The sequence below is a fragment of the Eucalyptus grandis genome, chromosome 11, assembly GCF_016545825.1.
Source record: "Eucalyptus grandis isolate ANBG69807.140 chromosome 11, ASM1654582v1, whole genome shotgun sequence".
In the NCBI taxonomy this organism is placed as follows: domain Eukaryota; kingdom Viridiplantae; phylum Streptophyta; class Magnoliopsida; order Myrtales; family Myrtaceae; genus Eucalyptus; species Eucalyptus grandis.
Window position 1 is genome coordinate 32,697,413 of NC_052622.1, and position 131,711 is coordinate 32,829,123.

At 39.4% G+C, this 131,711-nt stretch overlaps 14 protein-coding genes across 16 annotated transcripts; 6 read left to right on the forward strand and 8 right to left on the reverse strand.

Moving 5' to 3' along the window:
* Positions 1–3,749: 3,749 nt before the first annotated feature.
* Positions 3,750–10,060, forward strand: LOC104426096 (DEAD-box ATP-dependent RNA helicase 51). Its single transcript, XM_010039038.3, has 12 exons — positions 3,750–4,274; positions 4,767–4,952; positions 5,629–5,814; positions 6,273–6,356; positions 7,309–7,350; positions 7,551–7,622; positions 7,734–8,033; positions 8,617–8,655; positions 8,758–8,862; positions 9,110–9,178; positions 9,269–9,394; positions 9,598–10,060. The coding sequence occupies exons 1-12, from the start codon at positions 3,834–3,836 to the stop codon at positions 9,775–9,777; spliced, it is 1,830 nt and encodes a 609-aa protein (XP_010037340.2). The 5' UTR covers positions 3,750–3,833; the 3' UTR covers positions 9,778–10,060.
* A 2,418-nt stretch (positions 10,061–12,478) lies between these two features.
* LOC104427774 (early nodulin-like protein 1) lies at positions 12,479–13,221 on the reverse strand. The gene is made up of 2 exons (XM_010040814.2): positions 13,020–13,221; positions 12,479–12,895 (listed from the first exon to the last, which is right to left on the reverse strand). The coding sequence occupies exons 1-2, from the start codon at positions 13,219–13,221 to the stop codon at positions 12,567–12,569; spliced, it is 531 nt and encodes a 176-aa protein (XP_010039116.1). The 3' UTR covers positions 12,479–12,566.
* A 994-nt stretch (positions 13,222–14,215) lies between these two features.
* LOC104426095 lies at positions 14,216–21,290 on the forward strand. The gene is made up of 8 exons (XM_039305420.1): positions 14,216–14,494; positions 15,371–15,593; positions 15,887–16,010; positions 16,104–16,444; positions 16,660–17,003; positions 17,084–17,568; positions 20,397–20,596; positions 20,934–21,290. Exons 1-8 carry the CDS (start codon positions 14,418–14,420, stop codon positions 21,006–21,008), a joined length of 1,869 nt encoding a protein of 622 aa, XP_039161354.1. The 5' UTR covers positions 14,216–14,417; the 3' UTR covers positions 21,009–21,290.
* Positions 21,156–22,631, reverse strand: LOC104426094 (peptidyl-prolyl cis-trans isomerase CYP26-2, chloroplastic). The gene is made up of 2 exons (XM_010039036.3): positions 21,684–22,631; positions 21,156–21,454 (listed from the first exon to the last, which is right to left on the reverse strand). Exons 1-2 carry the CDS (start codon positions 22,568–22,570, stop codon positions 21,352–21,354), a joined length of 990 nt encoding a protein of 329 aa, XP_010037338.2. The 5' UTR covers positions 22,571–22,631; the 3' UTR covers positions 21,156–21,351.
* A 709-nt stretch (positions 22,632–23,340) lies between these two features.
* On the forward strand, positions 23,341–24,227 carry LOC104426097 (oleosin G). Its single transcript, XM_010039039.3, has one exon. It carries the CDS (start codon positions 23,468–23,470, stop codon positions 23,972–23,974), a length of 507 nt encoding a protein of 168 aa, XP_010037341.1. The 5' UTR covers positions 23,341–23,467; the 3' UTR covers positions 23,975–24,227.
* Positions 24,228–24,961: 734 nt separating this feature from the next.
* On the reverse strand, positions 24,962–25,408 carry LOC104426098. Its single transcript, XM_010039040.2, has one exon. The coding sequence runs from the start codon at positions 25,406–25,408 to the stop codon at positions 24,962–24,964; it is 447 nt and encodes a 148-aa protein (XP_010037342.1).
* A 4,045-nt stretch (positions 25,409–29,453) lies between these two features.
* LOC104426099 (transcription initiation factor TFIID subunit 2) lies at positions 29,454–45,782 on the forward strand. Of its 2 annotated transcripts, none has more exons than XM_010039041.3 (25): positions 29,454–29,645; positions 30,480–30,813; positions 31,232–31,377; positions 31,508–31,574; positions 32,569–32,768; positions 32,870–33,026; positions 33,929–34,013; positions 34,141–34,232; positions 35,129–35,254; positions 35,356–35,409; positions 36,397–36,465; positions 36,558–36,655; positions 36,734–37,069; positions 37,178–37,265; positions 37,804–37,929; positions 38,014–38,070; positions 38,382–38,461; positions 38,540–38,582; positions 42,125–42,211; positions 42,806–42,895; positions 43,527–43,585; positions 43,669–43,759; positions 43,842–44,007; positions 44,127–44,313; positions 44,583–45,782. In XM_010039041.3, the coding sequence occupies exons 1-25, from the start codon at positions 29,524–29,526 to the stop codon at positions 45,607–45,609; spliced, it is 3,987 nt and encodes a 1,328-aa protein (XP_010037343.2). In that variant the 5' UTR covers positions 29,454–29,523; the 3' UTR covers positions 45,610–45,782. The 2 variants fall into 2 exon arrangements, with proteins under 2 accessions (XP_010037343.2, XP_010037344.2); XM_010039042.3 differs by having other exon boundaries at positions 32,873–33,026.
* Positions 45,783–48,604: 2,822 nt separating this feature from the next.
* Positions 48,605–50,536, reverse strand: LOC104426101 (transcription factor CYCLOIDEA). The gene is made up of 3 exons (XM_018865046.2): positions 50,400–50,536; positions 49,144–50,299; positions 48,605–48,955 (listed from the first exon to the last, which is right to left on the reverse strand). The coding sequence occupies exons 2-3, from the start codon at positions 50,176–50,178 to the stop codon at positions 48,887–48,889; spliced, it is 1,104 nt and encodes a 367-aa protein (XP_018720591.2). The 5' UTR covers positions 50,179–50,299; positions 50,400–50,536; the 3' UTR covers positions 48,605–48,886.
* Positions 50,537–60,669: 10,133 nt separating this feature from the next.
* On the forward strand, positions 60,670–67,661 carry LOC104427775. The gene is made up of 14 exons (XM_010040815.3): positions 60,670–61,169; positions 61,987–62,077; positions 62,206–62,290; positions 62,601–62,685; positions 63,502–63,571; positions 63,978–64,047; positions 64,917–64,962; positions 65,271–65,520; positions 65,652–65,857; positions 65,967–66,041; positions 66,166–66,235; positions 66,359–66,439; positions 67,059–67,138; positions 67,254–67,661. Exons 1-14 carry the CDS (start codon positions 61,051–61,053, stop codon positions 67,330–67,332), a joined length of 1,407 nt encoding a protein of 468 aa, XP_010039117.2. The 5' UTR covers positions 60,670–61,050; the 3' UTR covers positions 67,333–67,661.
* Positions 67,662–70,832: 3,171 nt separating this feature from the next.
* Positions 70,833–76,072, reverse strand: LOC104426102 (leucoanthocyanidin reductase). The gene is made up of 5 exons (XM_010039048.3): positions 75,733–76,072; positions 75,513–75,653; positions 74,137–74,374; positions 71,422–71,625; positions 70,833–71,329 (listed from the first exon to the last, which is right to left on the reverse strand). The coding sequence occupies exons 1-5, from the start codon at positions 75,937–75,939 to the stop codon at positions 71,127–71,129; spliced, it is 993 nt and encodes a 330-aa protein (XP_010037350.2). The 5' UTR covers positions 75,940–76,072; the 3' UTR covers positions 70,833–71,126.
* Positions 76,073–82,942: 6,870 nt separating this feature from the next.
* Positions 82,943–88,492, reverse strand: LOC104426103 (leucoanthocyanidin reductase). Its single transcript, XM_010039049.3, has 5 exons — positions 88,213–88,492; positions 87,990–88,130; positions 86,240–86,477; positions 83,505–83,708; positions 82,943–83,416 (listed from the first exon to the last, which is right to left on the reverse strand). The coding sequence occupies exons 1-5, from the start codon at positions 88,417–88,419 to the stop codon at positions 83,151–83,153; spliced, it is 1,056 nt and encodes a 351-aa protein (XP_010037351.1). The 5' UTR covers positions 88,420–88,492; the 3' UTR covers positions 82,943–83,150.
* A 31,245-nt stretch (positions 88,493–119,737) lies between these two features.
* On the forward strand, positions 119,738–122,053 carry LOC104426104 (transcription factor MYBS1). 2 transcript variants are annotated; one of them, XR_005547365.1, is made up of 3 exons: positions 119,738–120,354; positions 120,742–121,316; positions 121,770–122,053. XR_005547365.1 is itself a non-coding variant. In XM_018865950.2 (2 exons), exons 1-2 carry the CDS (start codon positions 119,930–119,932, stop codon positions 121,235–121,237), a joined length of 921 nt encoding a protein of 306 aa, XP_018721495.1. In that variant the 5' UTR covers positions 119,739–119,929; the 3' UTR covers positions 121,238–121,686. The 2 variants fall into 2 exon arrangements, 1 of the variants encoding a protein (XP_018721495.1); XM_018865950.2 differs by lacking the exon at positions 121,770–122,053 and having other exon boundaries at positions 119,739–120,354; positions 120,742–121,686.
* Positions 122,054–123,755: 1,702 nt separating this feature from the next.
* Positions 123,756–124,406, reverse strand: LOC120289369. Its single transcript, XM_039304174.1, has one exon. The coding sequence runs from the start codon at positions 124,168–124,170 to the stop codon at positions 124,027–124,029; it is 144 nt and encodes a 47-aa protein (XP_039160108.1). The 5' UTR covers positions 124,171–124,406; the 3' UTR covers positions 123,756–124,026.
* Positions 124,407–125,867: 1,461 nt separating this feature from the next.
* On the reverse strand, positions 125,868–129,106 carry LOC104427776. The gene is made up of 4 exons (XM_039305277.1): positions 129,047–129,106; positions 128,799–128,961; positions 128,057–128,150; positions 125,868–125,973 (listed from the first exon to the last, which is right to left on the reverse strand). Exons 1-4 carry the CDS (start codon positions 129,104–129,106, stop codon positions 125,868–125,870), a joined length of 423 nt encoding a protein of 140 aa, XP_039161211.1.
* Between the last annotated feature and the right edge of the window lie 2,605 nt (positions 129,107–131,711).

Genomic DNA, 131,711 nt, shown 5'->3' on the forward strand with positions numbered 1-131,711 from the left:
AAGTAATATATTTAAAGTGAAACAGCATAAAATTCGAAATTCAAATTATCATCCACCAATCTGATTCATCAAAGTAATCGAAGGTCTTCAAAGAAATCAAAGACATCCAATGATGCATTTGCTACTTTAGGAGTAAAATGAGTCTCACTAACGGAGATATTGTTGGCCTCAATGGTGGTTATGGCAGTAGGATTGATTTCAATGGCATGAAATTCACCACGCTTGCCCGTATTCTTTAAAGATGTCTGGTATAGGTTAACAAAATATTTTGGCATACGACAGGTACGTAACCAATACCCAGTCATGCCGCGTCGATGACAAATAGTTTCATTAATCACCTTCTTTGGCTTCTTTTCTTTGCCATGATTTAAGCCAAAATTTGATTTTCTAGGGCGATTAAATTTCTTGCCATCCATTCTAGGATTATGTTCTTGCCTACGCTTATAGCCCTTAAAATGGCCAGTATTTTTCTCAAAGTTAGCATGTGCTTTAGGCAATATTTTTGAGCCAACAGGTCTAAGATCATGATTTTTTAGCAGCAATTCATTAGTTTGCTCGGTAGTAAGAAGCACAGAAATTAATTCAGAGTATGTGGCAAACTGACGCTGCCGATATTGCTATTGCAATACAATATTTGAAGTATGGAAGGTGGAGAAAATTTTCTCTAACAATTCCGCATCAGCGAGTTTGATACCACATAACTCAAGCTGATAAATGATATCAAATAAAGCGGAATTATAATCAAACACTGATTTAAAATCTTGCAGTCTGAGATTTTGCCAATCATGTTGTGCTTAAGGGAGGATAACAGTTTTGGTATGATCATATTTATCCTTTAACCTCCTCCACAAGATATGAGAATCTCGAACGGATAAATATTGAATCTGCAGGCTCTCATGCAAATGATGACGAATAAAAATCAGCGCATTTGCTTTATCCTTTTCATTTGAGGTTTCATCCTCTGTAATTATATTGGCGAGACCTTGCCCTTGGAGGTATATTTCCATGTCAAGGCACCGGGATAGATAATTCTTTCCACTCACTTTCAGGATGTGGAATTTGGGCTTTTCAATATTTGCCATAATCCTTGCAAAAATAAATCCTTAAATTAATTAAAAGGATTTTCAAATATCCACCGCTACTTCAGGAGCAAAAAGATACTTTTAGATTTGGAATATGGTTTTGGACTAAGAAAAATAAAAATGAAGAATTGATAGAAGAAGATGAAGTATAAGTTGATCAATAAAAATAATACCCACCTTGCAAAATTTACTTATTCAGTCGGTATATCCTCGTGCTGATAACGTGTTGTAAAATATTGCGTTGTAAATATATAATAGAGAATATATTGAGAAGAGAAAGCAAGTGAACACTAGAGATAGTAGAGAAAGCTAGATATTTCACTGTATTGTGATTGTTGTTATGATAGTTGTTGTGTTTGTACATCAAAACTAAACTCCTATTTATAGGAGAACAAAAATGTACTTACCATTAATATCAATGTATCGAATGATACATGTACTCGATAGGGGAGATGGACGTTCATTGTATAGGGAGATGTATTTAGAATATATGATACAAATGTACCATAATAAGTACGTTAGATAAGATGAATATAATGAATATCCATTAATGTATTCTATTCATTCATGTATTTCATAACACAATTCGATATGTATAATCGAAATAAATATAAAAAATAGAGGAAATACCATAAATATCACTAAAAGATATCTATATATTTCTACCGAGTAGACACATGGACACGTAGGCTTCGCTGCTTCGAGCACACTCAATTTTTGTCCGAAGTTAAATTCCAGCTTTTGTATACAAACGAGGAGTAACCTAAGTTTCAACCTTATTTTGAGCGTGGTGGATTTCAACCAGCAAAATCAAGAGCAACTAAATGCTAGCTTCTTTGCAAACTCATTTTCTACAGCTAAATTGATGTTTAAATTAGATTTCACATTTACGAAGATGAAAAGGTTCCCTAATTGATACCATTTGGCTATTCAGAATGACATGGAAGGAAAGTGCAAAATCGAGAATGAAAATAGTCACTAGCTATAATTTTTTTTTTAATGCGTAGAAAGTGTGAACTACTTATGATAAATGAGAACTTAACAAAAGCACCAGGTAGCTTTTTGTATGGAAAAGATTGATACTATAAGAGCACTTGCTATTTTTTTAAGTACGTATTGATATTTTATACAATTTAATTCAAATCATATGAAGGAACATTCCAATTTCGACGTGCCATAAACTAATTCATTTTTGGCCCTTGCAATTCATTCTCATTGATTATATATTATTTTGATTGCGTGGTTCATCTTGATAGGGTTTAAAAAGGGAAAAGTACCAAAAAATTTATAAATCTATTGTTTTTGTACTAATTCAGTCATAAACTTTTCAACTTAATCAATTCAGTCATAAATCTTTTTATATTGGTACCAATTCAATCCATCTGACCAATTTTTGGATAGGCGATGCGATGTGGACATTGACCGGTGGCTGGACGCTGATGTAGCAATTTCTTAATTTTTTTTGAATTATTATTATTATTTTTCCTTTTCTTTTCTCCCTTCTTCCTCCTTGGACTATTCTGACAATGGTCGGCGAAGCCAGCCTCACCTTGGCCTTGCTACTGGCAAAGGCGACCTCACTTGTGGCGAGCGAGGGCTTCCAAATCGGAGGCTCGCTGGCCACTAGGTGAAGGCTGCTAAGCCCTCGCTAGCTATCGATGAGGGTCTTGGCCCTTGCTCGGCCTCGCCCGAGGGCAAGGCAGCACGTGGCCTCGTGTCGGCCTCGAGGCTAGTCTCGCCTAGAGGAGAAGCAAACTTGCTCGTGGCCTTGGGTGAGGCCAGTTGAGGGTCGCGATCTTTGCCAGTGGTAGGTGAGGGCTTCACGGCCCTCGAAGGCCACCACCGGAACAGTCCAAGAAGGAAGAAGGGAGAAAAGAAAAGATAAAAAAGAGGAGAAAATTCAAAAAAAAAAAATTGCAACATTGTCGTTCAGTCACCAATCAACGTCACGTTAGCGCCGGCTAGCCAAAATTAAGGATGGATTGCATTGGTACTAATATTAAAATGTTTATGATTGAATTGGTCCAATTGAAAATTTTAAAACTAAATTAGTATCAATTCATAGATTTATGACTTTTTTAGTACTTTTTCTGGTTTAAAAGATGTTCGAGAGATTTTTTATTTTATCAAATCCCATGCAAGTCGAAGTTATTTTATGATGACCAATTATAACACGTATGCCAAAAAACTTTTTCAAAAGTAAAATAATATTCACAAGAGTTTTCGGAAATTCATATTTGGAAAACTTGTTCTTCACCTTAAATCATTCGTCCCGTTACATTTAAAGGTCTGTCCGAAATAACTTTTCAATTTGATTTTTTTTTTCTAACTTTACAGTATACGCACTATAACTTTTTCTTACGCACTCTTAACTTTTTCTAACGCAGAGTATTTGAAACCTTTGAAGATGAATTCATAGTGGCCGCAAGCTTTATACCTAGTTTTCTCTCAAATTTTCTGAAATTTATAATAATATTTTAAATTTCGGCGGAAAAATAAAATAGATTACCTTTTGACTTGTCATAAATCCAGAGAAACAAACCCTAAAAATCTGTACTTGCGATAATGACTAATTGGGCCGTATGATGTTGGGCTTTGGGCCCATGAGCCGTCTCGGCCTAGGGCGATATAAGTGGAAGATCCACATACCTTTTAAGGAACCTCACTTCCCCTCTTCGAGCAAAGAAGTCCCTCCCTCGTCTTCTCCAGTTCTTCAAAACCCCGAAATCCTAGGCTAGCAGCTGAGCCGCCATGGCCGAACCAGAGAATTCTCTAGAAGCGGCGGCGAAGACGAGGATCCGCAAGAGGAAGAGAAACAAGAAGGCCGCCGCGCTGGCGAGCGAGGAAGCCGTCGGAACGGAAGAGAGGAGCGGGGAAGGGGAGCTTCACGAGTCGTCGAAGGGCGCTGCTCTCAAGAAGAAGAAGAAGAAGAAGGAGAAGAAGAGCAAGGCGCTGGGGCAACAGAAGGAGAAGGAGGAGGGGAGCGAATATGATAAAGACGAGGGCGGCGATGATGGGCGCGGCGAGCAAGAAGAGGGAGGAGAAGGAGGAGGAGGGAGAGAGGAAGGGGAGCCGCGGGAGGCGAAGAGCGCGGGGAGCGGGATAATGAGCACGGTCTCCTTCGGTGAGCTGGGGTTGTCCGAGCACACTGCCAATGCTATTAAGGACATGGGGTTCCAGTACATGACTCAGGTGAATTTGCGCCCCTTTTTGATTTTGTTGGCCTTGCTTTGTAAGTTGTTGGGAATGGAATGTGGCGGTCTATCGGTCTATCGTATATTGGCAATAAAAATTGGATTTTGGGAGTGTTAAGTTGATCCAAACATCCGAAGCTTTTGAGAAGAGGAGACGACACTTGATGGGATTGACTTGATGGGATTGGTTAGACTATGCTTAGCTCCATTAAAGCGGGGAACTATGTGAGTGTTCTTAGCTGTTTCCAGGCCATTTTCGGCTAATTTCAAACCTGAGAGGTAATGTGAGTTCCCTGTGACTGCGGTGGATACCTCAGTGGGGATATGTCTGGCAAAACAATTGTCTAGTGTAAAAGCCTAATTAGTTTCAAGTAAAGAATCGGGTCAGTCCATTTTCCCGTTCCGTAGGGTGATTTAGGGATATTTCTGCGGGCTTCTTTGTTGCTATCTCTTTTTGAGGGTCTATGTTGGAATGTGATTGCTAATGCAGATCCAAGCCCGAGCTATTCCTCCGCTTATGGAGGGCAAAGATGTCCTCGGTGCTGCAAGGACTGGTTCTGGAAAAACGTTGGCCTTTCTGGTACCGGCTGTGGAGTTGTTACATAGCATCCATTTTAGTCCTCGCAATGGAACTGGTGTTGTTGTAATTTGCCCCACAAGGGAGCTTGCCATTCAGGTGAAAGATCTTTATCATTCCAGTTAGTTCCTACTATTTGGGCTGGTGTACTAAGTTGTCAGAAAGAAAGATTTGCATCTAATGCAAATTAATTCTCTGTGAATTATGATGGCTAAAGTTACCTGTTAAGATGATGGATGCGTTGACTAACATAAGTTAGCTCATGCTTCTTTCCTCTCAAGACACCATTATATTCCATTTGCAATCCAAACGTTTATAAATTTGAAGGAAAATACTTTTGCCTTTTTTTTCCCCTATAATAAGGTTTTGGAGCCCTAGGATTTCTAATTTACTCTCCAATGTCTTCGTTATGTTTTGCCAGCCTCTGGATTGACCACCCTGCAGGATAAAATGCCTTTTTGGGTGAATTATAAGTCCTCACTTGGATTTTTGTTCTCCTAGGCCCCCTCCCCACCCCAATAGTTGAAAAAATAAAACCCTGTCAATTTGTGCTCTGCCTGGAATTAGTCATGTACAGCTCTTGCCCTTAATATTTGTTGAAAATTTTTATCAGCAATGACACTGATGCATTATTTAAACAGAGTTATAAGGTGTCTGTACATAGGAAAAGCGACATCAGATGAATGACATAGAAATTTGGCCAAAAAATACAAGATTGTAATTTCTTGTTTGTGTTTTTTTCCATTTATTAATTTGCATCATTTCAATTGTTTAGACTCATGCTGTGGCGAAAGAACTGCTGAAAAATCATTCCCAGACACTTGGCTTGGTTATTGGGGGAGCAGCTAGAAGAACTGAAGCTGAACGTATTGTTAAAGGTGTTAATCTTTTAGTAGCAACCCCTGGCCGACTTTTAGACCATCTTCAAAATACCAAGGGTTTCATATACAAAAATTTGAAGGTAATTGGATGAATTTCTTAACTTGTTCTAAAGTAAGTGTTGGCATCTGAAAAAAGTGACTTTTCTTATGTTGATTCTGCATTACATCTGCTGTTATCTTGCTGTCTACTTAATCGTGCTGGTACACATGTCCTGTTATATGTAGTATGAATGTGGTCCAAGACGAGGTTCTCCATTGTTAGATAAAAGCATTCTAGTTGAATGATTGAAATGGGCGAAAAAAGAAAAAAAGATCCTGTAGAATTTTTGTCTCCCTTTACCCTCTGAAGTGTTTGATTAAGGATACAGTCATCTTGGAGTGTGATGTTATGGTTGTTGACTTATTGTGAATTGAACTGTTGACATGGTTCTCTTTAGAAGTTACCATGAAAACTGGTGTTAGTAATGTAGAACATTAGTCATGATGCACAGGTCCTTTGGAGAATATGAGTTTTTGCTTACTCCCTCTCAACCTGCAGTGCCTCATAATTGACGAAGCTGACAGGATTTTGGAAGCAAACTTTGAAGATGAAATGAAGCAAATTATCAAACTTCTACCAAAGGTAGTTTTTATTTATTTTGGTACTGTCTCTCCTTTATGTATAAAATGAGGATTATGACATGTTTTAAAATGTATGTTGTATTTATCATTAGAATAATTATAGCATACATCACCGGTGTAAAGTAAATTGTACGCTAATCCTCAATTAAGGGTTGATGAGGCTGTTTTTGTAAGTTCATATTATACAGGCATTGTGTGCTCTATTTTCCTTATTGTTAACCGCTGGTAAAATTTGACCAAAAAAAAAAGAAAAAAAGAAAAAGCTTGTAAATAACGTGGTCTTGGCTGATTTTACTAATAGCTGGGAGGATTGTCTCCAAATCACTTCTTGCCAATGGCCACTAGTTATGAAGAATCATTTCATTATTATGTAGATTCTTACCTCACAACAGCAAAATACTCTCTCTCTCTCTCACACACACACACACACACACACACATGAATGTGCACCCACTGGCGTGCATGGCTGGCAGACTTGACAAATAAAGCTATGATGGCATTACTGTAGATGATGTCGATCTTTACTATGGAGTGAATCTTCTTATTACCTTGTAATGAGAAGGCAGATTATCCTATATCCATCAATCTAAGTGGTTCGCTCAAGTGTGGGAGATGGCTAAAATAAGTGCTCAGTTACTTGGGTCATTACTTATTGTTTGTCCTTGTTTAATGTTTAGCAGGCTTTGTAGCTTTGGGTGTCTTTTCAAAGGGAAAACTACATTGTTCATATTCCATCAATGCATTGATTACATTCAGACAAATTCTTTGCTTTGTATAGTTTCATTTTTGTCAGACAAAAAGGAAAAACAAATTTGACTAAAAGGTTTCGGTTCACGGCATATATGACTATATTAGGAAAAATTATTTTCATTTTCCTTTTTAGATTCAGGAAGTGGTGTTTCATTTTCATGGCAGTGTTTCTTGAGCTGATTCTGTCGGTTCTGAATGTGCAGAAAAGGCAGACGGCGTTATTCTCAGCCACCCAAACTAAGAAGGTATGTGCATCCTGTCTTACATTTTTTAGTTATCATCGTATTATAGTGTGATGCTATTAGATTTATTCTCATGTTTTCAGTCTGTATATGGAGATAAATGAATAACTTAATCAGCAGTATGTCTATTGTTAAAAAAAAAAAAAAATCAGCAGTATGTCTCCCACCCTCTGCTTATTGTGGATTCCCTTGATGTGCCACAGGTTGAAGATCTTGCTCGTTTGTCATTTCAAACAACTCCAATTTACATTGATGTGGATGATGGGAGGACCAAGGTAAACAGTCAGTCTGTATTTACTCATTGACCAGGATGGCAGGAAGGTCTTGTTTGCGTTCCTTTTTTTTTTTTTTTTTAGCTTTGTATTGATATTATATGTTTTGTACAGGTTACAAATGAAGGACTGCAGCAAGGTTATTGCATAGCGCCCAGTGCAAAAAGATTTCTTCTTTTGTATTCCTTCCTTAAGAGGAACCTGTCAAAGAAAGTCATGGTATTCTTCTCTTCATGCAATTCGGTTAAATTCCACTCGGAACTTCTCAAGTATATCCAAGTCGATTGCTTCGACATTCATGGAAAGCAAAAGCAACAGAAAAGAACAACTACTTTTTTTGACTTCTGCAAAGCTGAGAAGGGAATCTTGCTGTGTACTGATGTTGCTGCCCGTGGACTTGACATCCCTGCAGTGGTATGGTGTTGAATTTTTTTTTATTTTTTTATTTTTTGAACCTCCTCCTCCTCCTCTTCTTGGCAAGTGCATATGTGGTTGATTGGAATTGTTTGTGCAACTTGTGTTATCAGTCTTTGACTGGTCTTTTGATAGGATAAACTTTTCGGCATCTTTATCGGTTTTCTTTTACCGTCTGAGTACATAATTTATACAGCTGCCAAAGTTGAATTTGAGTAGAATCCTCTCTATTTTGGTGGTAGACATGGAAATTGTTCTTCACTGCTATGGTTTATTACAAACTCAGAGGAAGGAGGATGCATTAAAAATTGATTCTGGATTAAAATATGAAGCAAAAGAATAAAAATGATTTGTTATTCAGGTGGTGGCTTTATGTTCTTCCCATGATGAATCAACTGCATGGTTGTCTATACTGCAGATATTTCCTACACTGTATATTTTGTTCTGATTGTTTTAGGGACTTTTTGGCGATGCAAGTTACATACAGACTACCATGTAAAACTTTCTTTTGTTGATAGAATTCTGTTAATATTCAGTTCATTGCTTATGTTTGTTTGGCCACTTTCTCCTTCTCCACATGTAGGATTGGATCGTGCAATATGATCCTCCTGATGAACCCAAGGTGCGTGGTTTTATCTCATAGAGATGTTTATTTCCGGTTATATTCAATTCGGTTGTTTTCCCGTCAATTCAATTGGCTTATAGCATAGTTTCCCTGTTTCAGGAATATATTCATAGGGTTGGTCGAACAGCTCGTGGGGAGGGTGGGAAAGGAAATGCTCTCCTTTTTCTCATTCCTGAAGAACTTCAGTTTCTTCGTTATTTAAAGGTATTAGCATGCAGAAATATTATATTGTTGGAGGCTCTGGAATGTATTCTTGTAGCTTTGAAATAAACCCTATTCAGAAGAGAGAAAAGAGGTCCAAGTTTTCCTTCTGTTTCCATGAGAAAGCATATCTCAATCATTAAAGATTAGGTCCTCCAAGAAAATCTCTAGGATCTAAGAACGGGCTTCACTTTTTTAGTGTAAAATTTTTTTTGATTGGCATTCTGAAATTGTCCATCGTGTTTTTTAGGCTGCAAAGGTTCCAGTGAAGGAGTATGAATATGATGAAAAGAAGCTGGCAAACGTTCAGTCACACCTGGTATTTTCTGCTTTTGCATGATTCATCAACTTCTTTACCCTCATAGGTGATTGAGTGACGACTTACCTTGTGTAACCATGAATGGTGCAGGAGAAATTGGTGGCTAACAACTATTACTTGAACAAGTCAGCTAAAGATGCTTATAGATCCTACATCCTAGCATACAATTCACATTCTATGAAAGACATATTTAATGTTCACCGCCTCGATCTCCAGGTACGAATTTGCTCAACAAGACAAGTCTTGGTGCGTGCAATCATATTTACGTACATCAGTCCTGCATGCAAGCATACGGACTTAGTTTCTCACCAAATGTGAACTGAGGATACCGGGATGAAAGGATGCTAGAAAAGTCCCTTGTAGTTATGGCAAATAGGAAACACTATATTTATGACTTACATATTGTTGACTATGAACAGGCAGTTGCGGCTTCGTTCTGTTTCTCTTGCCCTCCGAAGGTTAACCTGAACATCGAGAGCAATGCGTCCAAGTTCAGGAAAAAGATGCGCAAAGTGGAAGGAAGCCGGCATGGATTCAATGAGAGCAGTCCCTATGGGAGACAGAAAGAAGGTGATACAAGACAGTTTGTAAGATACTAGCAGAAACAAGCCACGAGATGATGGTTGTTCCTGCAAGAAATTTTGCTTGAAGTAGGTAGTTCCGCAGGAATTTTAGTTTCTCCCTTACCTGTTTGTATAATGTACAATTGCCATTTATTCATTTGGAAACACAGATCTTCTCTAGGATATACGGCAGAAGAGGGAAAAGACAGAACCCGTATCGAGATACTTGTGTGTCTTAAGTAGTGTTTATTGTATGACCTGGAATTATTTTGGGGGAGTAGTTGATGAATCAAATACTTTGAGGCTAACTGTTCGGCTATCAGCATGTTCGTTTGGATTGATCAAGGTCTCAAGGTTTTTTTTTTTTTTTTAGGGTGAATCAAAGTACAAAATTAAGAAAAATTAGTGACTTTAGTCTACGCCAATTTTATCACTAACCAAAACATAAGATAATTCTCTAGGAGGCTGCAGGTAAAATGTAGTATCCAAAGGCTTCGCTATGTTAACAATAGTAAGCATATCAATAGGTCAATTGCATTCTCAAAAAGTATGATGAATTTTGAACTTAAAATGGGAGCTCAATAATCTTCTGATATCGTTAAGTAGTGCTGGATCAATGTTATATGCTATTCTCTTTGGCTTGTTAATAATCTTTTATTCTCTTCAATGTTATATGCTATTCTCTTTGGCTTAACAAGTTCGATAGTAATTTTGGAGTTAATTTCAATAATGAGTTTGTGCAAACCCTGTTGCTTTGTAATGGTAAGTCTCTTCCATAGTATCCATGGTTTAGCTTGTAAAGATAGATATATTTTAAGAAATGAGGTAAAATCGTCAGGTTAGTTTCCCCTTCATTTTGGAATAATGAAGTCCAGGATTATCTTTAGATGCTCCATTTGTATTCAGTTCAATCAATCCATCTTGGTGGAGGAGGATCCCAAGTAATCATAATGGGAGAAGTACGTGATCCACTTGTAGACAAGTTGATCATAAGTGAAGAAATGATTTCCTTGTTTGTGAAACGATTATTTGTATGGGTTGGAAGGGAAAACAAAACTTTCTTGAAAAGGAGACTAGTTTTGCTATTGCTAAAAAAGTCATATGTTCGGAGTAAAAGTAGTACTCAATCATAGTGGTAGTTCAATCTCCGTTGTCAAATATAACTTAACGGAGAAAGATAATTGTTACTACATTTCCACAATAGAGTATTTTTCCCATTAGAAGCAATCAACAGTTTGATAACCCAAATTTTAAGGATTACATTTTCTAGTAAGATTCCTTGAAAAAGCGAAAAGTTTCAATTTTCATTCTGCACATAATCATGAACTTTTTTGTCTATCTCAAATGGAGGGATAAGTACACTAATGGTGCCATAAGTTGTGTACGGCGCTCACTTTGGTGCCAAAAGTTTCTGTCGGATCACTTAAGTGCCAAATCGGAGGGAAAACGCTCACTTTGGTGCCACCGGCGAAAGATTCCGGCCTCCGGCGAAAGATTCCGGCCAAAATGATTTTTTAAAAAAAAAAAAATTTGATAAGCCTTTAAATGACGTCGTTTCGGTCCTCCTTAAGAAAACGACGACGTCGTTTTAACGACGTCGTTTTGCCATCCTACGTGATGGCTTCATGGAAACGACGCCGTTTAGCTCACATGGGGAAGAAATTAGGGTTTCGGCGAGGTCGAAGCCGTGGCCGTCGTCGGGGTTGGGGTCGGAGTCGGGGGTCGAAGCTGCGGCCGCCGAGTGGCCATCATCGAGGTCGTGGTCGGGTCGGGGTCGGCTACGGCCATCGAGTGGCCATCGTCGGGGTCGGGTCGGGGTTTGAGCCGCGGCCATCGTCGCGGTCGAGGTTGAGGTCGAGGTCGGGCTACGGCCGCCGAGTGGCCATCGTCGGGGTCGTGGTCGGGGTCGAGGTCGGAGCCGCCGTCGTTGAGTGGCCATCGTCGGGGTTGGGGTCGAGGTCGGGGCCGAAGCCGTGGCCGCCGAGTGCAAGGACCGCGAGGACGACGACGGCCGGAGATTAGGGTTTTGAATTGGGGGAGACACCAAACGACGTCGTTTTGGTGTTTGGATGCTAATTCAGCTCTCCGACGAGTCACGTCGGCATCAAAAATTAATAAAAAAGGCCACGTCGGATTTCCGGCCAATTTCGTCGGAGTTGGCACCAAAGTGAGCGTTTTTAAATTTTGGCACTTAAGTGATCCGACGGAAACTTTGGCACCAAAGTGAGCGCCGTACACAACTTATGGCACCATTAGTGTACTTATCCCCTCAAATGGACATAGGTGGTAGAAACTACATTGATAAATGGCTCCAATCCCGGAAACCATCTGCCTTTCCAAAAACTTACCTATTCTCCACTTCCCAAGCTCCATACCACTCCTTCCTCTAAAGTTGGCCAAACATTAACAATTGCTTTCCATAACAACAAATCACCAAGTTTTGCAACAGCAAAATTTCCCTATTGTGAACAATATTTAAAGGTCCCATTTAAGCATCTAGTACTTTGTTCCCGACTTGCGAGGATCTGGGTGTTCCTACTAGCACACCATTTGACTGGTTTCTGTTCCAACGCCATGATCAAACGCACAGCGAATGAATGCAACAAGAAGCAAATTATAGGAAAAGAAGCAGTAGATGAATGTATAGAGCATTCCTCTTGAATTATTTGGACTCATAAAATGTCCATGATCTACATCATGGCAGACACATCCTCTCATAACATAGTTCCTAATCATTGCAAAGCCAGACCCAAATCAACACTAGTCCCTTCCTAGGGCCCCGGAAACAAAAAAGAACTGAAAAAAAGTGATCTAGACAAGTAATATTATGCAAAGAATGACGCTGTTAAGACCGCCCCGGCGCTGGCCAGCGAGTACATGGGGAATGGCCATGGAGATGATTGAGATGTCGCGGTTGAATTCTCGTTAGCAGATTGAGGCGGTGGGGTTGCTTCCGTTTCCAACACTTTGATGATCATCTTCTCACCCCTCTCGCAGTGCCCCGCGATCCCGCTGATGAAGTAGAACAAGCCGGGCCGGTCGAGCTTGAAGACCGTGTCGCCGTTGTTGGAGTAGAACAGGGGGTGCGAGGATCTGCACTTCTCGTACTCCTCGCTCGTCACCACCATCACCGAGTCCTTCTGGTACTTGAAATCTACAGGCGCGCACGACAAGAGCAAGAAGGGCATCGAGATGAGGACGGCGTGCCACAAAATCACGTGGCACGAACGCATTCGTCACGAGCGGGTCGTAAAGCGATCTGTTCAAGCAAAACTTACGTATGGTGTCGTCGACTTTGAAGCGGTTCCTCGATGCCCACTCGTTGTAGACGTCTCTGTCCCTGTTCGATCTCCGGACGCCCCAGCCATCTTCACCACCGACCGTGAACTCAGTGGAAGTGACGAGGAATGCATGGAGGGAAGAGATGAGAAGGAAGGCAGCAAGCAACAGTTTGCATGAGCCCGCGCGGAGGGTCGCCATTGTTGTCAAAGTCTTTTCTGATTCTTGCTTAAGCGGGTACGGATGGACTTAAAAAGAGTGACTAGAGTTTGTTCATTGAGAGAGAGAAAGATTAGGAGTGAGAAGTGGAGGAAGATCTTTGACTTGGTATAACTTGTTCTTCGGTAGAAGGATTAGTATGTTGAGTAAATCTAGCTTATCTAGCCGTTGATGTTTCGAAGTTAATTTTTAATTTTTATTGTGCCTCGAGAAAAAGATGCTTTATACCGTAACACGACCGTGCTGCTGCATTTTCGATTGGGCAATAGCAGTTTTAATAGCGTTTTTCCCCATCGTTAGATACTTATGATGCACAAAATTTCACTTTACATGTCATTTGATTGTTTTGGTAAATATCATTTATGTTAAGTTATATGTTAATGACATAATGGGGTGTTTTACTCGTACTTTATCTTTTAGCATGGAAACGTAGATTTTTGTAGTTGATCATTAAATTTATTAGTAAAATGATAGATTACTTGATGAATACATATTTATATGAATAAGTCAGAATTCAAAAGAACGAGAAAGGTATTTATGAGCAAAAACTTTGTATCTCAACTTGTATGTGTTGAAAGATCATGATTTATCATTATATTCTTTGTTTTTATTTGGATTCTCTTTCTTTATTTTCTCCGTACGATAATCATTGTATCAAATTTATCTTTTAAGTTCAATTGAGCGTTGGTTCTAATACCAGGGAATTCATAAAGATCTATGTTTGTATAACTTCGAGTTTGCGCCATGACAATTTTATCGACTGAAAATATCCAAATATCATAATTTTTTAAAGGAGTTCTAGCTATTTTTGCCGGTTCAATCCAGCTCTACCAAAGATCATGGCATTTTTCATGACCAGGCCATTTGCACATCGCCCCTTCAACTTTTGACGCAGCTTCATTTTCACCCCCTTCGGTTCTTATTCTCTCGTCTCCATCCACGAAATGAAAAATTTGTCACGTGACTTGCAGGCGACACGTCTCGAGCTGGAAGCTCCGCAGCTGCGGAGCCCCCCCGCCCTGCCCTCGGCACTCGTCTTCGTCTCGCGTCTCGACTCTTCGAGCTCCATGCGTTAGCCAGCGAGCGACAATCGCTCCCTGCAAAGCATCAGTTGGAGATCGTCGAATGATCCTGTAACTACAGAGAGAAGAGAAAGGAAGGGTGAGAGAATCGTTGGGATGGCGCAGGATTCAGAGAAGAGGTTTCACTCGATCATGGACAAGCTGTTCCAGTCTCCTCCGACCCCGTCTTCCAGGTTCTCGCCGTGCCCACACCCTCTGTGTTTGCCCCAATCGTCGCCTTCGTTCTTCTTCTCCGCCTTTCTGGAGTGAGCTCGGAAAATCGGCGCATAGGAAATGAGATTTTGTCTTTTGCCTCTTTATCTTTTTTTTTTTTTTTTTTTTTTTTTTTGGGTTTCTAGCGTCGAAGGAAATGGAGATGATGAAATCTCGTTCGGATGGAGTTTTTCCAGATTATCTTGTCCATCCTTGCACTTTCATTCCTTTTGCTTTGCCCCGTCCGATGGAACGCTCGAGGAAATAGACTTTTACGTGATTCATTATTCGTCGCTGCTGCTGCTGCTGCTGCGTACATGGATAACCGAGTGCTTGAGTCGTGGACGATTTGGTATTTGAATTTGGTTGGAATCGGTGCATAATCGTATAGGAAATGAGATTTAGTCTTTTGCCTTTGTTATCATTTTTTTTTTTTTTTGGGTTTTTAGCTTCGAAGAAAATGGAGATGATGAAATCTCGTTCGGATGGAATTTTTCCAGATTATCTTGTCCATCCTTGCACATTCATTCCTTTTGCTTTGCCGCGTCAAATAGACTTTTACGTGATTCATTATTTGTCGCCGCTGCTGCTGCTGCATATTTGAATGGCCGAGCTCTTGAGTCGTGGATGATTTGGTATTTGAATTTTAGAATTTAGGGGGCTTCCTATCTGTACTTGTTATCTGAACATTGGCAATGAAAGGAATCCTGCAATTGCTCTGGAAACTTCATTTTCTTTTTTCTTTTTTCTTTTTTTCTCTCCAAGGAGGAGGCATTGGCATTGCATTTGTCCTGATTTCGGTTTGGATATAGTGAGGTCGATGAGATTCTGATTTTTTGATTGCCCTGATTTTCCAGTTCGCCTGGTTTGCAATTGTCGAGGGGAAGGAAGCGTCCGAATCCGGCTTCTGCATTAGCATTGGTGGATCCCAAATCGGGAGTCAATGCGGAAAACGAGGTTCAGATTTCGCGGCCTCCGGCTGGATCATCCCAAGCTCCGGAATGCAGACCGTGGGATCGTGGTGACCTCATGAGGAGATTATCCACGTTCAAGTCTATGACATGGTTCGCCAAACCTAAGGTTCTGAAGTAACATCTAGTTTTTCAATTGGCCAACAGTTTTGTGTTTTGCATCCGTTGAATCAAGTGTAACCGTTCTTATTGATGTCATGCTCCTGAAGTGTTGTCCTATGTCGGTCTTTGTGAGAAGTGACTTTCTGTTGTTAAACTTTGTACAAGGCGAGAAGATTCGTTGGCTTACTGCTGTTCTTCTAAGAAACTTTGCATAAGTAGAGAAAATTTGATAGCTTTCCTTTTACTCTATAATCTTTTCTCCTTTTGCAAAAGTTGACTATGCTTTTTCTTGCATTTTAGGCTGTGTGTGCTGTAAATTGTGCTAGAAGAGGCTGGGTCAACGTTGATATGGATACTATAGCATGTGAAGCATGTGGAGCACGAGTACTTTTTTCAACACCATCATCTTGGTCACGGGAGCAAGGTTTGTTCTTGTTCTTGTTCGCTCTTTAGTTTAGTTGAACCTAACAATTCGTGGCCTTGTAATGTTATCTCTCTGTAATTTCATCCATTGCAGTTGAGAAGGCAGCTCTGGTATTCAGCTTAAAGTTGGACAATGGGCATAACTTACTCTGCCCATGGATTGACAATGCCTGTGATGAATCTCTGGCTCAGTTTCCTCCCACATCACCTCCAGTTCTGGTTAATCAATTTAAGCAACGTTATAGTTCTCTTGTACAATTATTGGCCCTTCCCATCATATCGTCCACTGCTATTAAATCAATGACAAGCCCTCAACTGGAAAATTTTGTTCGAGATTTTTCTATGTTGAAGTGTGGTAATGTGTCTCCTGGCTTGTCTTTGGCAAAATGCACTGGAGATGGATGTGATCAGGAGTCTGCTATCCTGTATTATCAGGTCAGAATCATTCCCTTCTTATTTTGTTCTTATTTTGTTCTCTCTTTTGTGGAACAGAGAAGGGGTTTGAGACTTTTGTTTTATCTTGATTATATTTGGTTCACTCTTTTTGGCTCAGTGACTTTATTGACTAATTCCTTGCTAGCTGTTTCTCTCTCTCTATTTGTCTGTGTGTGCACTTCTTATAGTAACTACTTTTCCCAAACAACATGCAGGCAATAAAACTCATAAGTTTATGTGGCTGGGAGCCTCGCTCATTGCCATACACGGTTGTTGGCAAGGACACCAATATTTCGGATTCATCATGTAGAATCTCCAATAAAGAGAGCACACTTATCTGTATTGATTCTGTAGGGAACAATAATACTGCAGGGGCAATTGGAAACAATAGGGATTCAAAGGACTCATTATCCGATCCCCACTCTGTGGTTCTGGAATGCAAGCTATGTGGTGCCACCGTAGGATTGTGGGCTTTCTCCACAGTACCTCGACCTTTGGAGATATTAAGACTGGTTGGGTTTACAGAACTTGATGAGGGGATGAATTCCAGTACCCATGAATGGATCAAAGAAACCATACTAATATTGGGACCAGTGCCTTGAACACAACATCAAATAGCCAAACTCCTTCAAAGGAGACGCCGTCAAACTTAAACTTGAGTATTGCAGGGGGTCCACCTCCAACACAGCAGAACTTTAAAGCTACAATTTCTTTTCCTGTAATTGGCAGGAATATTATTGCTCGGTTGTCTTCTGATTCTGATCTTAGAAGTCACCTATATTCTGTTCGAACTGAGAACCAGTTGCATTTGGAGAGCACAACTTTGTGTGAGAAAAATAAAGAAAGTGCAGAAGAAACTGATAGGTGTACAAGTAATAAGCAGCCTCCTTTGAATCCTGAAATTACTGTAACAGGTGGAATTGATGCCCAAGGAACGTCGGAATCAGTTACTTTGTGCGGTCAAGAAGTTCCATTGGTTGCCCATGCTGAGGACCATGGAGAAGAACAGACATGCTCGAAAGTGCAAACTCACTTTTCCACCGAATCTAGTTGCCAGGAAGGGCATGGAGATGATAATGAAAACAGAGTTCATGCAAAGAAAGGAGTAGTAGCCTCCACTGAAGGTAAATGATATTCTCTCTTGTTCTCTTGGCTTTCAGATTGTATTGCTGGGATATGAGCTTTTCTGTGTTTCGAAGATATTAAGAACCATATCACCATATTTGTTTGTGGTTAAAATTATTGCTAACTTATGGAAAAGTTTCCCCATCTGCGCTTGCTTTTGAAATGTGTAGACAAATGTTGATGGATCATTCAGAAAGTTCTAACTTGTAGCACATCAAAATCATCATGTTTATACTGTTGTGGTCTTGTTCAGCTGAAAAAAATGATGTAGTCATGCTTGAGAATGAATGAAAAAGTATCCTGGAGTTCATGGGTTGCAAAAACCTCTGAAATAGGCCGTTAATTACACTGGGGGGGACTTTGTGGAAGATGAACTTTACTGTTTCTGTCGGAGGTGGTAGGAGTTTTCATGTACATTCCCATAATCTTCAGGTGTACCCAGGCCTGCATCATCTTACTCCTTATGTTCCTTGCCAGTATTGGTTAAACTGGTGGCACTGTTTATGGAGTTTTTCATCTCTTATATGCTGTCCAATGTCTTCGATCTTTCAACATGCTTTGACTATAATCAGCTGTTGATTGTGAGTGATTTTGCGAGTCCTTTGATGGCGTGTGCCGTATCATATTTCCGCCAATTTTAAATTTAATTTGGATCGGTAGCCAAAGTATTTAAGTCAATAAATTGAATGCCAGCAAATCCCCTCCCCCTCCTTCCCTACCAACACTCATCATGAGGATATGTGCATGTGCATTGATAGACTGCTGAAAAAGAGGAGCAATTTACATGGATATATAAAAAAAACGTGTGTACTAGTAGGTGTTGATTGGGAAAGGGTTCCTCTTCTTGGTAGGTCATACCTGGTGGTGAGTTTGTAATGCTTCAGGTTTTATTGATGGTTGTCAGGATCTCATAGATAATATCAAAAAGGCCAAATGGGGCATGGTGGGTCCTAAACCCTGCTAATCACGGGTTTTTTTTAATTGAATTGAATAAAAAGAGATGAACGTAATTTGAGAAGGGGATCAAAATTCTGTGCTTATGTCATTGAGCTGTTATCCTTGACAATTATCAAATTGTTTGGTTGCCATAATAGTGCTTGAGACAGAAGACTTCCCGTGCAAGGGGATATCAGGCCCTGCGTCTACACTAGGTGGTATACTTGGTGAATTGTACTTCAGTTGATTTCATTCTTGTTCCACAGATGTTATTTAAACAACAAAGGTCTAATTGTTGTTGTGCACAATAATTAGATTGGATTGGCTCTTCCTATGTAAGGATGCCAGTATGCAGACTGTGGTTTCTGTTCACTTGACCGTCAATTTTGACAAAACAAGTTCAATGCAAGATTATTTATAAAACCAAACCACATCAGATGTGCTGCCTTATTGCATTGTTGGTGTGACCTGTGATAAATTTGGGTGGAATTGACAGCTTCACCAGATGTTAATAAGTCTTTTGTGGAAAAGAATTGGTACGAGTTTTTCAGTTTCAATTATGGGAAATGAAGTGAAAGGACTCTTGGCAAATATATTTCTGTTGATATTTTCATTCCGAGTGTCAATTAATACATTCTCATTCGAGTGACTTTTGCGTTATCTTAGTCGATGTCTTGATTCTATGTCAATATTAAGGGTAAAGGAAGATGGAAAGTCTTTACTATTCTTTGGGATAGGTAAATAGAAATTCACTGTAGGGCACTGAGGGAGAGCAAACACCAAGAGGAACCCAGTATGTTTCCTGGTACACATCTCTACAAGCACTTTGGACTTTCCTCCTTTTGACTCAAGTTGCTGAGTTTAGTTGTGCGACATGTAACTTGATCGGGCGGAGATTAGAACTCGCCTCAACAAAAGCATAACTGATAGCCTGTGCTGCTAATCACGTGTCTGTGGTATAAAGTTGACTCTATTAAGTGCTTAATCACCACGAATTACCAACTATGTTATGGGCTAAAAGCTTTTTCAGAAAATTAACTGTTCTTCTGCGGTCTGATGTCTGAATTGTAGACGCATTCGATTGATTTTCTATCGAAGAATCCTGTTCAAGGTTGATCTAGATCATGTAGAGATTAAGATGAGAGGCACTGATAAGGTGGATATTTGTATGAATTGCATTAGTTTTGTGATCAAGTAGATGGTGACCTGTAGAAAACTTTTCATACTATGGTACGACAGCTGATGCAACTTGTGTAAACATGTGCTATGGAGGTGTTTGCATGCCTAGCTAATCAGAATAACATTGTTAGATGCAAAGGTTCCTCTAAGCATTTGAGAGTGTATCTGAGAAGCCTGATGGAGAGATATAACATATCCAGCAACTAACTTGCATTTATATTTCCTTTAAATTTTGTAGGGTGCTGTTTCCCAGGGTTGGGTTGAGAATAATGACTGATCATCTTAGGGATATGATTGTGCTAGCCTTTTAAGTTCAGGGGCCATCTAGGGAAGCATGACTGGCAAGTCTGATTAAGAATTTGTTATTTTGCTGAACTCACTTAGATTGGTTTTGCAACAAGGTCATCCAGATACTAAAGAATTACATTTTTTGCCATTACTACGGAACAAATATGTGGTGATCTCAAACCATCGATATCTTTCAAAATTATTTACTATCGGGTTAGGGGACATAATGGAAATGCATTGCAGGATCACTCTACTGTTCTCCGACTTCCAATCTTCTCTTCCTTTATGAAATATGAAATGATTGCCCTGTTGTCAGTCTTATTACTCTACGAGAGTGAGACATCTGCATCATAATCTTGATTTCCTTCCTACTGCATCACTTGATTGTTGGACGCTTTTCATTGGTTCTTCCTTGTTATCTCAGAAAAGATTAACAAGCACCAATCACTGGATGAAGGCATGCAGTTTGATCCGCTCAGACAGCATAGACATTTTTGTCCATGGATTTCAACAACTGGTGGTGCTATGCCGGGATGGCAACACACTCTATCCGCCTTACACCGTGAAATGGATGGTTCTGATTCTGTAACTACAAGATCTCCTTCATCGGATTCCTTTATTAAGGTACTTATGACTACTATTGCTCTACTATAAAACTTTCTGTGATCAAACCTTTTGCAAGAAGGTCAAGTGGTAATATTGTGCACCTTTTGAAGCTTTACGGTTTGAAAACATCTCTCTCTCTCTCTCTCACACACGCACACATGCGCGCGCAATCTTGAACAAACAAACAACCAGAAGAGTCAAGTGGAATTTAGGTAGTAAAGGACAGGGTCTAGTGCCCATTGCTTATGTTACTAAATGGGGGGCTTGATCATCTGAGAATAGTACTCTCTACAAGCTTAATTTCCAATTCTGTGTCTCTGATAATGTTCATCATGTTTCTTATATATTTGTGCAGGTGGATGACCCAGTCACCTCAGTGAGGAGGCTTTTCACATCAAAACGAATGAAGTCTACTCATGGTTCAAGCTAAAGTCCTGAGCATTGGCAGATCAAATGGTGAGGACGGAGTGCTGTCAATCCATGGGTTAATTTCGCAAAGCATCAGCAGGTCACTCCAGAAAGATTCTTCTCATTTCTTATGCATGCACAAAATTGGAGGTGCTGCTCTTGGCAAACATAGATGAAACGCTGGCTGAATGTCCTTTCTTGGTCTAGCCCAAAGTCAAATTGAGTGCTCGTCTTTACCTTAACCTATTTTTTGTGCTTTCAAATTTTTCGGCTATTTAAATAGCAAAGAAAGTGTTCTTATACATGAGTGAACTTTCTCCTGTGAAAAAAAATACGGGTGATGAAAATTTTGCTAGTAGCGTTCCTTAATCCAGCAGACCACAATTTGTGACTAGCACCTTGGAGTATGGCCGGTTGAAGCCTCTTTCTGCTACAACAGCCCGTTTATCTCCGATCAGCTTGGCAACCCTGCCAACCAATTTGAAGCATTGTCATCCCAGTAAAGCGTACCTTTAAATGAATTTGACTTGAGTAAACCAAATCAGCATATCAAGTTCTTACTCGGTATCAGTTAGTGATTATTTTAGGAGTGTCTTATGTGCTTGCACTTAAAGTCAAGATGCCTTACATCTGAAGTCTGACTTCTATTGGTCGTGTCCAAATGAAAAGAACAGAAACTTCCCCTTAAAGAACTCACCTGAAATAAGGAGAGCTGGTATTTTCTTGCACAGTTTTCACCTGGCCTATCCTCTTGACAACCTCCATGCCCTCCAAAACTCTGCCAACCACAAGAGCTGAAGCATCAAGTTCTGGTGAGTCCTTAATGGACATCACGAATTCGGTCCCATTTGGCTCGATTCCAACCTCCTCTTGGTCGATCTCTAGCTTGCCCTTCCTCGCGACCAGCTTCACCTTTGGAGGTGGTTTCAATGGATCCCTCACAATTATTCCTATCGTTCCAGCCAAGTTCTTCGTCCCCAGACATTTACCATTCTCTCTCTCCCACTCTAGCACCAAACTCTGGTTTGTCAAATCACCGCCTGTTCTATTTGCTATCTCAGCATCCACACCATATGATCTCATCCCGCCATGTTGTACATAGCTCGGCGTGATCTTCACGAACTCTTTCCGTCTGTATGTGATCCCCGCAGCTCCACTGACGAGGTTGCTGAATCTTGCCGTTCCCACGGGGGCATCGTCTCCGTACAACCCAATGACAATCCGACCTGCCGGGTCCCCATCGATGGATATGTCGAGAAATGCTTTCTTTGTTGAGACTTTGTTGATGCAACCTGTGTTGCCACTGCTCTCTTTCTCTGATTTCTCATCAATAGTGTTGGTCTCTGCCTCTGGTGGGATTTCTTCTGCTAGTGCCTTGTTGTGGTCGAGTGGTTGGAGTGTTTGAGAACCCAAGAGAAGAAGTAAAGAAGAGTTAGCACATAAAGCAAGGTTTCTGCGTGAGAGCTTGAGATGGGTTTGCTTTGTGATTGGTGGAGATGGAGTAATGGGAGTGTTTTTGATTTGGGGTAAGCTGGGGGGATGAAGAAGTTGAGAGGACGGAAGCAGTTTTGGCTTGTGGAGCATCTTTACTGATTGTAATTTGCAATCTAGGGGTGTCTCAATCTCTCTAGGCAAATTTTGGCAAGCTTTTTGGTTCCTATGAGGTTGAAAAGGTTGTGGATAAGAAAAGGATGAGAGACCAATCAAATGCTCCAATCTGCGTCCAATGTGGGCCACAAAATACGTTCATGATCATAGAGCATTCCTTCTCTCTCTCGACTCTTGAAAACAAGATCTAGCCAAGCGAACTTCTGGTGAGCAAGCAAAGCGCAAAGAGAGTCTTCTCTCAGAATCTCACGAGATTGCCGAAAGTGGAAGGCTTCTTCAATCCTTTTCACCCGTTGAACCCTTTCTTACCTGATTATGTAGAAAGTTTGCCCCTGTGGATTTGCATCGTAGCAAGTGTGCTCACACAGGTTAACTCACCTTAAAAAAACAAACGCAGTAAAGAAATCATTCGAGATGTGGCGATCAAATTTCAAATAAATCATTTAATATATAAGGTTGAGATTACATGTTAGGTACTGAAAATGGGTCAATTAAATTCATTCGAGAGTATAGGTTGTCCTGTTTCCACATATTAGATGATAATGGCAATGCCAATCTCAAGCACTCCCTATATTGCCTGCCAAATTCTCCATCAAAATCTTAACCAAATGGAGTTTAACATGGCTCATTTAGCTAACGGAAAGATGACCAATGGGTGTAATCTCAACCGAGTCTAGGTTTTGCTAAACTGCATGCTTTTCCACTCCACGTGTCACTTTGCATGTCTTCCCTCCCAACAAAGTAGCATCAACTCGACACCTGTCCCCCAAAACCCTAACTCTTCCGCTATAATCCTTCAACACTTTGACCCACACAAACGCTGATTCCACCCATCTCCACCTTCGTGAGCTCCTAAAATCATCACTCAGATCAATGGCTGATCGTCACTCCAGCCCAGCCCAAGTCCAGAGAGCCCCAAGACCCACTGACGCCGCTCCGGCCGCCACCCCTGGCGGTGTCTTCCTCCAGAAGCTCCACGAGCACGCGCCGAACTCGGCCCAGCTCCTGGGCTTCCTCAGCCTCCTCGTCTCCGGAGGCATCTTGCTCCTCCTCACCGGTCTCACGGTGACCGGCACCGTGATTGGCCTGATCCTATTCACGCCAATCATCATCATCTCAAGCCCAATATGGGTCCCGCTCGGCGTGGCCCTGTTCGTGACCGCCGTGGGGTTCTTGTCCGTGTGCGGGTTCAGCATCACGACCTTGGCTGGCATGTCGTGGCTGTACAGGTACATCCGTGGGTTCCACCCGCCTGGGTCGGACCAGGCCGATTATGCGCGGAACCGGATCTTCGACACGGCCCGCCACGTGAAGGACTATGCCAGAGAGTATGGTGGGTATTTGCATAGCAAGTTGAAAGATGTAGCTCCCGGGGCATGAGCAGATGAAGAGAGAGAGAGAGGGACTTTATATATTTGGAATTTGATGGAGCGGCGATCTTGGATTTTTGTTATCGTTCATTTCTATCATCACTTTGCCTTTTTCAGCTTGCTTATGTTCGCTTTGGCTTTGATGTTATATGTTTGTACGAATTTTTGTCCTCTTCTTCATTTTATATGGAAATGCATAATGTTGGATGATGGACCCATAATTCGTGTAATTGCATGTTAGCTAATAATTCCGCTTTGTCCAAGATTGAGATTTTCTTTATTGTGAATATAGATGAGCATTCTCCTTTTCTTTTGCAGTGGCATTAGTTATTTGCTTATGCTTTGTAATTTTGTGTTTTTCATTTATAACATGCCTAAAAAAATTCGTACTTTCAATGTTGATTGAGAATTGATGTTTCCTATTTGGTCCCTTTGGATCGCTTCTTAGACCAGAACCATTCGTTTCAAATTTCTACTTCTCTATACATATAGCATAGGATCTAGTTTGGAGGGTTGGTGGCTAGGTCTGTCCTGGAGTAGGTTAATACATGAAAGTAGATGCCTCAAAAAAACTTAAATATTATGACAAGTAATCAGTGCCAGATGATATTAGGTGGATCTTATCGTCTATGTGGAGAAAGGGGCTTTGAACATAATGCCACATTTTAAAATAAGCTAAAAATGAAATACTCTCCAAAAAAGAAAGAAAAGAAGAAGAAATAACTGGGGTAGTGGTGAGCTTCATTGATTGAGTAGTTGTGGGTGGTGATTTTTGAGATTGACCTTCAAATAAGGACCTTAATTCTGTTGGATTCAAAGCTTGGGAGAGTTCTGGGGTTTTCATTTCCTTTCCAGCCTTTCCATGCTAGCAAAAATGCACAACATGACATTGACAGCAACAGATAGTAAAGATCGTTCATGGAAACTAATCGATTAACAAAAGCAAAGTCACAGAAACAGAGACACAAGATAGTAGGTTAACGGTGACCATGTACTTCTATTTAAATGCATTTGTGATGTAGCCCGGCAGGGGACTCGCGGGGTGGCGTGGCGATCTCGGCGGCAATTGGTCTAGCCTGTTGCCATTCTCATCATAGTAAATTACGCCTGAGAAGTTCAGCGGCTGACATCGATCCCCCATCAGGATCGTCCTCTGCCACACTCCTCCGTCTCCGGCGACCTCCTCACCACCATCTTGTTTGTTGTAGGCTGCCTTTTTCTTGTTTCTTCTACTGATTTTCGTGATGAAGACCTGTTTGCCGGGACTCCTTAATGGTAACTTCGGCATGAATCTTGAACTCTTTGGCTTGGCTTTGATGAGCTTTCTCGAGATTTGGCTCGCTTTCTTGGCGCACAGGGCCATGAGGGCCGACATGGACACGAGCAAGCTGAGCGACAGCCGCTTTGCTGAGCTCGAGCCGTGGCCTTGCGATGCACGGTTCATGGTTTGAAAGATGTGGAGAGAACTGGAAGGAAGATTGTAATGCCTGCGAGTTTAAATTTGAGCCTTGTGCTTGTGCTCAAGTATTTTATACAAGTTGCTGGTAGTTGGTATCTTGTTCGGGCCACCGGTTATAGCCGGTGGTTTTGGGCACTTTGTGTTGTTTCTTTCTCATTCTCATAGTATCTCTCTTTTTCTATAGTTGGGCTAAAAGTCAGCGTCTTAATTATATTATTCCTCTCATAATATTTCTTCTGATGGCGCTGTATTGATTATTTCTTTTGGGGGAGATATTAGGAAACTTCGGTGAGTTGAATGTCTGTCGAGCTTATCCCTCAAAAGCTCATTTGAATCATTCAATCTGGCTCAACTTCTGAACTGTGATTAGCTGGTTAATGATGATGGTCATCATTGATCTATTTTACAAGGTTATGTATCATCATGAAGCTGAACTCGACTTTGAAGTGCTGTGGAGATATTGCTTTGTCTTTGGGCAGATCTTATGTTGTTTTCCCGATGCCGTTGGATGCACAAAGCATGACAAGAAGTAAAAAAAGTTTTAAGGAAGAGTATTAAAGGGCAATTGTTGTGCTGTCATTTCGCTTTTAAGTAAGTACTCATCTTGAAATATATACATGCTTGGTATACTAAGATTTATATTTCCCATTTATGTCTATATACGAAGATTGGCCATAAAACTAGGAGCCATTCTTAGTATATCGAGCAGTATACGATCCTGCATTCGCGATACTATAAGGTCGGGTTCGCGACCGTCCAGCAGGTACTGTTAGTGCCGTGGTTTATTGGTTAGCACATAAATATCGCTCAAATGGGTACTTTCTTATTGTGGAATTTGGACATTTAATGTGTCTTTTCTTGTCCGAAATGGCAAGGCAATCGCGTTTTCAATGTACGCGCTATGAGCTGTGTTATTTATCAGTGGGGACGGGAGGAGTAGGTGAGTCGGTGAATGAAGGCCCCCATATTCAATAACCTCGTCCATTCTTTTAAATCAGTTTGGTTAGTGTCTGCCATTCAATTTCTGGCTGAGTTGTGAACTTGAGGGCTTCGGGACCACCCCCGTCTCATCTGCCTTTTCTGTCGCTAATTATGTCCGTCCACTGCAAAAGATCATCTCGAAAAGCTCGATCCAGCTTCGTCTTCTACCTTGGTTAATAGCCTCTCGTTTCTTGTTCTTTATAGCTGCTCAGGAAGCTGCTCGTATAAGTTTAAGCGTTCGCAGCTGCACCTGTTTTGTCGCTCGTTACATGATCTCATTGTAGCCGGTGCGGGATAACATGGTCACGGTACAGCCAAAGCCATTACCGTTTGCGCCTCTCGCTACAAGCTTTTCGTCTGCGTTTTTGGCTGTCAGTACAATTGTCAAAATGAATGCTTCAAAGTGGAAAATATTCGTGAATATGAGTACCATGTTGAGAGAGAGAGAGAGAGAGAGAGAGAGAGAGCATTTCCTTCGAGTTTTTTATGGTCCTTTCCCATCCATACTTGAGCTTCAAATCCTGATAAAAGAAGCGTTCAATGTGAAGAAACGTGCTATCGGGGATGGTACTGATCTTCGACCGCCAAGAAGGGTGTGCTGAGCTAACTGGTTCTCTTTCGGTAAAACAAGATGAGTAAAGTATTGAGTCTAACTTTACAGAAGTTTAAACGTTCCCGTTCCATGAGAAGCGCCCGAATATTAGCTTTCGCGATTGTATATCTCTAGAAGCGTTGGAGAGCCTGCGTGCATATTACATGTGCGTGGTATAGGTACTCTCTTTGGTCCTAAGCAAGATCTTAAAGGTTTTGACATCCTGAAAACAGATAAAATTGAGGGAGGGGTTCTCCCTCGATAAAAATGGAACTCCCACGGGGAGCCCAGCCACAACAACCCCCTTACAGGGGTTGAGGGTAACCCCGCTTGGATCCCGCGACGCCTTCCCTCTTGAAACACAGGGGCGTGGTGCAGATTTCATGTGCGTGGTACAGGTACTCTCTCCAATACAGTTCCTTTACTAGCTGTAGGCATTATGAACATGGATCCTGAGGCTAAGCTCACAGGACACGCGTGATCCGTATGTAGAGGCCAAAAGGAAGTCCAAATGGAACTCGGGATAATTGTTCAAAAGTCCTAAACCTATTTTACAGAGACCAATTCATTCATGAATCATTCAATTGTACTAAATTAGCTCCAAATCTTTTGACGATTTGCTAATGTAATCCTAAATTATTCAATTGTGTTAATTTAGTCTTAAATTTTTAATGATTTGCTAATTTAGTGCTAAATTTATTATTAAGATATGTGGCTAGAAGGAATACATTGGCAAATCATAAAAAAGTTTAGAAGTAAATTGGTACAATTGAAACGTTCAAGACCAAAATTGACAAATCGTTAAGAGGTTTAGCACTAAAGTGGTAGAATTGAAAAGTTTAGAATTGAATTGACATCCGTATAATAAGTTTGGAACTTTGTAGACAATTTTTCCAAACTCATTCAATTTTTCTTTTCATATGCGCATGTTCCATGCCCATCTAGTAGGGGTGATTATGGTTCGGATAGGGCCAATTCAGCACCTAACCCGAAGACCAACCTGCACAGTGTTGGTCCCCAATTTTTGGGACCGTGGACCGACTTAGTTGAGCTTGGGACTGAGGAGGAGGATGCCGTTTGATGCTGTTTAAGTTAGAATTTGTTTTTTAGTCAGGATAGATCTGGGTTGGACTAATCTTAAACTCCTAAAATTGAGAACCAACCCGCATAGGATTGGTCTATGTATTTTAGGATTAAGGACCAACCCAGTCCTCTTAAAAATTGAACCAGGATTAACAGGATTGGGCCGATCTATGGTCAGTCTAGGGTCAATCCTGGACCGATACTCACCCTTATTGTCTAGTTATCTAGTAAGAAAATTAAAGTGTACATCGCTGACATGAAGAGAACTTTTGCACGTGCAATCTTATGAGCTCTTAATCTAAGGATTAATAGAGAGCAAGTTGTTTTATTTATTTATTTATGTTTGGGTAAAACCCTCGAGATAGAAGACGAGCAACACTACCTGCTCAAAATTCTTTTTTCACTGCCAGCGTTTGATATAATTCATTTTTTTATGCGGATTTCTTTTGGTGATAAGTTTTTAGGCATGAAACTTGGAGATGCTTATAAAACTCAGCTCGCATATTTAAAAGGAGAGGATGATGCGCGTATAGAGGCCAAAGGCTTTTGCCAATGCTTATTTAGTTCTTTCGGGGATTATCAACTTAATATGCATTACTTTGTTGATGTTTGAAGGTATGTTTATTTGGTGGAAAATATTTTCCTCTTTTTTCTGAATTTTTATTCGCTTAGAAAAATGAGTTGACGGAACCAAGTCTAAAAAAGTGATTTCTTTTTGGAAAGAGGAAAACATACTTTAAACGTAACTAGATATCGGCGCCTAAGCCTTGGGAGTAGAAAGTCCAACGTTAACAACTTCTTTCCTGAAAAGTATTTTTCTTTATCATTAAGTTTCCCGCGAAACAAATGTACCTTTAAATTACAAATTTTTATAAATTACTAATATTAATTGAAGCCTCTTACAAACTTCTTTTCGTCTTTCCAATTTAATTACCATTTACAATTCTCAGTGGAGCCACTTATAACTATTTATGCGATTCTCTTGAAATTAGCAACTTTTACAATAACTCATAAGCATTTTTGTTTCAAAATTTGCCGACATTCTCCGCTCGTCAATCCTCAAATTAAATCGACAATTCCAATTTGAGTTACCAGATAAATTTTTCATCAAACTTACCAATTCATCTCAGTCTACCAATTTTTCAACAGATCGATTCATGAAATCGTGGGGGTGTTCACCGTTCATTGCTGATGGATTCAAATCCATTTGGATCGGGAGGGGCAGCGAGAGTGGGCATTAATACGCACGACGTGGCGGCTGGCCAGGCGAGCCGGCCCAAAATCTGGGGCCGGTCAGGCGGTTCGGCGCCAGAGCAGAGCCCAAACCATCTATAAATGCAGCCAGACCGCGTCCTTTCTCTTCCTTTCCTTCCTCCCTCGCTCTCTCTCCCGCTGTGATCTCATTTTCTCTCTCTAGCGAGAGGGAGAGAGAGAGAGAGGAGAGATGGCGAAGGCGCGCAAGGCCAAGAACACCAACGACGACTCGAAGCCCGACAATCCCGGCGCCGTCGTCCGCCACCAGAAGCTCTGCCTCTCCGTCGACCTCCCCAACCGGAGAATCTACGGGTGATTCCTTCTCTCTCTCTCTCTCGCGTTTGAAATCGCGAGCGCTCGCTCGGAACCGTTCTCTCTCTCTCCGCCTCAATCCGCGACTTGCGATTGCGCCTCCGGAGTGCGAGCGAGCTCGCGGCTTCCGATCGCCGTCGCATTGTGGACGCTGCCCGCCCGCCGTGCGCGCCGCGCCGCGCCGCGGCGGTCGAGTGTGTTGGAGTAGCTCGAGTCGTTCCTTCCGATTGTTTTTTTCCTCGTTTCCTGTTAATCGGTCGAGGAGGAGCTCGTCTAGTGTTCCGTGACCTGAACGCACGTCGTGTGATTGTCTGTCTTGGGGAGCTGTAGTCAGTCTGGAGTTAAGAGTTTCTCGCTCGGCGCGTGCCGGAATTGCGCGGTTTCGTTTGCGCGGCTCCTGTGGGGTCGGATGTCGATCGTCTGTTGATTGTGCTGATTTGTGTGTTAGTTTTGGCTCGTCGAGGAATTTATAAGATACTCGAGGCCTCGACGCTTGCAAAAACCCGTCAACTTCGTTCTGGCATGTCTATTATCACTCGAGAAGAGTCCAGTATACTCTCTCCACGCCCAACGGCCGTGTTTCTTTAGTTCAATTTCCCGGCTGGCGAAAATTGTGTGTTATTATGGTGTATCTTCTCCTAATAATCAGAAAAAGAGACCATCTTCATTGCGTCTCTATGTTTTTTGTCCCGATGCAATGACTGCACCTGATGTATTTTTGAAAGAATTTTAAGTCAACTCAGCATTTATGCACTTCAAAGTAATGCTTGTCTTTTTGGAGTAGCTTGATGTCTGGGTGGCTTCATTGGCAATTTTTCGTATGCCTTTTCGTAGGTATACGGAGCTAGAAATTGCAGTTCCAGATATTGGAATAGTGGGATTACATGCTGAAAATCTGGGGATCTCTAGTGTTTTGGTTGATGGGGAGCCTTCTGAGTATGAATACTATCCCCACTCTCAGAATTTAGACAATGAGAGAAGATGGAGCTCCGTCAAGTCTCCAGCTTGTGCTGCTGATGTTGCTGGGTCTTTGTATCTATCAGCTCTGGAGAGGGAATTGGTCCCAAACTTATTAATTAACTGCTGTAAGGGTTTCAAGGTGGAAAATGAATCGCAGGAGCAATTGGCGTTAGAGAATGCTTCACAGTCATCTGGCGAGGTCAAGCAGGTAATCTGAGTCAGCTTTTAAATGATGAGAGGCTACTGGATTTGATCTGAGTTGAAGAGTGAACTTACTTGCTTGATTTTTGCCCAATGAACTGCTGTTTGAGGAAAATATGCTAAAACATGTAGTACTTTAAGATCAGCTATTCAAGCTTCTATTTCTACACTGAACGGACAGTAATACAAAGTCTTGCTTATGCTTCCTACATTCGTACTTAGAAGAGTGTTGATTAGCTGCTGGCAGACCTTAAGTACCCCCTTTTGCTTATTACACTTCTGTTTCTAGTGGGAGTGATGGTTTCTATTGTTCATTGCCTTGGATTCATGAGTTTACACAAAGAAATTATTGCGTATGGCATGGTCAATATGTTTTCATGAGGTAAGCTTCTGTTGGTTCTTATGTAGGTTGATGTTTTATGCAGAATGTAAAGCTGGTGCGAATTGAGTATTGGGTGGACAAAGCAGAGACAGGCATTCATTTTGAGGATAATATTCTTCACACTGATAACCAGATCAGGCGGGCTCGTTGTTGGTTTCCCTGTATGGACGAGAACTCACAGCAATGCTGGTATTATACGATGGCAATTTTTGTAGTCATAGAGGATTAATCTTGGCTTGTTGCCTTTCTAAAGGTTATTCAGTTATTCTTTTATATAGAAGAATATAAGAAGTTGGGTTTATTCTGTTACTTTGTTCAGCTATGATTTGGAATTCACAGTGGCCCATGATCTTGTTGCTGTCAGCACTGGGAAGTTGCTATATCAGGTGAGGTAGAGAAGATAACAATCTAGTGTAACACACTTAAGATTTGTTAGCATAATTCTGCTGCTGAAATGCAGGCGATAATCGTGACAGTATGATGCACAAACTCATGTCTATGTCAAATAACTGATTCAAGTGGTTGGATGTGTGATGTCTTTCTATAGTCTTTTTTTTTGCTGATGTATCAATGTTTGGTGAATCTCTCTCTTCCAGGGAGAATTGGGACATATGATACATTTCGACATACCTTTAGTTTTATAAAATTGTTTGGTTGAGTCAATCTGTGAGCTTCAACCTAAGTGGATGGTCAGTACGATACATCATTTTGAGGAAATATTTGTGGAAAGCTATTCTTTCTGGCTCCTTTTTTTCCCCCTTTATCCTGTCATCATCCATTTAGACATTAGTGAAGTGATGAAGCAGATTCTCTCTCTCTCTCTGTGAGAAGTGACAGTCATATGTTGAAGTTATTTTGAATATTGTCACTGACTTAAATGATGTGCATGGAATTCAGTGTAAACCTAAAGTTGATTGATGGTATTTTATTCTAATAGATGATTTACTTGACTATTTTTGTATGGGTGATTAACCAAGGCCTGACATGAGGCCATGAATCCTACTAGCATCCAGGGCATAGGATGTCATTGGTAGTATTTATAACTTCTTTTCCTCTGCTCTTTTTCATTCATTTTGTAGGGGTAAAGGATGAATATGATATGAACACTGATGTCTAGTTAAGCCAGTTTATAATTCTTGAAAGGATTTCAATATGAGCTATTTAATGCAATATGATATTTTCATTTATCCATGAGCACATCATATGTATGTTTGTTAGATTTCTAATGACAGATAAGCCCTATATAACAGTGATATTTTGACTTCTGTTTGGTCGGTTAATAATTTTGCAGTACTCAGCTTGAGCTTCATAGGAAGCAATAACTTGTTGTTTTCCAGTTGATCATTGCTGGTTGTGTGATATTCTGCGCATGCTTTGCAGGTTTTGAGCAAGGATGATCCTCCTCGCAAGACTTATGCATACAGGTTAGATGTTCCAGTTAGCGCTTGGTGGATATCCTTGGTGGTTGCGCCACTTGAAATCTTTCCAGACCCCCAGAATTGTCTCATCTCACACATGTGTTTGCCTGCTTATAAGTCCAAGCTACAAAATACCGTGGCATTTTTTTATAGTGCTTTCAGGTTTGCCCACCAACATAGATTGCATTGGAAATTGACTTAAAAGTTTGCTGGATTTTGCTGTATTCTGTAGCATTGTTTATTGACGTACAATCCATTTTTAGCAGCCATTACGAGGAGTACCTTGGAGAGAAATTTCCATTTGGATCATACAAGCAAATTTTTATTGCACCTGAGATGGCAGTGTCATCATCGAGCTTAGGGGCCTCAATGAGCATATTTAGTTCCCAAGTTTTGTATGATGAGAATATCATTGACAAGGTTTGGCTCTATGACATGAGTGTGGTTTTGCCTTTATGTAAGCTTAGAAACATGTGCATTTGCGCTAACACCCAATGCTTGGGAGACCTTTAGAGTATGGAATAGGTAGTGATAATATTGCGATGGTACCCTTAGACATATGTGTACACAGAGCAGTGACAAGGTAGTTATATTTGCTATCCTCTGAAGAAGATTTTTTTACTTGCCCATGCTCTTTAGAGCAAAGGTATTTTAAACTATTTAACCATCTCCCTATTCTGTGATGCTTTCTCGAGTCTTTGGCATCCACTGGTTGCACCTTCCTTGAGCTACCAAGACCTCAAAGCATCCATGTTGCCAGCCAACTTGATAGTGTTTAAGAAGTGCCTCTCCAGCAATTCCTGTTCTGTGTCCTACTCCATGCAAGCTTCTAAAGCAACATGACACCCTGATGACTATGCTATCCCTACTTCTCTTATCAGCATTTTCTCGTTCTCTCTCTCTTGCCTAAATCCCTGATGCTTTTAGTCTGTTACTGTGATTGAAAGATGCAAACTCCTTGATTCCCATATTCTTACATGCCAAACTGAAGTTTTTTTTATGTTGCTCGCTACTCTTTCATAGTCTGCATATATGAACGTTTAGTATGCTATCTAGTAGCTTCAGTTGTTCAAATTAAAAAAATTTCCTGTCATGGCTTGTTTCCATGTCATGGGGCTTGTTCTCTTGAGTTTCCGAATTCTATGAATGCCTCTACTGCTTTTTCACCCACAAATTGCCTTCAAGTCATGAAGAAGTTATCATACTTTGCAAACGAAGTGTAGTAGAAAGAAATCTAATGTTTTAATTTTCTCACTGAAAAGTTGCTTTCCTGTTTCTAAAAGTTAGGTTAGTGATGGCAGACATTAATTTTGTTGTTACAGACCATTGACACAAGGATTAAACTAGCTTATGCCCTTGCAAGACAGTGGTTTGGTGTATATATCACCCCAGCTGGCCCAGATGATGGTAAGTGGCTCAAATTTCTTTTGTTCAGTCCTTTCTTCCTATTGGTAGTTTCTATCCTCCATGTCTTTTGACGGAACTACCCCACTAGATTCCATTTGCAGTAACACGCGTTTCTTCCGGTTTGCAGAATGGTTGTTGGATGGTCTTGCTGGTTTTCTTACAGACTCCTATATCAAGAAATATTTGGGAAACAATGAGGCACGATATCGGAGATTCAAGGTTCGTAATTTGTTTGAGCATACCTCATTTTGTTCAGAAAGACATTTCATTCTGCATAATGTGATGCATTCAAGTAAATGCAAAGAGGTTCAAGGTTTGTCATTTGTTTGAGCATGCCTCATTTTGTTCAGAAAGACATATTTCATTCTGCATAATGTGATGCATTCAAGTAAATGCAACTCTTAAAAGCTCCAATCGAATAATAAAATTGGATATCCTCTTTGGGCTAAATTTTTATAACATCTGTTGCTTTTGTATACTTAGATTCCCAAATTTCTTGTTGCCCATGTGCTTTTTTTTACATGTTTGTATTCACGTATGTTTGTGATATGATCTGATACATAACTGGAAAATGATCTTTGGTATCTGAAGGTCCATTGTCTAATGCTTTTTTCTATTTTATAATAAGGCATCTCGTGAAAATGATTGGAAGTTAGTTTGAGGAGCCTTGTCAGTTGGATATCCATGTTTAAAAATTTAGGGTTTCTGTATAGGATTGTCTGCCTGTGTAGGGGAATATGTATGTTATTGACTTTTCTTTGCTTCTTTCTAGCCCACATTGTGGCTGTGCAAATACGTGTATCCTTTTTGAGCTATGATAGCTCCGGTAAGATGTACTGACTTGTGTTCGTATTGAAAGGTTACGGTTTGGGTTGCGGGCTAGAATGGATTAGTAGAGGTTAAGACATATACTGACTTATGTTCATATTGTCTGATGTGTTGTTACGCTTGTTAATATATCTTTATATTGGCCGTAAAATCACAGTCAGGTGGACCCTAATAGTGTCATCATCAACCTTGTTATCTTTTAGACCCCAAAAAAAAACTTGTTGTCTTTCTTTTAATTAATTGAATGCTTTTCAACGTGCCGGAATGCTTATTTTGCCAAAATGCAGGCAAATTGTGCAGTTTGCAAGGCAGATGACAGTGGTGCAACTACTTTAAGCTCCTCTGGTTCTTGTAAGGATCTGTATGGGACTCAGTCTCTTGGTTTATATGGCAAGATAAGATCATGGAAGTCTGTAAGTTGACATCGATGCAATTTTCTGTCTTGCGACAATTGTTAATTACCTATGGTCTTGCATCTTTTGGGTAATATGACCACTATTTAATTTTTTGGAAGGTCGCAGTCCTCCAGATGTTGGAAAAGCAGATGGGACCTGAATCTTTCTGTAAGGTAAGCGTTCTAGCTGCCTTTTTACTTTTTGCACTATGTTAGAGAGTGCGATATTATGTATATGGATGCTTGTCCAATAATGGTGAGGTAGTTTGTATCATTTATTAAACAGTTGGTTGACTGTTTGCCGTTACTGTGAGTCATGACTGCAGTTTCTTGTTGTGATATTATTAAATTTCCAAAGTGTCTTCTAAAGTGTGCCCTGATTTCATTCAGTGTTTGCCTATGTTCCACATAGGAAATACCAAACCAACGGTTCTTATTTGATCCTGTACCCCTTGTACTTCTCGTCAAAATCCTTGGCTCCCTTACTTGAACTTGGCACACAAGGATGAGTGTCCTTGTTGACATGGCAAAACACAGATCATGGCATGAGATTGGTGTGAGGCTTATCAGATGAGCATGGGAATGGCTTGTTACGATGAACAGTTTGTTGATTTGCGCAAGGTGTTGGACAGTCTCTCTCGGGGAGAGAGATACATTGCTGCGACCTTTTTGCTATAGTCGAGCCATGTGCCATTTTCTAGTTTTTTTACCAATCAACTTATTGTCAGAGCTCACATTATATTTATCCTTTTTTATCAATATGTTAAGCTCAATGTCTTTTAACCTAGTTTGTTCACAGCTTTACTAGTATGTCATAGGATGGGGATTACTTGAAGTTTAAGGCAAAATGGTCCACTAGAATTGTTTTCATGGAAAGGTTCAGTGCAATTCATCCTTTAACATATTACCATTTAAGAGGTTTGTACCTTGAAGAAGAATCAATAGGAAGACATGTTTCCTTGCACCAAATGTTTATTTAACCTAACTTTGGCTGAATCTTTCTTTTAAGCAGAGAGATCTGATTTATGTTCTGTATGTTCTTCATATGTCTTCTGAATTTAAGTTGTTAGTAGTAATGAATGTCACTGAACTGTACTTTGTATATGTTTTTCTCGGGAAATGTAAATCATGATCCTGTTTATCTTTCTTTCCGATATACAGATGTTACAGGCTATTGTTGCTCGTGGTCTAGATGCAACCCAGCCTTCAAGAACTTTGAGCACGAAAGAGGTGATTGCCTTTTAGCAGTATTATTGTGCCTTGTCTCTTGCAGATTCGATTAATCTCAATATTCTGAAATGTCATGTGAATAAAATATGCAGTTCAGGCATTTTGCTAATAAGGTCGGAAATCTAGAGCGGCCATTTCTTAAAGAATTTTTTCCCAGATGGGTGGGATCGTGTGGATGTCCAGTGCTAAGGTGTGATTTACAAAAGTTTTGTTATGTTGGTCCTTGTACCTCTAATGCATTTAACTGATTCCATGTTCATATCCTAAGGATGGGGTTTTCCTATAACAAGAGGAAGAATATGGTTGAGTTGGCTGTTTTGAGGAGTTGTACGGCTAGACCTGATGCAGAACCACCTAACACTAATGCTGAGTCTGAAGCTCGAGAGGCTGAGGTAGGATGGCCTGGCATGATGAGCATCAGGGTTAACGAACTGGATGGCATGTATGACCATCCCATTCTTCCAATGGCTGGGGACAGTTGGCAGTTGTTGGAAATTCAATGCCATTCAAAACTTGCTGCACGGCGTTTCCTGAAGCCTAAAAAGGGTTCAAAAGCTGATGGATCAGATGATAATGGTGATGCAGCACTAGATGCTCGTTCCAGGTTTGTCAATAATGGCCGTTTATACCTGCACACACATTTGTGCCTGCTTGTGCACTCACAAAATCACATCAATTGCATTTTGACGACATATGTTCATTCCTTTGGCAGTTCTGAATCGCCCCTGCTATGGATTAGGGCAGATGCGGAGATAGAGTATATTTCTGAAATTCATTTCAATCAACCTGTGCAAATGTGGGTAAGGATTTGATTAGCATAGGGATGCTTTCATGTTCTGTTATGTTCTGTCGGTGATGGTCATCCTGTTAGCATATATCATGCATGTTGAGGCATATAAAAGGCTTGATTGCTTAGGTTGTTTATCATCTTTCTTCCTTATGAATGTACCTCTTTAGATGTGCATGCGTGCTCTCATGAGGCCTGAGTGTCCATGGAGCTCAGTTATCAGCCACATGGTTTCAGGGCGACTGCATGAAAACTGCCAATGAAAAAGGTGTAGGATAATGATATTCCATTCATTTAAGTAGACCTCAATATTGATTAAACTTACGTGACTCCCAATCTCTCTCTCTCTCTCCATGTGTTTGTACTTCTGTATGAATGCACACACACAGAAACCCAGCCCCAAAACACCCCCATTACTGTCCTGATAATTCTTTGGTATAGATACAAGTCAAAATGACGAAATGGATATTCTTCCCATTTCTGATGAGGCTGTTTCAGTCGTTTTGATTTCCTTGTAGATCATTATTAATATTGTTGGTATGTGTGATCAGGTCAATCAGTTAGAGAAAGACAAGGATGTTGTTGCTCAGGCACAGGCTATTGCAACTTTAGCAGCCCTCCCGGAGTGTTCTTTTGCTATTGTAAATGCTCTAAATAATTTCCTGTGCGACTCCAAGGTAAACCATTTATACACATCCATACTGCACATGATTACTATTGTTAGGTTCATTGCAATAAAGCAGTGGGTTTGCTTTCTCAAGGCCTTCTGGAGAGTTCGAATTGAGGCAGCTTTTGCTTTGGCTACCACAGCATCGGAGGTACTAAAGCTTTCACCATAAAATCTGTTGGATAATTCAGTTGATTTTATGATTCTCTCAAAATGTCTTTCTGTGAAATTCCTTAAATTGTTCATGCCAATTTTTATGAGAGATTGCTGATGGACAAGCCATGCTCATTTAATGAAACACTAGTCTGTTAATTCAAGCTTGAGCGAGATTCTAGGTTTTATTGTTTTCTATTTTTAATGCTGGTTAGTCTGATGCCTTTTCCCTGATTCTCTGGGTTTGCATTTGGAGACCCTGATAGGCTTCTCGTTTCATATATGGGCCATTGTTTCATGTACTTGCAGGATACTGATTGGGCCGGTCTACTACATTTAGTGAAGTTTTACAAGAGCCGGAGGTTTGATGCCAATATTGGGCTTCCCAAGTAAGTTCACTTATTTAAGTGTTTATATTAGTGGATTTGTCAACTCAATTCTGATTTAGAAAACTCTCCTCATGCTAGGCCAAATGACTTCCGCGATATTCCCGAGTACTTTGTTCTTGAGGTAATGCATTGAGGTAGGATCACATTAAGTTGTCTGTGATCATGTGATGTTGCCAGTCTCTCTCTCTTTTTTCTTTTTTTCATAATTTACTTTTCTTGGAGCTGCTTTCTTCCTCCATTAGTTGCTCCCTGTGGAATTATGCATCTTTAGCTTTTTGTTACTTGGGCAAAGGAAAATGTGAATAATGGCCAATAAATGCATTTAGTCCAATTTGTGCGTAAATTTCCAGAAAAATTCGACTGCTTCCTGAATAAACTTCTTATTCCCTGGCTTTATATCCCTGGCATATGACTCTATAGGTCTCTGTAATAATGATGCGTCGGGTACTTTTTCTGTGAAAGTTGTGGCCACATGTCATTAGTTCTGTTTTTGGAGTGTGAGGATTTTGCTGGGAAGTCTCTTGCTATTTGATGTTTCCACTGAAAGCAGCTGCATCGATTTTATCTTGAACATGGTGTGGATTGATGCATTTTGGAATGATTGTAATTGCAGAAGGCAATCCTTCGATAATTTTGTTGGTGAGAACATGGGATCTGGAATGTACTTCTTAATATCAAGTGTTGAATTACACAAATATACAATGTTGACCCTTGGTTCAGGCAGAGGGGGGATGATGCAATTTTTCATGAACTAACAGAGGACAAGTGTCAGTCATGTCTTCTGTACTTTGATCTAAATGAGGAGTTGCAAATATTTCAAAATTTCTATGCATCAGAATACTAATTATTGCTTTATGTAGCTTGATCAGGGCAATGTTCCAAATTTATTTGAATAACTTGAGCATTTAACTGTACTTTCCTTGGTGTTCTCCCTTTCCCCCTTGTTTGCCGGCCTTTGATTACAATGATTTAATTGATTCATATGCATGTATTTTCTCCAAAAAAAAAAAAAAATCAAAACCTCATCAAAGTTACGTACGGTGCACATAAAGATCCAGGTTATGTAAAACGGTTTCCAATCTTCAAGAACACATTTATTGACTCCCCCCTCTTCTTGGTTTATATTTGTCTGGATTTTGTACTAGATCATTTCAGCAAATGGAGAACTCTTTATCCTCTTAAGGTGTCCCCTTTGTTAGATACGTGGGGTAATGACACTGAAACCATTGCTGACTTCTTAAAAATTACACATCCAGTGGATGGGTGTTAAGATCCTAAGTAGAGGTTCTGATAAAATTCATCCTTTTCTCCTTGTGGTAGTATTTTCATAATTCTATAACTCTTCTTTTTAATAGTATAATGATATAGCTTTCGTTGACATGAATTAGTATCACATTACATCAGCAAGGCTTAATTCTTCCTAATCAATTAATTGTACTCCTCTTTTTTGTGAATCTGGGTTTTATTTTAAGGCCATGAAGCATTCTTGTTTACACCTGTGGGATTTTGTGTTGCAAAGATCAAAGACTATTTAAGTTAACTTATCTTTTATTATATAGATTCCAATTGCTTCTGACATATGGATAAAGAATTTGAGTCATTTGCAATGGATTCAAGTTAACTCTTATTAAGTCCAATCCGGCTAACTAAAAGCCATTCCCTGTTACTGTTGGTTAAATTCTTCTTAAGTGCTTATTCTTAAATATTATAGAGCTAATTTGCAGAACTAGATTTCATGAGTTAAGTTAAAGGTTGTTTCTCTTCATGTTTGGAACTCATGGCTTGGAATTTGCAAGCTTCTCATTTTAATATATGCAGAAAAAGTGAGAGTAGGATGGGATAAAAACTGGTAATGAGGATTTTTTGAGAGAGAGAGAGGCAGCTGTGAGGTGGGGTGAGCCAGAAGAAGAAGATCAAAATGAAAACCATTGCATTCCTACCACTAATCAGCAGTTCAAATCACATGCTAATATAGAGTGACTGGGAGATAGAGAAGGGGGGGCCAGGGATGGCTGGAAAACCAAATGGAAAAGTTAGAAGGCCTGTGCCACTATACCCAATTCAGCTTTATGAATTGAAGCAAAATGCCACCAATGTTCTCTCAATTTACACTACTGTCACTGGAGAAAGGAAAAGTCCATGGAGTTAAGGGGCTTTTTTTATAGTTATCAGATATTGGTAGTGGGAGTCTTCTGAAAAGGAGGAAGCAAGAAGACATGCAAGGGTGACTTAAGAAGATGAGGAGCAATAGAAACTTGAGATGATCACAGTGCACTGTCACCTACGAGTCTACAGTGTCCCTGATGAAAACAATCAGGAATCAGGTTTTTTCTCTTTCTGAGTAATAGGTAGTGTCAAAGAAATATCCCATCTATAAGATTTTATTGGATTGGAGAGCTTCTGATTTGCTGGTGTGGGAACTAAGCTGATTTTTTGGCTGTAGAATAATTTATTGTTGGATTGGTTGGACCAATAAAGTGAAATGCAGAGGTTGATGTGGTGAAGATGTACTTTTGTTGTAATCATATAAGGATATTTTGGAGCTCCAAATTGGATGTGTACCACTTGAAAATCTTCTGGCGCTAATAGATATTATACTTGTAAAGGGGAATAAAATCATCATCGGTTGGAGTCTTTGATGCTCAAACACAAACATGTGTGTAATGTTCTGCAGAAGGGGCATAAGCTATATTGAAGCAAAAGTGAACCGAGATTCTGTGGGCAGTGGAGTACCTATTAAAGGAAACAAAAGGGTAGAGATGAATGTGAAACAATGGTACTGGTGTCTCAGTTTGCTTTCCTTCTAAATGCTACTTATGTGTGACATGAAATGATTTTGGAACACCAATTCAAGTTGCTTCAATTATTAGATGTGAGTTTTGTTCCTGTTTGGAATAGGATGAGTCTGGGAAAACATGAATTAAAACTTTCAAGACGTGAATCTCATGGAGCAAATATAATGGAGACAATGCATAGGGTGCAACGGTAAAAATTAAACCTCAAGTCAGTAATGGCATGCTTGGAGTTGTTGTAGATGCAGCCTTCCTCCATCCCTGCCAAACCTGCAAGGACACTCAAACAGAACTGCACACCGACACAAAAAAAAACTAACCACGGTTCTGTACAATGCCTTTTGTTTTCCTTTTGGTTATGAAGATATCCTCTTCTTTTTTCGTTGAATGTTCATGGTTCCTGATGATTAAGTTTCCATGTGTTCTGCCTTTTATTTGTCCTGTTTGGATCCTTCACCCAATTGTGTTGTTTTAACTCGGTCCCTCATATCCAGGAACTGAACACTTTTGTGAACTACATAAGGCTTTAATTTCTTTTAATTTTGTTGTTTAACCCGGTCCTTTGTATTTTTAAATCTGCGCATTTTTTTAAGCAGTGAGACTGATATAATTGTGCATCGTGTTTTGTATGTTTGATGAACAATGGAGATAATTATTGTGTTTTTGGGATCATTGCTGGATTAAACCTGAATTAGCTATGTGTCACGTGAAGAGTCTTAATGTCCTCAGATGTTCAAGTTCTTGAGGATATTTTTCTTTGTCAAAGCATCCTGTTTGGCCATATTTGGAAGTCATGATAATTAAGTGCTTTATTGACATGTGACATCAGTGGCTCCTTTTATCCATTTTGTATGCACTATAATTCTTTCAGGCAATTCCACATGCTGTGGCTATGGTTAGAGGTGCAGATGGAAAAAGTCCAAGAGAAGCTGTCGAATTTGTTTTGCAACTTCTGAAGGTAGAGGTTTTCTTGCCTTTACACAACCAATCAACATTTTTTCGTGACTATTATTGCAATTGATGGTCTTATATGACGATAATTGTTGTCTACTGAAATTGAAGTTTTTGGGCTTTTTTTCCAGAGCTGTACAAAAGCTCAATTAGTCATCCTCTCTTTTTTACTCTTTACACCAGTGTTACCTGAAATTACAGTTTAAGGAATGCTACATAAGAGAGCTAAGATACTGTTGCAGCATGTTCTGAAAATGGAGGTTCTACATCATCATAGTCTTGCTAGAATTCATAGGGTGTGTTACCTTCTGTTGCATTCATAAACTATGAGTAGTCTCTATGGCAGTGCTTGGTCTTGTGCCAGTGTTAATCCTAGGTATCAGTATATCCTTCATCTATGCTGTCTTTTGAGTGGTGAGAGGGAAGTAACTTGTTTAGCGTCAGAGCTTCTGTTGATTTCTCACTGTGTCCCTGCCACTCTGCTTTGGATCTTGGGAAGATTATACCTATGGCATGTATAACTTTTCTTCATCCTGCCTTTATGAAATGAATGTTAACTACATGAAAGTGATTTTGGTGCTTCTTTACTATGGGTTTACAGTATAATGACAACAATGGCAACATTTATTCTGACGTGTTCTGGCTTGCAACTTTGGTCCAATCAATTGGCGAGCTTGAATTTGGGCAACAGGTTTGGTAGTCTTGTCTTGCTATATGCTCTGATCAGTATTTAATATTCACTTTAGTTCTTTCCTCATACTTGCCATATAGTCTTTAAATGAACGGGGACTTGAATATATTGTTTGAATACATACATTTGTGAGTTTTAGACTCATCTCTTTGTGAATCTCGTAAGCTACGATATAAGGATGCTTGTGAAAAGCTTAATCCAATAACCCCAAACCCTCCCCCAAAAAAAAAAAAAAAAAAAAAAAAGACAAGAAAACCCTACTGATACAAAAAAAAAAAGAAAAAGAACATTAACCAAAAAGCCCAAAAACCGCAGGGGATAAAATGGAAAGAGTAGATGCTTAGGCTGTGCTAATCGTTAGTCAAAACTGTTGAAAGCATGATTTGAATTAACAACACTGTCATTGAAAAGCATGCCTATGGAAAGGACTTGGTGTAAATTGCTAGAGAAGTCTTCCAATGTCTGGTTTGCATTAGAGTGCATAAATGCCACAATAAAGTCTAATTGCACTGGAAGATGTTTTGCGTTGTTCATCGGTTATAGCACTTTAAGAGCATGTTATGCGACTTCCCTGATGCCTCACTTAGTAAGGCTGACTTATGGAGGTTTAATTGCTGGGATTTTATGGCAGACTATTCTCCTCTTATCATCACTTCTCAAGCGCATTGACCGGCTTTTGCAATTTGACAGGTGATCCATTTGTTTTTGTACCATTAACTCTTACTATGACCTTGTGATCTGAGATTCTATGTGATTGGATATGTCATACACAGGCTCATGCCTAGCTATAATGGGATCTTGACTGTCAGCTGCATCCGGACATTGACACAGATAGCACTGAAATTCTCTGCATTAATCCCTCTTGTAAGTTGCCATACTATAACTGATGATCCACTTAATTGTAAATTATTCATGACTCATGTTTGGGTGTCAATACTTGATGCAGGATCGAATCTTCGATCTAATTAAGCCTTTCAGGAATCTGAAGTCATTGTGGCAAGTCAGAGTTGAAGCAAGCAGGGCTCTTCTTGATCTCGAGTTCCAGTACAAAGGCCTTAATGCAGCACTGTCACTGTTTATTGAATTTTTAGAGGAAGAACCATCCTTAAGAGGTTGTAATTTTATCAAATCAATGGACTTGACAAATCATTTGGTATTTCTATGTAACAATTTTTATTTTCCTTCCTTAGTAATGCTTTCCTAATAAGGTTTCTTTAATCCTTGACTGCAGGTCAGACCAAATTAGGCATGCACGCTATGCGGTTGTGTCAGATGAGGGGGGCAACGGATTCAGCTGATGACATTCAAAGCATAGTAACACTTTTGGCTTTGCTGCGTATGCTTGAAGGCCGTCTAGCTTTTAACAATGTCCTTCTTCGCCACTACTTGTTCTGCATCTTACAGATCTTTGCAGGAAGGTAAGATGACTGCCACTACTGTGATTCAGGACAAATATAGGGATAATCTATTGAAGTAGGCATGAGACACTGCATGTAGTTAGTTGTGGAATCAGAGTGACGACAGAAAAGTTGCTTTCAATTATTCATGCTGTGTGTCAATTTAGAATGAAAAGAGAAGTTCTCTTTTGATTGGTGAAAATGATAAACTTTTGTCATAGGTTTTTGTGGTTGTGATATTTGGTTCGTTGTTTAGATGGGATTGTAATTCTGAGGCCTTCTTTTTTTAGATCCCCTACACTTTATGGAGTCCCCCGGGATAAAACATTTCACACAGGTGATCCTGAGGCTTGTAACGAACAAGAGATTATTGTTCCCTGTTTTACCACTGAAGCAAAGCCTCTAGAAACTCCTGTCATCATCACCAACCAGTCACCTGAAGATGTGGCCATCATTGAAGTTCCGAAAGAGGCAGATACTGTTTCAAGTAGTCATGAACGGAAGAAACCGGTTGTTAAGATCAAAGTTAAACACTCAACTGCGACCAGTAAAGGAGACGAAACAGGAAATCAGTCTGCTGCCGAAAAATCTCAGGGCAGGAATAACGGACCAGATCATGCTGCTAGCAGTTCAGTGTCCGTGGATGCACCTCAAAAGAATTTCACTGAAGCTGTCAGCATTAGCAATCATAATCTTGAAGAGGTCAATTCATGTCAAAATCCTGGTTCACGTGTGACTGCTAGCATCGGTAGTGCTAAGCTGGCTGGTGAGGGCGATGATATGGGGAAGGAACTCCAATGCACTGCCGATTCGGGTAACATGTTGGTGCACCCTCGGCTCCTTGGAGACACTGATTTAGGTGCTGATGCACTTAAGTATGCAAGTCTCCAAAGTCTTTCAGCAGCTACAGTAAATGATAGTTCATTGGCTTTAGGTGACTCTCCTCATAGGAAAGAAAAGAAGGCGAAGAGTGACAAGGACAAGAAACGGAGGCGAGAAGACCGTAAAGGACACAAGGAAGACTCGGAGTACTTGGAGCGTAAGCGCTTGAAGAAGGAGAAAAAACGGAAACAGAAGGAACTGGCCAAGCTTTTGAATTGCGAGCCTTCAAAGACTTCAATGGAGTTGCCAAGTAGAAGCAAAGACCCCGGAATCAAGGAACCTGAGTTCAAATCGGTGACTGTGCAAGCAAAAACAAACGAAGTGGGCAGCTCTAACATGTTAGTTACGAAGGTTGAGGCCAGGGCTGAGACACCGGAGGCCAGCACCGCTCCAAAATTTCGAATTAAAATAAAGAGCAAGCCGCTGAACAGATGATAGGAGGTTTTCCCCCTTTCGGTCTCAATGTGCTAGAAGAGTGTATGTAATTGAACAAATCTTAGACCGATCATGTCTGGCGGTGTGTAGCATACTATACTTTCGCGCTATTGCACAGATCGATCCATCAGTCTCTGCACTCTTCTTGGCTTTTCAGCTAAGCTTTCCAGCAAGTTCCTGTGGAGTTGTATCGGATATGTGCTTCCATTTCGTGAGTCATCAATGAGTGTCGAAAGGGTAGCGTCACGGCGCCTGCACATGCATATGCAGTTCTTCAGTTGTCTCAGTTCCTAAGGTCATGGTCGTTCCGAAGCATGCACGGATATGTTCATCGAGGGCCCAATGGGCAATCTTTTGAGAGTTATGGTCACGAGCTCGAGGAGCGCCGGCTCGTTTTCCCCGAAGACATGAATCGCGGGTTAGGTCGAATTCTGCAACCCTGGTGACAATTCGAACAGGACGGTCGTGTGTTATGCCGCATGGATATTTTACTTGGGATGACACGAATCACCCACACGAGCACGTCGCTTCTAACAGGGACGATCCGACATATCCCTAAAACAGAGAGATCGGAAAAAAATTCTCAATTCGAATTTTTGGACCCCAACCTCAAAATCCCTTTGCTTCTGGATCTGGAAGGGGATGTTTTATGCTCAAAACTATTTGACAGTCATCTTTTTCACTGTTTTGTACAAAGATCTCGTCCCTCTCGAGTACCCACTCTTCCCGTTCGAGTCAGTCCCTGGGGAGGAGCCAGAGTCAAAAAGAGCGGCTACTTTCTGCAGGGACAGTTTGTCGGGTCATCCTAAAGACCTTTCACTTTCTCCCTTAAATTTGTTTTGCTTGGAGGTCGGTTCTGTGAGCTATCGAATTTGAAATCACCTAGGATCCGTCACGAATCATCACTTCTGTATTTCCTCTCTCTCCCCTCCTTCCTTCTATTTTTTATTATTCATGATATATGAAAGTGCATTCTAAAAGCTATTTCTATTTTCTAGTTATTTCCCGTGACAGATCTCTTGATAAATCTCAAAAATTAAAATAGATAAAAGTTACAGTAATTTCAGAAATTTGGCCAATAAAATAGTGGAATGATTTCTAATGCTGCACATCATCATATGTAATTTCGATATGTGTGATATGTGTATTTAAGCAAGGAAAATATGCATAATTTTGCATCAAATATAGTGCGTAGATTCTTACCTATACATTATATTTTGATATATGTGAGTATGAATAAATAATTGTGATCATCGTTCAGACTTTTCTATGTGACTAAAGGGATAATACTTGGAGAAATTGTGAGACGTGCTGTTAAGTAAAGTAAAAATTTTCCTAATAGAGTTTTGCGTTTCGAGTGATTCTATTTATTATATAATCCATACTAGAAATCTCATACTTAGACCCGGCACGTTGGTCGCGAAACACGTGCCAGAAGCCCGATCCGTTGGACTGATGGACGCGCCAGAACTTCATCTTCTTGGCTTTTGCGACGTCCTTAGTACGAATGCTCACAGAAAGACTCCTTGTTTTGTTTTTTTTTTTTTACTTTTGTGGCCAACAGGCAAACTCCTGTAAAAAGCTATGAAACCCTAGAAAATTGATGAGGCCGCAGCCCTTTCACTTTATCAATTCACTATCGTACTTTAATATCTTCTTCTCTGGAATATGGCCCCCTATGGAGCACTGATTTTTCTGGGAAGTTCTATCAAACCTAACAAGGCTCAAGAGCGTTCTCCTTCAGCTATTCTTCTCTAGTCAACATGATCGTGGTGCATCAGTCAGTCTTACTGCCCAACTCTAGCACATATGCGCTTGAAAATTAGTGTGCATATATGTTATCCTTTGTGGCTTGGATTTTATACCTAAATCAATCAAGTTTGATTCTAGACTTCTTAGTTCATCTTGTTGTAGGGAGACTCGATACATTGCTTATTGTTTTCCATGGAGCAATGGTTCTAACCTAGTGAAAGAGATTATTGAAACATTATCGAATGTGTTATAGTGTTCTTGGAAGTGTTAGGGGATACGTGTGACTTAGGGCTATTGATATACGTTGGCTATAGATCAAATTAGATGGAGAGATTCTTTTTTTTTTTAACAAAATGACTGAAAAAAGCAATTATCATTAAGCATTATTTCTTCACATATAATATCTAGTTTTCCTTTCCTAATTTATTGAAAGTATTGCTCTCATCGAGATAAATCATCTTCATGATGAGAAGATGTTTTGGGTAGCAGTTATGCTAGGTGACATCGATATCTGGAGAAAGCCAATCAAAGTAGAGATTTTTTTTCCAAGTTCATCCACTAAGTTGGTGGGGATGCACAGTGGACATTATAAAAAGGATAGTTACACTACATCAGTCATGCAATAGATGCATAAAGTGCATGCATTCTCACAATTATATCATGCATTTTTCTATAAATGAGCATGCATCTCCTAATACCGAAACTTTTCCTTCAGCTGTCAGTCTCTTTAGGATTTATTGGCATCTTATTTTGAAGTTCCATGAAAGGAAAATAAGGAGAGCCCAAGATATATATTTTTCACAATTGAGTAGTCATCTCTTGGTTTATAAAACTACAAAACAAGTAGTGAAATTTTAAGCAATGAATTACAGTGTTGACACTATCAAATGAAAATGGACATTGAACTCTGCTTGATAAAACTAAGAAATTGAAATGTGGATATAACAGTTACTTATAAAACGTGGAATGTGAATATCATCCACTGCTTTAGCAACATAACCGATAATTTTGTAATTTCTACTGCTTATATATATTTTCTTCATGAAAGGGACTAAGTGACTCATTCCTTGCATGATTTTTAATGTTATCAAACATGCTCAATCTTCCTGAGTGCTCAATGTTTTGATCTTCGACAGTTATTGAGTCATCGAACAGGACTGAAGTTAATGTCTTCCTAAAATTCCAATGAAGCATGTTGACGATGTCTACTAGAATGACATGAAAAGAAAAACGAGCATCAGGGTCCACAAACTCGGATGTAGCATAAATATTAAGTTTTCTTGGAGCAGCTTAGCAGAAGGTCTGTAAACTATCTTCTTCCCATCATTCCTTCTAAAACATCACCACATCCACAGCAAGAAAGAGAATTCACCACAATATCACGCAACTTAGGTCTTTTACCAGTTACAGCAAGATTCCAAGTAAATCCAACAGAATGGGATGCAATATCTCGTTTGGTGTAGGCTGATTCCTGAAAAAATTTCCCCTTCTTGACATAGAGAGAAGTGCTTAGAAATTGTCCAATTTAGCGCGTATATTGGCCGGTGTAGGCTTCCCATGGCTGGAAAAGCAATTCAAATTCAGTGAACGGATGCTGCAAGAGTTCATGCATTGGTCAGCTGATGACTTCATAGGAATTTGGCAATTCATAGATGCTTGATGCCTTTCATTACTCAAGAAACATAGAACAAAACAAATAACTAGCCAGTCTATTTGAATGCTTCGAATTGTTGGTTGACAATTATATTTATCAAGGGGGAAAATATTGAAGCCGGCACTGACCTCTACTCGGGTGCTTTGAGGATGGTTGAAGTTGTGAACTTCAGATGCATTATCAGCCACTGTCTCATTTCTTTCAGAATAATACCTCTTCTGATCATAAGAACTTTCTCCTTCAAATTGAACTTGCACATCCATGTTAGGAACTTCGATGCCGCTTCCTCGATTTCCAGAGTCTTCGCTAGTTCCGATGGAGCAATTGGATGGTAGTCGGTCGTTCATATCGCTCTCTGTCCATTCCTTGCAAGGTCGATCCCCTCTATTGAGTCCTTGAAGCATCATCTTCTCCCTTGTTCTTTGCTTTGCTCTTTCCCTCGCCTTTGCCCTTGACTCTCTCCCCGTAGGGCGAAACACAGTCTTTCTTGATTGTTTGACCTTTCTCTTTTTTGCAATAGTCTCTTGTTGATTATCCTTAGCGATTCTGCCTATTTCAGGCATCATTTCACGCTCCGATCTGGAAGGAACGCTCATAATAGGAATGCTTTCGCGGTTCTTGGTCTTCTGAAGGCCTCTAGCTACTTCTTTAATGGCAGGTGTCGACTTCACTAGCAACCACTTGATGGTTTTGCTAGCTTTGTCGAGGCCGAGCATGTCTTGAAGATTGAAGAATTCACGCGCGACTTCAACGGACAACCTCATCCTCCGGTCTCTCATGCCTTGAGCGGTGTTGATCTTGCTGTGCCGATCTTTCTTCGACGACCTCTCCGTCGGAACAACCTGCTCAGCAGTCGCTTCGGGTTTCACTCCGGTGTTGTGTCCGATCGAATCGCCAGCAGAGAAGGTCATGAGATCCGTCATTTGGTGATGAGGGTTCAACGGTTGCTGCCCTTGTAACAAGAGATCGTGGTGAATCTGCAGAGAAGCACCGTCCTCGTTTTCATCATCGTTGAAAATGGAGGGAGAAGGCAAGCTGTAGAGAGAGAAAGGAAGGTCTTCTTGTCTGGAATCGAAGCTAGTGTCATGGAAGATGGGATACTGAAGGATCGGCCGTTCACTGGAGGATATGAGGTCAATGGTACTGTGGTTTGAGTGAAACATTGCGCATCATCAACTGTGACTGCAGCAAAGGCAAAGGGCCAGAAGGGTTAGGTTAGAAATTGAAGTTGACACGAGTGCCACATTGATTGAGATGCTTCATCTCTGTCAAAACTCAAAGTCACTGCAAGCACAAAAGACACAGCCCGGGAGTTGAGAAGGAGATGGAGTACATTTTCATATATTATAAAACATAAGATCTTGATATGCAACTACAGACATACTTTATCAGGTACAAGTGATGGAATTTTTTGCGTGGGAGTGTAAGAGAAAGAGATTTTATTAGCATAAAGGCACACATGTGTTTGCTGAGGAAGGGCGAGACAACTTCCGTTTTATAGTATTTTCATGTCGCTTTTTGTAAATTGATTCTGTAGGTTAATCTTTGTGTTTGACGCTCGGTTTTTTTTCCCTTAATAGCTGTAGTGGGCTCGTACTGATTACATCAAGAGAAAAGCTCCGAGAGGTTTTCAAAGATCAAATCAGTCACGTAAGAGCATGTATTGATTTGACTGGGGATAGGAAAAATAACACAAATAATTTTTGTGTATTGACTCGTTATGTAACATAGTTCTTAAATTTATAACTTGTTCCACGTGATTATTCAATATGATATCTGAATTTTTAGTACATATTTAAATTAGTTTATGAATTATATGGAAATGTTCATTGTTGATTTCAAATTCAAATTAATAAGATAATAATATTGAACATCTTCATATAATTCAATGATTAATTTCAACAAGTATCATAAGATGAATGATTATATTGAACAAATTAAAGTTTGAGAATCATTATAAATAAATTAAAAGTTTAGATATCAAATTATATATTGAAGTAAAATTGAAGAATCATTTCTATTATTATCTTTTAACGATAAATCAAATCAGAAAAGAAGCAAGAAAAGGGAAAACACTTGGGACCGCCACTATATGTGGTCATGCTCCTGATTCGATATATGGCATTTGTTAATGTCCTATCCGTTTATGTTTGTACGAGTGTGAGACATAAGAGAGAATGAGCGTGAGAGAGAGAGAGAGAGAGAGAGAGAGGTTTTTCTTTGGATAAGCACAGAAAGAGAGAGAAAGAGAGAAAGAGAGAGAGAGAGAGAAGGGGACTCATAGTCAAAGGGGACTGTCCTTGCCTAGGGTTGGACACAATCACGCGCAGAGAGAGATAACATGCACGTTCATGAATCTTCCCACAACAAGTCACTCCTTGTCACAAGGTGACATAGCACGTCTGACACATCTCTTTTCTTCTATCACTCACCCAATTCTCAAGCTCTCTCAACAAATTCTAGTCAAATTCTCTTAACCCAGTCTTTTGATGTGCACAGCCTGTACCGATTATTCACACAAAATGATTATGATAATCTCTCGTGACTTTTTTTTTTATTTTTTATTTTTTTCATATGATCTCACAAACTGTATACACATCTTAATCAAGTTATCTTAATCAAGTTATGGTGTTGAACGTTTGCATCGATTGGTGTATACAATTTGTGCTCGAGAATTGAGCCATTGGTCCAAACCTTGACATTCGTTCTCTGTCATTATCACACACATGGAATGTTATTGCATTGATTTTGTTGTTTGAGTGACGTCTTTTATGTTAATGATGTGCTTGGTCTATATGTACACACGGAGATCATATGTGATTACATCAAATGAGATTTACATATTTATTAACATGTAGACATGTGATCAAGATGCATATAATCCAAAATATGGAAATAATTAGGAAACCTTAAAACTTACCACAAGCGAAAGGATCGTTAATTGGCTTACTAAGGATTTCTCTTGTCCAAATAAAAGGAGGAGATGGATTATTTGCATAATTACTCTCTCCAAATGTACCATAATGATTTTATATTCGACTTGAAATGTTTGGATTTAAGATCACAGAAAGATCATCTTTTGGCATCTCTTATGTCTCACTGGTCTAAGGTTGGCGAGCCAACACTAGAGGTGCAACGCCCATCCACTAAAATATGCATACTACTACCATAAGAGGATTCGAATTCATGATCTCATGTTTTGAAATACCATCCTGATACCATTAGGTTACCATGACAGATGATTCGACTTACTTAACTTGTTAATAAGTTGACCTGCACAAGATGAAAAGGATACACGAAACTTATAGTTTTAAAATATTAAATATATGTTGTAAATTTCTTGAATCTTAACTTATGTATGAATCTAGATCACAACTCTAATCCACAATAGATTTAAGATTTGGTAAAAACTTTTCAATGTGAAATGACTTGTTTCATTTGCTAAACGAATGCTAGTTACATCATTTAAATAAAACAAATGAAGAGTACGTTTGTTTCACTTAAATATCATGATATAAGATAATATATTTCATGAAAATTTTCCTTTATTTAGTTTCTTAGAGATAGTGATTTTCTTGTTACCATGAAGGGAAGTTGTTTCCTTAAATCTACATTTGTTATTTTTAATTCATGAAAAATATTTTTCATTCTTCTTCTTCTTTTAATGTCAAATGTACGGTAAGGACATATTTGACATTTGATTTTAACTTTTTGAATTTCTATGCATCATATTTGACATTTTTTGCCATTCCATTTCATCAATCCGTTGTATATCTCTTCAGACCAACCATTCCTCTCTCTCTCTCTCTCTCTCTCTCTGTGGGATCGAAAAAAATCCTCAAGGACCTTACCGATGACCTTTGCCATGAACACCAAACCTCCTCAAATTTGGTCTTTGCATCGTTCTGCTTCGAATGATCAACATAGTCCTTCAGTTGCAGTTGCTTACTCCATTCGATTCATCACTTTCCATGCTCTTTTGCCACCGTGGTTAGCTCTCTTTCCATTTATTCATGCCGCAATCTCTCTTTCTCTCTCTCTCTCGTCAGAGGGATATCACTACAAGGACCACATATATTGCTAGACACCACGGTTCTCTCTCACGGGTTGCTTTCAAACAGCAGATAATAACTACGAAGAAAAGACGAGGGTGAATTGTGATTGGTTCGTCATTTTGTAGTGATGTGTGATGGTGATAGTGCGAGCGTAAAACCCCTTCCAGTCGTTTTTACTTTATTTTCTTTTTAGTGCTTTCCTTTCAACTTCGTGTGAAGTATCTCTGCCTTTACCAACAAACGCCCCTTCAGCTGTCGTCCATAAGGATATGCTTGTGGTCTCAATCTTGTTCGGGGCTTCTGCAATACCATCCTCTTACAAAGAAAAGACATCATTGAAGGGACACCTGTCTTGGATCTTCAGGGTGAGAGGGGATGAACCGTTTTCCAAATGTAGTATGGCTTTTGGGTTTCGTGCTTTGCACTCACTCCTCATGCAGTAAGCTATACATAGTTTGTCCATTTATGCTCGTTCTTATCTTCTTGCCTGCGAGCTCTTGCAATTTGAAGAGTCTTAAGTGCTTTTCATAACTGATTTTAAAGTATTTGATCCGAGCATTCGATGAACAAAATTCCACTAGTATATTTCAACGGTACGCATGGCCAGATCTCCTAGATTTCAACGGGATCATATTACATCGATTTGTAGTCTCTTTCACTCGTTCTCTAATCGAGCTTTTCGAGCAGGTCGGCTGCAGATGAAAACAAACGTGTGTATGATTTGCCAGCGAATGTACTTGTCTGGAGGAGAGAAGTCGCAACGTGACAATAGAGACTCAAGAGTCATTAGGGTTTGTCAGAAGTTTCTGGCCGTAATGAAACCAGCCACAAGCTACATTATTTGGCCAAGTTTGAATCTGTACTCTAGCCGCTTTCAATGTGACAAAACAACGCGCGCGCATATATATATATATGTATAAGGCACATATGGAGAGAGTTGATTCGTTGTCGTACGTTGTTGATCCACTATCTGAAGATGTCCGGATGGGAAAGGAAATGGCCCACGTGAAGAAAAGCTGTCTCTATTTTTATCCGATCTCCTTAGGTTAAGGGGAACGCACAAGTGGTCTCTCATTATGTTTTGTGATTTCATTAGATTGCTCTTGAAGATATTCCGTTTTTAATCATTGGGATGGATGACATAAGTGGATAAGAATGACAGCAAATGGTTGCTTAAGCTAAAGTTCAACAATTATATTGCATATTGAGCGAATGGTCCATAAGTTTTGCAATAATCTTTGAGCTAAAGTTTAAGGCCATTTATGTCATCTACTCTTTTCTTTTCTTTTCTTTTTGACATAAATAAGATAAGATAACTATATAACAAAGTAGAGTGCATTTACACGTTGGTTAACATGAATAATTGATTAAAAAACAAACATATCACACACGGTTGTTTCCATGTTTTCTTTTTTATACCTTCAGTGATTCGGGATTTTCTCTTCAAAAGATCGTTACAATGAGCTACTTTTTGAAAGCTCTCTTTTAATTCAAAATCACAAGGATATATTAATACCGAGCTTTCTAGAAGAAATTAGAGAGGGGCTAACGAAAGAAGGATAGTGGGGAAAATCCTCTAACTTGGGAAAAACCTCCATACATGATATTTTCACCTCGCTGGGCTCCTTGAGGGCGCCTAAAAATCAACATGAAAACTTTGTTAATAACCCTAATAAGGTTATGTAAATCATGGGATTTGCTCGAGATTCTTTCTAACAGAGCATGCGAATTTAACACAACACTACGTCATCTAGCTCCAGACCAATATTTCTCAATCGCTGTTTTGCTCAAGAGAGCAATGTCCTTCATTTCTTACCTTGCTTGGTCCTCTCTTTCAAGATAGGAATGACAACATGGATCAAACGCCTCATTGTCTGTACCATCGTATGAATATGGATATTTCCCTTTTGCCTAGAGTAGGTAAACAAAAGAAGCTGAAATAATGGAGCCTATCGACATGTGAACATGGATATACCATCGTATGAACATGGATATTCCACTTTCACCTAGAATAGGTAAAAAAATTTGGCCATATACTAAAGCCTATGGACATGTGGAGCTATATTCGTGGAAGAGAAAGCAAAAAGCTGCTGTTCTGTACGTAAGAATATGGAATTTTTTTCTCTTTTGTTAATTTTTGAATAATGATTGATAACACTATTATTTTGGAAATAATTTCTTTTCATAATAATATTTTTCTATTTCTATTTCTCGGAATAATTTCTCAATAAAAAAATGCGTTTGGTAACTATATAAAATTTATATTATTGAAATAGAAAAGGAATGGAAATACGTTTGGTATGATTCACAGAATTTTTTATAATGTAAAATTTCTTTTAATTTTTTTTCTTATTCTTCCTTATTGCCACCACCGCCTATCGTAAATAATTGCTGACGCCGCCCGCGTGGGTGGTCGAAGGTCATTGATCAGTGATGGCGGCATCGGTGGCAGGCAACGACGGTTGGCGGTCATCAATTAGAAGTGGCGACAGCGATAATGGCGAGCATCAATGTCGGTGGTCATTGGTTGGTAGCAGTGGCGGTCGCCGACAGTCGTCGGTTGGCTGGAGGTGACAGTTGGTTGATGGCAGCAAGCGGCGACAATTGGCAATGGTTGGTCAGCTAGTGGCAATAGTCAATCGGCAACAACGGTCAACCAACCGACAAGTGGTGGTCAATAGAGGTTGGCCGACCACAAGCAACAACAAGGGGTGGTGGCGGCAAAGAAGAAGAAAAGAGAAAATAACTTATGTTTAGAAATTATTCCCGAGAACAAAAAAATTACTTTTTTTCTACTTCTTATTTCTATTCCAAATTTGTTCCACTTTTTATTACAGAGAGTAGAAAAATTAATCAATATTACCGAATGGATTTCTGTTTTTTTTTTTTTTCAGAGAACGAAAGAATAGAAATGGGGAGAAATAGAAATGTTACTAAACAGAGTTTAAGTCTAAAAAGAAATATCAAGTAGAAAAAATATCAGCATAAAAATTGATAACTCAATAAAAAAGTTGGTAAGGTTTTCCAAAAATAAATAGATTTTGATAAGTAACTCAAACAAGAATTAACGCAACAAAATTATTTGGTGCCCCGGTGAAAGAAAACTTGTTAGTTACTTTATTGAAGTATGGAAATTCATGTAAATTTGTAAATGAAAAGAAGAGTTGATAAGTTAAGAAAACAAATATAGATATGTAAGTAACTCATATGAGAGCTAGTAACCCAAAAGTTGTTGATAACTAAATCGGATTGTCGATACTCAAATAGAATTTATTAAGTTGTTGGTAAGGTTGATGCGTTGGTAAGAAAGGCGAATAGAAGTTGATAAAAGATAAGTTGGTAATTTACAAACGGTCAAAGAGTTCGTAATTTCCCTAAAGCCTCGCTAAGTTATCAAAACCAGATAACCGGTAACTGTCTTCACTGACAGTTTTTTGATATCTAGTATTTACCAACTTTTTCAAAATTTACCAGCACGTAAAAAAGATCTTCTTCATGGGAACTGAGTAGTAAAATTGTCCGACTAAAGAGAGAAAAGGCAGAGATTGAAGTGTAGGTTATTTTCCTTTTTTTTTTTTTCCTGGTTATTTAATCGTGGCTCCTACATCCTTTTTTTTTTTTTTTTTTTTCATTCGGTGGCTCCTACATCATAAATAATATTTTTTTTTTCCTAAAGATCCTATATGATTAATTACAACAAGGCTAGCCATGGTATTTGCCCTGCTTCGAAAAATTTATGATTTCATTAGTCTTATTTTAGTGGGTTTTTTGTTAAAAATAGGGTAAGGGATCCAAGCCCATACACAAATGCCATTGACTGGGCCATTGGACAAAAATACTCAGTGGGCCTTTGCGCTCAAAACAATGTCAACAGTCATATCATCGCGACGAAAATTTCGTCTTGGCCAGAGTTTCGGTGAGATGGTTTGTAAAAGAATGGACCAATTTTGCTGACCATTACAAAAAGGAAACGGAAAGAAGGAAGAAGAAGGATGAAAGGCATGGTAGGGAAAAAATCAGTGCAAAACTATAAATGAGAATGACGGGTGAAAGTGTGTTTATGATGCGTGGCCATTGAGATTTGTTACATTGATCGACCACTAAGTTTTAGTTTCTCATTTAACTCAATTTTTTTAAAGTATATTTTCCAATCTTATCTAGATATATGGCTATTGAGGTTTGTTACAACGACTTACGATACATGGGCATCGGAGCTGATTTGACTATCCTCATCGCGGTCCTCCGCTATCTCGTTCATAGAGACAGCGTTGGAATCGTCGATGACGACAACTAGTGAAGCAAGAATCCTTGTGGAGGACACGAGCTCTTAAGGGGCAAGGGTGAAGATGGCGATGGAGAGATTGAGGGTCGACAACCCATATCTCAATCACTACAAGACATGTTAGTGGTAGCACGAAATTCCTTCGCCCCCCATCTCTCTATTGTGGCCTCAAAAATCTATAGATCCGTGCCACTGTGTATAAGGGATGCTGGTGGGTGGTTTTCGATTGCGATGGCCCCCATGGCAGCAGCAACTCTCAGTTCTAGAGTTTTCTTTGAATTTTCTAATTTTAGTTTCTTATTTAACTTGACTTTTTTATCTATTTATTTTTCAATTTTATCTCGAAGCATATCAAACACTCGATAGTATTAGATACGCTAACATCGCTATCTGGTAATTATTTTTTTAACCTACTTTATTTAATCATAACTCAGTCCTTATTCCAATTGCCAATCATAATTTTTTTTTTTTTTTTTTTTTGCCTCTTCCCTTGTTTTCAAGTATCTCAAGAAATATGGATAACATCGCTAAATCAATGTCTTCATTTCAAAAACCCGATCCCTCGTGGAACATGCAGGGGACATGGCCATGCGAATCCATTCAATAGTTTCTTTCTTTTGAGATCTTTCGGGGGGTCTTAGTGGGGCCTACTTCTATAGCCGGAAATTTGAGATTATTCAAATTGGCCTCCTCGATACAGACATTCCATGATTCCTAAATTACCAGGTCTCGTGTCGCGTCTGATGATTTTTGTTTCCGTGTTTTACTAGATGAGCAGTAGAGGTCAGGAGTCGATCTTGAGTTGGATTCGAATATATATATATGTATATATATAGACTCACGAGTGGGCCCACTTTATCGACCGAGTGTATTCATCAAAACCTCCGTCGGACTGCAAATCAACGTGCGATCTCCACTTGTCGTCTCGTGGTAGGTGGACCAAAAATAAAAGGAAATGAAAAGAAAGGGATAAGTGGGGCCCAAAATTTAAAGATAAGTCTCATTGATTGAAAGAGAGAACTGGAAAATTTAATAATTTGAATGATTGCCTTCCGTTGTACCGTTGCTTGTCGCGCCGCCCCTCATGAAACGAAATGAAGCGATTGAAGCAGATGAGCTCGTGCGAAATCTTGCGGTTCCAAACACGGCGTGACGGCGTCCGAGAGAGAATATTCGAACTCGATGCAACGTGACGGAGTTAGAATTGTATGATAATAAGGGCGATGTGACAGCTATGTTGAGATTAATACGAAATGCACAAATGAATAGTCCGTTAATAAAAACGATATAATCTGAAGCATAACAAAAAGAATTTATATCGATTAATGTCCCCACAGTAAGTTTATGTCAAGCTAGGGACTTTCTTTCATAAAATTTATGTGGAGTCTGAGTCATATTCTCACGTTATGTTAAGGATTATCGCCTGTATATAAATTGACACATTTTAAATCATTTTCTAAAATAGAAATTCTAATGATCATGTGAAACTCACAAATAAGAGGACACGACGCTGGAAAATCCATTGAGATTGCCTTGGAAATTCAAATGAAATGCAACCAAAAATTTGGGAAAGACCATAAAAGAAAATTGAGGCCTCGCACAATTACGGAGAAACGATGAACCCACTTGAAATCTCACCCTTGAACCCATCATCAATCCACAAAGTATGTTGCCATCTTTGTCGAAATGGATAAAAGTAAAGCTGAGAATATAATACCACGCCACAACTTTCAATACTGTATGGATGTGTTGTTAGGATTTGACCTTCTTTGATATATCCAATGAATCAAAAGTTTGGTGGTGGGCCAGTTGGAAAATAGATTTGTAATGAATGACATGTGTCCTCCCTTAAAGAGGGGCTTTATGTAGTGGGAAGCTCGATGAGGCAGCGGATGTAGATTGATTGGGGACTAAAAAGTCTCATTTCAATCTCTTACTTATAAATTTGCCTTTAATAAGCACTATCGACAAACATGACCCATTGCCTTCCATTTTTCCTTTTGTGAGATGTAATTTGTAGTGGATTTAGTTATTGGATTACGTGTGTACCATGAATTCCCTCTCCATCGATCATGGTATACACTATAAAATGTTTCCTGCTTAAGCAAGTACCACTATATGAAAAATTGATCTAACCTTTTTAAGAGACCCAATAGTTAAATAGACAAAAGGAAGTTGACTTGGAACGGCTTTTTTTTTCAATAATGGAAAACTTCACCGGTAGGTAAATTCGAAATCATGGAATTCTCCACTAACCCAACCAGTCAAAAACTCCAAACACGATATCGTTTTGATTTTGTCTTCATTGAGCCAAATTATAGGTTTTCAATGGTATTAATTTTATATATTACGAAAAAATTAATGCACCAATGATCTCAAAATATTTCAAATTCAATTTCTCATACCATCTCTTTTGAACACAAGTCCGCTTCACTATTTTTTCGATCCATGATTGTTACAAAAAAAGAGTGGCTAGAATCACAAACTATTCAGAGAATTGAGTTTTATCGAAGGGAGGAATCCAATGAACGGACGGGAGCTGGTGGGGTAAAGACCGATTAGAAAAGTCATTAAGAATTTCGCGAGCTTTAATCTCACGCAAATGGGCTCACTTTATTCTTTCCCGGGGTCCAATTCAAAATTTTTAAAAAAATAAAATAAAAATCCCAACTTCTCTTCTTTTCTGTGGGCTGATGAAAGATCGACGCGGAAACCACCGAAACTTCGCACGTGGCGCCGCACGTGCCTCCGCAAAAGCCGTTTCATTCGGGACCCATCAGACGGACAGTGGCTCGCTAGTGCCTACTCTACCTCCACTACTACTGGTGCTGCTGCTCTGTGCAGCTGTGGGAAATCCAACATGTCTTGTCCTCGGTCTTCTCGCCTAACTCGACACGCCTAACTCCTCTCGTTAACTTCCCGCGTCGTCTTCTAACCATATCCTGTCCCCAAGCTCGATCCTGGCCGTCCGTTCCTCCACGTCACCGCGAGAAAAGAAAAAAATCTCGCTAAAAAATCAACTTGCAACGCCACGTAGCAACGATTTTTTTTGTTTTTTCGGGGGGGGCGACGACCGACGACGGAGGATAAATCTTTTTTGGGGGTCGGGAATGCAAATTGATTTGAAAAACGACACGAGAGGGTCTCTTTCTGGCCGAAAGCGAACGCGTTGGTAATGCTTCCTGGACTCGAATGGAAAGGGACGGCGAATCCGGTCCGGGAAACGGCCCGCCGGCCGAACCGGTTCGGTGGAGCGGCCCGGTTTTGGCGGTAGCGTCAGCTTTACTTTGCCGTGAGAGGAAAGCCATGTATGAGAGAGAGAGAGAGAGAGAGAGAGGGAGAGGGAGGGAGGGGGTGACGAATGCTCAGTAAATGCGTTTTGTTTTACGTCAATCAATAAGAATCGGAGAAGAAACGAATCCCGCAGTGAATGCGTAACAGAAGAAACCCAAAGCGATCGGCCGGCGAAGGAGAGAGAGAGAGATTGGAGAGGTCGAGGTTTCCGTCCTTCAATGGCGCTCGCACTGGCTTCGTTCGATCGCTGAGGCAGGGAGAGGGGGGAGCGATTCTCGCTGGTTAGGGTTGAGCCTTCTTCTTCTTCTTCTGCTCTCGGTTCATGAATTGGTGAGGGGGAAGGGGACGGACTGAGGCGGGGGAAAAGCAGCAGCAGCGGCGGCGGCGGCGGCGGCGGCGAAGGGATGATGAGCTGGCGAAGGGTGTTGAAGTCCGTGCTGGCGCTGGTGGCGCACGGCCTCCTGCTCGCCTTCACCCTCCTGCTCCTCCTCAAGCTCGACCGCGGCGTGCGCTACTCCTGGTGGTCAGTTCTCTGCTGATTTCGCTGTTGATGATCCGTTGGGTCCATGGTTTCGACGATCGTTTTAGTTTCTTGTTATCTGAGGGTCTGTTGATTGAGTCGTTGTGTGTCGAAGGTATTTTGATTGTGTGATTGATTGATTGGGTCGGAGCTGCGGCGTTCTCGTTACTTTTCTGGGAAAGGAAACTTTTTGCTTTTCCTTTCCTAAATTCTCTGTGGTCCGCGAAAATCTTGTTGGTATGATCTGCAGTCTCTTCCTGACAGTGACTTGGATTGGATTTCATGAAGTCCTGTGTTCTATTGATACTTGACCGAGCACGCGCATTCTTGTCTGCCAAATTAAGCCTAAAATTTTTCCAAAACGGAAAAGCAATCCAGAACTCGATTTTCCTTTTTATGATTTCGGCACTATGTTAAGGCCCTTGTCAGTTCTTCCCACTTGTCATTGAGAATTGGCGATCTTGAAATGTGAATATATTGACGGAAAAGGCAAAAAGTAGGAAATTTTGAGAGGGCGATAATCAATCTACAGTGCGTAAGCCATTAATCTTCTGAGCATCGGAATTGTGTTACTTTTTAGTTCTCCAATATTGGATGTCATGCAAGACTGGAGAAACCGGTGATTGAGCATGCTAAATTAAGTTTTTGAAGATGCAGATTTGTCAGGAGCATGATGTGTGATCACACCTCTTGGTGTCCTTTGGAAATCCTGTAGCATCTATGTGCATTGAAATGTCTTCAACATCGCTTTTTCGCTGTTAACTTTTTTTCTTTTTTGACAGTAATATGAGGGTTAACACGAGCTCGCTTTGACATGCAGGATAATCTTTTTCCCGCTTTGGGTATTTCATGCTGTTGTTGCAAGAGGGAGATTTTCATTACCAGCACCGTCAGTTCCTCATAATCGTCATGTAGGTGTAATAGAGCTTCCAAAACTGTGGTTGTTTCTGCCCTGCTCATCCCATCTATATCTGTTATTATGTCAAAATTTAATCTTGTAGCAAGACTGGACTTTAATGACTTTTCTCTCTTTGGACAGTGGGCCCCTTGCCATGCCATTGTGGCGACACCTTTGCTTGTTGCATTTGAATTACTTCTTTGTATATATCTGGAGAGCGGTTATGGTACAGTCTACCTTCTTTGCATCATTGGTTTGTTAGACTTCAGATTATCATATGTTTTTTCAGTTTTTCTGAACTGCCATGCCCAGTCAGTATTGCTTACTTCGTGTATCTGTCAAGATCTACGCAAGGAATATTGTGCTGTCTCATTCTTTCTACGGTTTCCCCATGCTTTTCTGTTGTTTTGTGGATTCTTCAGATGATTCCCTCCATTCTCTTTTTATTTGAAAGAGTGGGCTATTCCTGAGAATTAAGAACTGTCAATTTGAGTTATAACTGATCTCATTCATTTTCTCTTTCCTTTCTTGTGCAGTTCATAGGGATCCTGCTGTGAACTTGAAGATAGTCTTTCTTCCTTTGTTGGCACTGGAAATAATTATTCTTATTGACAACTTTAGGTATGTTCTGTTGCGATTGTTTATTTATGTCACTATCGATGGAAGACTGCTATACGTTTTCTTTTTCTTTAAAGTGGTTTATTTTAATTTCTTTTTGAGCAATAGATGTTCTCTCTTTTTGGCTTGTGCAGATCAATAAGATGGATAATTGCACGATCAACTAAGAAATGAAGTCGTCATTATAATTATTTTGGTGTTATGATTGAAATTGTAGAAATATTGCTGGGATAGTTCTAAGGTTTGCATAAGATGATCTGCATGCTTATATGAACTAATTTATACAGACTTGGAGGAACAGAATGAGAATCTGGATTGCTGCTAGCATATGCACTTGGGTGTTCTTATAGGCACTGTCTTACCTTATTGTTTTGTTGAAAAATCAATTGTTATTCAACTGCGTTAATCAGCAAATATGTCTGTTTAATCTTTATGTCGAATTCTCTCTCTATGCAGATAAGGCATATTAACTGATAGTTCAAAAACTACTGAATGATTAGCGAGAAAAATGTCATGAGGTATAAATACGCTATATACCTGTGACGCGAATGGTGATATTGATGAATTCATCATTTTTCTCTTCCTGCACCATCAAATACAATCTCACTGGAACTGATGTTGGAGTTTGTTAGTCTCTCCTCCTGTTGGTTTACTTTTTGAAGTTCTTTCAACCATCATGAAGTCACAAGTATTCGGTGCTATAGCCTATAGAACTCTTTGGAGTTTAGGTCTCTGGAAGCCTTTTCCTCCCATGCCTAGTGCAGTAGCAGTTTGCTGAACCTCATGTCTGATAGTTAGCTTAACTTCTATGGTTCACAGGATGTGCAGGGCTCTGATGCCAGGGGATGATGAAGGCATGACCGACGAGGCAATATGGGAGACACTTCCTGTAAGTTGTTTTAATTTGGTGAAAATATGAATAACCTATACCTGGATGCTGGAAAGCTATTTGTTGATACGTGCTTTATATTGTCTTTTGCCATATCTGTCATTCTGATTGCTCAGACAATGGTTTTTCTTATTTTTGAAGTGCTACCTGTTACATTTTCTGGGATGTTGGCATTAAATTTATGAAGGGATGATGTCTGGTAGAATAACACTTTGGATGGCATACTATGGCAAAGTGTTGGGGGTGTTTAGTGGGACCACCATTGTATCTGAAATTTTTCCTAAACAGGGCATTGACCCGTCTCTTTTCTCAAGCGTTTTCACTGTTTTATGCTCTCCGGTGCCCTTTTTTCTTTTCATACTTTAAGAATTGATTACTGATGAGTTGTCAATCTTTTTGCTGACAGCACTTCTGGGTTGCAATCTCCATGATCTTCTTTCTCGCTGCCACAGTCTTCACCCTGCTTAAGCTGTGTGGTACATTAAGCTAAATTTTCGTCAATCTTTTTCTGGGTAACTTCCAATTAGAAGTGGTTCTGGTGATGAAAGTTGATGCTTAGTTACATAGTGAGAGGTGCTCATCCCACTTATTTATGTGGAGTTTGACAGGGAATTGTTGTAAATGTCCTAAGGGTCCTGTCAAAACATATATGATTGTCTTTCGTCACAAGTTTTCCATGCATGCACTGGAAAAATATGTAGTGAAGCTTTGTGGTTGTGATGTCTTTTTCATTAAAATGTCATTAAGGATGTTTTACTTGTCCTGTATCTTTATCTGCTTTTTCTGCATATATCTTTTTTGATATCTACAATCTTCGTATTTGAACCAAACTATGCTTTTTTTGTTCAAATTTAATTCAACCTGCAATTTTCCATGGAGCTAATATCTCCTGTATTGTTAGTGCAGTTTAAGTTGATCCTCTGCACTTTCTACTTGACAGTAATACTAGACAAGTGTTTGTTGCTGAGTTTTTTTTAAAGAAGTGGTAATTTCCCTAGTGTGATAGTCACCTCTCCAGTTTTGACATAGAGAAGGACTCAACAGAAGGGATTTTTGTTGTCTGGATTCAGATGATTTACAAATTAGTAATAGTATCATAGCTAAGATTACTGGCATTTGCATCTTCTGAAAGTGCAACTTTCAATTAGTTTGACCATTTATGTGTCTTCTCAAACATCTTGTAATCTCAAGCAAATTTACAAATGTTAAGGGCAAAATAGGGAAAGTGGCTTTAAGGTACTAAGATCACTTAACTGCTTAATCTGAAGAACCAAAGAAGTTGGAAGGCTGCCTATGTAACCTTCCAAAATCTCCGTGTTAACCTTTTGTTTCATTTTGTTCTTAGGAGATGTCGGTGCTCTTGGCTGGTGGGACTTATTTATAAATTTCGGGTACATACTTGTCAATCTCTTAAATATTTTATGGTTCTGACTTTACTGTACATCTGGAGTTCGGCCCCAGCTATTCGATGTATGTAGCACCCAGTTCTTTAGATTCTCAGCGAATTATAGTTCAGCGTTTTCCACTCATCCTGTTGAATTTTGATTCTTGGAACATACAATCTCCTCTTGTGAAATAAATCCAAATGTGAATGTTGATACCGTTTTCCGAGCTTTGTGCTTGTTTGCTCCTCAACTGAACATCTATGTTCCTGTGAGTTTTGTGACAGAAGATCAGGTAACATTGCCTTTTTCTGCAGCATTGCAGAGTGCTTTGCCTGCCTTGTTTGTACTAAGTGGTCTAATCCCATAATACATCGAAATTCTCGCATAAGGGATCCCAGCTCGTCTTCTGCAACTATCACATATCTTGACTGGAACAGTGGCTTAGTAGTTTCATCAACTGAGAATCAGAATGAGGATCGACTATGTGGCTTGCCAGAAATTGGTGGCCACATTATGAAACTTCCAATTATTGGTTTCCAGATCCTTCTTTGTATGCGCTTAGAGGTGTGTACACATATTGTTATAGACAATAAGTATTTGACATACTCTCTGTTTTCTTTTTAGACAATAAGATGTTATGACATGATATTGCAACACTTTCTATTGACAGTTTCTTTATTTGTTATAAATTTCAGGGAACACCTTCTGCTGCTAGACATATACCACTCCCAATTCTTTTCTCTCCACTGTTCCTTTTGCAAGGTACTGCTGTACTATTTGCTGCTTCAAGGTTAGTGGAGAGAATAATTCTTCTTCTGCGGAGTGGTGCTGGTGCTGGAAGATACTTTATATTTTCGGCAAGAGTTCATGACTGTCTAGCATTCCTGCACCATGGTTCCCGGTAATGATATGTTTAACTGAAAGATACCATGCAAGCCATTGGACAAATAAAATGTGATCATCTGCTTTTGCAAATTATTCTTATTGCATGTGTTACACCTGTTCATCAGGCTTTTGGGATGGTGGTCAATTGATGAGGGAAGCCGTGAGGAGCAAGCCCGGCTTTTCCAAGAGGGCGCTTCTGGGTAGGTTTTAACCTCTGCATTTCAATGTCCTCTTTGACTTGTTTTGTTTTCATTCTAGTGCTTTCACAATGCACTGTTTTTATGGTGTTTTCTTTTCCATTGGCCCGCACTTTTATCTCTGCAGCTATAACACCTTTTGTGGTTATCCACCGGAAGTAGTGAAAAAAATGCCTAAAAGGGATCTAGCTGAGGAGGTATGGCTCTCAGTCCTCCTTTCTTTGATATAATTACATTAGTAAGAATATCTTATTTTGAACTGCTGAAAACAGTCCACATCGTATTTGTTGAAATAAGGAGTGACCATCGCACCTTTTCAGGTTTGGAGACTTCAAGCAGCTTTAGGTGAGCAAACAGAAATCACTAAATTCAGCCAGCAGGAATTCGAAAGACTTCAAAATGTAAGGGCTTATCAATTGTTATTTTTCTGCCAGATTTTCTGTGAACTATGATTAGTTGCAACCATAGACTTTACCAGGGCTCGTAATTTAAGTATCTGCATCTACCATAGATGTACGTGAAAGGCGATGCCTTCAGTAGCTTCAATCACAACCAGAACATTTCAGGAATTTCTTGTTTTCACACGAATCTTTACATCTTTAGAAGACTGATAGCTGGGCATTCATTCATTAAGAGGGTTTTAAGTCTGCAAAGTCAAGCTTATCCCCTTGGCATCGTCCAAAAGCAGCAAATTGAAACATCCCCTGCACCACTCACTGCCGTTTTAGGCCAAAAAGATATGTTGACTTTTGTACTTTAGGGAGAACCCTCCTCCCAATTGCTCATTTAATTTGGATTGGGGCGCCGGCATTATGGATCATATAAGCCTTGGCTCCTTTACGATGAACTCACTGATTACTGGAGTTGATACGATGTGGGACAGTGGAATTCTCATTTGTCCTTAGGTTTTTCATAAATGTGGAAGAAGAAACCTTTGCTGATGACTATTTCAATGTGTACTGGATGGATTTACAATTACTGCAATCTAATCTCATAAGTTTTTTCTTCATAATTTGGCAGGAAAAAGTTTTGTGTAGGGTTTGTTTTGAGAGAGAAATTAGCATCGTACTGCTTCCCTGTCGTCACCGTGTTCTTTGCAGGTATGGTTATGTAAATCGGGGCAGTTTAAAGTTCCTTTCGGTTATTATAACTCCATATAGTGAATTTTCTCTCTTGTTTCTCCTATCAAGGTTTGTTTATCTCTATGTTGTGCAGTGCATGCTGTGAGAAATGTAAGAAGTGCCCAATTTGCCGTGTTTCCATAGAGGAGCGGTTACCTGTATATGATGTTTAGGTATAATCCTGCAAATCGCTTTTCTCCCTTATTATCTGATTTTCTTTTTATATAAATCAGCTGGAGTGGGGCTAGAAAATTTCTTAACCATCACTGATGTTTATAGGGATACTTTGTAGACGGTGTTACTGGTTTGAGTAAACATTAGTGAATTTTCAGAATACAATATTCAAATAATGTTTTTGTTTTGTTCCATGTATCTTTAATTCGAAATTGTAAATGCTCTGTACTTGTATCGTAAGTTCTGTTTACAGGTTTTGTGCTTGACTGCTTCAGCGCTACATTGTATAAATTGCATAAGCTTGTATAGATTTGTTTAATCCTAACGAGCCAAGGTTGTTTGCTGCTCGTGCCACATTCTTTGTAATTTTCAGCGTGTTTGCGTGGCAAATATTACATCTCTACTAATGCTATTGATGTCACGTGACATCCTTTTTTAGTGAAAATTATCCAAAAAGTCTTAAATCTATAATACGGTGGCAAATTTTGTCTAAAATCCTTTAATTGTGCCAATCCAGTTATAAATTTTTTGACAACTTGCTAATTTAGTACTAAGTACTTCAATTATGTCAATTAAGTTTTTCCGATTAATTTTGGCCAAATAACGGTAATGATGGTAATCTAGTCGGCGTCGATTATTTTATGTGACACGGTTGGTACTTACATGGATAATTTTTAATTTTTTTTAAAAAAGAGTTTTTAATTAATATTTATTATTTTATTATTTTTTTCTCTTCTTACATAGGGTTGGCGACCTTCATTGGCCATGTGTGAGGGCTATGAAGCCCTCATTGTGGTTGGCGAGGGAGTTGTGAGCCTTTGCCCACATTGCGAGCCATAGTGAGTGTTGCGGCCCTCATTGTGACTGGTTAGGGCTGAAGCGGGATGCGGTGCCCTCGTGGGCCACAGTAAGGGTTGTGACACTCACCTGTTGTTGGCGAACGCATAGTGGTCTTCAATCCTATGTAAAAAGAGAGGAAAAAAAAAGAAAAAAGAAGAAGAAAAAATCAATAAATAATTCGAAGACTGTCACCTAAATTGGCTGACAATGAATGGATTATTACTTCAACGATAAATGGCCAAAATTAGCTAGATCTAGCCAAAATTAGCTTAAAAAATTAAATTAGCAATTCGTTAAAATGTTGAGGATTAGTTTGATAAATCGTTAATAAATTTAGAATTAAATCAACACAATTGAAATATTTATGAACAAATTGGCAAGTTGTCAAAATGTTTAGGATTGAATTAGCCGTAACATGGCAAATTTAAAACTTTATGGATAATTTTCTTTTATTTTGTACGTCTCTACCATTAGTATGGAGTACCACTAGCATCAACCCTAATCTCCTATTAGTTTAGTGATGATTAGAGGTGGCAAAATGGGTCTTAGATCTATATATGACCCATTTAAATCATAAATAGGTCACTTATTTTTGGAAGAAACTAGTTAAATGGGTTTAATAATTAAAAACTTAAGATAGGTGAGTCTTAAGTGGGTATTAAATATGTTGGATTTAGAACCCATTTTCAACCAAAACCTCACAATCTCTCTCTTCCCTCTTTAACTTTACAAAAAAAAAAAAAATCGAAATTATAATTTTTTTTTTCTTTCTTCTTCCTCCTTTTGGTGGTTGGCACGGTGATGGCTGGTGACTGGCTAGGCAAGCCTTGAGCTCGCCTGCGCTAGGTGAGGCTTTGGCAAGTTTGAGTCTTGCTAGATTCGGTGAGGGGCGAGCTCGAGCTTGCCGAATTTGGCGAGGCTCGAGCCAAGCCGATTTGGCGAGACTCGAACTTGCCGGCGTTGGGTGAGGGGCGAGCTTGAGCCTTGCCGACGTCTGGCAAGGCTCGAACCTCACCGATCTAGGGAGCCTTGAGCTCGCCGACGTTGGCGAGCCGGGCAAGCTTGAGGCTCGCTCGTGGCAGGCGATCGGGCAAAGAAGAAGAAGAAAAAGAAAGAAAAAAGAAAAACTATATTCTTAAAAAATAAAAATTTAAAAATAAAAAATTTAATTTTTTAAAAAAAAAAAAAATCGAATTTTTTTAAAATAATTATTTTAAAAATTATAAAAATTGTCCATTAAATTTGTGTTGTATAAAACTATTTTAGCAATACTATTTTTTTTTTTTTTTTTTAAGTTTAGTTAAATGGATTGAGTATAAGTTAGAGTATAAGTCGGGTTTGATATATGTCATAAATGGTTTAAATGAGTCGATTTGAGTCGGACCAACCCAACCCGACCCACCCGTCCGTTTAATGGGTCTAGCAATGATCATCAATGGGATGGTGTTATTGTTATTCATCCGTTAGGTCATGTAGGCATGTAGGTCCTGTTAGTTATTCGTGTCATTTTGTATTGCCACTAAAATATTTCAAATGTGATGTAATTTTTTTCTTTTTTTTTAAGCTGATAATTGGTCTGAAATGTATCAAGTGGTGTCAATTTTGAACTAATCATATGTGCATATGTGCGTTCAGTTGGGTAGGTTCTTTCAATTTAAGAACACTTGCTCTTTTGGTCTTTAGAATTCCGCATTCACATGCGTGTTCCCGTCCTGCTCAGAATTGAAGTGAACTATTGCTTATCACTCAATAGCCACACAATGTCTGGTAATATGGTCCAACTTAAGGCTACAGTTTGATTCACAAGCTGCTTTATTTTAATTAAGATTTGTCACAAGATGCTTCATTTTAGTTTAAGATAAATTTCTCGTAGGTGTATTAGTTAAGGATATTTTGTGATGTTGATTCTTAAACTAACGATAATTTAGATGGTCCGTTCCACACCCCCCTCCTCCCGTTTGGATTTAGTCACGAACGTTGAAATGTCATCGTCCCATATTAAGATTTCGATTCCAACTACACGAGTGACCAGATATTGGAGCATCGGTTATGTGAACGGATTTTCAGTCCCACCGGATATAATATGGCCGCGGAGTAAAGCTCGTTAGTAATTCCTTAAATCAGGTGTGTCGGTACGTTATTGTGAGATTTCTACGCGGATCTGAGAGCGGCGGTAAAGCCGGGCGGTCCATGTCTGCGATCCGAAGCTCAAAAGTGGATCCCATATTTACCTTCTCGCCCTCCCTTTTCGAGTCATAACTGAAGCTTCCGAAAAGCGGAGGGTCAACGCACGCCAGGCGCGACCAGGACCAGCAAGTGCGCGGAAGACGCAGCTGCCGTCCAATGGAAACTGCAAGGTTCACTCCCGACTCCCGCGAGCGCGGCGTCCCCGGGTCAACAGGACCGCCTAAATTATCATTACTAAGGCTGTGTACTGTTTCATCTCGGACGAACATGACTTGGTCGACAATCCTACTGCGGATGATGATCAGAATAAGCAAAAGGCTGTCCAGATCTTTTGCGATTGAGATTCAGACCTAAGGTGAGAAAAGGTGAAAACTAAACGTTCACGCGGAATAATTTGGGCGACATTGCTAACAAAAACATATATGCTTTACCTTCATAATACGATGGCATTCGAGTAGCAAATTGCAACACATTGACAAAAGAATCGTTGCTCGATTTATATGTATGAAAGTATGCACGAGTACATATGTAACTAATGCATGATGATCCAGCTGATGAATTTCCCTGGCGATCTTTCTCAAGAACGAGTCAAGTCTCACCAACCAAGAACATCTTGGGGGATACAACGTGAAGAACGCAAGATCAATTATAACATTATCACGAAGACGCAATCACAAGTAGACTTGGACAACACAACATTATTTTAAGCAGTGAGAACCAAGACTTCCGGCTTAGACTTGGGCGAGATGATGCCGATTCTATGTCCTTAATCCTCGACTACCTTGGGCACATCTGCAATCTTCTTGGCGAAATCACCAAAACATTCATCGACCGTCTTAAAAGGCATGTCGGGATACAGAGAGGTCACTTCAACATCGCTCGGCTCGTCCAAAGAGTAATTGACTTGGCATCCTTTTATGAATATGTCATGGGTTAGCGCAGCGACAATACTTTGCGGGATCACCATATCTGCAAAAAGACAGTTCGAGGTTTTCATGAGTTAGAGCGAACCAAACTATGCAGAGTAAATGCTAAAGGGATAGACAGATCATATGATGCACCTTGGGCAGCAGAAAGGAGGTCATCTTCAGTTACGGTAACTCTTTGGAGCTTGAACCCTATTTTCTCCTCCCACAAAGATGCAAGCTCATTGATGCTCAGGAGATTTGTGGAAGGTCGAAAATGGACCGTCTTATTCAGGGTCCGATCGTCGTCGAGACATTTCATAGTGAACTTCCCAATGTCGCTGCCCGCCACGAAGTAAGCTGTGCGAACAAAGGGGCAGAGCATCAAGAGCAACTCTTATTGAGATCAATCATCCCAAAACGTATCTAAGTCAAAAAGTTAGACAAACTATGAGAACCATCAATTTTTCATGAGTTGAAGAAGTACACCTCAAGTATCAAAATTTGGCACAAGTAGATACATAAGCGCCCAAATTGAAGAAGAATTTTAAATAATGTGGCATTTCTTTAGAAAAAAAATTATTCATATGGCGGTGATAAGACTAGATAAAGCCAAAACAACGTCGTTTTGGTTCAATTTTGATTTTCAATATAAATATTAATTAAACTAAATTAAAACTAAATTAAAAAAATGGAGCAAATTAGCGGGAGCCTCCATGACCCTGGTTGTTGCCGTTGCCCTACCGTTGTTAGCCCCACCATTGGTGAAAAGGGTCGGTGACAGTGGGGCGAGGGTTAGCTAGGTCCCAATTAGTGGTTGACGACCTTAGTTGATCGTAGGCGAGAGCTTGCACGCCCTTGCCCAGATTTGGGGCCCAACCCTATTCACAGCCAGCAGTGGCTCCTAGCCCAATCTAGGGGAGGGCCGTGACCTCTCACCCCAAATCTAGGTAAGGGCATGCAAGCCCTTGTTTGCCATTGGCCAAAGCCCGGTTAACCCATCCGACCCTCACCCCATCGTTATCGGCCCTTTTTGGCGATGGTGGGGTAGCCTTGTCGAGGCCCTCGCTAATTTATTCCTTTTTTTATTTAGTTTTTAATTTAATTTAACCAATATTTATATTAAAAATCAAATTTAGGGGCAAATCGACGTCGTCTTGGGACAAGGATTATCGAGTGGATATTCTGACAAGCCACATAAATCAGTTTTATTAACAAAATAACATTACATCGGATTTCTAACAAGTTACGCTGAAGTTGGTACTTAAGTGTCTAATTAAAAAAAAAAGTGACTCTTAAGTATATATTTTGGAAGTTTTGACACTTACTTGTCCATCCGTACCAAGTTTTGACATTTGGGATGTTCACGCCTCTTCATGAGTTTAATAACTACTTTGTTAGATCTATCTTGTCACAGAACATGCGCTCGTATTTAATACAGACAACACATGAACTCTTTTTGAAGGGTAGCGAATATGAATCCAAAGGATCTTTCGATTCCCGTGCTAGGTGCTTAACTACGTTCCCCGATACCCGACATAACTCTTGCAGGGTTGAAAATCTTGAGTAAATTATTACTAAGCTTCCCAAACCAAGTCCAACTAAACAGTTCCACTTTATAATTGATGATCGAGATAGGTTCTAGTGAAGTTTCTATCTACGTTCAAACTAAGTCCAATTCAAATAAGAATATTAAGTGAGCAAGTCTCCATCTAAAAAAACAGGAAAACTGCTAAACAATATAAGTCCGATTTCCACTTTTTAAAATCGATAATCAAGATCATACAGCTTGACTTTGGTAAAGAACATTTAATGAGCAAGTCTATATTAAAGAAAGCAAAACTGGCAAACAATAAAATAGCAATTTCCACTTTAAAATTGATTATCAAGATTGGTTCTAGTGAAATTTCTTCCTAGAAGCAGTTGGAAAATCTTGATTTATCAGAATAACAACTCGAATCCAAGTAATGCATGTTGGTGAATCGTGACATTATTCATGAACCATGAATTGAACGGCTAGAATATTTCTGCTTCTGTTTTTCTTTTTCCTTTATTTTGGAAATCCTAGCGCACCTCGTTAGAGTGAAAAAAAAAAAAAAAAATTCCGCAAGCTGCCTCATTCGCTTTTGAACAGGTAGCGAAAACCCTCAAATCAACGGTGTATAAAATCGCTCGTGCAAAGCTTTCTTCCCGTCGACCGTGTATGTTCTTCATTTTTTATTTATTTAGTTTCTTTACTTGTCAGACGGTTTACTTCAAAGAACTACAAGGGCTTGGGAAACCTCAGATTTGAACGTTAGTTATACCAGAGGATGACCATGAACTCCTCTATTACAAAGTCCGACGGGAAACACTCCCATCTTGACATTTGTTTGCGAGATCCCGTCCCTCGTTCTTTAATCGTTTGGACCTTTCTAACATTGGAAAGCTGTCTCGACATGATATAGAAAACTTAAAAATAGGTTGATCATTGACTTTCAAGGCAGCTCTCTTTGACAACGTGCATGGAAGAGGCTGATCGATTCGACTGCTCAGCACTTGTTTATTGACTCAACAGGACAACAAGCAAGGCCAGCGGGTCAATCTCCAAGAATTTGACTCCAAATAAAGCCTCCTAATTTTCCCCACCGATAAAATAGGATCGTGTCATTCACTATACTTATAGAAGAATATCACCGATTACTGCCACTAATATTTTGCTTATGGATTCTTCAATCTCGTTCTTGAATTACCTATTAATTATTTAGCATGCATGTTCCTAACGGTTTCAAGTGTGATCTAAACATGATCATATGATATATTCAAATACATTATCCGATTATATAAACCTCACATGGTAATGTAATATTTTCTTGCGATGCTCATGCGTACCTTTGACGGTGCCGTCGCCGTAGATGTGGAAGCGGTCCAATGGTGGGAGTACGTCGGCGGGATGGGTGTTGTCGTGGTAAGGCCAGGCCATGATCGAGTTGCAACAGATGTAGGTGTAGGGCACGCCGGAGCCTTCGACCAGCCTTCTCACTTCCCTCTTCTCCTTGTACATGGCCAACCCTGGTTCCACTGGGTTTGCTCGGTCTATGTCGTGCCCGAATTCAGATGGCACAAACCTCTACTCAACAATAACTCATTCATCAGAACACATCATTGAATAATTTTCTACAGCATTTTGATGTTTCAGCAATTGAATAGTATCTGTAACATAGTAAGGTTTCTCGTGAATTGATAATTTTCTGATTTCAATAATTATTCCTATCATGTGAGAAATAGTATGTGAAAACGTTATAAAAATATCAAGAAAGTCACACAAGTAAGTAGATTCTAAGTTTCTATATTTGGCCAAAAAAGTGAGCTCATATATATATATATATATGATCTTCTAATGTGTACAAAACAACAACCAAAGCAGACAAAATTCAATTATTGAAAGATCTATTGCGCGCACAATAGTGGAAATTCTTCAATAGTCTTTCATTTTTCTTCGCAAGCAAAGAGATTGGGCTAATTGTGAATTATCAACCTAATAATTAATTGTGCTCATATCCTAACAATAACCAACTCAATCAATAATAGTCGTATTATGAACGTCGAAAAATACATCTTAATTGCCCATCTATTACCAAATTGATTATAAGTTAGTTAATGATGATTTATGAAATATGATGTTGTATTAAAACGAAAGGCTTTTGCAGAAGTTGTACTTAGACTAGATATACATCCTTCTCACCAATCCCTGACTCTAAATTGACAAGAAATTAAAATCCTGATGCACCCAGAACGAACGGATGCGTGGTAAGCGGAAATAGTTCGATCTTATAGAGGGAAAAAGAGAGATGGCTCGGACGGTGCCATGTCTTGCGTAAGAGTTCAACTCTACGGGTACAGGGCGAGGTTACTTTTCCATAGCCTAAAACAGTATACAGATCACCTTGTGGGTGGTCAAAGAAAGCGGTAGGTAAGAGACAGAAAACGAAGGACATCCTAGGAAATATATCCTCACAAATTTTAATAAAAGGACACGTTCCCACGCGGACAAAAGATAAAATTAAAAAAATCTGCGAGACAACAATAAGAAAAAGTACATTAAAAAGTCTTAAAATTTGTCACAAAAGTAAAATTTAATTGTAAAACTTTCAATTGAAATTAAGTTCTAAATGATTTCATATATTTTAGAACTTAATTATCTTATTAAAAATCTTAAGAATTTGATTGTGCTTTCATGATAAGAGAAGTAGCGGAAAAAAAAACACCTTAATAGTGCCGACTGATTTCATGGCCTCAACAAGAACAAACTGCTCTAAAATGCTTCCTCCACCAACTGCTGATATCACAATCTCAATCTTGTGTTCCTTCAATGTCTTCTCCATCGTCGCTTTGTCATTTAATGATCCCTGAAAATGAAACCCATTTCTTACAAAAACCATAAACAACAGAAAAACTCAACAACATATGTTCGAAGTAAATTTTTACTTGAAGTATGATGGCTCCTTTCTCTTGTAGAGACATGATAGCATTAGCTTTCGCCTTGCAGGAGCTCATGCGACCACCCCGAACCAGAAGGTATGTGGGCCGACCGGACGCCAGGCTCGCCTCCGCCACGAACTGCCCAATGAACCCACTCGAGCCGATGATCAAGGTTCGACCGCTCTCCTCGACTCCTGAAATCGCGCTCTCCATATTTGTCTCTCTGGTTTTGTGTGTGTGTCTTTGTTTAGTTTTTGTTTCGGTCTATGCCTCTCAGAGTATAAGAAGGACACACACGAGAGCTTATCAGAACGAAAATGCCAAGAGATGTTCCATTTAAAGGAAGCTATGAGCCACACTGCCCTCCACAGCAGAAATTATATAACTATTTTTTCAACGTGATAATATAGTCAGCCTTAACCCGAAAATTGCATGTCCTTCACGCATGGTCCGTCGGCTTCCTTGAACAAATCTGGTTTGATATCACGTCCGGTCAACCGGTAGATACGAGGGGGGGCTGATCTCTACTTTGCTTAGATGATCATCCTATCGAGACTTGGCTTTATTTTATACCTTAAAAAACACGTAATCGCAACCAACTAAACTATGATTGAATAAAGCGAATTTTAACGATTGGAAGATCCTCTTCACGAATATGATGTGACACCGATAGGACCGTGTGACTTTAGGGATTTGAATTCCTTCCAAACGTTTCAGCTGCCACTGAATTTGATATTAAAGTTGTTGCAAGTTTTCTTTTCCCCATTGATCTCACGATAAGTTTGAGTCGTTGCTACACGCAAATCATTAGTTTTTCTTGAGGTTTTCTTTTTCTACTAAAATAAGTAATACTTGAAGGTCGTGGAAAGTATTATTGAGTTTAAAACTTTCAAAAAATTTGTCTTAAGTTCTAAAACTTGTTAAATTAATGCAATTAAGTCATTTCGTTAGTTTTTTTTTTTTTTTTTTTTTTGGTAAAAAGTCACTTCATTAGTTTCGTCTAATGGACTAATGGAAAAAACTGACGTGGCTATTTTTTGTTTTTTGAAGAGAAAGGTGCTGATGTAGTTGTCATGTTGGTTGTTGTAGAAAAGAAAATAAAGACATTAAAAGGAAAGAGGAAACAAACAATAACAAGGAAAAACTAGATGTTATTTCGTACGTGTCTGGCGAGTTGGCAACGGCAACGATGACGAGAGCAAGTGGATGGCAATGATGGATCAAGCTCGGCCATGACAGCTCCGACTTCCTGGGTTCTTCAAGCTTGTGGCCATGGCTGCCCGAGCTTGGTCGAACTCGTGGTTATGGCCACTCCAACATGAAGAAGCCTAGAACTAGAGCAGCCATGGCCGAGAGAAGACGTTTTGAAGACGTTATTCGTGAGCTTCCCTTGTATTTAGTCGATTCTCTATTGAAAGGTGTTGGGTTTGAGAAAGCGGAATCATACCCTTTGCATTCCATGATCGACTTGTTTCACTTTGTTGACACTTGAATTTGGCTATGCCATTTACTCAATTCTCACATAAGAAAATTAGGGTCAATCCCAAGCCTAAATTAAAATATCATTAACATGGTTGCATTTGCATCATAGACATTGGTAACATCTTAATTTACTAATAATATGTCCACTTAAATTGCTTCTAAGTGGGTCTAGTTATAAATACTATGGATTCATTGTTCGATGAGTGGATTATGGATTTTGATTGTTTGTTTCTTGTTACACCATTCAAAAACTAACTTACTACTTATCAATGCATGGATGGTTGTAAAGGGTAGTTAGGGAACAATGCTGAATGTGATGTTACGGGTGTTGGTAATATCATAATCATAATACATGAAGATACTGTAAGGACATTAAATAGATTAAGGCTTGTTCCAAAGTTGAAGAAGAATCGAGTTTCTTCAAAAGCTCTGGATTCAATCGAGTGTCCATGTACTTCAACAGGTAGAACTTGAAGGTCGTCTAAGTGTTTGGGTGATATAGAAAGGAATCAAACATTGTGGCCTGCATAAGCTTCAATGTGAGATATTGAAGGATTTTACTGCTGAAAACGTTGCGTGCATCTATTCAAGGGTCAGAATTGTCTCATATGCATTTTATAGCACGTTTGTGAGAGAAGCCTAAAGATTATGAGTAACAAGAATTAATTATATGGTTATAGGGTTATGTAGGTGTTGTGACTTAGGCAAAGATGGAAAAGTGCAATTTAGTACCACTCTTAGAAAAACCATGGAAATTTCACAATTAATTGACTTGGATATTCACAAGCTATCGTAGTTTCTTTTGAGGAGAGTGCCAAATTCATACTAACAATTATGGATGACTACTTGATGAGGATTTGGGTGTTTGTTCTGAGGTACAAGCTTAGTACTATTGTCAGAATCCATTTGTTGAGAGCTTTGATTGAAAAGAATCCAGTAAGACGATTAAACATGTAGGAAATGACATGGAGTTCTACTTAGAGATTTTAAATTAATTCTGCAGGCAATAAGGCTTGGTGAGAAACTACACTATTGCCAATAAACCACAATAGGTTGTACACATGATGAACGGAACATTATTGTAAACGGTCCATAAAATGCTCTCTAATGTTTATATGGTTAAGAAATTCTTAATGGATGCACTTAGTATGGTAAGCTACTTTATGAATAGATCCCCATCTACTACTATTAGATGTTTCAAGGACTTTATAATCTACACAAGTCTTAGAACCTTTCATTACTTCCTCAAAATGGCTTTTTTAGAAACAATTTCCAATGTTCCGATGTGTAGAATAACGTGGAATAGTCATTTCTCTCATATACAATCTCTCATAGTAAATATATGCTTAAGGTATAAAATATTTGATTTTTAATTGTGATCTTGGGATCCTTTTGATTAATAAAGGTAGTATGACTTTCACAACACGGAGACAGATCCTTTTCAATCTCTCACAACTCCTCTTGTCGTAAATCCTCTTAACCAAACTTTAGTGTACAATATTGGTTCAACTTTCGTTATTATAGATTAAATAGGGAGTTGGACACCTGGAATACTAAAACTTAGTATGATGAGGCACTTGAATGTCAAAAGTTTTGGAAAAGTACACTTAAGTGTCAAAATTAAAGCAAAATGGATTAATTAAGTACCAACGGTGAGAAAATCCGACCAAAATATTGATGTGGCGTATTTCCAGTGAGAAAGTGCAAAACAATGTTGTTTTGTATGCTGACATGGAAAAAAGAAGAAGCCAAAAAAACATCATTTTTTCTCGGATTTGAATTTTAATATAAATATAAATATTAATTAAATTAAGTTTAAAAGTAATTTTGTTTAATAAAAAAAGGAGAAGCAAATTGTAGAAGGCGAGGGCTGTGCAATCCCTCATTACTGCCTCCTCACTATCGTCGGCAAGAGTTGGCGATGGTGGGGGGAAGGTCAATCACGGTTGCTAGGCCTTGGCCAAGGGCCGAAGATTGTAGCCGATTAGTAAGAGGGCTTACAAGCCCTCGCCCAAATCTAGGGCAAGGGTCGCTGCCCTCTCCCTAGATTTAGTGAGGGTCACCAACCCTCACCTAACCGAGCCAAGGGTTGCCGCTCACTGAGACCCTCGTCCCAGATCTAGGTGAGGGCTTGTAGGCCCTCGTCACCGATTGACCAAGGTCGTCGACCCCTAACCAGATCTAATAAAACAATGTCATTTTAGTTCTTTTTTACTAACTCAACTCTCAGACAAGCCAAGTAAACAAGTTATATTATTAAAAAATTATTACATAAGACTTCCAACTAAGGTTGCCAAAATTGGCATTCAAGCGTCCCAATTTTTTAAAAAATGACATTTAAGTGTACTTTTCATAATTTTTGACACTGTATTAAGTTTTGACATTTGCGCTATTCTTTTGCCAAATTAGAAGTAACCATGCTTCTTGCTAACGCGTATTCAAATCACGACCCTCGTTGGAATTCACTGTATTAAGTTAGCGCAAATCCAGATTCACAAGATATAAATAATGATGAACGGTGTCAATTATTATGGGCATGTTGATCCTCTGTCACGAGAGGAGATCCTCGCGGCGAAAGTCAAGATGCAAAAAGGTCACTGATGTGTCATTTTGCCTATTGTTGATAATTTCCCCGTGTATCGGAGCTTCTTTACCTCCGATGGGTAGATAATTCTACTATTTGGAAGAGTCGACCAGCGTGATGTAATAAGGAAGTCTTGAGCAAATGGGGTTTCCTCTGTTCTTCTAACTTCCTATGTGGTCTGCCATGGGACTTTCCTAGGCGAACCATTGATGACAACACGGCAGTGATTTAATTTGCTTGCTGTCCGACCAGTGTTTCGTGCAGATACTTGAGCACTTGGCAGATCTCAAGTCTCCTTGGAACTGCCCCGATGGAAGGCCGGCCATGCATCGTTTGGTCGACTTGACGGCAATAAGCAAAAGGTAAGACAAGGACTCTGCTTAGTTCTGATGATTCATGACTTGATGCTGCCGTGGACTGAGGCAACCAAGCCTTGTAATTTATGCGTGATCAGACCATCTGCAGCATCCTTTGAGTTGCCAGATGATGATGGAAGAGAGGTTGTACAAGCGAGTTTTGTATGACCACATTGTGAGCAGGTTTCAAAGATCAACTGTAATTTATCCGTTCGTACTGCCATGGCATGTGGATTTCTGCCTTCACCTTCAAGGGACAATTCATTAGCACGATCTGGTCATCGTAAAGTTGAAGCTTAGAATAAGTCAGGGGCGTCTAGAAGTCATGCTTTTGATGATCTGAGCGTTTTGCACATTTTCTTTGATCGCGGCCTGACATTTGACTTCTCTTATTAAATCCTTCACCATACATAGCTTTTTTAATCAAATTCAGCCGACTTTTTATGTTGAAACCGCTAGTAAGGTTACATACGTGACGGCAAGTAGGGAAAGTGGCTTCAAGGTATCAAAATCATTTGGCCCATGTGAAACTAATTTTCTGCATCCATTGCACATGCACGAGAAAGCCCGATGCTTTCGCTAGCTTCAAAACCTTAACTAGAACACTTCGGGAATTTCTTGTTTTCACATCGATCTTGACATCCATCGAAGACTGATACCGGGCAATAATTCATTAAGAGGGTTGCGAGTCTACGAAGATGAGCTTTTAAACTAGGACTGGTCGGTTCCCCGTCCAGTTTTTGATGGTTTTTCTGTCTTTTTTATTTATTTATTTTTAAAACCGGTCCGGTCCAGTCAGTCTGGTTCCCACCTTGGAACCAGGAATCGGACCGACCAGCCACCGGTTCCAATAATGAGAACTGAGAACTGGACTGCCCCCGAGCTTAAACCCTCCGTCCCAACTCAAGTATTTTGGATTGAGGCCAGAGCTTTGTGGGCTATAAGAACCTCGGGTCCTTTACGATGGTCTCACCGATTACTGGAGTTAACATAATGTGGAACACTATTTACTCTTGTTTCTCCTTATTTTTACCGTAATTGTGGAAGAAGAAACCTTTGCTGAATTCTATTTTCGACGTCCACTGGATTGATTTAGAGTCAATGCAGCACAGTCTCTAAGTTTTTTTCTTCATAATTTGGCGGGAAAACTCTTTGTGTAGGGACTTTACCAAAAAAAAAAAGAAAAAACTCTTTGTGTAGAGTTTGTTTGAGAGAGAAACTAGCACTGTACCACTTCCTTGTCGTCACCGTGTTTTGTAGTTGTTGTTACTGATCAAACAGTAAACAAGAAACAGAAAACCAGAAGCTATAGATTTCGAATGAGGAAGAGAAGCACAGAGAAACAGAACATGAACTTGCATACATTGGTTCTCTTAGGAAACTGTCAAGTACAAGACAACTTAAACAAGAACAATAACTGCTTACAAACCACACACACGTGCAGCATATAACTGCACCTAAACGTGCTAATTCACTTCCTAAATAACAAAAATACCAGCTGCATAATATAACCAACTTAGCAAGAAAAATAAACCATAAGAAGAAAACAGAACAGAGGAACATCAGTCAAAAAACCAGCAGCACTGAGACATTATAATCCAACAGTAGTTAAGATTATGCAAATCACAGCTGCCTAAAGTTTCTCGCAGTCATTGTAACTCCATATAATCTTGCAAATCTCTTTTCTCCCCTTTTTCCTGACCTTTTTAACATACGGATCAGCTGGATTGGTGCTAGCAGAAGGAAAAAGAACTCTTAACTCTAACAGATGCTTATGCAGATACTTCGTGAGTAGTGTTTCTGGTTTGAGTGAACATCGGCGAACTTTCAGAATACTCTGTACTTGTCTCGTGAATTCAATTCTTTTTTCGTTTTGTTCCCTGTGTCCTTCATCATCAATTATAAATACTCTGTACTTGTTTTGTGAGTTTGGTTAACGATTTTAGTGCTTAACCGATTGAGCGCTACCTTGCATAAATGGCATAGGTTGTATTTTGTATAGATAGCTTGATCCTTGTGAGCCAAGGTTGATCGCTCCTCTTTGTGCCATAATCTTGTAAGTTTCAGTGTGTCTGTGCGGCAAATGTTACATCTCTACTAATGCTATCGACGTCACATTGCGGCTTTGTTCGTCTCGATCCTTAGTATGGGGTAGCAGTAGCATTCACTCTTATTTCTATTTAGCTTGACAATGATCATCAATGGGATGACGTTTGATGAGAACATGAGTATCCATGTGTCGTCATGTTCGAGTTAGTCAGTTGTTATTATTTGAATAAACAAGTCAAACATATCAAGTCGTGTCAATTTTGAACTAGTCATATTTATTGTGTTGAGCAAGATTCTTAGGTGAACAATTACTTCTTTTAGTCTAAAAATTTCTGGGTAGCCATTCGTTTGCTATCCGTACACCTACCTACATTGACATGTGTGAACTATCTTTGACCTTGATTAATTGCACAGGCTATGTTCCTGCCCTGCCCAAATTTTCAAGTGAACCATCGCTTATCAGAATTAACGAATAATCTCTCTAGTTTCACATATCTGGCATCACAGCTGCAGTTTGATTTCACAAGATGCTTTTATTTCAATTTCAATGAGTAAGTCTGCATTATTTTTCATCGCGTACGAACATGAATTGGTCGACAATCCAACTGAGGATGATGATCAGAATAAGATTGACAAGATCTTTTGAAATTCAGACCAAAAGCGAAGAAAAGGTAAAAATTCATGCGGAATGGCGTGCACGACAATAAGACCAGAAAACACATTTAGTTTACTTTACATAAATCACTTCTAAACAACGGACAATAAATCTTATTTCGAAGGGTTGAATTTCCATGGCAAGTCTTTCTCAAGAACATGAGTTAAAGTCTCACCAACCAATACCATCTTGGAGGACACAAGGGACATGATCAGAACCGAACATGAAGAATGCTAGATCAATTAAGTCATCATCATGATGACGCAATCGCAGTAAACTTGGACAGCACAACACCATTTTAAGCAGTCAAAACCAAAGCTTCCGGCTTAGACTCGGGCGAAAAGATACCAACTTTATATCCTGAATTCTCGACTGCCTTAGGCACATCCGCAATCTTCTTAGCAAATTCACCAAAACATTCATCGACCGTCCTAAAAGGTATGTCGGGATACAAAGAGGTCACTTCGACATCGGTCGGCTTGTCCAAAGAGTAATTGATTTGGCATCCCTTTATGAAAATGTCATGGGTTAGCGCGGCCACTATACTTCGTGGGATCACCATTTCTACAAAGAGACAGTTCAAGGTATTCATGAGTTTGAGCGAATCAAACTATACAAAGTTAACGCAAAAGGGATAGATTATTTGATGCACCTTTGGCAGCAGAAAGAAGGTCATCTTCAGTTACGGTAACTCTTGGGAGCTTGAGCCCTATTTTCTCCTCCCACAAGGTTGCAAGCTCATTGACGTTCAGGAGATTTGTGGAAGGTCGAAAATGGATCGTCTTATTCAGGGTTCGATCGTCGTCGAGACATTTCATAGTGAACTTCCCTATATCGCTGCCCGCCACGAAATAAGCTGCGTGAACAGAAGGGCAGAGCATTAAGATCAAGTCTCTTTCGGGATTGATCATTCGAAATCGCATCTAAGTCGAAAAAATTTAGACAAACCGTGAGAACTATCTATATCAATTAACAAAGTGCTTGAGAATGAGTTGAATAAATTTTTATTGAATCTAACTTGATACATAGCATGTGTACAATCTAATGAAGATTACACATAAACTCTTTTTAAAGTGTAGAAAATATCAATCCAAAAGAACCTTTTGATTCACGTGCCAGATGCTTACCTACGTTTCCCGATCTCCGACATTGACTTTTGCGGGGTTGAATATCTTGAGTAAAAGAATTATTACTAAGCTTCTCAACCCATGTTCAACCATAAAGTTCACTTTAAAAATAATAATCAAGATAGTTTCTGGAGAAGGTTCCATCTACTTCTCAAACCAAGCCCAACCAAATAGCTTGGTTTCAAATACGAATCTCAGGTTTCTATCTACTTCTCAAATAAAAATTGGGAGAAAATTGTCTAAAAAATCCTAAACCTATAATAGGGTGGTCAATTTAGTCCTAAATATTTAAATTGTGTTAATTTAGTCATAAATATTTTTATAATTTGTCAATTTAGTCATGAATTTTTCAATTGTGTCAATTAGTCCTAAACCTTTGGACAATTTATTAATTTAATCCTAAACATTTCGATGATTTTTTTCAATTTACTCAATTTGGCCAATTTTAGCCAAAAATCGTTGACATGGATGCCTAGTATCATGCGCACAATTGACGTTGGCGTGGATAATTTTTACATTCCTTTTAGTTTTCGCACCAGCAATGATGACGTGGACCTCACTAGTCATTAGGCTAGAGGAAGAAGGAAAGGAAAAATAATATAAAAATATAAAAAAATTTAGAAAAATTTAAAAACATTAACTATACCATGTAGAACAATTGGCGTTGATTAAACCACAACTTCAGTGATTTTCAACTAAAATTAATTGGAAAGACTAAATTGATAAGTCGTCAAAATATTAATGATTAAATTGTCAAATCTTCAAAATGTTGAAGATTAAAGTTGTACAATTGAAATATTTAGGACTAAAATGGTAAATTGTCAAAAAGTATAAAACTAAATTGGTCAAATTTAAAAGTTTAAGATTGAATTAGTCTTTATCAATAGGGTTGGACTTTTTGGACAATTTTTTTTTCCAAAAAGGAAAAATTGTTTAACAATAAAATGCAATTTCCACTTTAAAATTGATAATCAAGATTAAACAGTTTGGCTCTAATTAAAAACAGTTAGTGAGCAAGTCTCCATTAAACAAATAAAACTAGCAAACAATAAAATAGCAATTCCCACTTTAAAATTGGTAATCAAGATTGAGTTCTATTAAAACTTCTATCTAGAAAACAAGTAGCTGGAAAATCTAGATTCATCAGAACTACAACTGAAATTCCATGCAGTGTGCGTTGGTGAATCGTGACATTATTCACGGACCATGAATTGAACGGCAAGTATGTTTTCGCTTCTCTTTTTCTTTGATCTTTCTTTTGAAAATTCTAGCATAAAAATAATTTTCAACAAGCGGCCTAATCTGCTTTGGAATTGATGCTCGGTTAGAGAATAAGTAGTTAAAACCCTCAAATCAATGATGCATGTTATAATATTTAAATACTAAACCTCGCATTCTAACAGTATTTCTCGTGTGAAGTTTACTTTACTGGCCCGACGGTTTACTTCATGGAGCTAAGAAGGCTTGGGAAGCACATGATTTTAGATTGGTTGGCTCACCTAACCTCAGAATTGAACGTGAGGTGATACCAGAGGATGACTGAGTACTTGTTTATCACTGAGTACGGAGTTTGAAAGGTCTCTCATCCTTTTTCAGACATGGTCAGATCATGCGTTGGATCGGATCCACGTTTGGAGTCCGGCGGGAAAATCTCCCCTACCTTGATATTTCTTCTGTCCTCTAGAATACTAAATGGGGCATGCGTGAGTCCCACTATCAAATGGTCGAGAACTTATTGCTTGGTGGGACGTGCGTGACGTGAGACCACGTCCCTCGTTCTTCAACCGTTCGAAACTTTATAAAGTTCGAAAGTCGTCTCGACATAATATAGGAAACTTAAAGAGGTTGATCATTGACTTTCGGGGTAGCTAGGTCTCTTTGACAACGTGCGTGAGGGGCATATTCAACCCGTGAAAAGAGGCTGAATAGCTCGATTGTTCAGCACTTGCTTATTCACTCGACAAGACAGCAAGCAAGGCCAGCGGTCTCCAAGGATTCGACTCCAAATCAAACTCCAAAATTTTCCCTAACGACAAAACAGTATCTTGCTATTCACCATACTTCTACATAATATGTTACAAATTAATGCCACTAGTATTTTGCTTATCAATCCTTCAATCTCGTTGTCGAATGTTTTTATGCATGTCATTAATGGTTTCATGTGCAACCTAAAGATGATCATATAATATATTTGAGTACGTCACCTGATTATGTAAACCTCACATGTAATCTAATATTTTCAAGTGATGCGTGCACATACCTTTGACAGTCCCGTCGCCATAGATGTGGAAGCAGTCCAACGGCGGGAGAACGTCAGCAGGATGGGTGTTGTCGTGGTAAGGCCAAGCCGCGATGGAGTTGCAACAGATGTAGGTGTAGGGCACACCCAAGCCTTCGGTCAGCCTCCTCACTTCCCTCTTCTCCTTGTACAGGGCCAACCCGGGTTCCACCGGCTCTGCTCGGTCGATGTCGTGCCCAAATTCAGATGGCATAAACCTCTGCTCAACGAAAACTCACTCATTTTAAAACTAAATAATTTCTAGGGCATTCTGATGTTTCGGCAAATGAGTATGGTTACAATAATTGTTCTTATTATGTGAAAATTAGTATGTGAAAAAGTCACTAAAATTATAACAAAAGTGACAAAAGTGAGTCGATTCTAAGCTTGTGCATTTGGCCAAAAAAGTACGAAAGCTTATATATATATGTATATGCTGCATAGCCTGTGTAAAGCATTGACTACACAAGAAACGCGATCTTCTAATGTGTAAAAAACAAGAAGCAAAACAGACAAAGTGTCTCTCTCTCTTTCAAGAGAGAGATGAACAAAGTGTGAATTTGTCAACCAAATCAATAAATGTGCTCATATCCTGACAATTACCAACTCGATGGATCATGCCGTGTAGCGAACACCGAAAAAGACATCTCAATTGTCCATCTACTACCAACTTGATCATAAGTTAGTTCACGATAATTTATAAACCCATGATGTCGTATTAAAATGAAAGCCTTTTTCGGCAGTTACGCTTAGACCAGATATACGTCCTTCTTACCAGTCCCTCACACTCTAAATTGACAAGAAACTAAAATCCCGGGGCACCCAGAACGAGCGGATGCCTCCCAAGTGGAAATAGTTCGATCGGGAGAGAGAGAGAGAGAGAGAGAGTACGATGTCTTGTGAAATAGCTCAACTCCACGAGTACATTGTGGGTGGCCCAAGAGCACGGGAGGTAAGAGAAAGAAAACCGAGATTATCTTAAAAAGTACAGCACACGAAATATATCCTTCAAAAATCGAGAAAAAGTTACCTAGAAATTCCAAACCGTGCATTTATCCTGAACTTTTTTCCATGACGTTAAAAATCTCAAATTATATTTATTGTAATATATTTACTCTAATTTTTTTTCTTGTAACATAAAAGAAAAAGCCTCAAATTTATACTTGTGTAATAAATTTACCATCCGTCAATTTTTTTTTATTCAGAATATCATTTTTGTTTCGCTTAAGTCATGTGAGTGCCATATTAACTATTTGCTTTCTAGCATCCATTTAAGTAGATTTTTTACGGTGCTCATTAACATATCCTTGACGGAGATAAATGTGTCACAACGTACAAATTTGGGATTTTTGATTTTTTGGTGTCACATAAAGTTTTTTATGATATATATTAAATAAGCATAATCTATGGTCTTTGGTAGTTTTTTCCCTAAAATTTTTTGACAAAATGATGCATTCCCAAAGAGCAAAGAAGAAAAATAAATTTGTTAGAGAGATCCAAAAAAAAAAAAAAAAAAAAATAGTGAGACAACGATAAGAATAAGTGTACTAAAAATATAATCGAGTCATAAACTTTCGAATTAAAATTAGGATCCGAATTAATCAATTTACTGAATTTTAGGATTTGACTGCATTATTTGAAAGTTGTAAAATTCAAATTCTCTTTCGCAATAGAATTTAGGAATTTTGGTGTTCTCATCCCATGAAAATAGAAGAAGCAACAAGGAAAACACCTTAATAGTGCCAACTGATTTAATGGCCTCAACAAGAACGAGCTGCTCTAAAATGCTTTCCCCACCGATTGTTGATATCACAATCTCAATCTTGTGGTCCTTCAACATCTTTTCCATCGTCGCTTTGTCATTTGATGATCCCTGAAAAAGAAACCCATTTTTTTTTACAAAAACCATGAACAGAAAAACTCACAAGAAACTTACGTTTGAAGCAAAAATTTACCTCAAGTATGATGGCTCCTTTCTCTTTTAGAGACATGATAGCACTGGCTTTCGCCTTGCAGGAGCTCACGAGACCACCCCGGACCAGAAGGTACGTGGGCCGACCGGACTCCAGGCTCGCCTCCGCCACGAACCGCCCAATGAACCCAGTCGAGCCGATGATCAAGGTTCGGCCGCTCTCATCGACTCTTGGTTTTGCGCTCCCCATGTCTGCTTTTTTTTTCCCCTCCTTGTGTTTGGTCTTTTCCGTGGAGAGCAGACACGAGAGCTTATAATGCAAAAAAATGCGAAGAGACGTTCCACTTAAATAGGAGCTACGAGCCACCTGACGCTCCAACGAGCAAGGTAAAATATCTGAGCTTTTTCACCACATTTTTATCGTTCTGAAAATGTGCCCTCGAAGTCATGCTGTATGTCTACGTCAAACTCGAGTCAATCTCGATATGCATGGCCTTGACGGATGATCGGTAGGTTTGCATGAGCCCGTCTGGTTTGATATCACGTCTGCTCGACTGGTAGATATGAAGGGGTCGATTACGTACTGTCTGATGACTTACCTATTTGGTGCTGGCTTTGTTTTATAGCCATAGATCATACATTTCGCGATCAGCGGTTAGAAATTTGACTGAATGAAGCCACTGTGGAAAATTGGGAGATTCACTGTTCACTAATGTGACTTAAAACCGACAAGATCGTATGACGCTAGGGTTTTGAGTTCCTTGCGAACGTTTTAAAAGCCAGGATGTGATTGTGAATTTGTTATTAGCGTTAATCGTCATTATAGGTTAAACTCATTATACCACTCGAAAATCATCATTTCTTCTTTAAACTAATTTATTTATTTTTGTCGAGCAAAGCAGTTTGAGAATGTTCACTCGTGTGTGTGCGTTGTCTAGTCAATTCTCGATCGGAAGGTGTGGGACTTTGGGCCGAAAATTGTTCTGTCGGTCATCAGCGGTAGAAGACTGCAATCATTTACCGGAAAACGCTCAAGTTTCCGAAACCAGTTATGCAACTTGACCCCCGGACTTCAAGTTTACTCTTGTATATAATATTGCTCTAACAGAGATTTGACATACTATTGTTCAAGAAGAAAAAGTAAACTATTTCCTTCGTCCTACCTTTTGTTTTTAAATGTTGGTATAAAATTAGCGTGCAACCAGCTCCTTTTCGATCCGTGATCGCTCGTTTAAAAAGGAGTAACACTTATCCATACTGACTGTTCCCTCCTCAAAGAACTTCTAGAAGATGGATCGGGTTATGGGTTGACCCATCAATGTCTGATCCGACCCAATGTCCAACGAAAGGCCAAAAACGATTTCCATAAAAACAATGACCCTATGCGTACTTTGTGCGGGACAGTGCAGTTACTAACAATTTATCCATTTTTGATGACTTTCGTTTCTTATAAATATATATATAGTAATGGACTGTTTGATAATGTGCCAAAATTTTTATTCTTGGAATAGAAACACATTTAATGCAACCCTCAAATTTTTTTATGACTTAGTATTTCTTCTGGTTTTTTAATAATTTTAATACAATTTCTCTTTCTCTTTCTTTTCTTTTTCCTTTTATGCTTCTTGTTCTTCCTTTAGTCTCGAGCATAGCTAATGATGTCATTGGCCCCTGGCAAGGCGAAGCTCGCCTAGCCACGGACAAAGCTTAGGCCAATGAGGCTTAGTCTCGCCGGGGGCCGACGACGCTCTGGCGACCACCTAAAGGAGGAGGAGGAGGAAGAAAAAGAAGAAAAAAGAAAAAAATGTAATAAAATTATTTAAAAACTTAAAGAAATTCCAACTCACAAAGAATTTGAGAGTTGTACCAAAAACATTTCTATTCTAAGAATATAAATTTTAAATAGTTACTAAATACCTTCAAATACTCAAAAACTCATCTCGAAAAAAGAATTAGAAAAAAATATTTTTGAGCATAAATTGTTTTCGAAAACAAAATGGTTACCAAATGCACCATAAGTTAATGAACAATTTGAACTACAAAGATTTGTTTTTCCAAATATAAAATCTATGTTTGTTCAACATATTTTGGTTATCTCCACATGGCGATGACGTAGAAAAAGCCAAACCTAAGTGCACCACATATTAGCAAATATGTAATTATTGGAGAAGGAATTTCCAACATGTGCCAATTACTAATGATAATACGAAATCTGATAATTACCCACTGATTATTTTTTCTTAACGGATCTATTATTCATCTTAAGAGAAACTAGTTTAGCAACTCATCGTCAGGGTTCCTCACTTAAATTGTATTGACAGCGAGGGGATTCGAACTCTCGACCGCAGCGTTGTAGGAGAGAGGGAATACCGCTTGCGCTACCCACAAATGGGTTATCGGTGCTTTGTTGATCATTTATATTTTCTATATTTGACTTTATTTCATAGTATTCTAGATTTATTCTGCTTCAATTTGTTTGTACTTTTTATGTATTTTTTGAACAATGTATATAATTTTCTTTTGAAAAAATAAGAATCAATAGTTAACAGTAGAAGTCATGATCACTCTCTGTGATTTCACATCCTCTCCACAAGTCGTTATGACTTCCCAATTGGTGATGGATCTAATCGTTAATCGACCTTTCAAAAGCATGACCAGACGCGTTTGAGCCATCTGACATTTCGTACTCCAAAGTTTCACGGTTGCTCTTTCTTGCCCCGTAAAACCTGGACACGCCATCACCATCAGCTCGTTTCGCAAGCCATTATCATTACAAATCGTCAAAAGTCGAATCGACATTTCTGATATTATCTCTTTTGGCGTCGTGTATATATATATATATGGCGTCGTGTGTATATATATTTCTACCTGCCTTCTGTCTTCAATCTTGAGCCAAATCAACTGAGTAGTCCTATGCATTGTCAGTCCTATAGCCCCAATCACGGCTACTAATAAAATAAGACTCGGAACCAAAAATCAGACGGAATATGAGCCAAATCTTTGGGCCGGCTATATAACGAAACTGTCATTCTTATGTATAACAATAGATTCTAGACCATAAATTCTCTTTGACAAGTAACTTACAACTGGCGAGATGATAAAAGTGCAGAGTTGATCATTGAGAAGTAGATTTAGCAAATATTCTATTTAAAAGAGCAAAGAATAGCCCACAAATTATTTGGAGAAATAGTGAAACAATTACGTTTTTTGCTGTATTTAATCCCAAAAATATGATTAGGACATAATAAAATTAGTTAACATAAAAAATGTGAGGAATTGTTATTATATTTTTTTTTCTTTGGCAAAACTTTGGATATTATTATCAGACATACCTATACAAATAAAAAGAAAAATCAAAATGTTATTCAATAACATAATTTAAATTAAAAATAAAAATTGGGAGAGGAATTGTTGGCGGCCGACCACAACGAGCTACTGTCATTGCGGTGGTTAGCTTGATGGTGGTAAATCGCATGTCCGCAACAATCATTGTGGTGGTAATTGCATATATTGGGATAATCACTTTCGGTTGAATTGTTAGTAAAATCTTACACCGTAAGGTACATTATTATAAGGGTTTTTTTTGGTAAAGTACATTATTATAAGGGTTAATACCTTGAAAAACCAAAAACTGACAAATTTACCCCAAACTATTTTTTTGACTATGAAAAACTCAAAACTGGTACACTCGTGACAAATTTACCCCGACTAACTATAAAAAACCCTAAACTTGTACATTTATGACAAATTTACCCAAAACTAATTTATTCGACTACAAAAAAATCTCAAATTGGTAAATTTGTGACTAATATACCCTTCGCTAAATTGGATTAATACCACAAAAAAATCACAAAAATTGTAAACTGTGATAAATAGAACGTAAAATCCCAAATTGAAATTGTCACATGTCATTTAACTTAATAATTTGAACAAAAATTAACAGAGGGTAAATTTGTCAAAAGTATATCAGTTTGGAGTTTTTGGTAGTCAAAAAAATAATTTGGGATAAATTTGTTACAAATGTACTAGTTTAGGATTTTTTTAGGATATTAACCCTTATTATAATGCCTTTAAGTGATATGAGATGGTACTAATACTCTCTTGCGTTTAAGCCTCTCGTGCACACGTGTTTAACTTGGTTTGACTATTGTGAAACACCCACTATTCCTATGTGGTGTGAGCCAATTAAAGTGCTAAAGTCTAAACTATTCATCGAAGCTTTGATACTATGTCATAATGTTTAGTGCAAGAGATTATGCTAGCAGTGGGAAACTGCATGTAAATACAACACATTATAACCACACATTTTATCGATGTGAAATTACATCAACAACCATGACATAAACATGGAAAGCCATATCCATAGCTAAATCTCAATGACGCCCTATTCATCTCCATGCAAAATGATCGGGCCTCTTATATTCATGTTCCCAACAGATTTATAGGGCTACTGTTTATCAATGACCCCGATTTATGGTGGTCGACAACCGCCGTCGCAATGGGTGCCTATCAAGGACGACCGTCATGACAATGGTACTCATTCCGTGGCAACTAATTGGACTGGTGGGAAAATTTAAATATAAATTTAACAAAATACACAAACCTTTAGTTACTTTTACGGTGGGAGCTAAAGAAAAAAAAAGGCTATAACGCCATAATATTTTTTAAAAGATATTAATGTGGTTAACTAGATGTGGAGTCATACGTTTTTTCGAAAAATATAAAATAGAATAAATGTAGAAGAAAGCAACCCCTGATCACTTGACCACCAGAGGCACTCAAGAGATTCAATGATTTTCGCTCACTTGGAAATTGGATTAGATGGGTCACCATAGGTATTCTCAAAATAAAATTTGTAATCAAGGAAGAAATCATTATTGTATTTATTATTGTTTTGTTTTGAAGAAAATTACTTTACTACAAAATTATCTTCCAATCCATATAAGAGATGATGGTTAGGTGAGACTTGATCATGTGTTACCAATATCAATAGTCTTAATTCTAATTGCTAGGGAGTCATTCTAGAGCAACTTGATATAAGTAAAAAGTACGATGAGCCATTCGAAAGTACAATGATTTCCCTTTTAGTCTCAAAGCCAATATTTCTTGTGTTTTTTCATGTTTCAACTTGAATTGATCTTTCTTATGACATCAACTAGTTATTTTTGGTAGTAATTATATTATTTTACTTGTGATTATCTATATTTTGGTATTTGGTTTATTCTAAAATTATCTTTTTTCTTGTGTTATTTTTTCTTTTCTCAAATGAAGGAATCTCATGGGATTTGAGGAAATCCCACGAAATGAGATTTTCCAGTTTTAAGTTTTCGAAGGAAACCAATTAAATAAGTTAACAGGTTTCCTTCAAATAATTTGAGGTGGAGAACCACCGTTTGGATTTTGGAATCTAACAGCACCGTCACCTACTCTTTTCCCCAAATCTTTCTTCTCTTCTCTTGCTTTGATTTCGAACCCCATGTTGTTGTTCATTTAGAACTTCCATGGCTCCCCAAATCCCCACATTCTCATCTTTGACATGCTTGTCTCGTTCCAACAAGCTCAAGGAGGAAGACCATGACATATATCTTCTCAAGCTCCTTAAGGACTCAGCAAATTCCAAGCAAGTAATTCTGGGGCCTTGCTTCATAAATTATCATCACATCCCTATGTCTCTCAAAGGCTGTTTTTCTCGCTATATTGCGAAAAAAAAAAACTCCCTATTCATAAGTCTTCTTTCATTGAGTCTCTGTAAATTACGAAGTTCGATCGATTTAGGGCTTTCCCCTCTTTCGACCACAAGTTTTATCAATTGTAGGTTTAATTGGTTTGGGAAGATGCTGATAATGATGTGGCTCTTCAATTCTATTGTCCCGACTTTCCCCATGACCTGGGTCTTTTGGGTGGCTCAAATAGTTTTCAATCTCCATCAACAAATTGTTTTTTCTTCCCTTCAGGATCAATGTTGTTTTACTCTTCTTGCCTCGATGCTATTATTTGTGTTTGCCCATACGTTTACGACGTTAGAGAGGCTGAAGTTGATAATTGCCAATATTTTGAGCATGTCAACAATCTCTCTTGGCATTAGACTAAAAAAAAAATATCTCTCTTGGCAATTTCAAAATTTTTTGATGAAGACGATCATCTCAAACATACTGCTTTTTTGTTAAATTGGTTTTCTCGTTATGTTTTCTGTCACCCAACTCTCCAAATTTTCGAGGACTTAACAACTTGGCTCGTTGCGTAGCTGAAGGAGCAACATTCGCCTAGGTTCGACTTATCCTCACTGTTTGTACAGAGGAATCACGCATGCAACTCTGTCGATGCATGAAGACGCTTCAAGTGTATTCTTTGGTCCTTTTAGATTCTTCAAGCCTAGCAAACCCTTTATCTCTCTTCTCTTTTATCTAGTGAGACGCATTTTTTGCCCTTCTCCAAAGTAATAAAGGTCCAACTAGATACTCTAGGATACCTTCTGCTGAGTCATCGACGCAAACTCATTTCACAAAAGATTATTCCTTTTAAATAATTCCTCAAATACTTTTATGAACTGACCAGTTTTGACATCGATTTCTTTCCTCTTCATGCTCCTGTCTTTATTGATCTTTTTCAATTCCTTCTCCTAAAAAGAGGTTGAAGGTTTTGGCTCGGAAAATAGAATTCCAATCAAAGAAAAGAAAGACCTGTGCCCATCTTCATCTTTTGGTTTTTGCTCTTCTCCTTCGGTTTCAGTAGGGCAAGCCCTTTCTGCACCCATTCTCCAAGCAGGAGAACATGAATCTTGTCTCTTGAATTGCTCTTTTGATTGAGTTCACGAAGGCTTTCTTGAAAAGACTGTCCCGTGGATCTTCCCATAAAAATATTGACAAAGGGAAAAATTTACCCCAGGTTTGAAATCTATTCTCTCCAATACTGTGCTAGATAATTTGACTTGCCTAGGGTGTTTCTGTGCCCATCCTTTATTCTGTACCCATTTTGGTAAAACAATATTGTTTGTGACTTGGGTAATATTTTTGTAAAAGGAACTTAGATATTACAAAGTGAAAAGATTCAAAATTGCTTGAAGAACAAGTTTAGAAGAATGGAAAGTTCATAAAGACTTGGAGGTACCAAGTACCAAGTGAGACGCAGTTTGATATACTGAGTAAAGCTGATATAAGCAGAGTTTGATATTAATGATATAAGTTGAAGTCTGATATTACCAAGATGCCAGATGTAATTGGGGACTGCTAACATAAGCGGAGCAACTACATTACTTTTGATAACAACCTTGTCTCATGCTCTGACAATAATATCCTGAGATAAATAATCTTAGATTTTAATAGTTAGTGATCTACCGTGGATTTTTATTTTAGAATAAAGTGATTGATTATCGATGTTAAAGATTATCTACGCAGAAAATGTCAATCATGCGCAATATATTGGTTGATTGACAATCGCCCTTGAGACAAGCTACTTTCCATATTTCTAGCTGCTTTATTTTTCGAAACTAGAGATTTGATTGTATAGGCGATCAAAATTACGAAAACTCATAAAATTTACAAAAACTCATATTGATTGACATCAATGGCTAAATTAGTCTTCTTAACAACTGTCCAACGAATAGCTTGAAGTTGATCCTCATGAAGATTATCCAACAGAAGATTTGGATACTGAGGAGTATAAAAATAGATCAACAAGGGAGAAAAGAAAGAGAGATCCAAAGATAAAAAAAAAATCCAAATTCAAAGAAAGTTTTACATTCTTAAGTTGTCTTTCGAGCATACTAGAATTGCAATTTCTTGAGAAGTGTTGTTAATATTATAGTTTGTGCTTTGGTAAATGATAATGAGATCTATCTGCTTGAGTATAAGCATGACTTACGTTGGAAAGAAGTGCTTGGGTATATAAGTAGCACATTCTACTATAACTACTCAAAGATTGCTAGTGAAATTTAGCAAGCAGGTCATGATTCCATAAGTAATGCAACTTCCAAATTTTTTATTTGCTAATTCTTACTCGCTTGGGATGGTTTGGCATCGGTCAATTTTATATCGCTTAGTCACGTCGAATGTCCGACCAAAAAAAAAAAAAAAAGTCACGTTGAATGAATGTACTTGGGTATCTCTTGCCCCAGCCATTTGTAGCCTCTTTTACTCCGGCAAACTTTAATGCTTAACAAACGTTAGGTTTGTTGAGCATCATTTTAGCTATAGCAATCCCAATGGCTTCGTCCTGATCTTATTCTGAATTGAAATCATCATCCTAATTATTGATTAAAGCCACATTTTGCTTATAAGTATTGCTGCTATCTTTTTCTTTTAAAAGATATTCATATATAGACACCCTTGTATTCAATTGGAATAGATCGTTGAACGGTTGACCTTCAAATCTTTTTCTTAATCTAGATTTTAATCCATTAAAGGCCAACTTGATAAACTCTCTTACCAAAAGCAAAGTCGGACATCGATTTCTTGACTTCTTTAATCGGGTGATATATTGATCAACCCACTCATTATTGTATTGCCTAATCTCAACCAAAATTTGCAATCATTACCTCAGACACCAATCTGAGAAATTGAGAGCAAACTGTCTTTTTTTTTTTTTTTTTTTTTTTTTTTTTTCTGATCAGAAGTAATAATATATTGAGCTTTGAGCCAAACAATTACACAAGATCCGGCGTCACAAAACTTGCACTCATGAAGACAATAAGTCTAAATGAGTGGAAGGGAGCCGGATGCAAAAGAACTTTGCAAGAGCGGCCAAAGCAAATAACAGCCTAAACAACAGGCACACGAGGAAAGAGGAGGCCACGCATGGCCAAAAGGAACCCAACCTCGACAAAACAACCAAAACAAAGGACAGCCAACAAAGTAATAAAACAGTCACAAAACACTAAGGAGGGGTCATTGCCTTAGACGAACAGCAACCAAACCAGTCAAGGTGAACACAGCCCCAGCCGAAGGAAGAAGGCGGAAGGCCTTCATACAGCAAGCGCCCGAGAAGACAACGGCCGCAACCCAACCACAAGCTATTTCCAAAGGAAACCGTCTTTCCGTTTCATCCTAATCATAGATCGAATTGGCCAATAAATTAGTATATTGAGTTAAAGTGATTTTTTACAAAGACAAAGGAAACCACCTAAATTTTAAACAGTCATTAGTACTAGCTTCATCACACTGAGCTAAGAACCCACCAACATGTTCAACAGTCGATTGATCATCTTCACTAGTGATGGTTGAATTACTGGGCTTAAAGTACCAAATTAGTAAATTGAGTAGAGGAAGTTGAATGTACATACATGATAACCACTAGGTTTCCTTGCATTTGAAACAGCTGGTTGGATGTTCCAAACCTAGAAACAATTTTGTTGATGACATTGTTGATCATCGGCATAATTACATCAGCGAGATGCCTCACCATGTGGTTGGTCAAATCGTTTTGTTGCTCATTGAGCAATCTTGTCATAGTGGCTAACATCATTGGGTTTGACTCCAACTCTCTCCTCCGCTCCTCTTTGAGATGCTTGGGGATACCCACCACATTCCCACCTTAGACCTGGTCCGTTGCTGCATGAGCGGTTGATGGTTTCGAACAGAGAGCCCTCTCGTTGCCATGCTGTGGTGAGTGATTTTTACTAGTGGCATTCTCAATCTCCAATTGATTCCTAATACTTATCGTAACTCTTCCTCAAATTGAACCACAAGGGTCCATCATGTGTACCAAAAAAGATATTTCATCGAGAATAACTCCATGCAACGAAATATTTTTCACCAAAAATTAACCTTCGATTTTTATTGAATCGATTTGCGTGGCAATTTGGACAGGAAGAAGGATGCGTAATGAAGAACTAGAACTAAACGATCTAAAGAAAAGTAAGTATAGGAATTGGAAAGATAAATTGATAAACTTGAAGATACTTAATATTGTTGATGATTGCGGTCCCCTTTCTGCAAGGATTCAGCACAGCTTATATAGCCCATAATAAAATGTAGCTACATTTGCATCTCTACTAGTTAGGCTCCATGATCATGTTCCGTGATTGCAACTCCACCTAATCTATGAGCAGTTACAACTCTTCAACTGTCACTGGATTCAACTGCATCTCTATAATTTTAGGTTTCAAAATCACCCTATGTGATTTCACATACATATTCTCTATAAGCCATTATGATTTTATAATTGTCTCCTAATCCAACTGTTAACCAACGTCTCTATTATCTTTGGCTTCTATGTTCAGCACTTAACTAAATTTAGCTAAGTATCAATTGTCGATTAATTGTCATCATATATCAACAACTATACTATACTCATCAATTATTGTGGTCATCGACAAGCATTTTATCTACCAACGACTCGCCGATGGTAGAATTACTTAACATCTCTTTTTGTTCAAATGTAATGTCGATTAGAAGATAGATCGATTTTGGGTGTCACCAGCAGGGTTGCAAATGAATGTGCACTCGGACACTTTGTGACGTAATGCCACGTAATCGGCAAATTAATTAAATTTATCATGAAGTCAATGAGAAAAGGTGAGTTTACCTTTCATCGGATGGTACGATGTTTCTTACAACGTAAACCAGACATATCCTTTTTATGGTATTCTTGGACAGGCGATATTGATGCTCTTGGATCTTTTACTGACATAATGGTTGAGAATTTTTAATCGATCCATGGCCGTCTTGCCAACTCATGCTCTTGGAAAGCGATTCGCCCCTTTGTCCTCGGTTCATGTACTATGGTAGGTAAAGGCGGAACCTAAAGTTAGAAGGAAACCGACAACTTCTACAATCATTGTACTATTAAACATAATGGTCAATCAAATGCTTGAAACTCCAAATTAGATTATCCCCTTTAGCTTTGATTTTGAGAATATGTGCTTCATCAATGAGTGCATCCGATTCATATGTCCGAGTCTCAATTTTGATCAATGCCATTCTGCTAGCTTGGTATGTGATCGGGCTATAAAAAATCTCAAGTAGTATATTGGTAAGACTTCCATATACAATCTCATTATAAACTAATGTCTTCAGCGATATAAATTGTGAGTACTATAGAGAGAGTGTATAATACTCGATGCTGTGTAAATATCAAACGGCAGATGGCCATATGATATTTTAAAATGAAGTACCTAATAGTTTCTACTCTATATCCCTACTCGATAGAAGTACAATGAAGTAACTAATGGTTTCTACTAATAGTTTCCTCGTAGAGGTTTCTGGTCTGCCTAGACATCCATAGGGGCAGATAATGATTTGGTCGAGATAAGGGAGGGGAGAGGCAATGCACCAATGCCGCAATGGTGGCAACAACTACTAAGATAGAGAATGAGAGTAAAGTTTCGATGCATTATTTTTTTTTCTCAAATTCTAAGGATACATTTGAATATTTATATATTAAACAACGTTTTTATCTAACCGCTTAAACTTTCAGAATAGTTGGCGGTGATCCTATAAAATTTTACATGGTATCAGTTGATGGCTAGTGAAGGTCACCTTGACCACTCTCCCATGTGCCAACATATCACTGTACCCTTGCCATTGTGCCCTCACAGAAGATAGAGGGGAGAGGCAATGCACGCACCAACGGTGGCAACAACTACCATCATAAATAGAAGAGAGAGAATGAGAGTACAGTTTCGATGTATTACTTTTTTTTCCTCAAAGTCCAAGGATATACATTAGAATATTAATATATTAAATCATGTCTTTATCTAATAGTTTAAACTTTTAAAACAGGCGGTGATCTTATAAAATTTTACATGGTATCGGCTAATGGCCAGTGAAGGTCGCCTCGACCACTCTCCCATGTGCCAACATTGCCATTGCACCCCTGCCATTGTGCCCTCACAGAAGATAGAGGGAAGAGGCAATGCACCAATGTTACAACAATGACGACAACTACCATCATTAATAGAAGAGAGAGAGAGAATGAGAGTACGGTTTCGATGCATTAATTTTTTTTATTCTCAAAGTCGAAAGATACATTAGAATATTTATATAACAAATCACATTTTTATCTAAAAACTTAAATTTTAGAACAATTGATGATGATCCTATAAAATTTTACACAGTATCAGCTAATGGCCAGTGAAGGTTGCCTTATGTGCCAACGTTACCATAGTACCCCTACTAGGAAGATAGAGGGGAGAGGTAATGCACCAATGCCACAACAGTAGCGACAACTACCATCGTAATAGAAGAGAGAGAATGAGAGTATCGTTTTGGTGCATTAATTTTTTTTCTCAAAGTCTAAGGATTTATTAGAATATTTATTATCAAATCATGTATTTATCTAACATATTAAAATTTTAAACAGTTAGCGGTAATCCCATAAAATTTTATACGGTATTGGTCGATGGCCAATGAAGGTTACCTCGACCACTCTCCCATGTGCCTATATCACCACCGTGCCCCTGCCATTGTGCCTTATCCACAGAAGATAGAGGGGCTCATAGTGGTCATGTCCTCGCTACCACCGCGAGCAACGGCACACTCGGGCGAACTCATATCCGGTGCGGCTCACCGTCGGTGGGAGGAGAAAATGAAGTCACGTGTCTCTCTGTTCGTTTGGTTTTGGTCTGCTGGCGAGAATGTGACTTTGATTATTGTTCATGGGTTTGGGTCTGTTGCACAGAAAACTTAGTTTGTGCCTCAAGCCTATGAATGCCACTTAATTCTATACATGCACCCAAATTGTCCAAATCTTTCCTAAAGCTAATGAAGGAGTACCGGGGAAACCTTCTCTCTCGCTAAAGCACGACCAAAATCATGAGATAGGGCTTCGCTTCTAAGTAGAGGTCCTCCAAGCGAGTCGAAATCGAAGATCGGTAGCGCGGGGATAATGCTTCAACAGACCGAACTTTCTTTATTTCCAGCAGGGCCCAGCGACCCCTCTAGCCTACCATCACCGGAAAGACTCGCAGGTTATTGTCTGTTTTCCTTCCATCTATTTTCTTTTTATAAATTGTAACTGAGGTTGACTCTTCGTCCAGCGATTTGAACCGCACTCCCCCCTGCGACCTACCCGACAGCGCGGGTACAGATACGCATGCAGGTGCACCTTTTGTTTGGTGGCCAGATATCGCACGGCGGATACACGTCGCTATTCTGGGGACTGGTTCACTCTCTTTTTTGGGCTTTTACACCAAGGGCCACACGCCACACGCCAACTGCCTGGTGCAGACACGGACGACGTACGTGGCCAATTGGGAGCGGTTCGCCGGTCCTCCGCAGTGATGTCAACTTGCCCTCCCCAATTTACGGATTTGTTTCAACGCAATCCAACGAGCTTCTTTCCTAACTACCATTCCTTCGAAGGCGGGTAGGACGTGGGATCCCCGCGACTTGATTTTCCAAAATTCCCACTTTCTTTTTTGAAATAATTATTCTTCCCATGGAAAACAAATTATAAAGTTAATATCACAAGAAAACCTTAAATCGATACATCTTATGATAATTTCACTAAAAACTAATTTATACACCCGTGGTAAATATATCACAAACTAATTTTTTAATCACAAAAATCTCAAAATTATGCATTTATGACAAATTTATCATTCATTAATTTTCGTTAAATTAAATTAATACGACACAAAACTTCAAATCGATATAATACACCATTCAATTGCTAGGTGTCAATCAACTTAGTTATGTGACGGTAAAATTTAATAAAAATTAGTGAAGAATAAATTAATTGCAGATGTACCAATTTAAAGTTTTTTGAGAAATTTATCACATGTCTATTAATTTAAAGTTTTTTTTTTTTTTTGTGATGTTAACAAATAAGTAATGTAAGGTTGGATAAAACACAAAGCTATTATGTCTAGGAAGTTCAAATAGCATCACCAATACATTCTTTTCTCTAGTTGCCATGAAGACCCACAACCATTGCAACTTACACATGCAATAACTTAGGGAAAAGAACATCATAAGCGTCATAATTTAGTATGACGTTCACTTGAGTATTATAATTTTTTTTTCCGATTACTTGAGTGACATATCAGTTTTCAGAACATTGCCATGTTTTTAAAATGCTTTTTAGACATCATAGCATTGCACTTAATGTCATATACAAATTATGACATTTGTGATGTCTTTATATTAACAACTTGATTTTAGAGCTAACTAAAACTTGCCCCGATGCTGGGGTGAAAATTAAATCATCCGAGTAGCACGCTTTTTAGTTGGTGGATTATTAATATTTTTTAAATAAATAGAAAAATGTTAATTGATGGTAGGTATGGTTTGGCGTCGACACCAAAACTATGGGCAGGCACATCCAGGCAAGGCACAAGCATTATATTGGCCTCTTTACTCGCGGCTAGCCCACATCAGTAACACCTTTAAGCATTTGATGCTGACTTGAAATTTGACAAGGAGTGTACCTTCACAAAAATCAATAAACGTGTCGGGGGGTTAGTTGAAAATTTCCTCGTTTTCTTTGGATGCAAAAAGAAAAGACGCATATTTCAGGGGCCAAAATGGAATTAAGCCGTAATATTTTCTTTTTGACCAAATCAAGCCATCGGCTCGCAGCAAGGGCAATTTGGCTATTTCTTTCTACAGAGCTGGGTGTTGGGTTTCAAAGCTGACGGATTATTTTGATGTCACCATGTCTTTAACAGAAGGAATGCTTTTGTTGGAATTTTATTACATTTCACCGGCGTTAGAATAATAGCAAGTATTGTCTTACATACATTTATTATTAAATGGCGAGAGAGAGAGAGAGAGAGAGAGAGAGAGAGAGAGATATCAACTATTTCGAGACACTCGATAATAGCATTGGAAAATTTCCATTTATAGTAATTATTTTACAAAGAGTAATGATTTACGGATATACATGGAAGGAATCACAAAAGATGAACGCTTACAAATAAAGTGAAATTACAAAATATATGTTCAGATACAATTTTTTTTTTTTAATGATGGAAAAATGAATTCAACTAATTTTGTAGAGGAAATTAATTGTTAATCGACAGCTCCAATCAAGACCTCAGCTCGATAAGATACACTGATTTGATAAGAAAAAAAAAACTACTTTCTAAAAGAAGTAAGAGCTTTATGTCTGTTTTTTAACCAAACATTAAAAAGATAAACAACATGCGGACATTATTATTGGTTGAACTACAACAAAATGAAAAATACGAACATCGGCCTCTTTTACAAGGGCACTCATGAAACGCCTAAAACAAGATAGAGATTATTGGTATAAATCTTCTCATATGAAAATGATGGTATTCCATTTTCTCATCATTTGTATGATTTTCATGTGATAGATGGATTTTTTTTTAATACAAAATGGAATGAATTATTTAAATTTGGATTTTGTTAAAATAATATTTTCAAAGGATCAACAAAATAAATTCAACGAAAGAAAACTATAAAAGAACTCGAGGACTTTTGGAATGAGAATTCTGTCATTCATTGCCATAGAAACGTAACATATATACAAGAAGATACAACTATCAAACAATCTCCTAATTAGGCTAAACTACCAAAAATACAAGGACAATGCAATAAATGAATAAAAAGATATGCACACAAAACTTCCTACGTAAACGGCCTAAATAAAAGGCCTAAATAAAAGCATATCACAACTGCCTTTCTTCCAATATATTTGCCTTTCTAATACCCCTCAAGTTGCGAAGAAGAAAGTTAAATTGATCCTTTCCCAACACCTTCGTGAAGATATCAGCTAGCTGCATTGAACTACGTACATAATTTGTTTGAATGTCACCATTAATTATCTCATTACGAATAAAATGACAATCCACTTTAATATGCTTAGTACGCTCATGATAAACAGGATTAGCAGCTATATGTAAAGCTGCCCGACTGTCGCAATACAGGTGCATAGGTTGAGAATGTGCCACACACACCAAGAGAATCCAATAATCCTTTCAACCACTTAAGTTCACAAATTGTAATACTCATAGACCTGTATTCAGCTTCAGCGGATGAGCGAGACACTGTCTGTTGCTTCTTAGTCTTCCACGAGATAGGTGATTCTCCCAAAAGAACAAAGTAACTAGTCAAAGATCGTCTCGTCAAAAGACAACTAGCCCAATTAGAATCGTAGTAAGCAGATAATTTGAGGTCACAATTGGCACGCAACATAATACCCTGACCTAGATTTCCTTTCAAATAACGCAGAACTCTCACAGTTGCCTCCCAATGAGCTTTCTTTGGCCGTTGCATGAACTGTGCAAGAATATGCATACAGTAACACAATTCAAGTCGAGTTATTGTTAAATAAAAGCCGACCCACTAGGCGCCTATACTGAGCAGGGTTGTCTACATCATCACTCTCAGTAAGGGCCAGCTTGTGATTTTGTTCAAGAGGAGTTTTAGTCAGCTTGGAACCTAGCAATCCGACCTCAGAAATCATATCAAATTCCTACTTACGTTGACATAAGAAAATACCATTTGAGTTTCTCACCACTTCAATCCCCTAGAAAAATTTCAGCTTCCCCAAGTCTTTCATATGAAAACGACTTAAATAGTTCTTGAACTTTTGAACGGCAGAAGTATCATTACCGGAGATAATGAGATCATCAACATAAATAAGCACATTCAATTGAGCAGTCCCAACTCAAAAAGTGAACAAGGAGTAATTTGAATATGACTGCTGAAATCCATAAGCTTTCAAAGATGCAGCCAATTTCGCAAACCAACATCTAGGTGCTTGCCGCAAACCGTATAGAGATTTTCGAAGTCTACATACCTTCCCTGATGATTGAGAGGCAAATCCAGGTGATATCTTCATGTAAACCTCTTCCTCTAAATCGCCATGTAAGAAAGTATTTTGAACGTCCATCTGATGAAGTTCCCAATTCTTTGTAGCCGCAACGGCAATAAAGGTGCGTACAGTGCACATTTTTTCCATAGGAGCAAGTCTCTTGATAATCTATGCCTTCAACTTGTTTATTTCCTAGTATCACCAACCGCGCTTTGTATTGTTCAACGCTTCCATAAGAGTTGTACTTAATTTTATACACCCACTTGCTCCTAATTGCTTTCTTCCCAGGCGGCAAATTTTCAACTGTCCATGTGCCACTATCTTCTAAAGCTTGTATTTCTTTACTTATGGCCTCTCTCCATCGTTCATCTTTAATTGCTTCCGCAAGAGTTTAGTTCATGTCCTGCAGTAATTGCTGCCAAGAAACACCGGTGTTGTGCATAAAATTTTTCATAACTCACATAATGTGCTATAGAATAAGGCGTACTTGAGGAATCAGATTGGGCAGATGAACATGTCAAGGGGCTTATTCTAATGGCATTTGTCACATAATCTTTCAAATGAACAGACGGTTGCTTGACCCTTTGTCCCTTACCTAGCTGCTCTTCGACAACTTCACTTCTTTCCACATCCTCATTGTTTGTGTGGATCAATTCCTCCATTTCATGATTCACCTCATTTTCTCTATCTACACTTTCAGCGTGCTCCTCTCTCAAGTCACTTTCTAAATCATCAACTTCATCGGCCAACTCCATAACTCTATTTTTAATGAGTTCATCACTTACAGTTTTCTCATCAGCATATGGAAATTCTATTTCAGCAAATACTACATCTCTTGATACAAAGTATTCACCAACTTCTAAATCATACAATCTCCACCCCTTCTTTCCCAACGGATAACCAACAAAACACACCGACGGCTTCTACTAGCAAATTTATCGTTATCCCGATTCTGATTATGCGCATAGCACAAACTGTTAAATTATGTCTCGATTTTGATTTCGGATAAGTCGAATTTTATCGATAAAGTTTTCCCAAGCCAAGAAGAAATTTTGTCGATCTCCGAAGAATTATAAAATAAACGGAAGATACGAAATTTTCTTTACCTGCGGAAGTTGGCCGAAATTTGTTATGCACGTGGGGGCCCAGTGAAAGAGGAAACATGTCCTCCACGTGAAGATTCGTATATGGTGGGCCCAAGGTCAAAAGTTTGACCTTGGGCACACGCATAAAAAGAGATATAAAAAGAAGCGGAGGGTTTTTTCTTTACGTGGTTTTTCGACGGTAGGGTGTTGCACGTACGAGCCGACGAAGAATGAAGCCGCACAAGAGAAGCCACGTTCACGCATACGTCCGCCGAAGAGAAATCGCACGTCAAAGTGAAGATTGAGCTGCGCGCGCGTTAAACTTTGAGGCAAGGGACACACGGTATTTTTGTGACGTGAGTTTATACCCAATTGAGTTGTTATTTATACACTTAAGGTTTGGGGTTAAATCTAGGTGCGGGAAACACTTGAGCGATTGAGCGATTGTAAACTCTGATTCTTCGATTTTAGTGGATTATTTGCTGCTGGCTCTCCCCGTGGACGTAGGTACCGATACTCGGACCGAACCACGTAAATTTCTGGTGTCCTGATTTTCTCGTTTATTTCTCTGGCGATTTCGCATTGACGTAAATTGCAAGATCCTATCGTTTCCGCGTATTATATCCCAACAATTGGTATCAGAGCGTGGGGTTGGATTTCTTGGTTCTAATTTGGGGCTTTTGCTTGTCTGATTATTATCTGGAAATTCTGTTATTGCAATTATGTTTGAGAGGAAATCTGAGATTGAGTAGTTTGATGGGAGAAATAACTTTGTGTTATGGAGCATCAAGGTGCAAGCTTTATTGACAACACAAGGTTTGGCCAAGGCACTAGATGGCGAAGATGAGTTGCCGATTATAATGAAAGCCTCAGAGAGGGTAGAGCTTATGCAAAAAGCAAAGATCATAATCTTGTTAAATTTGTCTAATGAGGTCTTACTAGAGGTTATTGAGGAGGAGGATGCCGCAGCATTATGGGCAAAAACTTCAAGCACTCTATGTGAAGAAAGATTTGAACAATCGCTTGTATATGCTGAAGAAGATGTTTCAATTTAGATATACTGAAAGTACGTCTATCAGAACCCATCTAGATGAATTTAATAAACTCATGTTGGATCTAAAGAACGTCGGTAAGATTCTTGATGATGAAGAACATGGCATGATGTTGTTAACCTCTTTACCAGAGTCATGGGAGCACTTTACTGATTCACTATTGCAGGGGCGTACTACTATTACCTCAGAAGAGGTAAAGTCTGCCTTATTCTCTAAGGAGTGGCAAAGAAAGTTGCAAGATGACGGTCTGGCCAAAGGAGCAGCGCAAGCACTGACGATTCGGGGTAGAGAACAATATCGAGAGCCTAGCAACAGCAGAGGTAAAAGCAGATCGAAATCACGCAATAGAAAGTCTAAAGGACGAGTGAAGTGCGTTGAGTGTCACGAGGAGGGGCACATCAGGAGAGATTGTCCAAAGCGAAGAAATAAGGTTGATGAGCAAAATGCTACAACCAGTGTGGCAAACGTTGCTGAGGGGAGCAATAGGGATGCATAAGTTGTCTTATGTGTGACTGCTACTTCATCAGGAGACGAATGGGTGCTAGATTCGGGGTGTTCTTATCATATGACGCCTCATAAGAACTGGTTCACTACTTACTAAGCTGCAGATGGTGGTAGGGTTCTTTTGGGGAATAATGCAGTCTGCAAGGCTGTGGGGATAGGGACAATCCGGATTCGGATGCACGATGGGGTGGTGTGCACATTGACAGATGTGAGGCATGTACCGGAGCTCAAGAAGAACCTTATTTCTCTGGGGACACTCGATGACATTGGGTGTAGGTACACTGCTGAAGGTGGAGTACTGAAGATCTCTCGAGGTGCCATGACAGTGATGAAGGGGAAGAAAGTGAATACTCTCTATCATCTACTAGGAGAGACCGTGACTGGAAGTGCTACTGTTTCATCAGGTGAGTCAAACTCTAACTTGACTCAATTATGGCATATGCGTTTGGGGCATATGAGTGAGGCAGGTATGACGATGCTGAGTGAAAGGGGGTTGTTGAGTGGTCAGAAAACAGGGAAGTTGGACTTATGTGAGCACTGCATCTATGGGAAGCAGCATAGAGTTAAGTTTACTACAGCTATTCATTCGACCAAACGACCTGTTGAATATATTCATTCAGACATTTGGGGCCCGTCTTCGGTTCCTTCGAAAGGAGGTGCCCGATATATGCTGACTTTTATCAATGATTATTCGAGGAAGATATGGGTATACTTTCTGAAGCACAAATATGACATGTTTGATCGGTTCAAGAAATTTAAGGCATTGATTGAGAAGCAGTCAGATAAGCAGATCAAGTGCCTGAGAACCGATAATGGCATGGAGTTCTGTGGTAAAGATTTTACCGAGTTTTGCGAGAAAGAAGGTATTGTAAGACACCACACAGTACCTGGGACACCACAGCAGAATGGCGTGGCAGAACGAATGAACAGAATCTTGCTTGATCGAGCTCGATGCATGCTTTCGCATGCAGGACTTAGCAAGGAATTTTGGGCCGAAGCAGTGAATATGTCATGTTACCTGATAAATCGATCTCCATCGTCTGTTATCGAGTGGAAGACTCCTGAGGAAGTATGGTCAGGGAAACCTGTTGATTATTCCGGATTACGAATATTCGGATGTCCTGCGTATGCTCATGCAAGTGATGGTAAGCTTGAGCCGAGGGCAAAGAAGTGTATATTTCTAGGTTATGCACAAGGGGTGAAAGGCTACTGGCTGTGGTGCACCGATCCTAGATCACCCGGTTTTCTAATCAGCAGAGATGTGATCTTCAACGAGACTACAATGCTTCAACAGAGGAGTTCTGAGACACAACCAGCAGAGAAGACAGATCATGGTGTCATAAATGAGGTGGAGCCTCAGGTGGAGACTCCGGAGACCTCGAAGGTAACAGAGGTTGAGACTGCAGATGAAGCCGCAGTTCCTGAAGTCAGTGATAGTGAACAACAAGCAAAGCTGCAGCAGACTATAGCCGCAGATAGAGAGAGAAGGCAAATTAAACCACCGGTACGTTATGGTTATACATATATTGCTTATGCATTGACTATAGGTGATGAGGTGGAGACAGATGAGCTTTCGTCTTACTCTGAGGCGATGGCTAGTCCGGAGTCGTCGTAGTGGCTAGGGGCTATGAGTGAAGAGATGGAATCTCTCCATCGAAATTAGACATGGGAGCTGGTCAAAGTACCCAAGAGCCAAAAGATTGTTGGAAGTAAATGGGTCTTCAAACGGAAAGAGGGCATTTATGGTGTCGAGGCAGCGAGGTATAAGGCGAGACTTGTGGCGAAGGGATATACACAGTGTGAGGGCATTGACTACAATGAGGTGTTCTCTCCTGTGGTAAGACATACTTCTATTCGTGTTTTATTTGCCTTAGTTGCTTCGCAGAATCTCGAATTAGAGCAGCTAGATGTGAAAACTGCGTTTCTTCACGGTGAGTTGGAGGAGCAGATTTACATGAGGCAACCTGAGAGATTTGCTATTCTGGGTAAGGAAAGATCATGTTTGTTTGTTAAAGAAATCTTTGTATGAGCTAAAACAGTCTCCTAGGCAGTGGTATAAACGTTTTGATGCTTTCATGGCTAGTCAAGACTATTCAAAAAGTCAGATGGACAATTGCGTTTACTTTAGGAGATTAGAGAATGGTTCTTTGATTTATCTACTTTTATATGTTGATGATATGCTGATAGCAGCTAAGGATATGTCTAATATTGATGTGCTGAAGAGGCAGTTGAATGCTGAATTTGAGATGAAAGATTTAGGTGCTGCAAAGAAAATTTTGGGTATGGAGATTTTGCGTGATAGGATTGTAGGAGTTTTACGTTTGTCTCAAAAGAAATACATTGAGAAGATCGTAGCACGTTTTAACATGCAATCAGCAAAATCTGTAAGTACACCTTTAGCGAAGCACTTTAAACTTTCAGATAAATTATCACCGCAGACTGAGGAGAAGGAGGAGGAGCATATGTCCCGTGTTCCTTATTCTAGTGTCGTGGGTAGTATTATGTATGCTATGGTGTGCACTAGGCCTGATATTTCACAAGCTGTGAGCGTGGTTAGTCGCTATATGAAGCGTCCTGGTAAAGCTCATTGGGAAGCTGTGAAGTGGATCCTCAGAAATTTGAAGGGGACAACAGACGTGAGTATAGTATATCGGAGAGACAGCAATGGTAGTGAGACCACTGGTTATGTGGATTCGGATCACGCCGGTGACTTGGATGATTGCAGGTCTTTAGCAGGGTACGTGTTTACGCTAGCAGGTGGTGCAGTTAGTTTGAAAGCGTCCTTACAGAATCACATTGCCTTGTCTTCGACTGAGGCAGAGTACATGGCACTAACTTTTGTAGCAAAGGAGGCGATTTGGTTACAAAGTTTGCTCTTGGACTTTGGGTTAGAACAGAAAAGTGTGGATATACACTATGATAACCAAGGTGCAATATATTTGGCGTATAATCCAGTTTATCACGAGCGAACGAAGCATATCAACATCAGGTACCACTTCATTCGAGATGTCTTAGCTAAGGGTATTGTTATTGTTAAAAAGATTGCTACAGCAGATAATCCAGCAGACATGATGACTAAGTCTGTTCCTGTGACGAAGCTCAAGCTCTACTTGAGCTCTATTGGCGTCTGTGGAGAGTGAGCGCCCGTTGGGGCGTTGGGAGAGCAGTATGGATGATGAAGTTTTCTTTACCTACGGAAGTTGGCCGAAATTTGTTATGCACGTGGGGGCCCAGTGAAAGAGGAAACATGTGTTGGAGAAATCTTTCCAGAATATTTTGAAGCTGACAAAACATTTTTATCAGTCTAGTCTGGATATCGACAGTTTAAAGTCTCAAGACTTTGTAAACTCAAGACTCAAGACTCAAGACTCATGACTATTCTCACTGACAGTCTTTCTAATCCAGTGACGAAGGAAATCCAAAGCCGAAGTATATGGTTGAGGATTCGATCCTATCCTCTGGAAAAGATCCCTTGGTTGGATAATCATTTCGGATTCTTTGATTCTTATCTAAGATCAATTGAAGATCCAATGATCAACGAAACATTCTTGGAATGTTCTATTCTTGGAAACCAAGATCCTGATTGTATGGGCAAACAGGATTGATGGGCTATCATCAGATTCCTTAAATAGCTCGGATGATCTTCTTAATTGATTCCGTCCAACGGGTAGATTGGAGGAATTCCTTTGGTAAGTGCCAACGGCTATGATGGCATAAAGGAGTATAAAAGGAAGACGCTCTAGTTGTTTTAAGTGTGTGATTGATAGGAAAATTCCAGTCCGAAGAACCTTGATTGTTAGTCGATACGGTTCGAGCGAAATTGTATACACAGAGAGTGTTTATACTTGGTGATACCTTGAGCGAGTGTAGTAGATCATCTACATTGAGAAATCAAGGAAGATCAACACTGTAACATCTCTTTGTTCATAGTGGAATCCAGCCAATCGGCTGTCAGTGCAGAAGAGTGGATGTAGGCTTGAATCAAGCCGAACCACTATAAACCGCGTGTTCAATTCTCTCTTTCCTTTACTCAGTCTTATGATTGATTTTTTAATTATTGCAAATCCTTCATCTGTCTAAGTATTGTGCAATCTTCAAGAAAATTTTTATAAACCTATTCACCCCCCCTCTAGGTACTTGTACTAGCAATATCAACATGTCCTGCACGTGAAGATTCGTATATGGTGGGCCCAAGGTCAAAAGTTTGACCTTGGGCACACGCATAAAAAGAGATATAAAAAGAAGCAGAGGGTTTTTTCTTTACGTGGTTTTTCGACGGTAGGGTGCTACACGTACGAGCCGACGAAGAACAAAGCCGCACAAGAGAAGCCACGTTCACGCGTATGTCCGCCGAAGAGAAATCGCACGTCAAAGTGAAGATCGAGCTGCGCACGCGTTAAACTTTGAGGCAAGGGACACACGGTATTTTTGTGCCGTGAGTTTATACCCAATCGAGTTGTTATTTATACACTTAGGGTTTGGGGTTAAATCTAGGTGCGGGAAACACTTGAGCGATTGAGCAATTGTAAACTCTGATTCTCCGATTTTAGTGGATTATTTGCTGCTGGCTCTCCCCGTGGACGTAGGTATCGATACTCGGACCGAACCACGTAAATTTCTGGTGTCCTGATTTTCTCGTTTATTTCTCTGATGATTTCGCGTTGACGTAAATTGCAAGATCCTGTCGTTTCCGCGTATTATATCCCAACACAAACAACCAAAAATCCGAATATGTTTGTAAGGAGGTTGGCCAAAAATAATCTCATATGGGGTTTTACCATTCAATAATATAGATGGAATCCTATTTATCAAATACCCAGCTGCGAGTACACATTCTCCCCAAAATTCTATGGGTAAATTTGCTTGGAAACGCAAAGCTCTTGAAACATTAAGGATATGGCGATGCTTTCTTTCCACTCGGCCATTTTGTTGAGGTGTTCCAACACAAGAAGTTTGATGCAATATCCCATGTTCATCAAAATATTCTTTCAAACACAAAAATTCACTTTCGTTATCACTTCTAACGATTTTCACATTTTTCTCGAATTGGCATCTAACCATCGCAATAAACTTCCTAAGAACACAAGCCACTTCATTTTTTCCATTTAGCAAATATATCCACACAGCACGAGAGTAATCATCAACAATTATCAAGAAATAAATTGCTCCACATGAAGCCGGAACTCTATAAGATCCCCTCAAATCACAATGTATCAATTCGAAACAATCTTTAGCTTTATTGTCACTAGAAAAGAAGATCTCTCTTGTTTGTTTTGTTCTAAAACAAACCTCACAAGTTTTATTGGTTTTCCTAACCATTTTGCCAGCTTCTGGAATTAACTCCAACACCTTAGAAGAAGGATGACCCATTCTTTTATGCTAAAGCTCAAAGGATTCCTTATCAGCCACCGTGCAAGCATGTACTGAAGTCACTCCCTTGAGAAAGTACAGCCCCTCGTGTTGTTCACCCGCTCCAATCAGGTTCCTCGAATTTAGGTCCTGTATAGCACATATTTTGTTAGTGAGTTAAATAGCCAAATTTGAATCATTAAGAAGTTGTGATACATAAATCAAATTGCATTTCAAATTGGGCACAAAAAGAGCTCGTCGCAATTTCAAGTCTCCTCCAAGCAACACAGTTCCTTCTTTCATTGCCATGGTCTTTTCTCCATCAGGTAACTCGACTAAGCATGGCACAAGATCACACAATTCTCTCAAAAACACCAAGGTTCTTGTCATATGGTGGGAAGCTCTTATCTCAATAATCCAAGGAAAAATACTCTGTTTACCTGTCAGCCTCTCATGGTCACCATTCTGATGAGAGCTTAACATTCCCAATAAAGTTGCCCATTGCTCATCATTCAATCCACTAAGACCCTTTCGATCTGAATCCGTCACAACTCCTCACCCACCATCAACTCCAGTTGCCTGTGAGACGTTGGCACGAGCACCTCCTCTGTTGTTACGTCCACCTCTATTATTACGCTTTTGACCACTACCTTGTCTAGCAAAGGTTCCACGTGGTCTATTACCCCACCATTCTAGATATCCTATTAGTTGGAAACAACTTTCAGCATGATGTCCCTCTCGGTTGCAATTAAAACAAAACGGGGTTTTATCTTTTCCCCCCCTTGAATTTTGACCACCTGCTCGGATTGCAAAACTCATGGGATTGCCTCTTTCATCCTTGGTTCATGTCATAGTTCGCACTCGCTCTTGCTGAACAACCATAGCATAGACACGATTCAGATTAGGCAAAGGTTCGGTGCTCAAAATATTAGCGCGCACTGTTCCATATCCTTCTTCATCTAAGCCCATCAAAAACTGATGAACTCTCTCTTCTTCACACTTTCTTTCCAATTCAATGGTAAAATTGCATATGCAACTTGTACAAACACACACTGGTATCTGATCATAGTTATTTATTTCATCCCACAAGATTTTGAGTTTACCGAAATAGGACATGATGGGTTGACCATTCTGCCTACAATTGGCCAAATCCGATCTCAGTTGCTATTGATGGCAAGTCTAATTAAAAGGCCAAGAGCTCTTAAATTGCCATGTTTAGATACATGCATGGAAATGAATGTGGACGCATGTGGAGCTTCATGTTCTTTCTTCTTGTTCAAATAGCTCGATTCATCATATTTCCTGTTAATTTCGTGTTTGCCAGAAAATTCCTCTCGAGAAGTAATGCGAAATTAAAAAGGAACTCGCCTAAAGAAAAAAAAAACTCGTTTTGTCATGAATTATTCTCTCTCGAAGTTATGTCTTCTCAAATTTCTTCACAACAGAACAAGTAACCGGATGTGCGTGCTTCACTTTCTCTTGGGCCTTGTTCATGTGAAGCGTATGCCCAGTCGTCTCGCCAGCCGACCTTGACCCCTATCATTTGGAGGTCTTTACCTTGGGCCTTGTTCGTGTCTTCACGGCCCAAAGCGATAGTGGGCCTTGTTCGTGTTCTTTGCCCCGGGCCTTGTTCATGACGTCATACGTACGTCATAAATAGATTAGCCTTTTTTCCCTTTTTCTGAAGTGGGTGAGAAGGACCCCACGGTCGTGTTCATCCATACACGCGAACCGAATTGTCAAGACACGAATCTACGGCCGAAGAAGTCGACGCTCCGGAAATCTACCGAAAGCCTCTTTCGCTTGGAGTTCAAGCCCACGATAATGGCGGCCGCAAGAGGATGGCGATTATATGGTCCTCCGCATCATCTTCCGTACTCCCACGAGTGAGACTAATGATTTTTCCTTGGAGAAAACGATCTCCCCGGCCTCGGTTTTCAGGCTGTCGACGTCAATCTTCGATTGGTGGCTCGAGTTGAATTCGCTGGTGTGATCTGTCCGTGTCCCGACTGTGCATACCGATCCACGCCATCGACATTCGACGGTAAACAAGCCATAGTAGGCATCCTCGACGCCTTCACGGTGAGAGGTCGAATCATCAATGCATGCACATATTTCTCGATGCGATGCTGGTTGCTAGGAACTCGAGTTTATGTTCTATGGACCAATTTTGTGTTGCTAAAGGGAAAGGACGATCGAAGTTGATGGGCACTAACCGACCATTGAGAGAACTCCAAACATCTCATTTGTGGAGAAAAAAACAATAAATTCAAATGTAAAAGTGTACCGAATTGGTATATTTATGCCGCATTTGCCTCTAAATTAATTTCTCTATCTCAAAAAAAATTTCAAACTTATAAACCCTTCATAAATCTACCCTCCTCCGTTAACTTTAATCAAATAACCCGATTAAATTGCTTACATAGAAATATACTTAGCAAACAACTCGAATAATTGATATATGGCGTGAAATGTGAAAATTCAATAAATAACACTATTTCGAGGGAGATAGATAATAATAAAAACAAAGGAATTTAGATTGGGGAAATTTGCCAATATATGCTAATTTTCCCCGAGAGTTCCCTCACATTTCATAAATTAGCTAAAATCACCAAATTTGTATCAATTTCGCTCAAAAATTTTGATTGATCTGTTGAGATAAATATCACATGAATATATCTATTTATAACTTTTTGTAACGGAAAAATTAGTTTGAAATAAATATAGCATATGGGTACACGGGTCCAAAACTTTAAATCCAATTTGTCGAAACACCTTTTTTGTATCGTGTCCATGTTTATCCTCAATGGTATAATTTCCCCGGCTCAAAATGATGTCGGACATACAATTCCCATTTAATATATACTTATATGTAGAGGAATTTCCTGGGTGCATGTGACGAAAATGTTTGTCAACGTACATCCATGAATAATAGTGAAATCAGAAAGATCCAAGACGACGGAATTTGTGTGGCGCATTTTAAGCCCAAACGAGAAGTCGAAGTCCCGCCACGTCGTCGAGAGGGGGAAAACTTCCAAAGGGGAAATAGTAAAAATACATCCGGATCAACGCGCCTCCCTGGCGCGTGTCACAGCCACCCTCGAAATCATTTTGCCTTCATTACTCTATCAATTCATGATCACAATCGACCCAAAAGATAAAAAGAGAGTTAGAGAAAATCACGTGTAACCAATCATCTTATCAAATCACGCCATGATTCCTCCACCTTTTCAGCAAATTTGTGGATTACCCAATATAACAAAAAATTTAAATGATTAATAGAATCGATCATTATATTCTCTTTCAAATCTTTTCTATCATGTTTAAAAGGAAAAAGCCACAAAAATCTTCAAGCTATACATATAATGATATTTTGATTAATATTTTTTTTTTGTGATATCAAAAACTTAAAATTAGTATTCATATGACATATTTATCCTTCATCAAAATTCCATAATATGATTTTTCAGTTAAGATATATGGGCGTCATATTAACACTATTTGCTTTCTAGCGTTTATATAAGTGGGTTTTTAACTGTTCTTATTGATAAAATTTTGATAGAGAGTAAATGTATCACGAAAAAAATGTTTAGAGTAAATGAGTGACAGTACATATAATTTAGGGTTTTTAATGACATTTTCCCTATTTAAAAAGACCCCATTTATCTTAACATTAAGATTTTTTTTTTATATCAAAAACTTAAAATTAGTATTCAGACGACATATTTATCTTCCATCAAAATTCCGTAATATGATTTTTCAATTGAGATATATAGTCGTCGTGTTAACACTATTTGCTTTACAGCATCTATATAAGGGTGCGTTTGGGAACCCCTTTTCAAGGGGCTTTGGGGAGCTAAAGATGTTTGGGCCAAAGTGGAGGTGTTTGGGAACCATTTTCGAAGGGGCTTACGGGAGAAGTTGGCATTGGCAATCTTTGAAAGCCAAAGGCAGGTCTAGGGTTGCCTTGGGCTTTGGCCAAGATTTTCGAAGGTCGGAGGTCACCTTTGTTCACATGTCTCTGTTCACTTCTTCTCCGGCGCGTGGACGAGCTCGAGAGGCGGCGATGGACTTGGCGAGGACGGCGAGGTCGCGGCGACCATCACCGGCGAGTCGCGCGACCGGCGAGTCGCCGCGACCGCTGCGAGTCCCGGCGACGGCCGCGAGTCGCGTCGCCGCGACCCGGCTGCCGGGTTGCGCGACCTCAGGCGCGACCCAGATCTGGGTTGTCGGAGGTCGCGCGACCTCGCGGCGATGGGCGCGACCCAGATCCGGTCGCCGCGAGGTTGCGCAACTTCAAGCGCGACCGCGCGACCCAGATCTGGGTCGTCGGAGGTCGCGCGACCTCGCGGCGGCCGCGCGACCAGATCCCCAGTCGCCGGAGGTCGCGCGACCTCGGGCGCGACCCGGATCTGGTCGCCGCGAGGTTGCGCGACCTCCGGCGACCAGATCTCGGGTCGCGCGGTCGCCGCGAGGTCGCGCGACCTCGGCGAAGGGCTGCTTAGGGGGGTCGTCCGACCTCGGGCGACCCTCGCCGGAGGTCGCCCGACCCTAGGCGGCCCTTGCCGGTCGTCTCCGGGGGCCGCCTGAGGCTGCCGACGGCCGCCTGCCTCTCTCCGGCGAACTCTTTTATTTTCTTTGATAGTTTTTTTCTTTTTTTTATTAATCACCAAGTCCTTTGTAAATATAGTTTTTCCAAACACTATTTTTCCCAAAGTTACTTCAAAATTGACTTTTAAAGTATAATTTACCAAATACAGTTGCATTTTGGAAAACATCTTTAACTTAAAGGTGTTTGCATTTTCCTAAAGGCTTTCCCAAAAGTAGTTCCCAAACGCACCCTAAGTGGGTTTTTAAGCATTCTTATTGATAAAATTTTGATAGAGAGTAAATGTATCACGAAAAAAAAAAGTTTAGAGTAAATGCGTGACAATACATATAATTTATGGTTTTTAGTGACATTTTCCCTATTTAAAAAGACTCCATTTATCTTAACATTAAGATAATCTACATTTCGCCTATATTATATATGCATGTATATAATGTGAAGACTCCCTTAACAGGGGGTTGTCATCCAATTCTCATTGATAGGTTAAATCCCTTTCATGTTTGTGATTAGAACTCTTGTGCCTCACGTGTCCTAATAATGGAAGGAGTATATACTTTGAGAGCATGTGAAAAACAATGATGATCTCTTCTTCGTACAATCAACCTTCTCTCTTCTTTTTACATAGGAGGATATGTTGATATGGTGAAATTTCAAGCAAAATGATGAAATGAAACTGTCCAAGCTCGCCTTGATCATGTTGTCTAGAAAGTTGATCAAATGGCTCATGCATTTGTCAATATCCAATTTTGAATAACCATATCAACTTTATTGAATGTGCAACAATCTTTTTTTATCATTCTTTCTCAATTAGCTCTTAAGTTGAAGAGTCACTATGCAAAGTACCTCGGATTCGAGGGATCAAAATAATGGTGAGAGGCATGATAACAAATTCCGAGGAACATAATTTTGGATCCGACGGGTTTGAGTACCATGCTGAGCCCGAAAAGGAAAAGAAAAGTAAAATCAAAGTTTAATATATATATAACGATAATAATTTTCCCATCTGACTTGATAGGTTGGAGGGCCAAGAATCTAAGTGGGCCTGGTTGAAAAATGGACCTTTGAACTCGAAGACAGGCCCGTACAAAGGTCCGGCGCGTGGCCGCCCAACGCGCCAGTGAAGAGAGTGGGGGACATGGGCACGCTATTAACTCGATGGATGGAAAGATTCTTCGGATCTTCCCCTGATTTACACGCTCCATGATTGCGCTTTGTCTCGCCCAAAACGACGCGCAGTACCCACCGCGTCGCCGTCGTGCGACAGACGGATGGAGGGAGAAAAAAAAACAGGGAGTCGAATTGGTTAGCTATATATTGCATTACATGCGATGCACCTAATTAATCACACAATTAATCAAGTTTAATTATGCTGTTAACTTCCATCTCTTGCATCGGTCGCATGGACCGAGCTCTCGCGCACTATATAAAAGTAGGAATCTTTCTTAAATATATAAAAAGAAATAAAATTTTACTTTCTTAATTAAAGTTCATCGATTGAATATCAATTTATACTTAGTATCTTCTAGCGATTAGGGAAATTTTACTATGTTTTGTTTGGCAATGTCAAGATAAAAATTGATATGAATTCTAATTTATATGATTATAATAGTGTGATTCTAGTAGATTTTCGTTAAAGAAGATATTCTCATAAAGATTCATTCATCCTTAACAAATGTGCTCAAACCTAATAGGTCTTCATGGCAAAGTGTGTAACACCCGTTATTTTGTTTGAGCTTTAATTGAAGTTTTATATTATTTTATTTTTCAATCTCTTTCAACAACTAACTATAAATCAATGGAGTCGGAGGTCCATAATCCCATCCCTTTGCAGGCTCAATGCGACCCTTCTATTAAGGCTACCTTGACTCACCGTGCCGTTATGATCGGGAGCCCGGATTTTTTTTCAGGAATATCAATTCGTTGACACGCCAGTCTCGCTTCCTTTGTGAAGTTGTGGGTCGTCATAATCGAAAGGAAAGGTGCTTCAAGGTAAAGATATCTTTGGGATCTTGGCTTGATTTTTGATCTGTTGAAAGTAGCCGGGGGGGGGATAAAAACCAGAGAGAATTTCTCCATGGATTTGGAGGTGTGACTCTGAACATGACAGGGCAACCCATCCCTTCAAATTTTCCAATCGGGTGGTCCTCCGAAGAATTGACATTTTGATACCCACCTCTCTCTCTCTCTCGTTCTCTGCCTCTTATCCTGCGCAACCCCCCCACCGTCTCATTTCTCCCCCCCTTATCCTGCGCACCCCCTTGCCCCTGCCTTCTCTCTGATCCTACCACAAGCCCCCACACAAAATACACCATTGAAATGGACTCATCATAACATCTCACTCTCATCATCACATCACTCTTTTTTTCCTCTTTTTTTTTTCTTTCTTTCCAGGGTCCTAAGCCTAAGAAACTGTACAGCAACTTCAGAGGCCAAATCCCCACCATGTCTAGTGCCTTAGAATGGAGCAGAGAAGAGGACAAGGCCTTTGAGAATGCAATTGCAATGCATTGGGTTGAGGACTCCAAAGAGCCGTGGGACAAGATTGCTTCCATGGTCCCTGGCAAGAGCCTTGAGGAATTGAAATTGCACTACCAAATGCTAGTGGACGATGTGAATGCAATCGATGCTGGCCAGATACAGGTCCCCAACTACGTGAGTGATGAGACCTCCTCATCTTCAGCCGCCAAAGATGGGCCTGGCTTTGCCGGCGGCGGTGGCGGCTCGGCTGGGGATAAGAGGTCGAATTGCGGGTACGGAGGGGGGTTCTCGGGGTTGAGCCACGAGTCCGGTGGGCACGGCGGGAAGGGCGGCTCAAGGTCGGACCAAGAGAGAAGGAAAGGAATTCCATGGACAGAAGAAGAGCATAGGTATATCACTTCAGCAACTTCTTGAGGTTAACGTGAACAAGAAATGTTTTGTTTGAGTACTTTGTCCTTAAGACGGATTTGGATTACCTTATCCGATTATAATATGCAGAGAGTCCAACTATTTGTGAGGTCCTAGCTTCTCCAGAGGAGCTTGTTAAATTAAATAATGATAATCTGGAATCTGCACATTAGTTTGATGTTCATTGGCTCTTAGTCAAATGCGATTGCTAGAAACCCTGCGTTTAATAGGGGGACCCCAAGCAATGTTTTCCACTTATCACGTGGAAGATATCGAATTGGCCAATTGGATTTACTCTGCTATCGGGGATTCGTCAAAGATAGGATTTTTCTGGACAATAAAATCAAAGAGGGTGTCAAATTTTGCAGGTTATTTTTGCTGGGTCTTGACAAGTTTGGGAAAGGAGATTGGAGGAGCATTTCAAGGAACTTTGTGATTTCAAGAACACCAACCCAAGTGGCAAGCCATGCTCAGAAGTACTTCATCAGGTTGAATTCCATGAACAGAGATAGGAGAAGGTCCAGCATCCATGACATCACCAGTGTGAACAATGGAGATGTCTCAACCCCACAGGCCCCGATCACTGGCCAACAGGCCAACCCGAACCCTGCGAGCGTGCCTGCAATAGGAGCCTCCTTGAAGCACCGGGCTCATCAGCCACACATGCCTCCTGGTGTCGGGGTTTATGGCGCGCCAGTGGGTCATCCGATTGCTGCTCCTCCAGGCCATATTGGATCTGCAGTTGGGACACCCGTCATGCTTCCTCCTCCAGGGCACCACCCTCATCCGCCATACATGGTGCCCATGGCTTATCCAATGCCACCACCGCCCCCACCTCCACTGCCTCCACCAAATCATCAATAACAAGGCCAAGACAAGGCCTACATAATTTGATTCACAACTGCATACTATGGGATCCTGGATGAAGATAGCAGGGGATGAGGTAAACAATAACATTGCAGATGAGGCCTGTTTTTGTAAGAGCAGCAATAATGAATGTACATTAGCTTAATCTCTATAGAGCAATCCTTGAAATTCAGTTCTCTTATTGTACATATGACGGATTAGATAATCATTGCAAGTTCATTTTGATTTAGATCACTAGAATGTCCTGCTATTGAACCTTACAGAGGAGCTCATCTTTCCAAGAAAAATCTTCGATGGAAAGATCATTTACCGTTGTGTTTTCATCTTGTAGAAGAGTTTTAATAGACTATCTTCTGTTTGAAAGCCATAAGATGGATAGGCGTGAAGTTTATCATGCCATGTCTAATTAAATGTACATATACATTCTCTCAGCAAGTTAAAGCATCCAATGTTGTGCGTCTTCTTACCTTTCTATGTTAACTTTGGGAAGAGAATCGACCAACTGAGTTCTATACTTACTGATGTTCAGATCAATCAAATAACTTTCTCTTTCATTAGTTCGGCGAGTGGCTCTGTCAAGTAAGAAGCCTAAGCTGGGATTGGTCGTGAAGTACAAGGCCAAGAAAAAGCTAATAGGAGTGCAGGACATCAAACCATCAAGCTGATGGTCCCAAGAAATACATTAATGTTTCCCCTGAATACTACATCTCAGAAGTCAATTATAGCTAATTTTCTGTTTAACCGGGAAAAAACCCAAGATAAGAGACCAAACAGTGGAAATAGAATGATGAATTGATGTTGGGAATTGGATCATAGAAAGATAAGTTGCTGTGTTATTTCTCAAACTAGTCCAAATTTGTTGTGTTTGGTTGGACCACACCGATCTACATAAAAACTGGATTTATGCTTTCATGGACTGAAATTTAGGCTGTTAGCATTAGATCGGTTGAGATTCGACAACTTATCAATATAAACGCATTACAAACCCCTTTGGATCTATACTTTACTTCAAATCAATATGACAAATTAGAAGTACCAGGGAGATGACCAGGTAAGAGGTGGTAGAACATTGATGAAGCAAAACACATGCAAAAGCCCGCGCGGTGGCTCAAACATGGATTGTTGGCACTTGATAATTACTGTTTTAGTTGTGGTTAACCGTTTAAAAGCACGAAAACCTGCGAAATAATTGGACATGAGTTGAACATGCTAAACAGAGTGTTAGCTTTGATTGACTTCTGAAATCTTATCTTAGGGAGAATTCCTTATGAGGAGGGCCCGAAATTTGCCAAGACGAGTGGACCCAACTTTTATGCAAAAACAGAAAACCAGTTAAAAACTAATTATGCCTTTTTGCTGGTAGAGACCCACAACGGGCCTAAGTAACTGCAAAGAGAAGCAGGTTTTTTTTCTTCTAGCCTGCAATGTGTTTATGCTCATTTTGGACCCAATGAAGCTATCCAATCCTAAAAGGATATAGCAATTTCCAGTCCAGAACTCCGACATGCACCAGTCTCTTGTATCTTTGTTTCTAGAGACCATGATTCCATGAGTCTACTCATAACCAAACCACCTAAATTTATCATTTCCATTTTTAGGAGATGATTTTGGCAAAAAGAGAGAAGAAAACTAGTGTGAGATCGTGGATTTTAGGACTTGGAGCTGAGTTAGCCTGCACATTTCTTCTTCAGATAGGTAACAGCAAGCAGTTTACTCTTGAGAGTATCCTGCAATTTGGGTCGATCAAATGAATGCATGAAAAGTTCTAGATATCCAGCAATACAACTATATGATTTGGTACAGAGAAAATCATGAATAACTTTATCAAGGAAGCAAAACATTAAAAGTCATGCCACCTAAGGAAGATCATGAATGGGTCATTTTGCTCCAATATCAGAGATAATTTGAATCATCACATTACAAATGATAATAGTAAAACATGTAAAGCTGAGAAAAGAAGTTAGTCCAGCTGGTGAAGGCGTTCCTTTTCCAAAAATTGAAATTTGTGTCGTCATGCTTTCCCTAAGTGATTCAACAAAGAAGTGGCAATCCGAACCATCATAGGGAAAATAACCCGGACATGGGCGATCAAAATGCCTATTTCCACATAATAATCTTGTTTTAGAAATGTCAGATGTTAGAGAAGAATCAGTAGGGCTGATAGGCACTATCCTTGTCTAGTCCACCACGATGATCTCCACCAGTAAGGAACGGAAAAAGATCAAAGTGCCGATAGCAAGCTGACCATCTTTAAAATGCTATGCTGACTCAATTACGCGCGCCCCCCACCCGCGGGACCCCAACAAGCCTCCACAATTGGAAATTAACCGACGAAGGTTTGGCTCAGCCATGCGCAAGACCCTTCGACAAATTACATTAAACGAAAGACATCCTGGACATCCTGAAGGCTATTAGTAGCTTGATCTTTTAAAGGCAAAGGGCAAAAGTTCAAAAGATCCCACTTTTGCAGTTCTAAGATTAGGAAGAGGGAACTTCAGAAAAAACAAAAAGAAAATGAGGCAAAGATAGGGTTTCTCTTGCCTAGTCTGAGTTTGATCTCTCAGATATGAACAAAAAGGTAAAGAAAAAAGGTCATATTAACAAGAAAAAGAGAGGAAAGACTTTGAGAGAGGCTTCTTCTGTTCACTTGCACTGGTACCCGAAGAAGAGATTGAAAAGAAATGAAGAAAAATCTGGAATCATCATCACTTGCTTCCAAGCTGGTTGTGAGGGCTGAGGACTGAAGTAATTCCACAATCCCTTCTTTTTTGCTCCTTCTTTTGGCTTTAATCTTGCCAGCACAAGAGCATAATAACGCATCTCCTTATTATATAGAGCCTACCTCTTTCTTCCTTCATGAACCTTCCTAGTCCTTTATTTGAGAGCTTTCTTTTAGGGCTTTCTAGTGCATCACTTCTCAACATCTTCATCTTCCTCTTGAATGAAGCTCTCTTTGTCTAATGTGATGGTGTCATTTCCTTCAACCCACTCTTCTTCAACCCACGTTACTTTCTCATTTCCTTCAACCCACGTTACTTTCTTCTTTCTTCTCTCTTCTTTCTGATTGGATCACTCTTTGGGTTCTGTTGATATGAGGTTGGCCTGGTGATAACCATTGACTTCCTTAAACTGAAAGAGGAAAGGAGTCATGAGGCTCTTCTTATAGAAAGATAGGGTGTATGGTCCACTCCACACGCTTATTTGGCTCAGCCAAAAGGACCAAAAATATTCACCAAGAGAATGTACAGTCACTTCTCTCACCAGGTACTCTGGTGTCCCACTTCACCCTATAATACACACTTCCATGAAAGAAAGAGAAACAAAAAAGAGCGAAATATGATGTTGATAGGTTTAAATTTACCTCATAATTGCAAAATAAATACGATGAATAATTATGTTTAATGAAACTACATGGGTTGGTCTGTAAACATTAATCAAAAGTAAAAAGTAATTTTTAAATCGTTACAGATGAAGAACTCTTCCACAATACTATACTACTCATCAAGATGAACCAACCATTTAGTGGCTGGTGCTGCCCGCCGAATTAAGAAAGTCAGTTCCCCTATTAATGACAATGCTTGTCAACCTCTTACTTTCTCTCTTTTTCTTTCTCCAATAAAAGAAACTATGTGATTTTTCGTGGTCATCTTCATTTTTCGTTGAAAGTAAGCTCGAAAGCGCTCCGATCGTGGGTCCAAGCTCTCGCTAAGTTTGTAACAGTGTGCGAACTTGAGAAGTCATATAGCTGTAGGGTACGGAAAAAAGGGCCTGAGGCACACGTGATGTCCACGAGAGAGACATGGCGACTGTCTGTGGCGACGAGAACAACCTAAGTTTTTGTGAATGCAAATCTTCGAACCACACAAACACGATTTGGCCTTTGGCCACCACCCTCTTTTTTTACGCACAAAAGGGTCACGTCGTTGGGTGTTTTTGTGTATGAGGTTTGCTTTGCATTCTCTTCTCTCTCATCCCCCTTTCTTTTGGGTAAAACGTGCTGGAAAAGAGAAGCAGCCCTAAAAACAGCCACCCCCCTCCCCCGTTCCCTTATCCATTCAACCACGTTTACCGAAGCAAAAGAGAGGCCACTTGTTTGCCTGCCGCCACCAGCTTGTGCAGTAGTAATGAACAAGAACAATGATCAGTGAATTATAGCTAAATCTTGAAAGCACGAGATCTGAACTGGTAACACTGCCGAATTGGGACACGAGATACCGCAAAAGAACCGGCCATTCGAGCAAGACGTCCCCGAACTTCCTTCCTTGTTTTTTCTCAAGCGGGTCTGGATTTTAGCATTAAAATGGAAAGAAAGAAACCCCATCTCCACGTAAGTTCGACAGTGAAAAAGAAAGCATGGAATGGATAAAGTCTGTCAGCAGACATCCGTAAAATTTCTGTCAGCAGACATCCGTAAAATTTTCTTTAATGACCCCCACCACCTCAACAGGTGGGTCGCGGCTGAGAGAGAAGCAGCAGTGCAGAGCTTAAATGAGGCCACAACTTTAGGAAAGGAGTGGTTCCCTAACTCACAGTACACATGCACGGGAATTGAAATCGAGAGGGACAGTAGAGAATCAGCATTGCTTCTAAGTACAATGTCCAGATGGATCGCAATTCCTGGTGGCAGTCAACTGTTTGACCGGCTTCCACTGACTGGGCCATTTCCGATCCTCCTCTGGCCCAAAAACCGTCCTCCTCCAGAAAAAGCTTCTGTGTCAAAAAGCTCCTTCATCCTGGACAAGTTATTCAAGAAAGTAACTATGATCTGCCACTCTAGAGGTGGATGCTACACACGATGCAAGAGTCTCAAGTAAACGAGCATTAATGTATTGTCTCAGCCACATTGAAGTGTGTGTTTAAGTGAGAGAGATGTTTCTGATTGAATTGGCATCTTTTTTTTCTTCAATCCCGTCTTTTTGGCCCACACGAAGACATAATCTGCCTATCACAAATTCATGTTACCTCTAGAATCCACCCATTCCCTTTCCTCTCCTGCCCATCGTTTGCATCTAGGCCTCATGATCTGAGTTCTTTGGCTGGCATTGAATGACAACTCATTGGCTCTTGTTTCTCCTTTATGTGTATCAAGAAATTCAGGTATTGCAAATTAACATTGTCCGAAGCAGACTACCACTAGGAGATCCCCATCGCAAATGGTGGCACCAGGCAGACATTTAGCAAGAAGGGGGGGAAGAGGAATGACAGGTTAATACTTGCTAATCGCTAAACTGTTTTAATCAGAACATATTGTGCATTAGGATGCTTACGAGATCATTTCTATACAATACTTTTTAGGAAACTAAAATATAATATTACTCGATGAAAGTGGACAAGAACCTTCATGATTCTGAACAAATCTTTTCTCAAAATACTCTTCAGTCAACTCACAGCCTCCCATATAACCAGTATTATTTCAAGAAAGGGCTAGAACCGAGCCCAATTTGTCACAAGGCTTTGTAAGATCAATATATATAGACCACATATTTCATAAACACTGATTCGCCACGCCTTCAAAACTAAAAGGATAGACATAAGAAACTATGACTCATCCTAGGGAAGCCACCTCTGAGCAAAATTGAGCTCTTGTTCCTGTTTGTTGGTTAATAAACCAAGCTCTACAATCTTACCATCCAGTTAAAGTAATGTCCTTCCATTGTTTAGCATGGAAGCACTGTCCAACTGCCATTTGAAATGAATTGTTCATTCATAGTATAATGACAATTAGAATTTACTATATGTGAGATGAGACGGCAAAAATAGAGAAATCGAATAAAGTGAGAGAATTTATATACTTACAACATTGACTATTGAAGCAGCAATATACTACTGATAAGACAACATTGTTGTGAGACATTAGATAAACTTTCATAAGAGAAGAGAGATTGCCATACCAGTCCCAGAATCTTGAAGATCTTTGACCATTTCTTTCAAAGCTGTGGAGAAAGAACTTTGTAAAGCATGATTCCTTTTTGTGAATATATCTATCTCCTTTTCGAGGGATTCTTTTTCTGCTAATAAAGACTGCAATCTTTCACCTTCTCCTTGGTCGATTCCCCGTTGAAACTCTAGGCATTGTCTAATAAACTCTTCCCTGACAGATTTTAATTGTTGTAATTATTTCTAGGGTAATTAGTTGCAGAGATCTTACAGGAAATAGAAAACGTGAAGTAAGAATAATGTCGGGTTCAGAGACATCAGAGATGAGTAGTTTTAACCCATACACAACAACATGCACGTTTCAACCCAGCATTTTCTGCAGATGTCACACTTTCAGCAAGAAATTTTCTTGTAGTACTTCACACCAAATGCCAGTGGCGTAAAGCTGCTGATTTGTTGCTAAAAGCTTGTCTCCGGCAAAACAATTTTCTTTTTATTGCTGGTTGTTATGTAGTCATCAATGTTCAGGCAACAAGCGCGGTTTTTGTCACTATAGAGTAGCCACTGTTTGCTGTTCATCCATTTTATTGTAATGGCTAATCCTGAGCTTCTACACAGCTACAGCAATAGACCGAACAATTATTTTGGTATCAGCTAACAAGCAAAGTCGAAGTGGAAATAATTTATACTTAAATGAGAGTTGATCTTTATAATGCTTCTTTCGCGATCCCATGATTTGTAACATAATAAGATATAGTCACAAGCAAGTACAAGTCGTTGATGCACATACGACAATTTTGAATGATTCTCAGCAGAATTTCATTTTGGAAAAAGAAGTCCGTGTATTGCACATCTCGGATTTCAAAAAGTTGAGGGGAATAATTAAGCAACACCTCTACAATATCCCTATATGCTTTCCAACCGAAATCGATCAATTACCGTTTACAGATCATCCTTTCTTGTATCTCGTCTCGCTTCTTTTGGAGAGAGCGCAGCTCCTGCTCCGTGCTGGTAACCGACTTCCTCGATTCAGCTATTAAAAGGAAAAAAGAAACAAGTAATGCAAAATATAAACATGCGATTGCATGAAATAACTGATGAGGTGCCACTCCGCCGATGGAAGAGTACAATGAGAAGATTATCCGACACATGTAAATGCCGCAGGAATCCCGCCGCTAGACCAAGTACTCGAAGTTCCTCGCATCCTTCTCGAGTTTTTCACACCGATTACCCGCCATACACTGCCGATTGTGGGCCGAGAAAGGCCTCTGCTAAGATTAATCTATGAAATAAAATGAAACTTCAACTCATCGTAAGTGCCGCCAACGATTTGTCCCTAAAGGCCATTCTTGTGAACAAAGATGTCAGAAGCGGCATCAACAATGACACGGTCTCTCTCTCTCTCTCTCTCTCTCTCTCTCTCTCTCTCGATCGATCGATCGATAAAATTGACTGAAGATGGCAAGGCAGAGCGCAGTAACATCTAAGAATTTCTACATCTACGAGGTCAACACCGACATCCTCCAATCCTCCGATCCTCCGATCCTCCGATCCTCGATCGCACTGACCGTATGAACTGCCGAGAAAGACGTAGAAGAAAGGTAGGGCGACGCGAAATTTCCGGTGCCGCCGATGGCTGAAAAATCGATTCAAAGCCGCCGGGAAAACAAACGTTACCGACCGGTCACCGCAGCCAATCCGACGAGCTCGAACTGCGACGCGTAGAGCCGCTCGGTCAGCTCCGCCTCCCTCGCCGCCAAGGCGGCTTCGGCCTCCGAGCACCTGACGATCTCCGACTCCATCTCCCTCGTGGCCTGGATGCTCGACTCCATCTCCTCGTTCACCTGCTCAGCGCGGCCTCAGCTCCGGACGACGAGCCTTTTGCGGAAACATCTATAGAGATCGGGATTCGCGAAGGCACCTACATACCTGATCGAGCATGTCCTTGAGGCAAGAAATCTGGCACAGTATCGCGCTTGAATCTTCCATCCTCTCCCTCTCCCTCTCCCTCTCCCTCTCTCTCTCGCGCGAATAACGGCTATCTCCAGGCTCCCGCCATTTGTGCAGTTGCAAAATACAGGTAAAAGTCGAGTTCGATTGAAAATTTGAGATCGAGTTCGAGCACTAGCCGAGCTTATTAAAAATCATATTTACGGTACATTTGTTTGGGGGAAAAACTTTATGATGGAGGAAGTACTTTGTGGGAAATTATTTCCGGAAAAATTATATTTTTTATGTAATTTAAAAAGTTTTATGGAATTCGAAAAAAAAAAATCAATCTTATTTATCTTAGGTAAAAAAAATCGAATTTTGAAATTATTTCTTTTTTTTTTTTTTTCCTCATGACTATTGAGTCTTGGTGTTCAGGACAGGTATATCATGGCCATGCTTGAGTCCATTGAGGTTGGCTTGGGGCCTAGTGCCCATGCTCATGACCATTAACTCATGATTAAACGTAAAGTTTCAGATCCAAACGTCAATATTTAGTTATAATTTGAAAATGCTCTCGGTAGTTTCGAAAAGGAAATCATTTTCTTGAATTTAAGTTTTTGTAAGAAAATGAATTTTTTTTCGATTGAATATGAAAATATTTTCCGTTCACTCATTGTTTTAAACAAACTAAACACAAGAAAATGAGGAAAATATTTTCCTGAATTTTTTTTTTTCACAAAGCGAACCAACCCTAGTTGAATTCGTTTGAGTTCAAGCCACGAATTCGAGTTGAGTCGAGCTCAAGTTGCAAACTACGTTGACTCAACGCAGCTAAACACAATCCCCCGCCGAATTTATATGGGATTCCACCAAATTTTACGGTTTACATTCAATTCTTACTAGTTACTACTGTGAATAAATCACAGAACTCATAATTTGGATTTCATTCTTAATGTAATTATAAATTGTGACCATGAATTTCTTTTATAACCTTGACCAAGGGATAAAAATGGACAGCTCGATCATACATCATTCTGCAGCTTGATTGGTGCGAGATTTATCTAATTCGACATTAAGCCTTATTTGCGAATTATTTCCATTCGGTCATGATCCTAGCAAGGCAAAACACAGAAGATCGCATCTATTCTCATGGACACTGTCTGAACAAAAATCCCGGTAGGACTACAATCTAGGAAGTATTGACACTCTCTAGGAATTTTCGTGTTGTGTACTCTCCAACACTCTCGGATACTCTCCGACACTCGATCAATATGTGTCGGAAAATTTGACGCCTGATCAATTTCTCTCACACTTTTCAACACTTGAGTTGGAATTTCAACATGTTAATAAACGAATGGTCAAAATATATATGTGAAAAATAAAAATCAATAATAAAAATAATAAATTAGGAAAGAAGAAAAATCTAATATTTTCTTCTTTTTTTTTTTTTGACTTTCATTTTCTGTGATACATAATTCATCCTCAAGTTTTTTCATTTTTCTTTCGACACATCGACACGCAAATTTAAAATGTGAATTACTTGTTTTTTTCTTTCCAAATTATATGGATTTGTCGAAATAGAGTTGAATTTGTCAAATTGAAATAATGAAAAATATTAATAAGCGGTGGATTAATATTTGGATTAATATTTTTAATGTAAATTTATTATAGGATTTTATTATTATCTATTTATTTATGAATTTGAATCATATTAATTCGAAAATAATAATTGATTATTTATATATAAAAGATACATTTAATATATAACATGTTCCAACATGTCGAAATTATCTATTTTTTAAAAAACGACGTGTCTGCGTGTCATGTCGTGTCGCGTGTCAGAGTGCTACTTAGGCTACAACAGAATAATTCATAAGAGAATGAACATGGACGGATCTTCCCGACCCAAGAGCACTAGCATTTTTCCATTTGTTCCGATCCGTTACTGTGACTCGCGGAATCCAGGAGATATGGCGGACTGCTATCTTAGCAAGCTCAAAACGAAAAATGGCATCCTTCGTGCATTGGAATTGTCCGGGAACTCAGGCAGGCAAATCATACCACAGCAAGAACAAGCCAATTAAAATTTCTGGCGGAGAAACCTTACCTGTCTCAGTATAAGAGCCGAAACAGATTAACGGAGAGGATCAAGATGCAAAAGAAGGGTACAACTACCAGGAATCGATGATGGTCCGCCGTTAAAGAGCGTACAAGAGCCCTTCGATTGACTTGTCACTAGACCACCGTCGGAAGTATCGAGTATTTATCCACACGACCGATACATCGCGCTACCTTGGGCCTTCCTGAATGTCACTTTCCGCCAACACACACCCTTCTCCACAGGGCCAAAATTGTGAAACATTCTCGGAATGCATTGCCAACTCTCTATACTGATTGCACATAATCAGCACAGATGATGTAGAGCTTATGTATACCAAGCAGGAGTTCCTGAGTTCTGGTCATCAGAATAAACGAGATTCACCAAAATGCAAACTTCAATGGACTGACTAGGGTCAACTTTGAGACTGCTGTTGAGCTTCAGCAATAGATGAATTCGCAGACTCACATGATTACTTTCTAAACGGCCAGAGTACGTGAACATCTCTGCTAGACGAGACGACTATACTGACAATTCTCCACTGAGCTGCCCCTGAAGCAAGGA

Bases quoted from the DNA above. Each gene is read 5' to 3' on its own strand.
- LOC104426096 (XM_010039038.3), top strand. From the start codon at position 3,834: ATGGCCGAACCAGAGAATTCTCTAGAAGCGGCGGCGAAGACGAGGATC. The intron at 8,656-8,757 runs GTGCGTGGTTTT...TCCCTGTTTCAG, and splicing joins ATCCTCCTGATGAACCCAAG to GAATATATTCATAGGGTTGG. The intron at 9,395-9,597 runs GTACGAATTTGC...GACTATGAACAG, and splicing joins TTCACCGCCTCGATCTCCAG to GCAGTTGCGGCTTCGTTCTG.
- LOC104427774 (XM_010040814.2), bottom strand. From the start codon at position 13,221: ATGGCGACCCTCCGCGCGGGCTCATGCAAACTGTTGCTTGCTGCCTTC. The intron at 12,896-13,019 runs GTAAGTTTTGCT...GCGCGCCTGTAG, and splicing joins CAAAGTCGACGACACCATAC to ATTTCAAGTACCAGAAGGAC.
- LOC104426095 (XM_039305420.1), top strand. From the start codon at position 14,418: ATGGCGCAGGATTCAGAGAAGAGGTTTCACTCGATCATGGACAAGCTG. The intron at 16,445-16,659 runs GTCAGAATCATT...AACAACATGCAG, and splicing joins CTGCTATCCTGTATTATCAG to GCAATAAAACTCATAAGTTT. The intron at 20,597-20,933 runs GTACTTATGACT...ATATTTGTGCAG, and splicing joins CATCGGATTCCTTTATTAAG to GTGGATGACCCAGTCACCTC.
- LOC104426094 (XM_010039036.3), bottom strand. From the start codon at position 22,570: ATGCTCCACAAGCCAAAACTGCTTCCGTCCTCTCAACTTCTTCATCCC. The intron at 21,455-21,683 runs GTGAGTTCTTTA...ATTGGTTGGCAG, and splicing joins ACCAGCTCTCCTTATTTCAG to GGTTGCCAAGCTGATCGGAG.
- LOC104426097 (XM_010039039.3), top strand. From the start codon at position 23,468: ATGGCTGATCGTCACTCCAGCCCAGCCCAAGTCCAGAGAGCCCCAAGA.
- LOC104426098 (XM_010039040.2), bottom strand. From the start codon at position 25,408: ATGAACCGTGCATCGCAAGGCCACGGCTCGAGCTCAGCAAAGCGGCTG.
- LOC104426099 (XM_010039041.3), top strand. From the start codon at position 29,524: ATGGCGAAGGCGCGCAAGGCCAAGAACACCAACGACGACTCGAAGCCC. The intron at 35,255-35,355 runs GTAAGTTGACAT...ATTTTTTGGAAG, and splicing joins AGATAAGATCATGGAAGTCT to GTCGCAGTCCTCCAGATGTT. The intron at 38,583-42,124 runs GTAATGCATTGA...TAATTCTTTCAG, and splicing joins CCGAGTACTTTGTTCTTGAG to GCAATTCCACATGCTGTGGC.
- LOC104426101 (XM_018865046.2), bottom strand. From the start codon at position 50,178: ATGTTTCACTCAAACCACAGTACCATTGACCTCATATCCTCCAGTGAA. The intron at 48,956-49,143 runs GTCAGTGCCGGC...GAACTCTTGCAG, and splicing joins CTCAAAGCACCCGAGTAGAG to CATCCGTTCACTGAATTTGA.
- LOC104427775 (XM_010040815.3), top strand. From the start codon at position 61,051: ATGATGAGCTGGCGAAGGGTGTTGAAGTCCGTGCTGGCGCTGGTGGCG. The intron at 62,291-62,600 runs GTACAGTCTACC...TTTCTTGTGCAG, and splicing joins ATATCTGGAGAGCGGTTATG to TTCATAGGGATCCTGCTGTG. The intron at 66,440-67,058 runs GTAAGGGCTTAT...ATAATTTGGCAG, and splicing joins AATTCGAAAGACTTCAAAAT to GAAAAAGTTTTGTGTAGGGT.
- LOC104426102 (XM_010039048.3), bottom strand. From the start codon at position 75,939: ATGGAGAGCGCGATTTCAGGAGTCGAGGAGAGCGGTCGAACCTTGATC. The intron at 74,375-75,512 runs GTGTTTTTTTTT...ATTGTTGAGTAG, and splicing joins AATCAGTCGGCACTATTAAG to AGGTTTGTGCCATCTGAATT. The intron at 71,626-74,136 runs GTACGCATGAGC...TTGTTCGCACAG, and splicing joins CGGCGACGGCACCGTCAAAG to CTTACTTCGTGGCGGGCAGC.
- LOC104426103 (XM_010039049.3), bottom strand. From the start codon at position 88,419: ATGGGGAGCGCAAAACCAAGAGTCGATGAGAGCGGCCGAACCTTGATC. The intron at 86,478-87,989 runs GTGTTTTCCTTG...TTCGTTGAGCAG, and splicing joins AATCAGTTGGCACTATTAAG to AGGTTTATGCCATCTGAATT. The intron at 83,417-83,504 runs GTGCATCAAATA...GTCTCTTTGTAG, and splicing joins CCTTCTTTCTGCTGCCAAAG to AAATGGTGATCCCACGAAGT.
- LOC104426104 (XM_018865950.2), top strand. From the start codon at position 119,930: ATGTCTAGTGCCTTAGAATGGAGCAGAGAAGAGGACAAGGCCTTTGAG. The intron at 120,355-120,741 runs GTATATCACTTC...CAAATTTTGCAG, and splicing joins TGGACAGAAGAAGAGCATAG to GTTATTTTTGCTGGGTCTTG.
- LOC120289369 (XM_039304174.1), bottom strand. From the start codon at position 124,170: ATGAAGATGTTGAGAAGTGATGCACTAGAAAGCCCTAAAAGAAAGCTC.
- LOC104427776 (XM_039305277.1), bottom strand. From the start codon at position 129,106: ATGGAAGATTCAAGCGCGATACTGTGCCAGATTTCTTGCCTCAAGGAC. The intron at 128,151-128,798 runs GTCGGTAACGTT...TCCTTTTAATAG, and splicing joins CGGATTGGCTGCGGTGACCG to CTGAATCGAGGAAGTCGGTT. The intron at 125,974-128,056 runs GTAATTGATCGA...TAACTTGTCCAG, and splicing joins GAAAGGATGATCTGTAAACG to GATGAAGGAGCTTTTTGACA.